Raw genomic sequence first — 121896 nt, 5'->3', positions numbered from 1 at the left:
GAGTAATGCATTCTGAAGACATAACAACTATAGCTCAATTTGCACACTAAACACGGTCTAATGAATTGAATATTAGAAAGGATACAAGCTACAGGCCCAGAAATGTGCAACAACACAAATTGGTCCAGTCACGGTGCTTTTCATTTTCCACATTTATCATTAGATTGACTGTAATAAACGTCTCAGATGAGGTTTTGTAAATATGTCACTCAGTCATTATCTTCAGTTAATCCTCGTGTCGTCCTGCGGGTCAAAACTGACTCGATTTAAAGTTTGAAAAAGTGGAGAAAAAAATATATTTTCACAGTGAAACTTCTGACATTTTCAACATTTTTGGGAAATCTTTGAACATTTTTTGGTGGAAAAAAAGAAATGCTAAAAATATTTCTTAAGAACATTCAGATAAAAATCAACCAAAATCCAGCGAAATGCACTGGATTTTGGTTGATTTTTATGTGAATGTTCTTCAAGAAAATATTAGAAGTTTTACTGATATATATGTAATCACTAGATATTTTTAGGATTTTTTTGGAAGATTTTTACTAATTTTTTAAAAAGAATTTTCTTGCCAAATTTGGGGGATTTTTTTAAAAAATAAAACTTTTAAGGAAAACTTTGGAGGAATTATTGGAATTTTCTTCCTGAAGGTTTTGCAAATTTTCAGAAACTGGGGGAATTTTTTTTGCTAAATTTTAGTTTTTTTTCAGACAAGGAAACAATAACTTTTGGTGCCCGTAAATGAGGACAACAGGAGGGTTAATCAAGGACAATGTCATAGAAGTCTAGCTTGTTTCTATAATAAGTGTGCTGCTACCGTCTACTGATGTTTGAAATTGACAGAAGTTCAAAGCAGGCCAGTGTTTGAGTGGATATCAGGATAAACTGTTGTCGGGTCTGTCCCACCCCACTTGGCTTCTCACTGGAAAAGATGCTGCTTTACTGGGAACCTGCGGAGTCTCTGTATCCTGTCGAGGAAAATCCCAGCTCAAACCAGGCACGTCCTCCTCTTTGGAACTCACCGTGGCGTGAGAGGTTGTCATGCCTTGTTCTTGTAACGCCATATTATCACAGTGCGTCTCGCTCACACCGGGCTGTAACAGACACCCACTTTCACCGATCAACTCTGAGTTCCCCAAGTCAAAGAAAGCGTCGTTTTCACCGATCCCCAGTCCAAAACTCTCCAGCATATCCATTACAGACGGAGTGGACGGGCCGCTGGGATTCTCCTCCTCAATTAGACTCAGTGTCGGCAAGATGTCCACCAACTCTGCCATCTCCATTGGCCGGATTACCTCGGTGATGCTGGAAGGGAAGTCCAGCTCCCTGCTGTAGGACTCCTGTGCAGCCAGAACCGTGTACCCCGCTTCCAACTGCGCAACAGCAGCAGGCTCCAGTCCAGACTCTATTAAAGCGCTCGCACATCCTAATTCGGACTGGCCAATGCTTGTCAGGTCTGCAGTTGACTGAGTGATGTCCACAGGGTAGCCTCCCTTGGCGACGCCCTCCATTAACACCAGCGCAGCCTCTTCAGGGACGACGGCGAGTCCCGCTGGAGTGGAGACCTCTGCAGTGACGACGTTTGGGGGAGTGACACTGACTAAACTCTCTGAAAGGAAGACGAAGGTCAAGTATTAATCCTTGTCCTATGCCATCATTGGTTCTAAAGTTTCAAGTTGCTTCTTACAGCAGAGTGAGGGTAAGTTTCTTATGTAAATAGTGTCAACTCCTGTATTTTCTGAATTTGCCTTTGGTGTTCCCTCAAGCTGTTTCAATGTCAGGCATGTTTTCTGCTATTTGACCAAATATTAATTTAACAGCTGCTTCTACTGGATAAAACTTACCTTGAAATGAAAAATTAGAGCTTCTTTCATGATGTCAAAATATGACAGAGGTAAAACTAATTCATGCTGGAGGGACTGTAAACAGGTTGGAGAGGACACACATTTTTTTGTACAAAAGTGAAGCCATACTGAGAAGGGATCATTTGCCATTTTGATTGACTGAGTAATCACTAGACTCATTGTATTATATCATAAGGAGCAATTCTTGATGGAGTTCTAGAAAGGAGAAATGCTGCATATCCTTTTATTGGTGGCAAAAAAAGCAAGTGGTGCTTTATCTTGGCTCACGCCGCTGCCGCCCACTCTACATCAATGTCAAAACAGGATCATGAAAGTGTACTGAATAGAGAATGAACAGCAAAACTCCCTGTAAGGAAGGACAGACTAAACTAAGACTAAGCCCTGCTTCTTTTCCATGTATTTTTAAGGTACTTTTTCTCCTAACAAAGCAGCTGGATGCAATTCAAATGTGCACAAGTATACATAATTACTCTGCTATTCTAATGCTTGATTATATATGAGTCAATGTATAATTACGGGACTTTTTGTATCATAGTTGACATTTTTGTCGTTTTCAGGCCTAAAATCAACATGGTCGCCTAAAATCAAACACCACATGACATTTTTACACACAGATTCTTCTAAAATATTATATATACAATTAAGTGAAATTGAAATTTAAAGTTATTTATAAAGATATTGTAGTAAACCTGTTGACATGCCATAAATCCACACTTGACTCACACACTACTTTATATTAAATAACTCAGAAAGCCTTGGAGTCTTGCCAGTCTTTTCTTCAGGAGGAAATGACATCATGTGGAGCAGGTCATGTGATCTGGAATTAACACACTTCCTTGAGAGGTGTTTTTGTAATGGGGAACTTAGTGGAAGTGATTTCTTGGACACAGATACAATTTGTTATTTTCCATATAAAATTTGATATATTGCCAAAAAAAAGAAATATCTGCCATGATTATCTCAACATGATAAAAAGAACACAATCAAAACTATTTTATGAATATGCTCATTTTATTATTGTTTAGCTAATTAGAAGGTGGTTGTTATTCAATTTGGAAGGTTATTTAGTTGACATTTTAGTGATATGCAGTCATGTTTTGTTAATAAGTGACTGTTTCCATAATAAATAATTATGGAATTTGGGAAGACATGATCATAATGAACATAAAAAACATTAGATTTTTTTTCACTTTTAATAAAAATGTATGTAAGATATATCCGACGGACTTCAAAAGTCCCTCAATTATATATCGACCCATATATTGCATAAGGTAAGTAAGTAAAGAAAAAAAAAGGCAATTTTCAAGGTACACTTTTAGAAGTTCTGCGTAACGTGTATAATATCCATAGAAAACTCTGATGTGAGCAACAATTTTAAGTTTTGTAGTTTGAAATATTGTGTGCTTTTACAGAATCAAGAATGCAGTGGTGTCTGAAGATGCTGATGCCTCCAAATCAAGTTTTTTTTAAATCTTCCTAACATCTCCGTATGGTGTTATTTATATTCTAGACAACACATCATGAGTGAAAGAAGCAGTCAAAGCCAGAGCTGATTATTTCCACTGAAACTGCAGTGCACTGATGACAGTCTCAGAGACACAGATTCAGACTTGTGGGGTTTCAGAACAAACTCAGATGAACCAATCCTGTCCAGTGTTTGAGCAGAGTCATGGTGTAGAGTTACATATAAGCCATTTTAAGGCAAGAAGGTGCTATTTTACTTTTTTAAAAAGGCTTTAAAATAATATGGAAGTGATTTTTTAGGAGCTTAATAACTGACTGAAGATGGGCTTTAAAGTTAAACGCTTTCCAATGTACACCCACATCATAACTGTACCTGTAATGGCTCTTGCTTGCATCCGATGGGGCCACGTCAGTCTGGCAGTCAGACTCTCCTCCTCTTCCTCACCATCGGGACATGGCGGTGGGTCTCCTCCCATCACCAGGCCCAGAGGCACTGCCCCCACCCACTGCTTGGACCGAACACACTGTAGACAGTCCATAATCCAGCGGGCATCCCTCCAAACCACATCCAAACGCTACGGAAGGAGATAAAAACAACAGAGGAACTCAAAAAAATGCAATTAGTAAAAGCTATAAAACAGCTCGAGTGATTTGACTTTAAGTTAAATATGTGGCCAACTTAATACAACTTATAAATCGCAGTGAAGGCCAGCTCAAAAAAAACCTTCGTTTCTTATTCATTTCCCTCATTAAATGAAAATTAATAACAGAAGAAGAGACATAGAAAGAGATTCACTTCTTTTGAGCTTTTGGATCATTAAGGTACAGCATCCTTTATGTGTCACAAGTTCTGCTTTGAAGTATTCTAGCCTCTTTTTGTTGCTGTTTTCGTGACCTTACATGGGAGAGCTGGGTGATGTGGTTGAGTCGCTCCCGGGCTTCCTGCACCTCCTTGGTGTCTAGCGCCTCCCGCAGAGCCTGCTGGGCCAGATGAGTGTCCAGCTCCAGCTTCACCCAGGCCTGGCAGTACTTGGAGAGGAAGTCCCGTTCGTACGTCCAGAAGTGAACTGGTTGATGAGGCAGGATCGAGAGGAAAGACAGATCAGTGCATCATCAAACTCACATAATTAATGCATTTTTTCATACCTTTACTGTGGAAAAATTCAAGAAATGCCACAAGAAAAGATGGCTTTAAAATAGAATCAAAACAAATCCTAAAGTATGGATGAAGAAGAGGATCAAAGCACTAATTGGATAATAAAAAACAAAAAAAAAATTATTCATCTTCAGCAGATCAAAAGATCAGGTAGTGCATCTCAGTCTACTTTATTCATATTGCATTTTCCTTCCAAACTGGCAACTGGAATGCGTTTTTTTCTGGGTTATTTTCTGGGGTTATTTAAAATTCTTTCCTTCATTTCCTTTGAAATGAGACACAGTTATGGATCTCATGGAGATGTATGCCAAATCAAAGGAATCCTGTCACTTTTTTCCTATGCAGTAATGTTCCATATAGAGACAAAGACTTTGGTGGCAGATATTTCATAGCAGCACTGAGGTACACAGCAGTCCTACTTCCATGGACAGTAGCCAATTAGGAAATCACCTGGGGGAATTTGTTTCTATCCATATTTCTTGTGCTATCAGTACCTGTGGCTTATTAACAGAATAGACAGATACATTAAACTCCTGTACAAAATAAATGCTTCACCAGGCTATAGTTTCATTTTGTTTTTCTTTAGAAACTCTCGTGTGCATTGGATCATTATCATGCTGGAACATCCCTCTTCTGCCAAGTTTCTGCAGACTGGAAATGATCTAGTCAGCCAGTATTTTGGTATATCTGCAGGCATTCATTCCTCCATCTATAAATGTCATCTTGCAGCACCTCTTTGTTTCAACAGTGCAGCATCACAATCCTACCTCCGTGCTCCACTGTCAGGATTATGCATTCACTGCAGTAATCCTGGCCAGGCTCTTACAAACATGCTATCCGAGCTAAACAGATTTATCTTGGTCTCCTCTGACCAAAGAATGTGCTGCTAATATTCATTAGGCTTCTTTTCATGTAATTTAGCAAAGTTTTATCTTGCAGTTTTGTGCTTACAGTGCAAAAAGGGTTTTGTTTTTGGTCGCCATCAATAGAGGTTGATGCTATGTCCAGTCCGTCACACCGTCTGATCTGTCATAGAAACTGATTTCCATTGTTAACACCTGTGCCAAGTCTGAAGCACTTTCCTGACTGTTTTTGTAGATCTATGTTATGTAATGAGTGCAATGTCTGTCCTGTCATTTTAAGGGGATGCTGGGCTGATTAGTGGTACTATAACTCTTTCTATACCTGCTGATTTCTGCTGCAACTGCGTTTCCACTGATTTTCAATGATCTTCCTGTATTCTTCTCCATCTTTGTAAAATCTCACAACCGGGTTTCTTCTATCAATTCATCCCGCATTTTTGTTCTATGTGGAGCCATGATACCAACATGCATGAAAGTTCTGCAGTTTAGAGGTCATTTCTAACCATGGTCATGCCGGTAGACTAACTGGAAATCACATGTGGACTTTTGTGTAAGTGATCACAGGTTTTCTAACTTAGTGAGTGATCGCAGGTGTATTCAGTTTTCTGGCCTCTATTTTTAATATAGTCTTACTATCTGTTTACTCTACTTCAGTTCATTTTCCTTTAATCTTTCTAGTTTTTAGTATTAGTATCCAGTTCACATCATGTACTTGTGGTATCTCATTTTATTTTTCTAATATATTTTAGTTCTTGTTTTTCTAGACACTTGACACACTGTGACACTTCACATAAGCACTTTTAGAAACTTGCATTTTGTACTTTGTCATTTTCTATTTTACTACTAACCTCCATGTAATTGTGTATAGTGCACAAACCTTTGTTTATTGTTTGTTGTACTCTGGCAAAATAATTTCCTCCAGGATGAATAAAGTAGATCTTATCTTATCTTGAAGTACTTGTGATTGATCATCTTTGATAAGAGGAAATATTCAGCTGTTCAATTTAGAAATAAAGCAGTTACTTCGAGTTGAATTGACATTTAAGTGATACTGCACAGGGGGGATTTTCTCAGCAATGAGACTGATCCAGAGTTAATTGCAGCTCTCCAGTTACCCAGCTCAAAGATCTGCAGAGGCATGGTGAGTCCAGGTTCCTTGGTCCCAACCAGAGGCCAGTAACTGGAGCTGAAGTCCTCACTGGGAGGCAGCAGAAGCAGCATGGACAGCTTTTCTCCAAACTGCAGCAGCTCCCGGGTGTACACTCCATACTGATATGCCTGCCAGAGACACAATATGTCTTAATATAACCCAGTGTGAATGTAATGAAGCCATGAAACTGATCCAGAATAATGATGATATAATGTAAAAACAGCCAAACCAAACAGCTTCAGGAGAGTCTTTTCATTCCTAAATAACTTGTAAGATAGTTTAAAAGGAGAATATTGGTCAGGTGGCTGTTTATAAAAGCGTTTTTACCCTGTAGAGGGGGATGTTGAGCTTTGTCAGGAGATGTGTTACCGCCGCTCTCAGAGACCTGACGAATTCCACCAGACCGCTGCTCTCCATCAAGCTGTCCTCCTCGCCGCTTAACAGGTTCTGAACACTGCCACTGGTTGCTGTGTAAACATGACTCTGGAGCCACGCCCACTCCTCTCTGTCGAAGCATTGCATAATAAATCCTCCAAAAACTATTCAAGATACAAAAACATTTCTTTGCACGTTGCAGCCTACTAACTACTAACAGCACATCTCATGTCTTTGGGTTGCTGTTCGACTTCTTCTAGCATGATGTTGTACTGATTTGAGCTACTGTATGGTGATCTCATCAGCTGTGTTACCTGGATACGTGGGCGTTGTGTCGGACCCGTGTGTGGCACAGTAGATTTGGTAGTCTCTGAGGCACCAGAACCCTGATCTGTTCTACAGAGCTGCACAGCTTCAGGATGCCCACATACAGACCCGACTGGGCCCACTGGATGCTGTGCCTGTGGAAGGACAGCTTCTCCTGCAAAACAGAGAAAAATGGGTATGCTGCACGTCAGCAGAGCGGAATGTATAGATGTCTTATATTTCCTGCGTCTTGTTTTGCTTTGTAATTCTGTTAGCTGTTTTGTTTTGGGCTTGCTAAATTAATTTCAATGGATTTTTTGGGTAGCACAGGAGGTAGAATCACGGTTCAGTGACGCTCAGTGCATTTTAGAACGTCTGTGGTGTGTGTTTCTCTCTTTCAGACAAACTCAGCTCACCTTGAGCTGCTCATACAGCATGTCCATGGCGGTGGGCTCAGGCAGCAGAGGAGTTCTGCTGCGGTTCTTTTCCAGGCGGGTCAGAGGGATCCAGTGAAGCGGCGGGTCAGGAGGGCTGGAAAAAAATTAAATGCAGCCACCAGTGAGAAAAGTTTGATTAAATAATATAGGACAACCCAGCCAGTCTGATAACCAATTAGGTTATTATCTCCCTTGAGCAAGAGAAATTCTAATTTGGGTAAAAAAAAAAAAAAAAAAAAAAAAGCCAAGCAGATTGATTCAATCTGGTACATTTTGAAAATGTTTCATTATGAGTCAGTGACTGTAAACAGCTGGCTGATGAGTTAGAGACTTGCCTTTCAAAGAGAAGACAGACGTGACAGCCTTCATTTGATCCGGGGGAAGTTAAAAAATGTCTGACAGGGATTAACAGAATGTAAAACGAGACTCTTTCTCACCTCGGAGGGTTTGGAAACTCCTTCAGAGTCACTAGTAGCACATTGCCCTGCCTGTCTTTGAGCGGTTCGTAGTAAACCTGGCCCAGATCCTCGGTTCCCAGAGAAGACTGACAGCAGAGAAAGGTGGGAAGACGGTGAAACGGAAACATGGGGATGAATAAATATGAGGATATTAGGGATTAATTCAGCGAATCTGTAGGTGCAGGTGCGAAGTCTGACTGAGGCAAGCCTCGCAAAAATTAGAGAAGAAGGAGGAGGAAGAGATGTAAAGAGGTCATTAAAATAGCAATTAATTCATTTTTGATGTATCTTATCTTATAAGTAAGCTGCTTAAGTTCCTACCTGCAGCTGGGAAACAGCTCTTAAAATGTTGTGTCTGTTCTGGAGGAGGGAGGAGGGGGATGAGTGAGCGGAGGAAAGGGCTTGCTGGAGCCAGGGCACTTGCTGCCAGGCACAGGACAGCTACAGGAAAAAGACACTCAATGTTACACTGTAATTCCCATAGAAAACAGCCTGCATTACAAACAACTACATTTGCAGTCTTAATAAATGCTATATGTATGTTGACTGTGTTCCAAATCACCTGCAGGGTTTTATATATAGGATAAGACAAGATAAGATAAGCCTTTATTAATCCCACAGTGGGGAAATTAACAGTGTTACAGCAGCAAAGATAGTACAAACACTAAGGAAATGAAGCACAAAATGAAAAATAAACCAAGATGTACAAGTACTAAAGAGAAATAACATTCTTGCACATGCCAGTGGTATTGTACAAATTAATACACGAATGGAAATATTGTATTGACATAAGTATTAATATTGCACAGGGTATTTTAAAAGTGCAAGAGTGTGTGTGTATATATATATATATATATATATATATATACATATATTTGTTAATTGTCTCAAATAAGAGTTCAACCCAAGAAAATCTAGCCTGTGATGGGAGATTTTTCCAGGTTTGCAGTGGAAGTTTGATATGCTGGTGCTATGGGTTAGAAGAAAGACTAGGGTCTGAATCCTGGCTGAAACCACAAATGAATCTTGACTTTTAGCTTCAAGGGGCTTAGACCATTTCATTTTTTTCATACTTCTGCTAACTGTTGCTTTAAAGTCTGAAGTCCTGTTGCTGACTTATACTTTCATTATCTCCTCCTACCTCCTAACTGTGACTCTTTCTAGCTGGAAACATTTTCTACTATGTCACAGTCTTGACTTCTGTGTAGTAAATTTGTGTCTTGCAGTTTAGCTGTATAGGGGGTAGAGTCTAATGACAGTTCACCTTTGCAAACCAAATGAAGTCGTGGGTGATGGAGGTGGAGCAGCACTGGATCTCCACCAGTGGGATCTGATCTTCAGCTGTTACCAGGATGTTTTCCTTGTGGTAGAACACAGTTGCCAGATACACGCCCCTGATGAGAATATGAGACAGACCAAATAAAGAGTAAACACAGAGTCAGAAAAAATGGAAGTTTATTCTAGGACTACTTTCACTTAGAAGTCATTATGAGTCTAAACAATAATCTTTGTTGACATTGCACAGCGGATGTTTGTTGTTATTGTTATTTAATCATCGGAACCACAAAATCTGCCTGCTGGTTTGAAAGGCACGTCATCTTTTTAAAAAGTCAGAAGCTCTGAAAGCTGAAAGAATTGTCTATTTTCCAACTTTCTGACGTTGCCTGAAGTAACCAAGTGTGATGAGCAGTTCTGCTGAAAACATTAACCAAAGGTAAACTTTTTAAATTCTGTAAAAAGCTAAATATTCTGCAGCCCTTACACTGTAAAAAAAATACTAAAAATGCATATAAAAAAAAATATAAAAAATAAATTTTAAGGTGAAATACTATCAAACCATGACAGTAACAATCTGTAAACTCTAAAACAGTTTGATACAGTTTATTTAACACTGAATCACCATCAATAAGTTAATCAGGAGAAAACTGTATTTTTAAAAAAAACTTTCTCTTGAAAAAAATGACATTTCCCTTCTCTTGCATAGTTATTTAATGGAATTTCTACTGATAATGGAAACATGCCTTTATATTTATAACAAGTAACGTGGCAATTTTTGCATTTATTTCATGTAAAAAACACAGTTTGGACCTGTCAAATTGATGAACTGACATATGGTTTAATATTCATGACAGCTATAACTGGAATTTTTGCTAAAAATACACATTAAAAGTTAAATACACTAATTGTTGTGCTGATAATGGAAAAAATGCTGTAATATTTATAATAGGTCACAGAAAATTTATTTTATAGGTGTTTTCATGTAAATTTTTATGTAAAACTAAATTTCTTCAAAAGTTAAAACTTAACAGTGAAATATTGAATAAAGCACATTTTTTAACCGTAAAATCAACAGTATCAAGACATTTCTTTACCATAAATGAAGAAAATGTTTTATCATGATTTTACAGTAGCGTTCTGGGAACCACAGCTGGCAAAATTTTACTGTAAAATTTTAATTTAATTTTTTTTTTTGCAGTGTAGTCTAAACGTGAAAGCACTAGTGACTCAGGTGGGACCAAGAATCATGTGACTAAAACTGAGGTATTTTTGGGCTGAATTGTAGGCTGTGAAGAAAAAAGTACAGAAATAAATAAAAAGTGTTGGCAGTAATCTATAGTATGCAGTATTGGTAACACCTGTGGGCACTCTACATGTTAATTCCAGGTCTTTCGCGTTTTTGTAAAAGAAATAATCAAATCAATATTTGTCTTAATATGATTTATGTCTTTATAACTTTGCTCTACTGCACAGAAGACATTTTTGAATTCTTTCTACTTCTAGCTAAGGGTTGTTCTGTTTCCATAGAGGTGTGGGACTTTACATTGCAGTGAAAAATTAGTCATGACAGAAGCAAAAAACTTCCAAAAACTGTTTGGAGTTCAGAGCGTTAAAATGCAACAATATTCTAAACAATTTGAACTGTAAATAGCAGCTGTTCAAATGATGTTTATTCTTCTATTCTGTGTACAACTACTTTTTAAATACACAGTTGCAGTTCATTTTCATGCATGACCACCCTTTTCTATTTAGGAGCTGTCCTATTTATTCTCTCTCAGCTACTGATTCTGGTGAGTGGTATGCATTCATTGCTTGCAGCAGGAAGAGGCCTATATCAATCACTCGCCGCTGGCCACAGTCCAGTGATTTCACCTCATTGTCCTGTCAGAAGTTCCCCTCACTAATCTTGCAGCTGCAGCAGCTCTAATGTGACTACTGTTCTTTCCAATAAGTGTAACAGATAAGAGTTTGCACTTGTACTTTGTAGTCTACACTGCTGTAATCGCATCACATTAAATCTGTTACTCCTGACACCCTCAAGGCACCGTGGGACAGGTAAGACAGATGGAACGCTACCTCTGTAGGAGACGAACAAACTTGGTGGCGGACTGGAACAGTTGTTTGATGCCTCGAGACACTGACAGACGCTTGCTGGGACTCTGGGGCTTAGAGCTCTCTGTGGAAAAGGGGAGAGGAGGATCAAGCTGGGTGAAAATCACTTTATCTGTCAAAAAGTACATTCACTGTACACGCACAAGGTATTTGACTGGTTGAAGGTGGTGAAATAGTTTTCCCTGTAATGAACAGAATTAATATGGTACATGCAATAAAAGTCAGAAAAGTGAGTATATCCGTTTTTTTATAAAACATCACAACAAATGTGATCTTCGTGATGATTACTAATACAAGAGAAAATAAAAAAGTATTGATATTAGTTCCATCAGACTGCAGCACCATTTGCCTGTTTTGATTTGATTGATCCATAGGTCAATATATAATTGAGGGACTTTTGAAGTCCATGGGATATATCTTGTATACAATTTTATTAAAAGTTTAAAAAAAAAAAAAAAAATTATATTCACTATGATCATGTCATTACAAATTCCATAATTATTTATTATGGAAACAATTATTTTTTAGTAAAAAATGACTGGATATCACTAAAACGTCAACTAAATAACCATCCAAATTTAATATCAACCTCCTTCTAGTTAGCTAAACAATAATAAAATGGGCTTTTTCAAAAATAGTTTTGATTTTGTTCTTTTTATTAAGTTGAGATAATCATGACAGATGTTTCTTTTTCGGCAATATATCAAATTTTATATGAAAAATAACAAATTGTATCGGTGTCCGAGAAATCACTTTCAACTAAGTTACTCATTACAAAAACACCTCTCAAGGAAGTGTGTTAATTCCAGATCACATGACCTGCTCCACATGATGTCATTTCCTCCTGAAGAAAAGACTGGCCAGACTCCAAGGATTTCTGAGTTATTTAATATAAAGTAGTGTGTGAGTCAAGTGTGGATTTATGGCATGTCAACAGGTTTACTACAGTATCTTTATAAATAACTTTAAATTTCAATTTTACTCAATTGTATATAGAATATTTAGAAGGATCTTTCTATAAAAATACCATGCGGTGTTTGGTTATAGGTGGCCATGTTGATTTTAGGCCTGAAGGTGGCAAAAAATGTCAACTATGATACCTATCAACTATGTTACAAAAAGTCACACAATTATATATTTACTCCCATATTTGGTTGTATTTCTATTAGATATTACATGCTCAAGTTGACCAAAATGCAAGAAGGCATTATACAAAATAGAAAGCAGATTCTCTAATACTTTTAGTCAAATTATTATTAAAACATTAAGAGTAAAACATATTGGATTCTCATAGAAAATTAAGACTCGCTTACAATCGGAGACATTTGCAGCTGAGGTGAATTAATTTCACTGTGATGCCAACACACTGTAAAGTAGCTTAGCAATAAATGTATGACTTGCAACTTTATGGATGCATACATGCTTACTCAACAGCAACAGAATATGCATTTGCAGCATTCATCCATTAGTTATATCCTGCTTGTATCTGCTTTATTCTGTAGAGCGTATTGTGGCTGACACAAGGCGACAGGCAGGGTACATCCTGGACAGTGTATCGGAGGGATAACACAAAGAGCATAAACAACCACTAACACCTCAGGCCACGTTAGGATCACCAATTAACATGCACATGGAAGTAGAAAAACCTGGAGAAAACCAATGCAGGCACAGGGAGAACGTGTAAAACACTACGCCACTGTGCTGCACAAAATACATCACCAAACCGCCTTTTATTACCTATGCAATATCCTCTGTAATGTGACTCTTTGGCATCTTCCAGCAGCTTCCTCACTAGGCCCTCATGGTTCCTGAACTCTGACTTGACACCGATGCACTCTCTCCAGCCTGCTCAGGATAAAAAAGAGACACTTATTCATTTCATGCAATCAGGAAAAATCATTCAGACAGCAAGAACTAATTTGCAGGCGAGTCCTGAATGCAGCTTACATTTTGGTGATTAGGAAGCCAGAGCGCTTGCATGAGCAACCATCTGTGTGTTGTGACTCTGAAAGTTCTATGTTGACTCATTCTAAGTCGCTACAACTCTGTCTCAGTTTAATTTCGGTATGAATTTTAAGTTAAGTGCTATTTATTGGATATTTCATGATGGTAAACATTGCTATTATCACTATGACAGCTGTATCCTGACCTATGTTTGGATTCCTATTAACCCTCCTGTCGTCCTGCGGGTCAAAACTGACCCATTTTAAAGTTTGAAAATGTGGGAAAAAAATATATTTTCACAGTGAAACTTCTGATGTCCACATTTTCAACATTTTTGGGAAATCTTTGAACATTTTTTGGTGGAAAAAAAGAAATGTTAAAAATGTTTCTTAAGAACATTCACAAAAAAATCAACCAAAATCCAGCGAATTTCGCTGGATTTTGGTCGATTTTTTTGTGAATGTTCTTAAAGAAAATATTTGAAGTTTTACTGATATATATGTAACTACTTTAGATATTTGTAAGATTTTTTTTTAGGAAGATTTTTACTAATTTTTAAAAAATATTTACAAGAATTTTCTCGCCAAATTTGGGGGATTTTTTTTAAAAGAAATAAAACGTTTAAGGGAAACTTTTAAGGAATTATTGGAATTTTCTTCCTGAAGGTTTTGCAAATTTTCAGAAATTTGGGGAATTTTTTTTGCTGAATTTTTGGATTTTTTCAGACAAGGAAACAATATTTTTTGGTGCCCGTAAATGAGGACAACAGGAGGGTTAAGACTTGTGACTATTCTTCATGTTTATTGTCCATTTCAAAAACATTGTTTGCATTTTTTTTTTTGCCTTGATAGACAGCATAGGGTGGAAAATAATAACGTGCAACTAAGGGGGTGAGGGTGGGGTCAGGGACGCTGCAGGAAAGATTATGCGCCATATTAAAGTTCAAAGCAGCGTGGAAACGAGGCTTCATTTATCTACAACCCACGACTGGATTCCACTTATTTCATATCAAGCTTGATGCCAGCCAAGTAATTTCATTACAGTGGGCCAGAGAGACAAAGAACGGAGCCCTTTTCAAAGCACTTTGTCCACATTCATCAAAGTTTCTGCAGTTCGGTATACTCACTGGAGGGGGCAGCGCTGACTGGAGTGGAGCACTGAGGCGGGCCCCATCCTTTCACATTGTAGGCACTCACTCTTACAAAGTAATGCACTCCCTGTGTTTGGACAAGCACCAGACCGCCAAATTATCACCACGCATTAACCTCATGAATCATCCATGACAAGACAAAGAAATCACATAGCGCTCTCATTATTAATTCATCCGGTTAAGTAAGGCTGTTGATGAGTGCTCTCTTATGGGAAGTGGCTCGGTGCGGTAGATGATGATACTCGAGCAATAAATACAATCTGTGTGCAGGTGTAGAGCCGCTGCATGTATGTAAGCATCATTATGTGTCACTAAGTGTGTGGGTTTCTGTGTGTATTTCTCGCATGTATGTGGCTGCAGTTGATATCTGTGTGAGTGTGGTACATGACTTACTGCTGTCAGTCCCTTGATAACATAGGAGGGGTTCTTGGTTTCTGTAACTTGCGCTGAGCCAAGGATGCGTTTAAAGCTGGCTGAGGTGCTCCATTCCACTATGAACACAAAGCAATGCCAGTGGCAGATTTACTCCCTGGCTTTTCTCAAAGCCCCCATAAGGTACAAGTAAGGATCTGAGTGTTTACAATTTTGGGAACGTGCCGTACCTGGCCATAATCTACTCTTGGCTGTGAAGCTTGACATTTATGCATCTGTAAAGCTAAGTAGCAAAAACATGGCCTGAACGAGACACAGAAAGAACGGGCTTTTACACCTGCAAGCCTCAAGAAATAATTCCTTCAGTTATTGATTAAACCTCGGTCCATTTTTTATCATACATCTCCCTGAGCCATTTATCTTTCCATCCATCTCTCCATCCATAATACATCAAATTCTTCTTATCTTATACACCACCTACCTCTGTAGCGGGTGATGAGCCCCGTGGTGTTCCCCTCTGGCTCTTTGATCACCACAAATAGAGACGATGTGCTGGTTACCAAGATGGATACATGTATGGGAGGGCCAGGGAGCTCTGGATGAGACATGTAAAAGACAAACTGATGATGTATACTACATGACTTCATCATAAAACACATTTGACTCCTTATAATTTAATGGATGCAGTTAAAGAAGCAATTTCCTGCTGAGAACCGAGGTGAAAAAGAATCTTTCAATCTGACTATTTTGTGATTTCCTCCCGTTTTGGAGGTGAAACAACAACTCACAATTTAGAAATACAACAGAACAATTTTACCTTAAAAACACAGCAACACTCTGAAATCAATATAGACCAACAAGAAAACAAGAACGCCAATCCATTTTCTAATGAAACTATAAAAAATTTAATTAAACAACAATAGTGCAAAATTTTAAGAGATTCAATGAAACATAGTAATATCCAACTATATATGTATTACATTAATTACTTTACATTCAATGTGAATGTAAGCAGAGAACTAGCCAGCTAGCTAGCTATTAGCTAACCCCATTAAATCGTCCTCATGTTCATAACAGTTGACATTCATAAAGGGGCTATTATTTTTCCTGAGAAAAGTTTAATTGAACTCTGACTCCAATGTATAATTCCTGACATGTTCATGAACAAGTAAGTATATGATTACCATAGGTAAAACAATTATATCCTAACAATTTTTGACTGAACTTTTCTCTTTTCCTGGCAGGCGCATTTTGCTGCCGTCTCCATTTTGTCTCAGCATGAAAACAAAGTTCCCCTCATCCCACTCAGACACTCGAGATATCATTGGAAAGGCCAGGATGTCCTCTATTGAGCACATCTGGATTTAGTAGGGTAGTTCAAATGAATCAAAAGATAGAGATCAAAAACAAATGTCCAGTACAGAGGACATAAATGAATGGGTCGGGTCTCTGGAGGATATTGTGAAGCAAAACAAACACAATCAATGACCACTAGTTGATAAAGACAAGAATCTTCTTCCTCTGACCCCCAACCTAATCTTATTATTACCGTATTAAACCGTATTGTTCCGAGACACCGTGGGAGCCGTTCATTACAACCACAACTGGTCCAGTTTCAGTATCTGTAGCTTTAAATCCGACTGAGCCGCTGCTGTCTACACCCTTTATCAGGAAGAGGGCTGCAGGCACATCTCTATGACAAGCTGTGTTCACATTTAATAGCTGACTTTAACTATCCAGAATGAAAATGACAGATGTCAAAAATCATGATTATAATTATGACTAGTTGTTGTTACACTGTGATTAGTCGGAATTTTTGTTCTTGACATCTATAGAGTCATTCTGAGCAGTCAAAATGACACTTTGAGATATCTGTAATTCACTTTAGACAAGTCAAAATAATAGTTGGTATCTCAAATGTTATTATGACTAATCCAAATTGTTGTGTGTGATGCTGCTCATGTATTCCATTGGATGTTAGTCCAGCAAAGCATTTGAACAGTGTAATGGCAGCTGCTGTGGTAGACAAGATCAATGGAAAATGCTACGAAACAGGAGGAGATTATCAGCAAGAAGTCTGCGGAGAACGAGAAGTTGTTAATCAGGGACTTGTGGTTGAAATTTACCAGAAGTTTGGCCTCAGGCTGCTCTGAAATGATGGTAAAACTGTCTGTCATACGTAGTTACGGTTGCAGTGCTATAATGTTTAAGAAGACATTTTGTCCCCCCCTCCCACTCAACATAGCTTCTGAGATAACTACAGATATCTGCAATGTCATTTCACCCATTTGAAACTGCAAGTCAAGATATCTGTAATTACATTTTAGCTGGTCATAAATCCATTTCAAGGTATCCGTAACATCATTCTGAATAGTTCAAATTTAATTCAAGATGTCTCAAAAGGACAATGCAGATATGCTGAACTGAGATTAAAGATATGTTAAACTGCAATTATGGTTAGTCGGAATTAAACTTTAGATATTTGGAGTAGTCTTAATTCAGTTGCAGATATCCTCAAATGAATGCATGGCATTTGTCATGAGACAATGACAGAGTAGATATTTGAAATGTTCTCTTTGAGTATGAAGAATTACAGATAGTTGCAACACACATCAACTCTAACTATTAAATGTTAAAATGGTTTAATATACACCGCTGTCTGCATCTACTCTGTTTCATGAGTGGCAAAGAAGAGCCCAGTGGAGAAGAAGACTCACTTTCTGATCAGTGGAGAAGGAAAGGGAAAGAGATGGTGTTTTCTCACATTTTGTGTGTCTCTTGACACACTGGGGACATGCAATTATGTTTAAAAACAATGCATAATGGATTTTAGCATAACATGGCTCCTTAAACACTAGCCCAGAGTTTCAGTTATGTGACCAAATTTAAATATGCTCTGCCCTCTGACTCTAGCCAAAGGGGTTTTATAACCATAAGCTGTGACCTGAAGTGAATCGATTACTAGAAGTCACTGGCCTCAGACAAAGATCTCTCTATATTTTCCATTTTAAGCATTTAGTCAACATTTTTGTCCAGAGAGATTTGTAATACTATTTGTGGAAAAGAGTAAGGTTAGTTTCGCTGCACACAAAAAGAAAAGCTGGCGCCTGATTGCTCTTACAACAACACTGTGGTCATAAAAGCAGTCAGGGAAGAGAGCTGGGAGTGCTTAAAAAGAAATGCAATAAGAGCTAAGGGGAAACATCTATAAAGAGCAATCAGAATAAGTACAGAGGGGACATCAGAACACGGTTCTAGAAAAAAAATTACATGCATCATTTGAATTAATGGAGAGCCAAGAGGAAGAAGAAAAGACTCCAGCAGGTTGGTGCTTAGAACGGAAAACCAAGAGGCCTGATACAGCAACACAGGCTGCACCAATGCTTTGAGGGTATTCCAGGTGTTGATTTTTTACTCACATGTCTACCAGCACCAAGGTTGTATTTGATACAGGCAGCCATTGGAAGGAGTGCAGGACATGGGAGAGTTTGTGAAGCCTGATGACAAGGCAGTCTGCTGAATTTTGTATGAGTTGAAAGTGGCTAGAGGGAGACTTTAAAGAGGCCAGTTAGGAGTTACAAGAGGCCGGAATGGAAATCAGTAAAACTTCAGCAAGATGGTGGGCTGAATACTTGATCACTAAGGATCTTGTCATCAGTGATGGAGGGCTTTGTAGAGGAGAACTGGGGAATAAAGGGCCTAGCTTCTTCAAATGAGTTTAAAGATAATGCTAAATAAAAAATAAAACAGTAAGAGGAAGAAGGGATGCGACCAGACTGAATTAGGACCACTGACCTGTCTTGTGGAAGTTCTCTCTCATCCGGCAGTACAGCTGCAGCCTGAGTCTCCAGAGGCGGATGTGTCTCTGAACTTCAGCCTGTGCCTGAGGTCCTGCTCCAGCCTTCCTCACTAACTCCGTCTTCCTCTCTTCTACTCGTTTATCTGCCAGTGCCACCAAAGCATCCAGCTTCAGCGCCCACTCTGCTGGTCGGCACACTGAGAGGTAATAAATTTAAGAACAACGGTCAGACCGAGAAAAGGGACATATGCTGAGTCGAGCCTTACAACAGTATATTAAACCATACACTTCCGTCAGATGTTTTGGCGATTTTTGATTACTTAAATGTTAAGACTTACAAACGGGGTTGTGTCTGGCTCCCGCCTTCGTCAGCACATGGAGCAGAGGGGAGTTGTGGGTAAGGGCAGCCACGTCCAGGGGGACCAGGCCCTGTTCGCTGACCCTGTTCACCCCTTTCTCCCGCTCTCTCTCCCAGTCCTTCTCTTTCTTTTCTCCTCTCTCCCACAAGCTTCCCCCTCCACAGCTTGTCTGTTCTCTGGACAGCAGGCTTTGTACAGCCAAAGTGTCCTCATTTTCCACTGCTTCCCACAGGGTCTTGTACTAATGGGCGGCAGGAGAAAGGATGCAGGGCCACAGGAGGGTGGGGAGGTGAAGGAGTACGATCGAGGAAGAGGATTTATAAAGAAAAACAGATTTATTTTACAAGGTTGTTGTGGAGGCAGAGGAAGCAGATGAGATAGCAATTCAGGAAACATTAATCAAATCATAAGTCAAAGCAGCTTAGGATGATTCATTCATACATTAACCTCCTGAGACCAAAAAAATAACAAGATTTCAGTTATGATTGATAAATTATGAGATAAAATCAGCCTATTGAAAAAAACAAGTGTAGAATTTATAAAAAAAAAAACACTATGTTTTAATGTTCTTGCTTTTGTAGTGGACATCAGGGCAGTGTTTGTTTTTTGCTCTCTGCGTGTTTGTATCAGAAAAGAATTGAGAAAAAAAAAAGAATTCCCCCTTAGGGACCCTCATCTCCTGCTATAAAAGTTATATTTAGAGTTTTTTCCATGAAAATAATCCCCTTAAAAATGCCTTTGCTGTGTCTCCACATTGTTGCTTTTTTTAAAATCTGTAGCTCTACAAAGCCACTGCTTCTCTCCACTGTCCCCTCTCTGGTCACTGCAGCTCAAGCACACCAGCTCACCTATGACTCTTTTGAAGCACTGTGAAATGACTCTGTGCTACACAGTGACAAGTTGTCATTCAGCCACACATGTTCAAAACAGATTCTTAAGGAGAATAATGATACACAGACCAATCCCTGCAATCTGACAGACAGGTTTGATTCTTTAGATTTGCTAGTAACAAAACCCTAGAAGTCTTAATCTTTCTTTTTTGAGACTGTGATAGCACGCTGCAGTTTCAAGGTGGAAGTGTTCAGCCTTGGTGTTGATGTTTTGCTTATAACATATCCCTTGGCCCATAAATAACAGGGGGTTGTTAAACTTGCCAATTTCAAACGGACATTGGAAATTAGTTTTTGTTTTTTTTAGTGCAACATATTTATGTCAGAGGTTGTCATTCCAAAAAGCCTGCACACAGAAGCACTCAGAGGAAAAACACAGCAAATAACCCAGTGAAAATTAGACAGGATATATATAGTTGATGGACTGCATCTGCACTGTGCACGACAGGAGAAAGCGCTTTATAGTGCCTCATTTCCACTCACGCACACACCTCAGGCAGTAAAACTACTAGGTGGTTGCTGAACTGGAGCTGCATGTAATCGCTAAAAAATATTTCAGAAATGATCAGAAGGATCCAGTGGTTCAAACTACCTTCCCTGTAATCAATGACTTGTTGTATTAACCAATGGCAGCTGCCAGTGTGGCTCAGGACAACTGGCCAATCAACAAATTTAACTAAACACGGAATGAAATAATTACAAACAGACATTTCTAAGTCACCCCAAACTTTTTGACGGTAGTGTATATTAGACTAACTAGGTCCTCTTGTCTCCTGTTGCAGTTCTAAAAACAGCTTAGACTAACATTGTTCATCACTTCTCTTTCTCCATCAAAATGTGGTTATCAAGCTGCAGCCATTTTGACAACTCCTATTGTTGCCGACAAAACCAGCCGTCTCCCAAAAATTCTCTTCCTGTACAACTAAACTGCATTCTGAATTCCATTTTTAAGGAAAAGGTCTTTACTGACGATTTGATTAGTTTGTGACTTATTGCAAATACAAGCCTGTCCTTCTTCATCGCAGGTACAGAAATTAGGTTTCTTTCAAGATGTAAATGAGAATGCAGTTTAGTTGTCGGAAAGTCATTCTGTGGAGACACGTGAGATATAATTGGAAAGACGGCATTGGAAAGGAGTTTTTACCACTACTGGCTACATGCATATAAAAATGCAGATGAGAGACACATGTCCCAAAAATGTTTTAATCAGGTCTCAGGAGGGTGGTGACAGAGTCAGTCAAGGAAAAAGGTAATAACTTCAACGGTAGCGAGGACATTTGAGTGACCAAATTTCCCCTGAAAATATCAACGAAATATCTTACAGCCTCTGCAGACTTGCTGAGGTGTTTCGGTGTGTCTATTTCCGCAGCAACAGACGATTCTCCACCCCTCAGTCTCACGGACAGGTTTCTGTAGATGCGTTTGGGCGAGACGGGACCCAGAGAGCGCCGGCGCTGGGGTGGGTTCCTCATGGATACAGACATGGCAAGAAAGGAGAGCAGGGAAGAGACGAGAGAGAGGGTACAACAGAAGAGGATAACTAAAGAAATGAAGAAATAGTAAGCAGAGGTGTGACAGATTAAGTAATTAAAAGAAAGATCAGGTCCCCCAACTTGATAGCCACAGAGAATTATAAAAAGCCAAGGTTAATAGAAAGCTGGTTCGGAGCATAGCGGGGATCAAAGTGAGAAACACAAAGAGAGAAATGAAAACAGAACATAAAGTCAGGATTACACAAATTTACATGCAGTAAAGACAATTTTCTGCTGACTTGAAGGATGGGCTGAGCAAAGTGTTGCGTGGGTGGATGAATGGGTAAAAGTTACAATGCCTGTACAGAGCAGATGAAAATGCCTTGAAGCATTTATTTTCGTGCCTCTTACTATTCTGCCTTTTGTTCTTCTTTTACCTGCTATTATGTGACACGGGTTTTATCCGCTCTGAATAGAGTTTTCCAGTGCACAAAGGAACAGACCCATCAATCTAATTAAAGGATGAAAGGCATGTAGAAGAGCCAAGATTCCTTCCTGTTAATCAATTTGAATCTCCTCATATCATCAGCATGAAGATGAAAATCCATCATCGCTACAGTAATGATGGTTCATTATCAGTTCCATTGCTTTTTCATCATTACAGTTAGCCGGTATTGTGCCTGAAAATCTGTCTTACGGCTTTTATTTTCAACACTTGGGCAAAATGCAGCCTGGCGTAGTGTTTTTTTTTCTCCATCCTCTTCAGTCAGCAAGTCTCTTTCATATGCCACTGTCTTTCTTTCCTCTCCTTTCACAGCCCTACAGTTTGAAGTGATTTTTATGCCGCTTTGATTTACGTCATGCCCCAAGCATTCAGATATGGAGAGCATCTTTGCAAATGTGTGATACTCAGACTCTATCATCCCTGTCATCTCTCTCTTGTCGTTACTTTCCCATCTAAACAAAAGCCTCAAATTTCTGTGATTATTTCCACCCATCTCCCTATCAAGTTAAGTCTTAGTGTGCTGAAGAATGCACCGTCTTTGTGTGAAAGCAGATACTCCCCTGGCTGGTGTGAGCCGAGGACAGAATATGAGGGCTCTGGCCACAATGACGCCACATCACCACTGTACCTGCCACCTCAGCGGGTGACTCACGAGCTCATACAGTACCCGCACTGTCTATATACATGGATACGGGTGCATAGGGGTTAGACCGACCATTGTTATTGGTACAGTTTTCCTTGTTGGCAATGTGGAAAGTGCTGACGAGAAAGTTGAGATAGGAAATAAGCTTAAGTGTAAGGCAAGGCAAAACATCAAAATAGCCCTGCAGTCAACAGTATCAATAGCAGTTATGGGAGCAGGGTACTGTTGCCTATCTACAGACATACACTATAGAGTCATTGTGGTTTTTGCTGCATGTCAGTATCTCAGGCTGTGATGTTGGTTTTAAAAAAAATCTTACTTCTGTACTGTGACTGACGTGCTGACAGTAGAGTCTGTGGTATATATCAAAATAGTCTTTCCGGTTAGTCTGTCTGCTAAATGCTGTGGTTCTTAAGTTCAGCAGTGCATGCAGATAGGTGGTGACAAATATTTCTGATCCCCCATGAACTAACAGTGCACTTTCATTCGTGTGAAAAAGCTTGGAGATCATCAGAAAAACTAAGACCTTTGTGTGAAAAAATGAATCACACATCTCACAGATTACTTAGGGAGTCAAGCCGCAACAGGTAAAATTAAAATCAACATATAGGTCCAGACATACAGAAGTGAGTACACACCTGCAATGATTCAAAACTCTACTTCTCAACAACTGCATCAGGTCAAAGGGGGGTATTTCCTCTCATGCACAATCAAAAACAAATACTTTATAAAGACCACACTGAAAATCCAGAACCTGAAGTCGAAATGAAACACAACAAAAGTGAATACACCTGTGACCGCTGACACAAAAGTTAGAAAACCTGTGGTCACTGCAACTAAACAGAGAACACCTGCGATTTCAAATTATCGTAACTGCATGAACATGGTTATAAAATGAGCTGTGAAAAGCTGAACATTCTCAGTTTTGGACCTATTGGCTGTTTCTCTCTGGAAACACCATTGCAACAGTAATCAGGAGGTATCTACCAAGCCATAGTACCATTAATCAGAGCTATAGCTGCTGCTCTCCTAAAATGACATCACGGACAGTGCACTATTTGCACAATGTAGCTCTGAAAAACAGATGGTCAGCTGCTTCACACTTTTGCAAAGACGTTATCAATGAAATGTCAAGATGTCAGCCTCTATGGACAGCATCCAAGAGGAAAACCCTTGCTTGCTGTTTGGTGCAAATCCACAAGAAAAACCTTTGCTAAAGAACATTAAAAGAATCCTGATGAATATTAGGAGAACATTGGGATTATACAGAGATAAATTTGCTCAGCTCAGGTAATGTCAAGCACGTTTGATGTGAACCTGGCCAGAATAACACCAGTGAATGCATAGTCCTGACAGTGAAGCACAATGGTGGTGGACGTGGGATGATGAGTGCAAAAGGTACTGGGCAGATTACATTTATAGATGGCCTGTGGATATTCCAAAATACTGGCTGACTGGATGACTCCCGGTCTGCCGAAGCTTGGCAGTAGAGGAACATTCCAGCATGATAATGATCCAAAGCACTCTGCCAAAATCACACAAGACTTTCTGAAGAAGAACATGAAAACTATAACCTGGGCAAGCATGCCACCCCATTTAAATAACCTTAGGGATGTTTTAAAGAGCAACACAACCCATCCAGCAAAGAGCAACTGAAGAAAATAGTCCCTCAGGAACACCTCACCCTACTATTTTTTATTTTATTTTTTTTTTTTACCATTGGCATCCTCCATGCTGAAACTATGGAGTTTGTCAAAACAAAAATGGACATATGGTGGAAAAATAATACTTTTAAATTTCAGTAATGGAAAGTGCATTGACTTTAGTAGCTTTGACTTCCAAATGTGTGCCTGTATTTTTAATCTTGAAAATTTCATAAGTGCTAACAGCCTAATATTCAACTTTGAAGTAATGCAGTTATTGTCAGGTGATTATTGTTGAATCATTAGACTTTTATGTGATATTGCAATAGAGGGTGGACTCACTTCTATTGATCAGTTTCTAAATTTAACAACCAACAACAACAGGACAATAGTGTTTCAGTTTTCTAAGTTTATGAAACTGACCTAATCAGTCATTTGCAAAGTTTTATTAAAGTTTCTGCAATCCACAAACTTTTTTAGGCAATTTTAGGACAACTGCAAACGTGTAGCTATCAAATTTAAAGAATATTCTACAAGACTACAGGTTAATTATATTCTCTATGTCAGAAAAAGGCATCGTGCATTAACGTCAGGTGGAAAAAATATTACAAAGTAGTAAAAAAAAGACGAGCAAGAAAGAACTACACTATGGATGAATGTTAACCTCTGCAATAGTAAAAGTTTGGTCTTACCGTCCGTCGGTATTTTCACTTTAATCCTCTTTTTCTCCGAAGCTGGACCGCTGCTGTAACATTTTTCTTTTCATAATGAACAGCTTGTTGCTCTGACATAATCCATGGTGCCGGTTTCAAACACTTTTCACCTCTGAGGGTGAAGCGGACCTGAACGCACCACCCGAGCGACGGACCGACGGTTTTCTGACGCACAAACACACACGCACACGTCTTCCTAGCTCCGCCCTCTTCCTACTTGATCTCACGCAGTTCCAAGAACCAAAGTTTTTTTTTTTTAAAAAGAAAGCCCCCAAGCCGCTGTTCTCTTGAGAATGCTGGGGCTAAAAAAACAATAGAAAACGTTGTAACTAAGGTGTGGTTTGCAGAGAGTAGCTCAGTATTTTTATTTAGTTTAGGCACGATAGATGCTTAAATCATTGGGTGGTCACATTAAGCATGGCTTTGGGCATCCTCACACAGGAGATTTTCAGTGTTCTGGTGAGTTTTTATGCACCAATTTGTGGTTGAAATTTCGTTATTTATATAAAGTAAAACACAGAATTCACTCAATTTCTTCTTTTATGTATTTTATTGAAGGGGACAAATGTTGAGGGGGATGTGTCCTTTGGATGTCTCTTGAAATCTTATGTTTGAATACACCGTCCTGTTCCTGAATAAAGGACTAGAGTATGGATTGTAGTGAATCAGCTCAATGCTACCAAGTAGTGCTGCAATTTTCTTTCAAGCCAGCCAGTTAAATGTGCCGTATAGTGTATACAAAGAGTTGCCATAAAGGTATGCAAATCATCATTACAAAAAAAAAAAAATGCAGTTGCTACTTTTGTAAAAGTTAACAGAAGGCCTTTCTACAGCGCTGTGAACAGGGTGATGATGTGACAAAGTGTGGGTTGTGGTGAGTGGAAAAGGTATGGAGCTATATTTAGACTGGTTTAACACCCCCGTGGTAAGTGCTGAATGGGTGGTGGAATAAAATGTGCAGAAAATATTCCATAATCTGTCACACAACAGACTGATCTGTGTGTGTATGCGACGAGGAAGTTGTTCAAGGCTAATGAGAGAAAGCTCAGCAATGATGTGAAAAATGTTTGCATGCCGAGTCCCCATTTATACTTAGAAGCTGCATCAATTCGTCTCTGCACTGTACAAGCCCCTGAAGAATTATGTGAAACAGTTGTCAAATAAAGCTGACAGATATGCATCATGTCCTGTTTGAAAAGTGAGGGGGGCTTCTGTCTCCTTCTCTGTTGCTATATTTTTCCTCTCACAGGGACCAATAAAGCACAAATGGAGGCTTTCGAAAACCAATATCTTCTACTTTCTTGTTAGAGGTCTGCTACTCTTCTCAGTCATCCAAACAGGGCTTTGGCCACTTCCTGCTCATACAGTGCCAATATTATATACTTTACCCCCAATATGTTCGCCGGAGCAGAGCGCATTTGTCAGCAGTAACACGTACTGCACACTGTGAGAGATTAGCTCACTGCACACACTCCTGCACACTCATTTACACCATCACACAGGAACACACACACTCATATCGAGGGCTGCCTGTATGTGATGCAGTACTACGATGTGCAGTGAACTCTGTTTAAGGAGAAATAGAGACAGACTATAAATTGACATGTTGGTAGTAGCTGTTACTCGCCCCCGCACACCTATCATCACATAGTAGCTCAGTTGCTGTGAGGCATTTGTTGTCATGGCGATAACCAAATTGCGGCCTTCGCTGCTAACTGATCCTGCAAAACAAACTCGCACAGCATATTATTCAGCAATGACATTCCTTGGAGCATAAATTGAGGCTGATGCATAACTCTGAAGATTAACGTGTCTGCCATTTCCTCAGAAATAACATATTAGCCCACTATTGAATATTAGACATTCAATACATTTTGATAGCACTGTGGTATAATGGAATGATTCTGCTGTAGATCAGCAAGAGAAATATGGAAACTAAGTAGCTGTTTGTGCAGTCCATGTAAGAAAAAAAGGTGTAAATGTGACAACATGGCAGATACTTCCAAGAGAAGTTTTAAATGTATATAAAATAGGATCATGATAAGTTTGTGCAGCCTGTGTCCTAGTCACTGCCAACAGTAGTTAACGTAATATTTGATATTATTATAACATTATCATGAAACTGTACTGTAAAAGAAGCCAAACCCATTCTTCAGTATTCTATTTTATCCTTAAAATTATACCTCATCCACAGTTCTTCACCACATAGAACTTCCTTAAAAAAAAACCCAAAACAAACTTAAATAACAACTACAAAAAATATCCACACACTTTTGAATTTTTAGAGGAGGCGGCATCCCAACTGCACCATTCTCATATATTATGAATGGTAAACACATATATGAGCATAAACATTATGTTTACAATGTTTAAATGTTACTTTATAAATTGGAAATAATCTTGAGCCTTGCCTCCTTGCCTCTAAGACATTATATATTTCAAAACAACACACAAAGATATCCAGTGCTGTCATTTCCAGTTATGTGGATTGGAGAATGGGTGGCAAATTAAAGGAAAAAAAACCCAACACGGCTTAGTGTGGCACTGCTGCAAGAACAGCTTCAATGCTCTTTGGTATTGATTCTCCAATTGTTGGAAACTCTGCTGGATGCTGGATGGATAGAACACTATTCTTCCAAACGACCTTCCCTCATTTGTTGCCTTGATGACGGTGGTGAACAAAATGTCTGATCGGTGTTTAAGTAGGTTGAAATGTAGCAAAGGCCACAACATTTGATTCTGATCATTTTTATTCTCATCAAACCATTCAGTGATAGCTAATGTCAAGTGGATGGGAATATAGTCATGCTGGAAGAAAAACCACTTCCATCAGGACAGAAATGTTTTATCATAAGCAGTATGATTACGAAGAACAACTTTGTATTGATTTAGTTGACCCAAAGCCACAGGATTCCCTCAATGCAATAGCAAGGATTCAAGTTTTTCCTTTAATTTGTCACACGTCTACAGATCATTGTGGTAATGCGGAGGAAATGGACAAAGACAATTTGGGAATTTAAGTGTGATTTAAAGTAGGATGTTTTCAGTCCCAGTAATGTACAATAGCTCAGTAATTTACCCTGTGATACCCAAGATATTTTCTACAATAAATAATTAACTACTATTTTTCTGAACTTTTTTGCAGAATCATTCCTCTTTTTAATGTCATTTTAATTGCATACAAAACTGGCAAAACAAAACAAAAATAATCCAACTATATATATATATATATATATATATATATATATATATATATATATATATTTTTTTTTTTTTTTTTTTTTTTTCCAGACACCCTGAGACACTCATCTCAAATATTGTCATGAAATATTTGTGGAAAAATCTTTTTTGTGTTTCAAAAGGTGTGGCTGCATTTGACAAACAAATACAAATGAACCAATGATATTTTTTTGTTTATTTTTTTACAAGAAAAACTAACAAAACTAAATTCTACTAAAATTATTCAATACTCAAAATTACTTATTTTTATGGAACCAATCAATTTTAAGTTTTTAATGGCTTTTTTAGGATTTGTTTAGTATTATAATGTAATACTATATTGCAATATGTATTCCTGGGTTATTTGCTGTGTTTTGTAACCTGTACTGTTTCCTACTGGTCAATAAAGTTTTGAGTTTTGACAGTCACGCTATGCACGCGCCTTACCACCCTTTAGCTAAGAAGCAAATACTGCAGTTATGTTTATCTGCTACATAATTTATCGATTTAATGGTTAATTCGCCTTATTAAGTAAATGTATTTTAAGTGAAAAATTTTGCAGATACACAGGCGTTGATTTTTGGAAAACAACAAATTCCCTTTTCAGGAGAATTATGGGTAAGTTGCGGTTTAACGTTAGCTAATGTGAATTTTAAAGTTAGCTAGTTGTAGTTATATATTAGCAATAGCTAGCTAGCTTTTCCACTCACCTGCCGGACTGGCAAGATAAACCACGCACGGTATTTTTGTTTCACCAGGTGAAGCGACTGCAGTGACAAGCGGGGATATTGTTTATGACAAGATTCACTTCAGACATGACCCCAAATGGAGCGGCCGCCTCGGGCCTGCAGAGGGAGGCGGACTGTTGCTCTGTGTGGCCTGTGTCGTGGAAATGATGGAGAGTGACGATATAGCGGTGAGAAGTAAAAAACTGTTATATGCTCAATGTATAATTGAGGGAATTTGAAGTCCATGGGATATATCTTGCATACATTTTTATTAAAAGTTAAAAAAGTATGTTTTTATGTTCATTATGATCATGTCTTTACAAATTACATAATTATTTATTATGGAAACAATCACATTAATAAAAAATGACTGGATATCACTAAAATGTCAACTAAATAACCGTCCAAATTTAATAACAACCACCTCCTAATTAGCTAAACGATGATAAAATTAGTTTATTCATAAAATAGTTTTGATTGTGTTCTTTTTATCATGTTGAGATAATCATGACAGATATTTCTTTTTTGGCAATATATCAAATTTTATATGGAAAATAACAAATGGTATCTGTGTCTGAGAAATCACTTTGAACTAAATTACCCATTACAAAAGCATCTCTCAAGGAAGTGTGTTAATTCCAGATCACATGACCTGCTCCACATGATGTCATTTCCTCCTGAAGAAAAGACTGGCAAGACTCCAAGACTTTCTTAGTTACTCAGTTGTATATATAATATTTTGAAGAATCTTTCTGTAGAAATGCCGTATGGTGTTTGGTTAGAATAAAAGAAATGTCGATTTTCAGCCTGAAAACAGCGAAAATGTCAACTATGATACCTGTCAACTATGTTACAAAAAGTCATGCAATTATATATTGACCCTATGTCTTAGAGCAGTGGTTCCCAACCTGGGGTCCGTGTAAATGACAGCATGAAGCCAGCGAATTATGGCGACGTCAGCAAACAAAACACAGTTCGGTAAAGTCAGAAAGATTTTCACAAATTCGGACTTCCGGCATCAATAACTCATTAAATATACGTTGTCTAAACATAAACGATGCCTCTTTTCCATCGTTGTAAGGTAGATTTTTTTTTCATAATTTTAAGGATTTTTTTAGTAAAAAAATAAATAACTCTTATGCATTGTAGTTTCACCAAATTTACTGCAGCCATAAACTCTCTCCTCCTAGTCATAGTACAACTCTTGGTTTGATATTTTTAAGATTTACCAGAACCTACGCACAAAAATTACATTATCATATTAATTTCCCCAGATGCACGGACTTTATTTACCCTCATATATTTCTCTCCCACACTCTGTCTGTGTACGCCAGTCCGTGAGGAAGTCTTCTGCCTTGTCTGGTGTCAGCGGCGTGTTGAAGTGTTGTCCGGGGGCCCTAAGAGAGCTGCTCCAACAGGATCACAGAGTCTCTCTGCATTTTGCAGCTACACTGTTGGGTGAGAAATCGCAATGCATACAATATGACATTAGAATGTAAAGGGAAGTTTAGTAAGATTGATTAGGAAGGACTGGACTTTTGCCTGTTGGCTACTGTCTCTCTGGAATTGCAAATAGTTTTGTTAGGTAAGCCGGTAATAAAAAATTTAGGCATGGGTTTGGGAGGTCGCTTATTAATTGCAAAACAAGAAGCATCCCTTCCCAGCAGTGGCTGTTTTAAGCCATTTTTAGACAATCAATATATAACTTTGGTGGCCTAATTAATCTGGTAAAGTGACAGCATTCTGTCATTCAGACATTTCTGCATTGATCACAGCTTTAAAAGTGCCAGAGTGAACCACAGTATGAGTCATACACACAAATTTTGGACATACAACGTGAACATGCACTAATAAACAAAGGATTACATCTAAATCCGAGTGTAACAAGTTGTTTACCTGTGGCGTATGTACAAACTGCATCTGTGTGACAGCTCCTTTATCTGATGTGAAGAAAAATACACAATGTGGCTTGCTGCTTCACCCTGACTGTTCCTGTCTACATAACCAGGATAATTTATAAGTATAAGTAACTAATCAAGTTACTTCTGTTGTGTCACATTTGTCATTTTTTTTGTCAGGTTCTGTTCATTATTCTGACCTGTTAAAGTCTGTCTTCATTATCATAAAATGTTATTATTATGGGCATTTTCAATTGTTGTAGTTATAAAACTGTAGAGCAAAATGAATGAGCGAGATTTAAATTCTTTTTCTGGTGTTTTTGGACTCCTTCCCCAAACTGCTTCACACACCTCAAAGTACATCACTTGTGTGTGTGTGTCTATTTAAGTATGTGACTGCAATCGTTTCAGGCTTGTGTTGTGTTTAAAGTGAATGAAGTGAGTGTGACTAAGTCTGACATAGGAGGATTGTTGTTGCAACTTTCACGAAATAGTTGCAGACACAAGGCTAACATGTTCAAATTCTGCCAGATTAATGGAAAGAAGCGCATGTCTTAAAGGGGCTTTAGACATCTCACTGGCTTGCGTTTGATTGTGTAACCTTCCCACTCCCTAGAATTAATCTCCACTGTGTCAGTCCGCTGTTGTGCTAGCATTGCAGTCACATTCCAGCTTTCCTGCAAGGTCAGACTGATCAATGGAGTAACTCATCTTATCACATTACCTAAACAATAAATGAAGTGAAATGTTAAAATTATTCAACATAAAACAGTTTTACAAAACAATTAAAATGATCCACTTAGACATTAGAACGGACCTGCAGTTAGCTACTTGTTTTTCCTAGCAGTATTAAGAGACATGTTTGCCATCTCCTTGCTGGTGAACTACGCAGCTATTTGGTCCTTGATATTACGCTTTGTCTGATCCATCTTATTTAATAATTTTTCATGACTTTGAGGTTTAAAGTGGGTTTTTATTCCATGGTTGATTTTTTTTTAACTAACTGACCATCTAAAATAATTGCCTGCAGTCAAGTGGACAGTTTTGCTTTTGTCTGTGTGTTGCAGATGGGTGAATTTCTGTGGTAGTGGCTATTCATTATATGACTTTTAAGATAAAAGCATGAATCACTGGAACAAAATACCAGCTGCACTATTGGCACATCAGTAGAATGAGCCTAAAAAGGAAGGAAACATGATTTGAAAACTAATGAATAACCTATCTATTCTTATTGTTTTGCAGTTTTATACTTGTGTGACAGCAGAGTTAGGTTAGTTCTTGTTGCAGAAGTAAGAAAGGTTAGAGAGCAAAATGAAAAGATTTAGGAGAACAGTTGATGTGCTTTGGATGGGTATAAAGTGATTAATTATATGACAACCATCTGGGCAGGCAGTGGCCCTATAAAATCATGTTTTAATATGTACAGGGAGGGTAACTTTTGAAACATTGCATTGTGATTAATATTTTAATGTCAGTACATTATCCCCAACACATTGAATTACTGAGCCTTCTATTGGAGAAACGTTTATAGAATCCTTACTACTATGATTACACCCTAGTGTTTTCTCACCACATCATCAGATGATATTACTGATACTTCCTCCTCTTTCCTGCTCTGACTATTTGGTAACCACAATATAAAGAATCAGGCCTGAACCATTTGAGCTCTAATTATTTAGTGCAATAAGAGAATGTTTAGCAAATCTGTAAGCCAGTAAAACTCTGACCCATGTGACTAGATATTAAAACAGGCATTACAATGTTCGTGGGATGGTCTACTAAACCGCTCCATACCATGTGCCAATGAAACCATAATCCAATATAAAATTTGCCTTCTATCTCCCATTCCACTCTGCCTTTTTGCATACTTATAGGATAGTATTTACAGATGCAACCAGTCTAATAATACAGGGTTTCTGCAGGGCATTAAAAACATTAATAGTCATTAAATTGATTTTCTGAAAATTAATTCCCTAAATGGCATTAAAAATCATTAAATTTGATTCTCAGTGGCATTAAAAATTCTTTGTGCAGTTTTCAATAAAAATATTTGATAAGAATAATATAATAATATATAATTATGGACTGCGATTCGTCAGATATGTGCATCTGTGTAAACATGCTGAAGCATTGCGATAATTGTTCTGGCCGGTCGGGTACCAGCAGGCTGGACCAGGAGGAGGAAAGCTGGGAAATGCAAATTCCAGCAAAAATGGCTAGAAAATGTGGAATTCAGAGAATGACTGCAGCCCGTGGGTGGTCAGGGGTGGTTTCCGGATTCAGAAATAGTGAAATGTAGGGACAGTTTTCATAGAGAAATCTTTTACAAAAAACAAACCTGTGTAATTTGTTGATTTCACGGTCATGACATTAAAATTTTTACAGTATAGCATTAAAATGTCATTAAAAAGCATTAAATCTGACTGGCTGATTTCTGCAGAAACCCTGTAATATAATTTCTTCCGTGCCTGATCTTTTGGATATCTAGCAAAACTTACCACACTTCCTAATGTGAATCCTCAGTTACATACGTATCTCGTCTGTAACTTGTATACTAAGTTGTAGATTACTTAATTTGTCACTTTTTCATGTATGATGATATTCATTTTCAATCTTTTTCTTCGTATGTCTTTGTGGAATTTCTGTACTGTATTGCAAGAGGTTTGTGAATAATGCTTTTTAAACCAATTCAGTCATTGCTTTTGCTCCCCAGGGATGCTTCAAACTGTGGAGGACCCTGTCACTCTAGAAAAGGTTGACCAAGGTGAAGAGAGGTCTCTTTGTAGTTTAAATAATATGTGTGTGTGTGCTCACCAAAAAACTCATACATACTGTATGTACACATTCATACATCCTACTCACACTGCACTCACATAAACTGTTTCTGTTTTGTTTTGTCAACACGCATACATGCTACGAATGACTGTTTTTCTCAGACACGCAAATTCTTCGTAGTAACGAAGGTGATCTTTGACTCCACGTGCTCCTCAACATTTCTGAATTCTTTGACTTAATTTCACATGCAGATAATCATTCACTGCTACATTGTGCATAGCTGAAGTACCGGTTTCTTTTTGTATGTATTGATGGATTTTGGCAGCTGTATGCAGATTTTTCTGTATCCTCAAAGCTGGCCTCCTAGCAAAGTCGCAATTTTTAGCACTCAGACACATTTGGCTCACTACAGCCTCTCAAAATGCAAAAATGTCTTGGTAAGTGCAAATGACAGAATGATTTTATGGTAGCTGTCTGAAAATGCCTTAGGGACCACTTTGCTGTGATAGTTAGTAGAGTGCTTTAATTTTGACACTGCTTTTGGTCTTTGCACAAACAATGTGTGAAGAACACATTTTGGAACTCATTTGAGCCCATATAAATAATGCAGTTATCATATCTGTGTGCGTGTGGAGAAAGAAGACTCTTAGAAATCGTGTAAAGCAGTCAGCTTAATGAGAGCTCTGGCTTTAGCTGAGAGGTAAACCCGGATCTTGTCCTTATGGCAGTCACATCAGATGTGCTAATGAACAGTATGAACTGTTGAAAGCAGGAAATTACAAAAGAGTTCTTAAAGCCTTTCAAAGTCGTGCACAAGATAAACTCAGAACAAGCGAAAACCTACAATGAAATAAAATAGCAATGACTGCAAAAAGACAAAACTCTGGATTATTCATTAATATTAAATTACTAGATACATTGAAGTCTCAGAGATTTTTCTGCAACAGTGTGAAACTACTTAACTGTAATGTTTATTTAATGAATGCTTCTCTTTGCTTTGTGTTTGATGTCTGCGTACATGCATACATTTGTGTGTGTTTATGTATGTCAGTGCTGATTCAGCTGCTTGTGGAGCTGCAGAGTGAGCTGTCATTTCGCTTTGTTTTGGACGAGATACACGAACAGGTGAGGCAAACACTTTTGCAGATATATAGAGGAAAAAACTCCTACTCGTACGTATGCAGGAACAGGAACATACCCGACATCATAAAAATTTTAACAGCACTTGTGTAACCAACATTATATCCTCCCAGGGCTGTTTAGTAAACAGACAATGTGCTTGTCTCCCTCTCGCTGCTGTTGTGTCACTTCAGGGTGAGGCGGCTGTGGAGAAGCCTCATTCTGCAGCCGGCGCTGCAGGTGGAAAATAGTAGCGCTGTGTATACTGATGATGACAGAAAGGTATAACACCAGGCAGGGCAGGCGGGTGTTATTTATGTTACTTGAATAGAGCCTGATTAGAGGTTTTTGTACAAAATGTATTTAAAGAGCCTTCCGCTCAGAGTATAGAACAAGAGAAAGAGGCAGGGTTACTTTTCAGAGTTGAATGAGTTACAGACATTTGTCTTGAGGTTCATGTTACAGGATTAGGTTGAATCTATTATTCAACTCACCACCATTTTTGAAGGTTTTTAAGCCTGGCAGATTTATTGTAGAAACTGCCTTGTACTACTATGACTAGTATGGATGTAGCGCTGTTGTGCCTCATTACATTTAGCATAGTTGCAGTTGAGAGTTTTTAGTACAGGTTGAATAACATCAATGTTTACTGACTCATTGTTCCAAGGCACTATTTCCTCTCTAATTTACTGTTTTCATTAAGTGGAAGTAGTCCTAGTGTCTCTTATCTGTAGAGCCCAAGGTTGTTGTGTTTTTCTTCAAAGTTGTGGAGCTGTTACACACTAAATTTGGTGATGTTTTTTCAGGTGCAAATTTAAAAAGAAAAAAAAAGACCTTGGGCTTGTGAGGTTAAAATGACTGTGCAGTATCCTAGTTGGGGTGTTGGAGTAATTGAAGTTAAATTTGTCAGCGTAATGTAAAGCGAAAAACATGAGTATCATTGTGGAAGTCATGCCCGCTTTGAAGCTACGCCTCTCCCAGGAATTTGGAGACATCCGACATAACATAAAAATAAATAAATCCATAAATAAAGACAAAAGTGTTAAGTCTGTTTGTATGATACTGTTGAGCTTGTGCTTTATAGTAAGCCTAAAAACCTATGACATGTCAAGCTTTACTATTTAAAATAAACATATGCCTGTGCCTTGTTCATCTCGATGAGTTAAGGTGTTGCATGTGTAATATTGTCCATTATTATATTGTGCATTCCCCGTCTAGCTGAGTGACCGGCACACTGTGAAGCGTTTCCTGCCAACCTTCGGTTTCTTGGGGAACCTCGTGAAAGCAGTACCTAATGTGGCCCACAGCCTTGTGACTCAGTATGGTGAGACCCTGCAACACACACAGTCTAATCTCACAATATCACAGGCACAGGTCTACAAATGGAAACAGTAGCATGTTTTAATATGTATCAGTATTTTTATGGTGTTTATGAACATTTTCAATCCATATTTAGAGAGTCTCAGTAGTATAATGAGAATATATATACAGTACCGATCAAAAGTTTTACAACACCCCTGGAAATTATACATGTTAATGTCTCATTGTACTCTGAAATTAAAGCTGCAGAACAGCTTTAAGTTAACCAATTTTTTGTTCCCTGAAAAAGCCCCTTTTGTATAATTCTGAAATGTACATTATTTGTAAATTTTGGGTAACCTTACCTTTTTTTTTTTTAAAACATCTGGCAGTTCACCACTTACCGTTGAACCATTTCAAGCTATTCATTGGACTATACTATTTAAATTTCAATAAAAGACTGGAAATACAGGGTTATTCAAAAAGAATTAACCGATTTCATTGTGCAATATTTTAATAAGGAAAAGCAACAGAAAACTCCAGCCAAGTCACAAGTATTCTACTCACAATCAACTTTTATTTGCTGTCTTACAAGTGTTCAATGTGACCACCACCTGCAGCATGGGCAACATCAATGCGATAAGAGAATTCCTCCCAGACGTGTATCAGCATATCACGATCCACTGAGTTGATCGCTGTTGTTTTTCAGTGTCATTCGATGACCTTAAACATCAAATAAAAGTTGATTTTGAGTAGAATACTTGTCACTTGGCTTATTGCTTATTGCTTTTCCTTATTAAAATACTGCGTAATGAAATCGGTTCATTCTTTTTGAATAACCCTGTATTGTGGTGTTGTAAAATTTTGACCGGTAGTGTATGAGCATACAGGGCAGGTGATAAACAATTACTGTACTTGGCGATATCATCAGCAGTTCATTTAATAATGTCTTGTGACTTAGTTCAATACTGGAAAGCACTGATAGGAGATGGGTTGCTTCCTTATTTACGGAGAAATTGTCTTTGAAGTGTTACCCCCATTACCCTGCTGCATTGTGTATGAGCAAGAAGTCAGGTAAATCGTGTTTACATAGCCCTAAACTACGATCACTGACCTCATTGTGCAGCAAAGACCCTTCGGGGATATGTAGAGTATCCACAAAGAAAACAATGTCAGAGTTTGGTTTGGGTCAGTTTTAAAAAAGCAGTTGAGACAGGATCGGGTCAGATTTCAGACAGCTCAGGATGCTGAGCAAAAAAAGATTAACTGATGCAAGGACAATTTATCCAAAGACTGAGATCCAGGGATATGTTTCAAATATTAGACGTCACCTCAAATGGAAGACGGATATGAAAGAATATTTAATTCTCAGTATCTCAGTGAGTTCTCCCTACATAGACAGCCAAAATTCAATTGACCTTTCATTTGACCTTTTCCATTGTGTCCCAAATGCATTGAAATATTTGTTCTGCGTCCACTTTGGCAGCAGTCTTTCCCATGCTATCCGCTACTCTGCTCTCTGTGCCTCTGAGAAATTAGAAAAAAGTCGCAAAACTGTATCTTTCAGAACCTTTCCTCTGAACTTTCTCAATTCAATCTCTCTAGCTGTTATGACCTTTTCAGTTGCACCCTGGCTGCATTGTGATAACCATACTTAAAATTCTCTGTATATTGCCAATCCCACACCAGCACCTGCTGACTGTAAAAAATGCAACAAAGTTACATGTTCATCTAGTCTTTCCCCTGAAATTTCCTGTATACGTAGATACTTATTTATATCTAGATACAATTTTGTGGTATAGTGAGGCAGAACAATATTGCGCCTCACCCCTCCTACACACACAGTTGCTGATTGAATCTCTGCTACAACCACCTGTACAATATCTGTCTAGTCACTGAACCATTTCTCCACTCTATTTAATGGGCATTGTTAGTCAACTTCCAGCGTGTGTGTGTTGTGTTTGTGCCTTGCCTGAGTGCTTGTTATTACAGTCAAGAGTGAACGGGAGCCCTGTGCCAAAACGAGCAGGCATCGCAGTTATTTTACTATGCTATGTGTGTCCATCTCCCATGTATTTTCATGAGTTTTACAAACTCCCCTGAGCAAGCGCAGGTAGCGGTGGGTTGTTTAGATGCTGATGCAAGATGCGGGCTGCCGCTATTGACTGTGTGTGCCTGTCTGTGGCCTGTCACTCAACAAGTCTCTGTGGGGCTGTTTGGACTAACAACAGCAGCACAGCAATGACAACACGAGCCCAGAGCACCCAATGGATTCCACTCTTTCTGCGACTCACCGTCTGCCTGTCTATCTAACCGATTAAACCCTCTGTTTTTCCCCACTCCTTTGCTACGCTCTTCCCGAATTAGTCTTTTATTTTCTCTTTATCTTCCCCCCTCCCTCTCTCTTTCTGCTTTGCTGGTGTCTTACTCCCTGGGGTCCTGACTGTAGAGTGGATGCAGACAAAATGAGGGAGCAGAGAGGGAAGATGAAGCATTAATGAGGTAAAGAAAAAAGAAGGCAGACAAAGATAACAAGTAAGATAAGAAAGGGAAAGGACAGTAGTACAGTGGACAATATGACAGTGGCAGTGTTTACTGGAGATTTTCAGAAATTTACAAATTAAGTGTTAAAGGACACAATGTCTAATAAGACTGCACATTTGGCATTACAGCTTTATTTCTTAGCAGAAATTTTATTTCCAATTTGTTTAGCCTGCCACTGTGTTTATATTTGTGTGCCATAAAATACCGAAGCACTTTACAGCAAAGCTTTTATTTTCCATCTATTAGCAACCATTCATGTTATCCCTTATGTTTCTGTCCTCTGTGGAGGATTTACCTACCCCATACCCCTTCCCCTTCTTTACCCTCTCCTCCTCTCTTTATGCCTGGCTCTCATCTTGGCCGCCTCATATATTTTGGTTTAATCAAACATGTCTGGGAGCCTCTCCTGCCTCACATGGGTTTTGATCTGCTTCACAGAGCAGCTGGGCTTGGACTCGGCTCTCCTACTCTGTCATCTCTTTCTCTCTCTCTTCTAGACTCGCTGAGTCTGTTGCTCCTCTGTGTTTTTCTACATCCAGCACTGCCTTGCTCTTTAACTCTGCTTATTCCTCTGTTCTTGAAGCCTCAACTATAGACATATTTGCTTCTCTTTCTTCTCTCTAGCCAAATGTCTCTGTCCATGTCTCACCTTGCAGCATTTTCATTATTATTTTTGAAATACAAAATTAGCAATTGATGTTCTCAAGTCCATTACTGTGACTTTTGGGCTTTTTATGTTTGTCTTTGTTTATTTACTTACATTTATACATAAAAGAAACATCTAATCTTGTATTAATTAGCCCAGTTCTGCAAGTAAAACTCATGTTGTGCACTTTGCATTAATTTGTTAAACACTGCATTAAGAAAAATATTCCCTTTTTTCATTTTTCATTTATTGCAAAAACTGCAAGTGCATTAATCAAAATATTAATTTAATGGGGCTGTTCACCAAGAGAAAAACAACGCTGTGACTGAAAGTGGAAGCCACCGTGATGTATGGTTTCTGTAAATGCATCTCGATGAATATATTTCAGTTCTATGTGACTTCATAACACTTAATCTCTCTTGAAATATAAAGCCAATAGATTTTTTCCACATTATGTTAGAGGACAAAGTACTTAATGCCACTTGTTTTGTTTTGTTTTTTAACTTGCTGGAGATTACAAAATACAGAGGTCTCAAAGTTTGTGTGAGTGGATCTCTGTCATTCTGACTTTAACTACATTTAAGTAGAACAGCTTGTTTGGACATTTCAGATCAAAAAATGTTACAGATAATGTTTCAAAGACTAATTCCATGTTTTCTACTGTATATTGTAACCCTCTGTATGTGACCTTAAACACTACATGCATCAATGTACAGTCATGGAAAAAAATTATTAGACCACCCTTGTTTTCTTCAACTTCTTGGTCATTTTAGTCCCTGGTACCACTAAAGGTACATTTGTTTGGACAAATATAATGACAACAGCAAAAATAACTCATAAGAGTTTAATTTAAGAACTGATATCTAGACATTTTCCATGGTTTTCTTGATAATAACCAAAATCACTTAAGTTTGGTAGTACCATGTTGGGCTTGTTTTTTTTCTTTTTTTTGATATAATGAACGGCTGTCTTGGAGATCTTCAGTTTTTTTGCTACCTGTCTCTCACTCATGCCAGTTTCTAGCAGTGATGGCTGCCTTTGTGGCTTCACATAATTCTTTTGTTTTCGGCATTATGTGAGATCTAACAACTTCAGAGTTGTGCTACGGCTTGAATGTAAGCAGGAAACCACTCTAGGCCTTTGCATGTGCAGTGCTGCTTATGAGAAGAAATGGCCCCTTATTTACCCTGGGAATACAATTAAGCACAAACATGTCAAATAGGACATAAAGTATTATGGAATCAGCTGCATTTTTTTGTCGTGTTCATTGTATTCTTCAGGCAATATACCTTTTGAGGTACCAGGCTTTAAAATGAACAATAAATTGAAGAAAACAAAGGTGGTCTAATAATTTTTTCCATGACTATATGTCACACTGTATAGCCCCTTTCAATGCATTTCTATTACAAAGTGAAATGTCCATCAAAATAAAAATTTACTGCACTGAAGACAGAGACTGTAACAGATTAACCAGACTCACAATAATGATTGTAATCGAGGTTTTGACTAAACATTAAGGGGCTGAAATTTAGTTGGTTGATTTCAGCTGTTTCTGGGTTTATTAAATACCTGCATTTGCGGATGAGGAACAGCAGTAACTTCAATAATAACCTTTAGCTATAAAGTCATTTCTTACACAGCAGCTGTCCTCACTTTGAGTCCTGAGGGTCATCATTAGATTTGGGCAGACTTGTCCATCGTTTAGGAAATTAGAAAGAAACTAGGCTATTAGCTATTTAGACCATTTCATTAACTGCTATTAGTTTAAATTTAATCTGTTGTTTATTGGTGCATTATTATGTATTTTACATCACTTCATGTTCTATGCAATCTTGTGTTTGTGGCAAGTATCGCATGCATACCGTGGCTCTCTCTGCCATGAGCTGTCATCACTTTAACACACTGATGAAGCAGCAGTGTTACATATCTCATGTCTGAAAAGGGGCTTACAGTTGTGTCTATAATTCCTGACTTCCACCTAACTTCTCCTTCTGTGTCTCTGTTTCTCCTCCACTTAGCTTTTGTGTCTGTCTGGACATAGCTCTCCTTCCCTGCTTCTCTCTTACAGTAAACTCTTTAATCCTCTGGCTTTCTCTCCCACCACATCAACCTTTCTCCCTTCGCTCGTGTCTTTTTTGTCCTTCTCTTTTGCATCCTCACTCTTTCCATGGCTCATTCTCTGTCTTCAGCCTTTTCCCCTGTTCTTGTGAATCTGAATCATGCTTTTACTGGCAGACAGTGTACCTGGGAGTCTCAAGCTCCCGTCTGCTCTGCCCAGAGAGAAGACTCCAGTTCCAGTACAGCATTTTTTTAATCTTCTCTACTCGCTTCCTCTTCTGTCTGCCATTTTATTCCACTCTGTCCCCAATAGCCAATCTTCAGTCGTTTCATCGTCAAGGCAACTTTCCTCTCCAGTGCTGGCGCCACAGTTATCTTTTATAGCTAAATTTGCAACTCAGCTGCAATTGATTCCCAGTGGTTTGTTTCTTTGCTATGTTATCATTTCGCTGTTCCTGCTGTTGTCTGTTTAGCTACGCTTCTCTCTCAGTAATGCCTTTACCTCTCCTTTCTGTATGTTTGTCTGCTCTCTCACGTACATACACCTCTCTTGATAAATGGCATGATTTATAGTTTCTCTCGGGATACGTGGCGAGATTAAACACACTGATGTGTTGCATTTACGTGTATAACTCAATTTAACTGTTGTCATTGCACCAAAACAGTTCAAGATGCATTTTTATTTTCTTTTTTTTATCCTGTCTAAATCCTCTGTTTGCTTTATGACTTGTCTACCAGTGCCCCTGCTGGACCACCTGTGCTCAACCATGCTTTACCCAGATGAAGCATTTAAGACTTCAGTTTTATATGTGTGGCTGCAGCTGCTCGGGACACCCGGGGGCTCAATCACCCAGGCCTTGCCAACTGGCATCAGAGACAGGTTGTGTATCCTGTTGCTGCAGACCTTAGCCAACGCCGACTCTCCACAGCTCATCAGAAACTGTGTAGGTGAGAAAATTGATCTCAGTTTTACTCATCTCATTTATGTCTTTATCATTAAATATTGTAAGAAATTACTTCACCCTCTGATTACTTTTACCCTCTGAACCCCAGAAAATTGGGAATTTGATCAAAATATTTTTTACGTCTTTTTTAAAATTCACTCAAAATAAACTATCACCGTCAGATTCTGAAAAAAATAAAAATTCTGCACTTCAGGGTGCCCAGATAGATCAACTGGTTGAGCGGGTGGCCCATAAACAGGGGCTGTAGTCCCTGATGCAGTTTCCTGGGTTTGATTCCAGCTCATGGCCCTTTGCTGCAGGTCTTCTCTGCTACTTTCCTGTCTGCCTCTCAACTTAGCCTGTCAAAAATGGCCAAAAAATAACTTTAAAAAGCAATTCTGCACTTCTTGGCGCTACCAAGAAGACATAGCTGACTTAACTTTGACCAACAGTTGTGACAAAACACTTGGGACTGTTAAGCTGAACTGGACTGAACTGTTGGCTGTTCAGTCCAGTTTAGCGGAATACAGCAGAGAGGAGACGAATATGGAAACAAATAAAAAATGCAGATAGTAAAGTGTCTACAGTATGTACAGATCCCATTTTTATTCCACCATTGGTACCACATATACTGAGGGTACTTGGAAAAATGTTGAACATGTTGCTTTCAGTTTTTTTTTTTTTTTTTTTTTTTTTTAACATTTTTGGAAAATAAATAATAAAAAAAAATAAACTTTTTAAATGATTTATGGCATCATAATGGTGTCAATACTGATATTTTTGAGCTCTCTACCTTTAGAGGTGCAAGATTTTATATTGTAGTAAAAAACTTAGAGTAAAAATGTAACAGGAGCCAAAAAGTGTTCAGAAAAAGCTTGGCATTCAGTGGGTTAAAAAAACTGTTCAGTGTCGTACAATATATCTTTCAAGATTGATAAACTAGAGTGTATGAAGTAAAATAAAGCATGTTGATAATATAGGAATTGATAAGAGGAACCTCTAAATGTTTTTAGAATTTAAAAAATATGAATGCATTCAACAGATAAATATTTAGATTCAATAATTCCTGTTATGGAACACCTTTGCATTTAACCTAAATTTAATCTGTTTACCATTGTCTATGTAGAGTGAGTTGTTTTTGTTTTTTTTAAAGTTTGGCATACTAACATTATCGAGACACTTATAATTGGTTGTATCAGTAGCTGCCTGGAAGCAAAATAGCATATATCACACGCCTGATTTTTATTTAGTTTATTACGTGCAAATTAGAGCAATGCTTAACTACAGTAAGATTATCCATCTGTCTCTAAATGCTTGAAGTTGTTGAGCTCAGTATGGTATGCTGAGCTTGCACTATTATAAAAAATAGATTTTAAATAGGGAGGATGCAATGAAAATTTGATCACATTTTGGTGAGAAGCAAGCCAAGTCTTTTCTGAATTTGTTGCCATATGTGAATCAAAATCTCATTCCCAGATGCTGGAGAGAGCATAAAGATAAGGACTGTCTGAGTGTGGATGGCAATGCAGCACAAAATTACTCACTTTTAGAAATGTCCGCTACTTTTTGGGGTTATTAGTAAATAAATGGAGTTATTTTCATTCAGAATGCCCCAGACCTTATTAAGGGAGAGGCTAGATGGTGAAAGGAGAAGGATTACACTGAGATGAAAGAGTGTTGCTATATTGTACTTTTGAGAACAATAAGCTTGACAGCGTGCACCTTGGTGATAACCAGAATGAAGGTCTACACCGGGGGCAGAGGAGTTATTGAAAATGAAATAGAGTCATTATCTTGTAGAAATTTGAAGCTGTTATATCACAGTGTTAACTTGAGGTAGAAGTGGGATACACATTATGCTTGGTATAGAGGTGCAAGGTTGGTTTTCATCACTTTCTGGAGTTGGGCTGTTGCTGTTCTTGTTGTTATTAGTTCAATATCATTCAGCCTAGCCTCTCTAGGCCCAATAATAACAGAAAATATAGTGGACAGAACAGGATTATTTATTTCCTTTCATGCTGCAATGTATAAAGAAAGTTCAAAACATTTTCCCTCATGTTAAAAAATGTTTTTGATTTGTTTTTTTTATTACTTTGTTCCCAGATGGCTGTATTAAATTCCATTTGAGTATGTATTTATTTCAATAACTGTGAAATTAAATTAGTTTGCACTATTGAAAGGAAATAATAAACGAGTCTCAGTCGACACATGTGCCTCTGAGCTCATCTGCATGATACTGTGACGCTTGGAGTTTGAGCTGGGCTTCGTTAGTTAAAGTTTAATAGGTTTAATATATCTGCTCTTTGACATTTTGGACCTTTCCATAGATTTCCATGCGCTTCTTCTCCCTGTGAGGATTCTGGTTATGCCATTACACCTTAATGTTACCTAACCTTATGTTTAATTCAGTTTAAGAAATGGCTACAATAGATAAGTCAGGATCGTTATATTTTACTCTGTCTTGACTTGGGCAAATTGCATTTTTATGATTACAAATTCATGGAAATTGAATCCTCACACCACAAGGGCTTTTACTGTTGCAGAAGTGATCTAACATTTATAAGTTCATGATTTGAAAGTGTCTGTTGTAGTATTGAACCAGAGAAGTTCATTTGCAAGTGAATGGAATATTTCAGGTGGTGACACGAAGGCTACAGGAAAATGAATACATATCACATACCAAATCTTTAAAAACAAAGGTAAACCAAACATTTAAAGATCTTGTTAATCATCTCTACTGTTATATCTCTAAACGTTGAAGGTTTCCACCGTAATTATTAATGTGGGTCATTTGTTTGTGTAATATTTTTGGAAATTACACCATCGGTATCTGTTTTTACAGCTTGTCATTTGTCTGTTAGGCCTGCTGTGGCAGCTAGTGCAGCTGGGCGAGGCAGTGTCAGTCCTGATGACCAGCACAGGCGGTCAGATGATGTGCAGTGAGAACGAGGACATCCTCGCCAACGACAGCCAGATCCTCAGCCAAAACCAAGAGCAACAGCCATCCGACCGCTGCCCTCTGCCTCTCATACTGAAAAAGGTCTCTGTCCAAACATCCTGCTCTCACCCCCAAGACCGGCATTCTATCTCTGACGATAATCATAACAAGAAGTTCTAATCCTGGATTAATGTGCCTTTGAATAGGGATTCGGGGAGGTTTTACTCTGAACAAATATTTGTGCTTCATGTCTGGGAAATCAATGTGTAGATTACATCTCGTTGGATTTTCTCAGTGATGACTCACATTAAGGCACAGCTCATGACGTTAGCAGGGTTGTGTAGATTACCAGGGTGTGATGTGTTGCTATAAAATTAAATAATCGCTTAAATCTGGCATGCTCTCTCCCACAACATAATTAATCCTGCCAAATAAACAGTTTTTAGTCATGTACATCTACATGAAAACTGCAGAGAGCTTTGGGGGTGTGCAGGCAGGAAAAACTCAAGTGTTTTGAAGTTGCTAAGACAAACAGCGTGAACTATGCTGCACTAAAACTTACAAAAAAGGCCTGAGGCAAACTCTAGTTACATTACTCTCATTTACAGTATAACATAGATGTATTAAACGATGTCACTAGACAAAAGCTAATTTCCTATAACCAATGAGATAATTTATATTTCTTTGAGCAGTTACTGTATACAAGTATCATTGTATACAGCATGTTGTGTCAGATTTTATGCAAAATGTTTTTAAATGTAACTAATGCATGCATGTTGTTCAACTTTTGCTTCAGCAATTTCTTGAACAAATCAGAGTTTACTCACTTATGCAGATAAAATTCTAATTTGTTTTGGGTTTTGGCTCCTCCTGCATATTATCTCTACCTAATCCATTTATTTGTGGCATACCCATTTCTTCAAGGAGTTGATGATGATCATCAATCACTCAGAACACAGATCAATATTCTGTCTTTGCAGGTTCGTGGTGGTAATATTTGACTGGCTTTAATATATTTAAAACTAACAAACAAAGCTCACTGTGCAGCTCACCGGCTAGACAGCATACTGAAGATGAGAGCCAGACAACATGTCTCTGTCATTAGTAACTTGGCACTGTTAAAGAATCTTCTTTACATACCTTAATTTATAAACTCTAGTCAGTCTCAATCACCACATTCCTAGACTGATGGGCTTGCAAGTCCTCAGAGCTGTTCCACTGTTAAATCAGTGCACAAAGATTCTGCAGACTTTTAAATGCGGTTGTCCTGCATCCCACAAGATGTACACAAGCCAGGCATGGATAGTGTTGGGAATGAATCCACAAAGAAGTTTATGTGTAAAAGCAACTGTCTGTCTATTGCAGTTATTTATTGAATATTTCTACACTTGTTTGTATTATCAGTCAAACACAGCATTTACAGATATTCACGGGTTTCTTGACTTGTAATAGTTTTCTAAAATGTATAAACACTGAAGGCACAGAGTGATTGACTGAGCAAATGGAACATGAGTCCAAATCCCCCCCCCTTCTTTTAAAAATAGCAATAGTTTCAATGTGTACTGTCATAATAGTGTGCCATTCTTTCTTATATCTTACCATTTAAAACCCTTATAAACTCAAACACAACAGCAGGGACATTGGTTAAGTCTGTGAAGGTTTACTGCTCAGGCTTTGAAGTGTAGATTACTTCTGAGTTACCGTGATGCCATGTTTCTTCAACTGATTGCCAGATTTTGATAAAACATGAATTTTGTATTTCAGTTGCTGCTGAGTGGTGATGAGATATTGCAGGTGACCAGTGCTAAGTGTATGGCAGCTGTTCTGGTTCATTCTCCCAGTCAGTACAGTGCTCCCTTCATCAAGGCTGATGTACCAGGTAACATGCACATGCACTCACACAAACACAACATATGCTCGCTATTCAAGTTCTTGTATTTGTCTTCTGCAAATAATTTCCTCTATTCTCTCTGTTCCCTTTTGATTCCCTCTCCTTGTCTGCATTTGCTTTATTGCTCTATCTGTCTGTGTTCCTCCTGCTTCTTGTTTGTCTTTGCTATTTCTCCTCTTCCTTTTCTATCTGTTATGATTTGATGTCACTGTAGTGATTCTAATAGTACATGCATTTCTCTCTTTGCCCCACAACGTCACAATAAGATGGTGCTTTCAAAAAAGAATACTGCCTTCATTCTTGGTGTTCTAAATGTACAAGAAAACATTGCCGTGTTTTGGAAGCCGTAATGGTGATGAAGAGGACTATAGTGTAGCACTGTTCTCCTTTTTTCTCTTAACTTTATTTAGCCCATCACAAAAGTTCTGTTTTTGTCTCCATCTGTCATAGAGTTTCTGTTCGACTGTCTGGCCTCTAGTAGTAGTGAGGCACTGCTGTGGTCTGTCTATAGCTGTTTGCTGTTGCTGACTGAGGACCCACTCTTCTTCTCCCAGTGTCACTCCGTCTATGGTGAGAGCATTGATTGTATACAAAACTGGATGACGCGTCACAGCTTCCTGGAGTTGGAGCACACTGCTTAATTCACACCCTTTTATTGTGCAAAAAGAGTAACGTTCTCACACAACGGCGTCTTCATCAGGCTCTGATGCACAAAAAAGGGGAATGAATTAGCAATATGCTTCAGCTCCCCTTTTCCTTTCTCTGGAAATTTGCTATATTTGAGCTAAGAAGCACCAGTTCCATCTGCAAGTTCCTTGTTTCTGCTAAAACCAGAATGTCTCTGAAATGTCACGACTCTGCAGATTGCAGTGGCAAATAATGTTACCACCATAAATTAGCAGCAACCAGCTTCATTTTATATCAGTTACCACAACTGTGACAGTAGTGTCTGTTGGAAAGTTGGTTTAATCAAAGATCCAGTGACAGCTTAAAATATCCTGAAGTGTGTAATTTTTTTTATCAGCAACAAGAAATTTTAATTAGAAGTTTTTGAACAGCTGTATCTATTAAACGTCACAATTACGTTACAAGTTACATTTGCACTGTTTGCTACAGCACAATGTTGCTATTTTAATCTGGTAAAATGGTCATACAAGCAAACAGTAATTGCATATTGACAAAAATGTCAGTAGTTTGCATTCCTAATGCATCAATGATGAATATTGTGTGACTGTGTGTGTTTATGACTGGATTATGTATGTGAGGCCTCACTCGCTACAGCTCTAAACCTGAAAGGAACTGTTTAACAAACACGTACAGTTCAGACCTAATTTACCAGTACACAGGATATCTGATGTAACCCATCCGGAATGCTATTAGCATCTTTCTTGGGGTCAGTATGAACATGAGCTCATTACAGCGGATTCAGTGTAGCAGTAGATTAGAAAGATGTACCACTGCCGCTGTTTAATAGGCATGATTGTGAGTGTCTGTGTGTGCACATCCTTTGTATTACATTAATGAGCATGTCACTCATTTTAATGCGGGGAATCGCTGTAGCCTGTAGTGTCGCAGATATCCGACATCAAAACACTCTCAAACCTTTGGCATCGAGCAAGATTAGACAAGTGGTGAGCTATGGGTTCTGCTTGCTCCTGTGCAAAGTTGAATCTGGTATTTCTTTGGAGCAGTGACTGTGTGTGTGTTTGTGATGTGTGTTTAGGTATTGAGTCTCTGGTGCGCAGTTTGAAGGAGGCTCTGCGGCTGACCAACTTCGAAGTGCCAAAACAAGGTTTGCTTCTGCTCACTGAAATACTGGAAAGGTGAGAATTCTTTCTTTCTTTCTTTCTTTCTTTCTTTCTTTTTCTTTCTTTCTTTCTTTCTTTCTTTCTTTCTTTCTTTCTTTCTTTCTTTCTTTCTTTCTTTCTTTCTCTTTCTTTCTTTCTTTCTTTCTTTCTTTCTTTCTTTCTTTTTCTTTCTTTCTTTCTTTCTTTCTTTCTTTCTTTCTTTCTTTCTTTCTTTCTTTCTTTCTGTCCATGAGTAGTCATCAATACATTAATCATTAACACACCCGTCTCTGAGACGTTTATGCATGTCATTTCACTAAAACTACACACCCAATTATGTTTAGGATGTTTTAGTCCATTAAATGTTGCTTCATCAACTAAACAGCATGTACAGCTTCAGCTGCACTGACAAGGAAAAGGGACCTCTGGTACGTGTTAAATATGGTACACTAGGAAGTTTAATTAGATTTGAATTAACTATCTGCTGTCTCCGAGATTAAAATATATCAGAAGCCACTAAAACACCATCCTATTTCTGCAAGGTTGACATATTTTTAATGGAATGTTCCCGCTGTCACATGGCAATGATACAGGGGATAAGAGATTTCATAATCTAAGAAGGAAATTTGTCCTTTACACTGAGTGGAACAGTAAAAAAAAGTATCCAGACCAGAGCTCTTAAAGTGCTGAACAAGCTGAAGTGTGTGTGTGTGTGTGTGTGTGTGTGTGTGTGTGTGTGTGTGTGTGTGTGTGTGTGTGAGTGAGAGCGAGAAATTCATGGCCAATTTTGCCATTAACGTGTCGTGTTTGTGTGTGCGTTTTGACGTTTGTGAATTGTGCGTGCCGGTAATGACAACGTGTGCTCACGTTTGTGTACACTTTAATGTGCATGCATGTGTTATTTAGAATGTTCTATGCAACTTCTGTTGTGGCAACAGCGAGGCAGTCACAGCTATTGTGGTGCTGCATCACGGAGACATACTCTGGTGATCTTTGTAATGCCAATAGGTCAGCACTATTTGTTTATTATGTGTACCTGCCCTTAAAGTGAGAAAATAATAGTCTGTGTTTTGGTAAGCGAGACAGAGGGAAGGCAGGTTTATTGAGATCCAGCAACATTCACTGCAGGTATTGGCACAAGAAGTCAAAAAATTCTAGATAGATCAGGCAAAAGAACAGACTACCAGCATTTTGATGGGCTTTGTAGACTGTCAGTGCCAAAAATTCACATCAGCAAAGATGACAATCACTCCCTGTCTCTTCCCTTTTGGCATAGTTCTCACTGAATAATAGATCCACAGCAACATGTCACTTTTATTTTCTTATTTGCTTATGACTATGATTCCAGCCGTATTTATAAAAGATGTCTCTTTCTCTCTATAGATTTTTTTCCCCTAGTTGCTGGCCTTCAGTGCAACAGTGGCACTTTTGTTAAAAAATGTGTGTGTCTGTGTCTTTGTGTGTTTTTGTGCGTAGACAGCCCCCGAACGTGCATCTGTTTCCCACTGGCCCAGGGTTTGTGGCGGTCTCAGAGGCTGTGGTGGCTGGAGTCTCCTGCTCTTGCCTGCTGGTAGCCACACAGGCTGCCAGCGCCGCCTCCGCCTTGTTCAGGTGTACACAAACACGAATGCGGTCGACACGAGTCACGTGTTGTCAAGGACACACATGCAGCTACATCCTGAGGATTTGTACCTATACTGTGAAAGACAAAGTTCAGGTTGTTTAGCTGTTTCTCAACAGATTCCTTCCTGACTTGTGAGTGACAGATGAATAAATAGTGAAACTTTAACTCACACAAAGATACATCGCAAAAGTCAGCTATTCACAGTCAGTAAAACTCTCCAATAATGAACACACATATAAGTACACACACTATGCTGAACTTAATGTAGTCACTATAGTGTGACACACAGGTGTACGTACAGATACTCCGACATGCACAGTATGTCCTACTATGCTACTTGCCCGTGTCTTCTCTTCACCATCCTCCTAAAAAACCCAATATAACAACTCCCACGCTCTGAATTCTCCAGGCTAAATCACCAGTCCAGACCAGTCCAGTACAAGGAAGTAGAAGGATTGATCGAGACCATCACTAGCAGATTCTGTGAGCTGCCTCTGCCCTCCTCTGCTCATCGACAGCGGATCTCTGTAAGTTAGTTGGGCTTTATGTTTTATCCACACATCCAAAAAAGTTGAAAAATGTATGAAGTAGTGGAGAAGAGAGCTGCCTGTGCTGTCTATCTGTTCCACCTTTTCCTGTGGAGAAGGTTACCCTACAGAGAATTATTTTATGTGGTTATCAGTGCCTTTAGAAACGACACTGACCTACATATCTGGCCTTGATGCTGTCTGGTGATATGTCACTCAGTACATGTGTGATTGACATCCGTTATCAAAGGCAATTCTGTCTTCTGCGAAGAAATGAATGTGCTTTTCTATTGTTTTTCATAGCTGTCCTTCATTGTCAAGTTTTGTAGAGTCCTCATTCCTGTCTGAAACTAAACTAAAAGAGAAGCCAATGACTGTCAACAAAATATGTCAGGTTGACATGTATTATTACAGCCTAAACAACAAATGTTCTAATCACACTGAGACAGAATACAGATACAAGACTTACCCTACAAGGCATTCAACCACCAGGGATTTTAGTGTTTCTGTCTGTTTAATGAAGAGTTTTCATTGTTTTAAGTAAATTTAATCAAAGACAATAATTTTCTTTGTGATGTGATCAGAATTTCGTCTTGCACAGCGTTATCTCTTTTCCCCACTCTTCTTATTGTTTCCTGATCTCTCGTTGGCATGTTTCAGGGGAGTCTGAAGCGGCTAGATCCTAGCAGCCAGCTTTCTAAGTCTGAACGATTTCTGTTCCAAGCCCTGGTCTGTTTTCAAGCGGCCTGCAGGTCAGAACTTTGTTAGGTAACATGTTCAAGAAGTTAAATGTAGTCACTCAGATAGTCAAGGGATCATTGAATAAACTGAGTCACTGGTGTATGAAATGTTCAGTCTTTTCTTGCTCTTTCATTCTCTATTAATTAGGTTCTACCTTATGTCTTTAGGCTTGTTTTATGATATCTATAATAGTGGAAAAACACATGACTGACTGTAGTACTGAACTGAAAGAAGTGCTATTTTGTGATTATATAAAGGAAAAGAGTCACTGAATAAATGTTTTCAACCACCAAAAGAAACTTTCACTTCAAAGGCAGGATAAAGAGTTCACTTAAACCATTATGTGTGTACCCAGAACTTCTCGTGTGTGTGTCTTTGCAATTTTTATATATAAGTTAGTGTGTGTTTGTGTTTGAAAAGTGTCTGTGTGTGTCCAAGGTTGGCTGAAGAGTGTGCGTCAGAGCCTGTTCTGAGGGAGAACACGTTCACAGCTCCATATAAACACAGCAATGATCAGGACTCATTGGAATCTCTGTGCCAGTGTCTGCTGCGCTGCTGCGACTCCGTCTGGATACCCACCGTTATTGTAAGACACTCAATTGCACATAGATGCACATGTCCGATTCATCATCATCTCTTCTCAACATCCTGTTGCTCTGTCACAGTTTGAACAAAACACTTGAAAAATGATCAGTTGCTGGCATCTCTTTTCTCAGATATAGGTCACAGTGATTATTATGTGCCATCTGGCGATTCCTCTACATTAGTGAGCACAGCCTCACAGCCTCTGTCTTCATTTGCTTTGTGTACACATGGATACGTGTGCTTATCGATCAGTGTATCTGTGTGTGTAGTGCTAGTAATTGTTTTTATGTTCTATTTTGTTGGTTTTCTTCAGGTTAAAAATCAAGACAAAATTGTTTACAGTTTGTATTTAGTTTTTTTTCCTGTGTCTGCAGAAGATGTGTGAGCGTGCACCCAACGCTAGGCCACTGCAGTCCTTCTACTCCATCCTATCTTCCCAGTTTATCCTACTTCCATCACTCATGCCTGCCTTTGCATATAAACTCGGTGAGTTTTATAACGCTGTAGAAACTCATAGCAAAAGTAAGTGTTTCATGATTTAATGATACATTCTTTCAGCATCATGGCAGGGTCTGTTCTCCCTTTTGCACTGACACTGAATTCTGATCAGTATCATAAGAATTCATGAACTGGTCAGCTTTGACTAGTAGTGAATAAATATTTTTTTTCAGTTATCTGAAGGATGTCTAAACAATGTAATGTACAGTCATTGTAGTATTACTGTAATAGCATTTAGAAAAATTATTGGTATCTTATTGTTAATTTGAATTGATCTAAAACAAATTTGAACAATTTTTCAAAACATCTCTTATTTTGCCAATTATTCAATTAATTCAAACACTTTATTTACCTTAAAAATCCAAATGACTTGTTTTATTTAACTTCTTTTTTTTTTTTTTTTAATTCTCAACTCTATGAGGATATAAATGAGCTACCAGGGCAACGATATTAAACATTGAAATGAACTGAACTATTTGCAGTTGCTGCTTCACACTAAAAGCTTTACACTGGAAAAAGAAGTTAAAATGAATTCAGTTTGTTTATAACAAATTTAGTGGAGCTTCGTGAGCAGTTCACGTAAGCAACTTTACCTGCGATGCGATGCAGTGGAAAAACGGGACATGACTTGATGCCGCTAACCCCGACACAATGTTTCTCTGGTGACAGATGGATCCGTGTTCCACTGAGACGAGATTTATGATTTTAGTCGGCAATATGGCTGGTGCAGGGACTGCAGGCTGAGCTCTTGTTTTTAGATTAGCTGCATATTTATTTCTTGTTACTGTTGGCTTTACACATATTGTTGTTGTCTTGCTGGCACGAATGTAGCACCAGCCCATTCCACAGTGAAACTGTAGGCCTCTGTGTGTCTCATCCACAAAGGAATACAGAACACAAACATAGTAACCAAACACATTTTCTAAACAAGCCTGCTGTTTTAATCCAGATGAGCCAGTTAAACACCTTCCTTAAATGTTGTTTGAATCCTTAAATGCCTGACTAAATTAAATAAGCAGAAACAGAAGCAGTTCCTCCATAAAGCTTAATTCCCAGCTAATCATGCAAAGCAATTAGCTTCTTTTCATTTCATCATCACATAAAATACTGTGCTCTCCTTTGAGCCATTGAGCCTTTCTGTCGGTGTAATTAGATAGTGTTTATAAAACCAAAATCTATATTTTGTGCAGTTAAAAATGATGCCAGAAACAGAAATACCAACAGCTGATTTTGCTTTCATCAAAGACAGAGCTAAATGCTTGGATTAAATTTTTTATCACTGCAGGGGAAAAAACTATGCAATTTGTCCAAAACTGGCAGTAGAGATGATGAGGCTCAATTACTGACAGGAGACTTGTTGCCTCCAGCATCGAGACAAGAAAGTGTGGTACCATTATAATCCAGAGACTGCCTTGTGATTCCATCATACGAGCCGTGATGCCTGTCAGTGTGCTCACATTCTGACCAATGACAGCTCATCAGTTTTCATTTCTACATTATTACACGAGTGGTCGGCGCTCATTGTCACATCATCACGCCATTTTTTATCTCAACTACACACCTGCTGTAACTGTGTTGTGCTTGCTCGCAATGCTAACGTGTTGACAAAATCTATCCACTTATATCCAGACACACAGACACATAAAAACCTGGCAAACTACTTAAAGCTGCCTTTGTTGTAGCTCCTTCTACAGTAGGTGACCACATTCATATTGTGCCATGACAGCACACACACACACAGATACAAAGAGACAGACACACAAGGTGAAAAAATACCAGCCATTCTGTTGCATCTGGTAGCAAACCGAAGCTTTATATTTATGCTGCAAGCTGTTATCAAAGCAGAACAGTTTGCTGCTGATGTGGCATAGGTCCACATGTACTAAAGAAGGAGTGAGTTAGCGGCTTTGTAGAATGTAGATTCTCTGCTCTAAGTTCAGATTGTTCTCCTCTACTGATGCACCGGTGCAGCCAAGACATTACGTATACCTTTTGTCCACACAATGAATTAAAGCAGGACTGCTGTCTCATTCTCTCTGCTTCAGCCAAAAGATGTTCCACTGACCAGTCAGCTTATTTTTATAGAATACTTTTTGTTGTGTCAAACAAATACCTGATTAAAATAAGATTGGGGCACATCAACTAAAACTGAATCACATGGTTCATTCTGGCGTAATGATACCAGGTGTGTCATTCCCTGCAAACTCTTTTCCCAGCTTGCATCATGGATTCTCTCAAGAAAATCATGTAAACACTTGTTAAATTCTTGCGACCTTGCAAAATCCAAAAGCTCAAAAGTTATACATATTTGAAGTTTGGCCCTCTAATCTTTTTCACCATTTTTGCAGGTTTTGCTGAATGTTTCTTACCAATCAAATTGATCGAAAGTAATTTTTTACCTGCATGAGAAATATTTAAGTTTCTTTCTCCTACAATGAGTATTAGTCAGTGATTAATGTAGTTTAATCACATCTAGAAATCATTTAATCTGGCATTTAAAAAAAATTGATTGCCACAGATTACATACAGTAGAGCCTTGAGAGTTTTGACTGTATATATTCCCAGGAAGAATTTTTGTTCTTTTAATTACTTTAAAATATTTATGAATAATAGTTCATATCATTGAAATGATCTTCTAACTACAAAAATGACAGACAGTGCTATCTGTGCATGAAATATGAAAGCAAACTGGACCATAACAAAAAAAATAGTTTTCTGGAAAACTGTTCATGATATAACTGAAAGTAGTTTTGCCATACCGTTTGAGTATATTGCTAACTGAATATTTTAGATAAATAGCCTTACAAGTGGCATTTGTGTTTTACATTTCTATCTATTTTTGTTATTTAGTATTTCACAGTTATCTCGCTTTTTTCATTGCTACAGTTGCAAGAATTGTTTGCTTACAGAAGACTGTTAAATGATGAAGTAATGTCACATGCTATAAATTAAAGACCTCTTCTCGTGAAATCAAGTTTTTTTCTTGTTAGCATGTATATGGCGTTTTTTATTCCAGAAGACGTATTTGGAGTGAAATGAGCAATCATTGCCATGGCTGAGTCTTTCTACTTTGAACTGTAGTGTACTGTCTTAACAACACAGACTCAGACAGTCAGCGTTTTATATGTGACAAACCTGAGGAACCAATCCTGTCAACTCAGTGTCAAATGTAGTATTGTTACTCCATGTTACAACTTGCCATTATGCATCATAGAGTAGTTTTTACAGTGTTTGAGTCATGAATGAGCTGGTGTGCTCGAGCTGTTGGCAAAAGTGTATGAGGAAGCCACGGTATGAAGCTGATCTCAACATATTTTGTCACTGTCCAAAACTGAAACTATTTTGGGAGGGGATTCCGGCAGAAATAAGATCCAGTTTAAGTGTTGATTTGCCACTTGAGCCTTTGGTCAATGTAGTCAGTTCTATTCCAGAGGAAGCGATGGATAAAAAAAGACTTATCTGTTACATATCCTACTACTGGTGGCAAAGAAAATGATAACTGTGTCTTGGCTCAGCCCACTACCTCCTACCCTCCACCAGTGGAGAGAGAGATTAAAGAAAGTGTATTCAGTGGAAAAAATAACAGCAAAACTCCATTTGAAGTTAGGTTCCTTTATGAATTTATGGGCTCCTGTTATTGCTTACTTTAACTTAATGTGATTTTACATATTTGACAGGCTGAGGGAGATGTTTTTGTTTGAATTGCAAATGGAGATGTAATGATATATGTGTCTGGATTATGTATTTTTACATGTTTCATGACCCTTTGCTGCTCTTTAATTTATCTTTAAACTTCATTTGAAATTCTCCTCTTTATGTGGGTTTACATGATGCCTTAAGTTAATCGTGTTGCCGAATTGTGTATTTGTTTTTGTTTATCATGTGTATGTTTTCATTTGTCCATTTTTGAGCTGCACATATATATATATATATATATATATATATATATATATATATATATATATATATATATATATATATAAAAACACGTAATTTAAATAAAGATTTGGTTAAAAAGCTGATCTCAGCCATGTTAAAGTAAAGCATTGAAAAACAACAGCAAAAAAAAAAATGATTAATTCTGATACACAGAAAAAACTTTTAGGCATTAAACTATTGACCAGAATGGGGCTTGACAAAGCGTCAGAGAATTTAAAATAGTCCTTTCTGTAAAAACACGCAGTAAAATATCTGTAAAGTACATTTTTTTAGCTGGTTTTGTGTGCTTTAGCTTTTTTCCCCTAAGAATTAGACTAAGAAAAGGCTGCTTCTTTTGCCCAGTACCTTGTCTTTTTATGTGTGTATTTTAATGATCATCTTTTAGTTTCTGCCGCTTATTCTCTTGGTACAATTAATTTTTAAAAGTGTTACATAAATACAGTTTTTAACATTCTAATCATTTCCCTAATTTCATACTGTTTTGCTATTTATTTATTCATCTCTTCACCTCCCTTTCCCTCCAGCCTCCTCCGGTTTCTACAGGCTGGCTGTGGAGCACAAAGGCCTCTTCTGTGCAGGAAACAGGTACAGTGTAACCAGATAACCCGAGGACACGCACAGACACACACACATACACAGCACTGAACAAAGTACTGCTGTCCAAAAGCCATAGTAGCTCAGAAGTTGACTTCTTATTATCATTCTTTGTTGGAACACACTGAGCAATGAAACACATAACACTGACTGAGGCATCTGTCATTTTTCTGTCACTCTGTCAACTTTTTTTCCAATAAGACAGTCTTCTCAGCAGTGCGTCTGTCTCATAGTGATGGATCCGCGGCTTCAAAGTCTACATTGTGTTTTTGCATTGTGTGTGTTTTTTTTGTATATGCAAGCGTATGTGTTTTAGTTGGTGCACGTGTAGGTGTTAGAGTGCGCCTCTCTGTGCTTTTGTGTTTGTTAGTGTGGTCATAAATGTGGTCGACTCGGTAGGCTTTAAGGCCCCCTGCTCTGAGCTGTAATGAAACTGAACCATACTGCGTCTGTGTTTCATATTTGAAAGGAGTGAGTCAAGGCACATCCTGCCATGTGTTCCAGTTCACTCTTCTCTGTATTGACCGTGCATTGTGCAGTATGTGTTGCTTGTCTCAGGTGCCCTCATTTTTTCTTCGTTTCTCTGCAGTTTTCCCCCCTCTCTTTGTACTGTTTGCTTTTTGTATTCATTGTTATTTTCCATGTCTCTTGTGTGCTTTTCTCCCTCTCTACCAAATCTTTCAGGAACCCAGATCTGAATGCATCCTGCTGTGGTTTTCTACAGAAACTCAGTGTGTGTCTGCTTTCCCAGTCAGACCCTGCTTCTGGTTCCTACCATCACGGTATGCAAATAAGTGCACACACTTGCACCACACACAGAGCTACATGCAGCACCAGCAAAAACCCTGTTGTTCCTGTTAGCTTCCAAGCAATGATGTCATGCTGCCAGTTTTCTGTTCAAGGGTTGACTGGAACATTGGTAGTGTTCAAGATTTATTTGTTGTGTAATGGCATGCCACTTCAGATTTATAGTTTATCAGCATATGAATTGTAGAAATGTTCTAATAACCCACTGTAACAAGTTTTACTGACTCAGGAAAGCCTCTGGAAACATCTGTGTGTTGCATGTCATTGATAATACCATTGCTATATAATATTTTAAGACTTTCATTTCTAGCTCGATTTAAAGTTATTTTGCAAAAAAATTGACACCTGTTTGTATTAACGACAGAAATTTAAGTGTAGGTAATATTGAACAAGCGGAGTCAAATGGACAGAATGTTATGTAGGCTTTATTTATTTACTAAATCAAACAGCATTCTGTATGGAGAAAATTCTTCTTCTTCCCTTTGTTCATCAGTCACACACTGATTGTTTCATTGTTGCGTGCTTGCTCTTTCACCCAACATCCATATTGTTAAAATGTCATCCTTATTAGACTTACCTGAAAGGTGTAGAGATTACTGAGTTAGAGAGAGATATTAATCTTAAAGTCAGAGTTTTCAGTGTCAAGAAGGTGACTCTCTTTTAATTTGACAAGATCACCGTGGTAACTGATGCTGCAAGCTAACCTACTACAAATGAGGCTCTGTTAAGAGTTTGGGATTAAATCCGCTGTAAGAAACGCCACCCTTTCATCAGTTTTTTTCCTGAACGATACAGTTTCTCAATTGTACAAATACATTCTATCTGCAGACTTGTCGAGCCATACATTAGTAATCCTGCAGAACGAAGACTTGCACTTACAGCAGCACAACCTGTATGTGTCACATTGTCTCTGGGATCCTTCAAGCATTCAGTTAATAATGTAGAAAATGCATCACTATGATTCAGTGACTGGTCCTGATATGCTGCCAAGTCTGTTTTACACTGCTAGTACTGCAGCTAACACAGCACAGAGAGGATAGAAGACTAGTCAAGATAGAAAATCGACTAGTGCATGGGTATTTTTTGACAGATAAAATGCTATAAATAACTTTAGTTCACCTTGATTTGGCCAAAAAGTAAATTTATATTCATGTGTCCTTCATTATGAGATAGAGTCAAACCTAAGACCTCTAATGTGCAGCTGTCAAATGACGAACAAGAAAAGCACTCAGAGAGCACAAGGCGGCTCAGTTGTTATATCATTTCCGACGGATGAAATCTTGAAAAAATTTGTTGTAGAAATGACAGCAGCATAGAAAGTGGCCATTTAATATAGATGTACCTACAAACAAAATTACCTTGTGCTGAGCACAGGCGTGTGTTCTGCATGTGTATGTTATGTATGGATACCGAATCACCTGACCTAAATATGTAGCAGGCGACAGGAATTGGTGGGACTTGGAAACACTCCCACAATTTAATCGTTTCCTGTATCATTGCTGACGGATAAGTCCCGATAAGTCCGCAGCGGTCGATTTTTAGTAGGATCGCAATCATGTGATCGTCAGCTGGCAGCTGATGTAATGTTCACTTGTTGTCATAGTTACAGTGACGCCATGCCACTATCTCGCAATGATACAGAAATCTTGAACAAATCCATGGATCCAGACTATAAGCCGCATCACTGCCAAAATCTAATGAGGTGATCCTTGTGTCATTTCTGATTTTCCCTGAAAATTTCATCCAAATCCGTTATTCATTCCGTTTTTGAGTAGCGTTGTCCACAGACAGACAGACAGACAGACAAATGTATGCCGATTGTCACATAACTCCGCCACGTTCCTTGGCAGAGTAATAAGCAACTGCACCAAGAGTACATAGAGCGGTAAAGTAAATATATTAACTTGATAAACAGTGCTTTTTACTGTAATGGTTATTTTTTATATTCTTCATAGCTCTGTAGTTGAACTTTTTCACACTGCACTTTCAATGTGGAGAAGCTCAACCGTGGTGTTGAGTGCTTATTTCACTCATTTGTATGCCGTATATAAAAAACACCCTATGGACATGATAAAAAGGTAAGAAAACTTCATGTTTTTTTGCCCAAGACAGTCTTTAAAGACTTGACTGACTCTCGGCAGACAAGCTTATGATGCCATTTCTGAAAAGTGTTTGCAAAGTCTCTAACAATAACTTTGGCTTCGATACAGGATGAAAGGAGGGGACCCAGGTGTGGGTTTAATATGTGAAATGGCTTTGAATTGAGCACTGAAGTCCCTGAATAAGTCTCTTAAGTGTCAGTGCACTTTGTGACAACACAGATTACACTCCTCTAGCTAAACGCTCGTTGATTCTGATTGTGTGAGACTGGAGTAAATTATATGAAAGACAAATAACTACAGGTAAATGAGCAACATCAAATGCTAAAACTCAGCACTGCTCCCCTTTAATCTATTTCCACATCACTGTAACATTCCCTAAAATAAAGAGCCAAAAACATCCTGTTAGAATCTGCAGTTGCTCCCAGGGGATGCATTGTGACATTGACAACAGAGATGGGTAAAATATTTCTTTGAGTTAATGAGATGTAAGAGTTGTACGAGCAAATGTTCAGCTTTGTGTATGTGTGCAAGCTTTGCGAGTGTGTCTGTGTTTGTTTGTGTTTGTGACTGTGAATAATGAGTTTGGCGAAGCTAGACTTTTGTTTGTTCCTTTTTCTACTTGTCACCATCTTCCTCCCTTTTATCACCCTTATCTGTTTCAGTTTCATTTCCAGCCTCTTGCTTTCCCTCATTTTTCTTTGCTCTCATCTTGAGTTTTACCATCACATTTTATCTTATATATTCTTCTTGTTAAAAAAGTCCATTTTTAACATGTTTTTAAACTTTGAGGAATCACATTTTTCTGGATTTTATATACGATATTATTAATTTCTCCTCATCACATGTTTTGCACTTCGTCTCATCAGTGTTTTGTTGATTGAATTGCTTTTTGAAACTGCTGATTGATTTTTTTGAATTAACGGGTAAAATCTACCCTGCACTTAAAAGATAATTTTATGAAGGCTATGTGAATATATAAGTAAGTGCTCTTCTCTTCTCTTCTCTTCTCTTCTCTTCTCTTCTCTTCTCTTCTCTTCTCTTCTCTTCTCTTCTCTTCTCTTCTCTTCTCTTCTCTTCTCTTCTCTTCTCTTCTCTTCTCTTCTCTTCTCTTCTCTTCTCTTCTCTTCTCTTCATTTTCTGTTGATCAGAACCTGAACAGGAGGCAACATGTCACTGCAGCCATGTTTTCTCTCCCATCTGCTGTCCCCCTTCTTATCTTCATCTGGCTGTCCTTTCCTGCACTGCTTTCACTCATAGTCCTCCCTTTGAGGCTCTCTACAGCCCTCTTTTCTTTTCCACACCTCAGTTCTCGACTCTTTCACACTTTACCTACATGTAATGACTGCAGCGGTTCCTCGAGCCCTTCTCCTTATTTTTTCTCCGGTCACGACAACATTTTTTCCTTTTACTAGTTTATATCTTCTGTGTAGTCATGGATCAGTTACTTTCATCCCTTCTCTCCCTTTCCCTACTTTGTCATTCTCTTGTTTTTGCTCTCACCCATCTTTCCTCCTCATAAGTACACTACAGGTATTGTTTTTGTCCTTCCTGTGGCCTCTCTTCTGTTTTTTTCCTCAGCCCTACAAGAGGCTACAGAGCAGTGCATTGTTCTCTACTCAGTGCTGTCCTTCCTTTGCTTCTTTGTCTGTTTGTCCCTTTTAGTTGTTTAGATGCTGCATCTCATATTATTTTCTCTCACACTATTTCTCCATACTACCCCCCTCTTTCTCACATCTCTTTTTCTCGCTACCTCCCTAAAGACCATCCAGCTATTTAGGCAACATCACAACACACTCTTTTAGCCTCACCAGAAAATATGTTTTTCTCTTTTTATGCAGCAGCATTTATGTATATATATTTATAAATATATATCATCTTCATTTTTATATATATATATATATATATATATATATATATATATATATATATATATATATATATATATATATATATATATATATATATATATATCACTCTTTAAAGTCTTAAAGAAGTCGCACAATGACCTTTGTGTCTCTTCCTTGCAGTTTCACTTTCCTTCTTGATGTTCCCTTGCAGACTCTACCTGTCATTCCATGTGCTTTGTTAATATTTTCTTCCTATTCTTTTGGGGCCTCATTTATGAAAAACATGTTTTTTTCTAACTTTGCTATATCACACAATGTGACTTTTCAAAGAATGTTATAAATATTTGAGTTTGAGCATTCATGGCAGCCATGTCTGCTTAATGATGAAGATTGGCTTTATTTGTGGATATAACTTAAATAATTGGAGAAGTGTGAAATCCAGCCTTAATCATTTCGTTCGTGATTTTTTCATAAGCCTCAGCTTTGGCTTGGCTTCAGTCATAAACACAAGATGGTGAGTAATAGTCTTTTGTAAATAGGCCTCGGGGCCTCTTCTGCTGCATTTTATTTTACTCTGTCCATCTTTCTACTTCATCTGTAATCTCTCCTTCTCTTCTCCTTCTCAACTCTCTCTCTTCCTGTTTCTGGCATTGATTATTAAACTCTTCTCTGTTTTATTTCCTTGCTTGTCCCCCAGATGTTGAAGAGGTAGAGAATCTTCTGCTATGCAGCCTTCCCTCTCTGTGTTGCCATCTGTCAGACTGGCCCTCTCTGCTGTCTGAATATAAAGGACCAAGGGCCACCCAGTACTGTCTGGTGATAGTGCTGTGTCTTGCTCTGCAGCATGGAGACAGGTAGTACAGTGCACAGAGTCTGGACTGGTCACTGGACTACACAGAATAACGTCAAGCAACAGAACACATGAATAAACGCAGTAGAAATGAAAACACCCTCACCTACATTGATCACATTTTACACATGCAGACATGCACTGGCACCGTGGGGATTCATAATGTTATTCTGAGAGCTGAAAATTTGCATTTGCTGGGAAATCTGTTCAATTTTAAATCAACGAAGTGCCATAAAATCTTGTGTTCCAAGCTGGTGTTTTTGTAGAAATGGATTTAATCAAAAAATATTTCAGCATCAGTAAAAAGCATTTTGCTGATCCAAATTCTCAGCATTTGTGCAGAGTGCTGCTGTATAGTGGTTTTGTAAGAAGAGCAAACATAGTTTGATCCAGGAGTATTGACTTTATTGTCCCAGAGCAATGTCCATTTGGACTTTAATAAAATATGTCTTTGATCAGGACAGTCATTTCCTGGGTCGGTGGCTGCTGAGTAGCTTTTGATGTCACTATATTACCTGTGGTAAGGGAATTGATATAAAAAGTACAATGTCATCAGACATCTCTATACTCAGTGCCAGAGCTGGTAGCCAGCTGGCAGCACCACTAGCCTGTGTTCCAGTTTTGTCTGTGTTTAAAAGTTTCACTATGATATGATGATATTACCAGAATTAAATATTACATCTCCTCCTCCTACATGAGAATATTTCAGATTTCTGTTTTCTTTCATAAATATTTGATAATCACAGTAATTTTGAGAACTTAAATTATTAATATGGATATGATAACCAGAGATATTTATAGTTGGCTTCATCAGCAGAATTTTAAAAACATTTACAATTCTTGAATCAGCACTTTGCTTAGCTGTAATATGGTCCAGCAGAAAAGACAACATATGAACTATATTGCTGTGTACACATCACTGAAATCCCAGACACTTTCTACAGTAGTGTCATATTTAGTATCAGATTTATATAAATATAAATTCAGTTGGCTTTACATGTCGCTGTAGCTCTCCCCCTGTCCCAGCAGTTTCTGCTGCAGCCCACTGAGAGTGTTCTTAAACACATATTTTATGACCTCAGTGATATAGTATGTCAGCCTCTTTGGAAAGTTTAATTTGTCCTTCTGTGGATACCCGGCTATGCATTACCCTCTGGGGAAGGGGATGAAAACCTCTCCCCGCCACTGTGTGGTCTCATCAAGATTATGGGAGATAAGGCCAGAGATTCGCACAGCTTGGGAGGGCTGGGACGGTGTGCAGTGGATGTGTACTCAGTGTGTGTGTCCTTGGTATACATTCTAACTGAGTGTTTGCATCTATTTCTGCATTGAAAGAGAAATAGAAAGTTTCTGACATCGGCATGTCCTTGGAGCACTTTTTCTTCTTTGCACACAGAGTTTGTGTGTTTGACCACTTCATTCCCCTCATTCTGAATGTGTCTGCTGTCTGTGTGTTTGCATATGTTCAAATGTAAATGTTTTCACCCCATTTATCTGACTATGTATTATTGGAAGTAATGTCATTACTGTGTGTGTGTGTGTGTCTGTGTGCGTGTGTGTGTGTGTGTGTGTGTGTGTGTGTGTGTGTGTGTGTGTGTGTGTGTGTGTGTGTGTGTGTGTGTGTGTGTGTGTGTGTGTGTGTGTGTGTGCGTGTGTGTGTGTGTGCGTGTGTGTGTGTGTGTGTAATTCAGGCTCCTTCCAGACCAGACAGTGTTTTCCAGTGTGGTGTGGCTGTTGCATTCAGTCCAGGAGCAGGGCAGCTGTGCCTTGCCTCCCTCTGTGCTCCGCTCTGCCCTCTACCTGCTGGCAGTGACACAGGACAAGAACCCCAGCCTTGATGGGGTAATTCTGATCACTCCACAGAACAACAGAAACCAAGACACATTCTGTAACTTGCAAAAGTAGTAAAGTAGCTATATTGTAGACAGTCAATTTAAATGCTTAAGTTGATTTATAGTTGTTTGAGGCTTTTCAGGAAAACTTCCATAGCTTATAGAACACAATCTTTTTGTTGATTTCTCTTATGATGCCTCGAGACTTCAACTCAATTAGATGTATTTCCATTTTTTTTTTACCTATTTACCCCACACAAAACTACATGACAAATGAAATCAAATCATATATATTTATATGACTTGTTTAAAAACAACCTGAGTTGTATTAAGTGCTGTACACGGTTTTAGATGAGCAGCAAAAAATGTGCAGACAGACAATATAATAGATAATATGAAACAGAATTATATAGACAGTATAAAACTAGCAAAGACAGGATAGCAAATTGTAAGATCAATTTCTAAACTGAAAATAAATATGAAATATTAGGAGTAAGCGCAGCCAAAATTGAGAAGATGTACATCTAGAAGTTTTTATTGAAACTATTAATGGAGCAGGAGCATTTGATTGAAAAAATGCTGTTCCACAGCTTTGGGACTGCTACAGCATTTTCACATCAGAGGCAAGGGGTCTGCCTCAGTTCTGAATAATCTGTTTTATTTTTTTTTTATTTGAGTCAGCAATATAAAAAATATCTTCAGTCATATTTTTTGAGATAGTTTTGCTGACTTGTAGTGCCATTTGAGATTTTATAAAGATGAAGGTGTTCACAGAGTGATGCTTTCCAGTACACAAAGAAAGAGAACAGCATGTACTAGAGCTAGAGTTATGCATGATTTTACATGAGAAATATTTATGTGAAGGGTAGCCTGTCCTGTCACAAACTACATGCGCTGCAAACTAACTTTTGAAATATGAAATTAATCCTCACTCAAGTTTAAAAGTGATGGAGCTGGTGCAGGAGGTTGTGAGGTATTGACTAGATTTTTGGACTCATCTCCACTTACAGTATTGGCTGTGGAGCCAGTCTCCTCTACAAGGGGTGGTTCCTGTCTTACTGCAGAAGGCAGGTGGGGTGATACTTACAGGCCCTCTGCTGGCAGCTATACATTTGAACTTTGTCCTGGTGGACAAGAGGGTGGCCTCAATGCAACTTTAGGTTTCGGAGAGGAAAACTTTGACTGTTGTGTGTCCTTATGCACCAGCAACAACTCAGAATGTTAGACCTTCCTAAAGCCAGTGGTTAAGGTTCCAGAAAGGGCCCTACATGCAGACTGCATAGTTGTACTGGGGGACTTCAATGACTAGGAAATCTGTAGTTAAGTGATGGGAAAGAATTGTCTGCCAGATTTAAACCTAAAAGATGAAATGTTGTTGGATTTCTGTGTTTGTCCATAACAAACCATCTTCAGTAATTCTACTTGGTGCGATCGCTCCTTGTGACATGAGATGAGACCATATGTTCTAGACACTTAGGTGAGGAGGGATGATGAGCTGAACTTACCAGCAACTGGCAGTGAGTTATCTGAAATGGCGAGGAAAACTGATGGACAGATCCTTCAGACTTAACCACACAGTGACGGTGTACAAGGAAACACCGGCAGAGGTCCCTGTTCAGAAATATTTAAACTTCATACCCCCATGAGAACTTTTCTTGAGCGTCATGTCCAGATGAGGTCGTGGACATGATGCTCAAAAAGACCTTGCTCCAAACCCTCACTGTGGAAGCAGACAGAAGCAGCCGTGATCAAAGACTTGTTAAGTCCAGACATGGTGGAAACCTAGTGGTGAACTTCCCTCACCATGTTTAGCACCAGAGATAGGGGACTTAGGAGTGTGTGCCAACTATCAGTAGTTTTATACTTCTAGTCTTTGACAGTGTGCTGGAAAGAAAACTACAGCCAACAGTTTAACCTCAGATTGAGAAGGAACAATGCAGATTTCATCCTGGCTATGGAACAGTGAACCAGCTTTTCACCCTCTCACAGGTGATTGAGGGGACATGGGATTTCAGTATTTCATTTTAGATGTGTTTTGTTGGATGAACGACTGCTCCTCAAAATACTCTGTGGGAGATGCTTTGGGCTTAAGGGGTGCCAGGGCCACTACTAGGAGGCATTTGGTCTTCATACGCCTGGACCAAGAGCTGGGTCTAAATACTGATCACTATGTCTCTGCTTTTTGGGGATAATGGCATCACAACATTTATGCACCTAGCAGGCACTGGACCAGGTGGTGAGTGTAAAGTGGAAAGTTTTACGTTCATGGTTCTCTAACGAAAAAGATTGTCTTGTTCTGTCAAGGCAAGGGGAGAGAATTACCCCAGGTGTTGGATTTTAAGTATCGTATTCTTAAATGTCAGTGGTGCTAATGGCATTTTCTTTTTCCAGAGAACATGACACATCCTCTCGCAAATTGCTTAATAGCGTGTACTGTGTTTACTATGAATTTGAATCCCAGTACATTACAGGAGTCATGCATTATGTGAGTGCTCTGCCACAGTAGGGCTTAAAAAAAGTCTGACATTTGAATTGTGAAGAAAATGATTTCAGACCTGCAATTTTTTAAAACTTGAATAGGCATACATATCTCCAATAAAGTACTTTTAGTCTTTCTATACTGTCCTACCCAAGGCTACTTTGAACTGCATCAGCAAGGCTCTCTCCTCCTGCCAAAGCTTCACTTCCCTCTACTTTCACCATCCTGCTCTCCTCCACTTCATCTGTGGCTATCCAGACCTCGCAAATAAATTCGGGCCCCTGGTTTTGGAACTTTGGTTGACCAAGCAAGCTCACCACGCAAATGCAGAGCAGATCAAGGTAAGAGTACATCTGTTACATTTCTATCTCAGACTCAAATTTGTTTAACAGTAAATAATTTTAATGCTTTGATTGAACTCCTTTTACTTGTTACATTCCAGCAAGTTTCACTAATTTGACTCAAACGGCAGAACTGTTAGAGATTCATTAGACAGTGTTTGTCTTTTCAGTTCACTGTGACCTCTCACAAATTAAAAACAGTACTGATGAAAAGGTGGTTGGATGTCACTCCTGAGTGCAGGCAGACATGCAGAGGAAGGATGAGAAGAGAGAAAGCCGTGCAAATGAGGCACAGGATCAGGAGGCGGACCCAGAAACCGTGGAGCTACTGACTCTGATAGACAAGCATCCAGCTGTCATTCTGACCCTCCTGGTGAGAACCCTAAATAGAAGCTTAGATTTGGGAACTTGGCCATATAAAAATGAAAGCACATTTTAATGCTGGCTCATGTGCTGCATTGTTGAACACCTAAGCAGGACAATTTGTAAAGCCTGAGGCAAAAATGTAACTTCTGTCCCATAGCTGTGTCCCATTTGTTGTTAACCTGCATTGTGTAACTGGTTGCCTTCACTGAATACTGCTGGTACCAAGAGATACTCTGAATTAGAAGTTGTGCCAATCTTTTTAATTGACTGTATGATTACAGGACATGGTTTGCACCAGAGAGGCTCCCCTGGCAGAGCGAGTTCTGGGTGTAATGGAGGTTTTCTTGCACGGTCAGAGAAACTATGACACAGACTTGTGTACAAATCTTAGGACAGCCCTGCTCCAGGCATTGCAGCGAGTTAGCGTGGAGAACGCGGGCCATCGGCTTGGACAGGGAAATACTGGACAGGGTAAGAAATAATCTTACAGGAATGTATAGATTTTGTAGAAGTGTTATAGAACTATAGAAATGCCTGTTGTGTCTTCAAAGAAAAACAGTTTTATAGCAGAAATCTGTGCAGGGATGTGTGACTCAAGTGTATGAAAACAAATCAAATGAGATGTTCTTAAATGGACCATATAGGAGAAATTGATTCCCTGTAATTTTACATTAGAGGTATTCGAGGGCTTTCTGAATCAATCAGAATCTCCATTAAGCTTTTTTAGTAAAAATGTTGCATGTCTAGCATAAAATGGAAAGAAAAAACTTCATGGAAAGTTGATGAAAATAAGAAGAGTTTTGATTTATGCTTCTGTCAGCTTTCTTTGGCTCAGGCATAGATCAATTGCACACTATTACACCTTCATGGCACCTGAAGTTCCATGATGTAACAGTATTTTATTCAGTTAAAATAAATCAATCAAGAAGTAACATTCATCATATTATTTGTGATTCCAAAACTGAACACAAAACAGTTTTTGTTAAAGTTGTATTCTGAACCACGCCCTGTCTGTTGTTGGAGCTAACCACATCTGTGTAGAATAAAATACTTCACTAATACATGTGTAAACCTACAAATGCATATTCACAAAGACTCAAACATACACTCACACATATTATTTACTCTAATTTAATAAGACTATTTAAGTAACAGCACTTTATTAGGTTATCTCTCTGAACAGTTTCTGAGTTCATAAAACAGACAATTGTTTTTAGTGTTTTGGCAATAAAAACTACACATTGGCTGCCTGCTCTGCTGACATGTCCCACTTTTCTCCTACATTAAATCTCTCCTTGGTTCTCATATTTTAATTTTTTTTTTGTTCTAAGCTTAGCCATACATTAAGGCCATATTTAGACACAGGAATGTTTGCTAATGCTTAAAAATTCTTTTACCGACATGGATTAAATTCCCCAAAACTCATATCTGTGTATCAAAATTATACATTTAGAAGTTTTCTTAATGAAAATAATCGCTGACTGCCTTAAAATTATTGAGATATAACTATATAATATAAAATATTCGTCCTTTAGAATCTATGAAACCCTTTTTCGCTCTCTCCACCCAACCCGTCCTACTTGGTGCAGCTCGAGCACAGAAGTCCACCTACAACTATGTTCTAGGCTGCACAATGGAGAGTTGAAATGTTGGGGTATTTAATCATACATGTTTGAACAGATTCTGAAGAAGAATACAGAAAACTGCACCCTGCAAACTGACGGGATTGACTCCTTAGGATTTTTACTTATGAAACCCCAAAAGTCTGAATTTGTGTTTTTGAGACACACACTCTGCCGTTTCCAGGTAGAAATGCTTAGCCATGATGTCTAAGGCTTATTTTACTCACGATTTATCTTCTAGCATATAAAAACACAATATGGATATCTCTACTTTCAACTGATGGGTTTTTTATTTACTTTCTGACGCTTGGGGCTGCATAATTCACCACTGCAGCCATGCATTTATTTCCTTACAGAGAAAAATTATTGTCCATTCTTCATCAACAAAGTCAGCGTTCACTGTCGTGTATCAAGATTAATGCCAGCTGATTTGGCCTGATGTTCAGTTACGTCTCATTAAAGCACAAATAGTCTAAATTACAGTTGATATATTTAAGTAAATCTTGCAGTTTACTTTATATAATGCAGTTTTGCTCTGCCTCGGTTGTGCATATTAAATCTTTGTATAACACAATAAAAGCTTTTGATGAAATTGTCTCTTCTCTGCTCAGCATAAGCTGATATATATATATAGTATGTATATAGTATACACACACACACACTCACAGATTCACACAGAGAGCTCCTGCACTGTGAAATGTAATTGATCAAATGCACGCTGTTGTTTTTCCTCCCCACACAGCAAACACTAAAAGATTTACTAAATTAAAAATCTGCTTTCTAAACAGCCAGCAGCACCCACACCTGAGCTATTTGCATTTAGATGCTCATGTCTCCATTTTGACTTAAAAGATGTTTTTTACATAAATATATTTATTTTGAATGTCGCTTAATTGAGTCAACACTTTGAACTTCACCTCACATACCTGATACCACAACTGTCAATATTACTATGGAGACCTGGATAACAGTGTTTAAAGTTTAGGATACAGAGGACACCAGTTTTTATCCACAAAATAATGCAGACTTGTCAGTGTTGTCATTGTTTCATATTGTCTGGGCACCAATGTCTGTTTGCCTTAATAAGATCCAGTATAAACTCTTACTCTCAGTATAAACCTAGGCAGCATCTAGAAGAACATTTTCTTCAGTGTTATGCAGTCAGTTGGGTCAGTGCACAGGTGAGATGTCATCAGACACCCAGGTAGAGGTACATTTAGCTTGGCCATCCTAAGCACATCATTAGCAGGAGAAAACAACATTTTGCTGTCTACTCCCTTCTCACTACCATTAGCACTGACAAGAAGAATGATACATAGGAAATGTGGAGCAAGTGGTAATTATCACTGAAACTTAAACTCACAATACAGAAGACAAGTGAAATGCTTTAAGCAAATGTTTAGAGCAAACTGTGTCTAGATAAGGCATGTAAATTCACATTTTAATAGCAATTCAGATTATAGGTATTAATTCTGTAAAATCTCTCAAGACTTTTAATTAATTACAACAGTTAATTTATCCTCAAAACAATAAACCTGCAATGAGTAGCTCAACAAATTTTATTGGAAATTTAAACAGTGATGTAAAAGTGATAATTAGCATACATGACAAAACCCTCTACAAAATAATGTACATGGACAAATAGGTCCATTAGGCAGCCATTTTAATTATGTTTCTGCAGCATACTGCAAAACACTTTATTCAGTTATTCTCAAATATAGAAACATATTTGAAAGAAGAACTGTACTAATTTGTATTTGTAAGGTCATTCTGCTTGGCAGCATTTTCTTTCTGACTTAAAGGTTCATATTAAGAGACAGTAGGAAAGCTGTTTAATGATATTTGTTTTGTTTTTCTCTCACACACTCATTTAAATGCATAACCATTCACTTAAGAATACATCTTAAAGGATAAACGTACAAAGGTTATGTTGGATTGAATTTGTGCTTGAGCTAAACAACAGTAAAGTTTATGTGAGTTTATATACACTGATTAAACATTACTTTAAAACCACCTGCCTAATATTGTGCTCGTGCACCTTGTGGTGACAAAACAAAAACAGCTCTGACTGTGGCATGGACCCTTGACCTGTGGGAGTGTGCTTTGCTGTCTGGCACCACAATGGTTGCACCATATCTTTCAGGTCCTGTGGGTAGTATTGTCTGTAGATTAGGCTTGTTCCAGCACATCCACTGGAGGCTGGATTGGATTGGGATATGAAGAATCTGGTGGTCAAGTCAACACCTTGGGTTCTTTGTTGCTTTGCACACTCTTGGCATTCTCTCGATGAGTTTCATGAGGTAGTCAGATGAAATGGTTTTCCAACAGTCTTGAAGGAGTTCCCAGAGATGCCGAGCACTTGTTGGCACTTTTGCCTTCACGCTGCGGTCCATCTCATCCCAAACCATCTGGACTGGGTTTAGGTCAGGCTGCTCCTAAGCAGTTCTTACAGTGTGGATGCATTGTCCTGCTGGAGGAGGTCACTATTGCTATGGAGATGTCTACAGTTGTATTCTATCTAGTCATAATTTACTTCATGATATCTTATACCTCAATTAAAGGTATCTACATTATATTTTTGACATGTCTTAAACTAAATTTAAACCAGTCAGAATGGTCTACAAATCTTCAGCTGCAGTTCTTCTTTGTCAATATGTAATTGCAGATACCTTGAATTAGATTTTTGACTAGATGAAAGCAGTCTGCAGTTATCTCTAGTTACGTCTGAAGCTACGGCATGTGGGAAATGGTGGCGGATTGCTTTGCAAACATGCTGAACTGCAGTCATAACTGCACAAGACAAGTCGTGTTATAGCCATGTCAGAGCAGCCTGAGGCCAGAGTTCAACCACAAGTCTCTAACAAACAATGCTCTCACTCTCCACAAACTCTTTGCTGATGAGCCCTTTGCATTTAATGACATTTTCTATTGACATTAGCCACCATAGCAGCTATTATTTCTGCAAACACTGTTCAAATTCTTTTCTGGACCAATATCAAATGGGAAACCTTGTATAAGCAACATCATGCACAACAATCTGAGATATCTGCAGCAATTATTGTTACTAAACCCAATTACAGGTATGACTCGCTGTTGTTTTGTCTAAACAGAATGATGTTAGATATCGTTTCCAGATAGTCAAACTCAGGTAATTAATGGTAAAAGATCTACGTCAATGGTACTACCAAAGGTTTCCCAGCAGAACACTGCATTCCAATGAGATGATCCGTGTTATCCACATCTCCTGTCAGTAATTCTGATGTTGTGGTTTGTATGCGTATAATGTGGCATGTGGTGGTGCTTTTCTGTCTAAGTGCCCTGCCAGGTAAACTTGGTTTCAGCTGAAAAGCAATCACAAACTCTCTCCTGAAAACTTGGTTATTTTAAAATTTAATTGAAATGGTAAAACATTTCCCCAAACACTGTCGCCTCTTATTAATGTAGGACTGGAGGAGCCATTAATCCTTTGTTAAAACAAATCCTCCCAACATCCTCTGACAACACAGACAGTGGGATCTGAGAGACGTATTTATCTACCGTCTGATACAGACAATACTATCAATCCTAAGGTTGCTATCATGCAATGTTTTTTTATTCTGTATTCTTGAGAATGGAAAATTTGTAGTTTTGTTCAGTTGTATAAGTTCTAAATTGCTGTATTCCTATAAGATAAATTCAGTGGTAGATTGGACACTGGTAGATTAAATCTAGTAAACTACTTATTATGTTTTATCAGTAATGTGCAGTTTTTGTTATATTTCTTGTAAGAGACAACTCTGCTTCTTGTGTGCTGTTTGCAGATATTGTCAAATTATCACCAATTAGACAAAACTCTTGTAAAACAAACTTTGTTTTCTCTGAATATTTAAATTAAGAACAATTTAGATAGTTAAATAAAACATGGTGATCACAAAACAAGTTGCCTGAAAAAATAAAAGTCCAGTTGGTGGAAATGATCCTGCTAATCTCTTAAATGTATCCAGCAGAGTACAGAATCCTCTATAGAAGCATATGATGAATGTTAAGATGAGGATGAGAAATTGCTACAGGAATTCTAAAATTGCAAAAGTTAGGTGAAGACGCTTTTTGATTATTATTTATAAAGTCAGTGTTGGTTTAGTTCCTACAGGTTCAGTTTGATGCATGCATACTGGGCGCTGTGAAATATTTTTGGTAGAGGTGTCCGCCAGATGGTATTATTATGTCTGTATACTTGACCAGGTTAATGAGCACAGCTGAAGGGCACAGCATCAGTGTGCCAGCTGGGGATTCAGGAACTGTTGCTGTGGTTAGCCTCTGCCTGGTTTCTGCTCATCCCAGGCCCTGAGGGGACTACAGACTGTTATCCCTGCACGTGTTCCACTTCAGCCCACTGTAATTTGCATTAATATATGCTTTATATTAGCTTCAATGCGGCAGCATCCCGAGGGAACATCTTTTAATGTTATGCACTACAGTGGTGAGAGGGGTATGTAGATGACTATTCTGCCTGATCTTCCTCCACTCTCTTCGCTGTGAGAGTACTCCTGCCCTTTGCCTCCTTTCACCTCGCGTTCCTCTTCACGCTTCCTCTCATTTTTCTCTCTGCCTGTTCCTTCCACCCTAAAACCTTCATGGAGCCAGACCTGGAACATTGGTCGTAAAAATGTGCATGGTAAAGTGTGTGTGGCAAAGTTTTCATGAAAATCCTTTTTTTTAACCTAAATATGTTCATGTGATGATTTTATATGCGAGAAGATACGTCATGACAGAAATAAATTTTCAATGCCATGGCTGTGCATTTGTATTTCGAAACTGTTGTGACAGTCTTAACACAGATTCAGACTTCCAGGGTTTCATAAGTAGCAAACCAAAGAACAAGAAAGGCACTCAGAGAGCGCAGTAGTCCGCCAAGGCTGCTCAGTCATTGTATGATTTCTGACGGATGGGTCCCGATAAGTCCGCAGTGATGGATTTGTAGTAGGATTGCAATCATGTGATTGTCAGCAGGCAGCTGACGTAGTGTTCACTTGTTGTCATAGTTACAGTGATGCCGTGCCGCTATCTTGCAATGATACAGAAACCTTGAACAAATCTGTGGATCCAGACTATAAGCCGCATAACTGCTAAAATCTAATGAGATGGTACTTGTGTCATTGCAGACCTTCCCTGAAAATTTCATCCAAGTCCGTTAGTCCGTTTTTGAGTAATGTGCACAGACAGACAGACAGACAAACGTACGCCGATTGTCACATAACTCAACCATGTTCCTTGGCAGAGTAATAATTTGGCTTTCTGTGTCATTATTCTACTTTAGAATCGATTCTAGAAACGTGTGGTTGAATTAGTCCAATATTGCAAATTGCCAGTGTGTAGGGTTGAGTGGTTTTTCACAGTATTTCAGTAAAATCATAAGTGAGCTGGTGTACTCAAGCTGCATCGAGTCGGTGGGGTTGGGTAGAGAGAGACAGGTGTGGACTTTATAGAGATCTTCCCATTCTAGAGCAGCAACAGCATAGAGTTACATCTAAGCTATATAAAGACAAGAAGGGATTATTTTCATGGAAAAAGGAGTTTAATCAATGATTGCAGAGAGACTCTAAGATCTTAGCCTTAGCTATTCCTTGTAGGGGACTGTTCTGCATTGCAGGCCAGAAATTCATAAGGTCCGCAAGTCCTTGCAAATTACTCTCCCTTGCTTAACCCATCAAACTCCAAGAACTTTCTGGCTGTTTTTTTTTGCTCCTGTCACATTTTTACTTACTGTTAGGTCATTTTTTACTGCAGTGGAAACAGCACAACCGTGGCTAGAAGCAGAGAGAACTCAAAATGTCTTTTGTTTTGTATAACAGAGTTGCAATGACATAAATCATACAAAAAAAGAAAGAAAAAACTAAAATATTTCTATGATTATTTTACTTGCAAAAATTTAAAAACTTACAATCAACATGTACAACTGTTTTCCAAGTGCCAACAGGTGTTACCAGTACTGGAAAAGATGGTGACTCTACTTGCTGTTGATATTTTAGTACTTAGATTTTTAATTTGTTTCCATACTTGTCTCCTGTCTTCTCTGGGTAAACACAATCTGCAGTTCAGCTCTGTATATGCAGAATATTCCCTAATTTTTATTACCTGATTGTTGGTCGTGCTGATGGCTTCTTGATTATGTTGAGGAGTGCAATTTTTTTTGTTATTTACAAAGTTTTACAGAATCAGGTGCAGTTATTAAAATAGACATATAAAATGAAGTGATTTTGATTAGATTGGATTTAATTTTCGCAAATACGTTACACGATTAGTTCCATGGCCATGGAAAAGTTGAAAAATTTGAAAATTCTTCCTGTTTTTACGCTTTCTTGCTCTAATAAATGGTGTCACTGTGGCAATTCTTCATAGATGTCACACCTTTCAAACCTGCTGGCAGTTTTTGGGTACAGAGTTTTAAGAATTTCCTCTGTGAACAGTGCCTGAACCATACCCTCTATTTGGCTTTGCTGACAAATACTCTGAGAACATCACGTTTCACTTAGTAATGAGGTGAGATGAGATGCAAGTTCAGGGTGAGCATCAAGCAGCCTTTTACTTATGTCACTCCCTCATCTTTCACTCTGTCAGACATGCTCTTTTTTTTCTTTTTTTTTTAACAGTTGTGCTTTGTTTCTTTCCCTCTTTGTGTAACAGTGAATTCACTCCCTCTGTTGCTGAAGCTGCTGTGTGCGACCCAGACCTGTGACCCGCCTTCAACCTCCCCCTACAGTGAAATGGAAGGAGCGCACTTCAAGCTGCTCTACCACGGTGAGGCCGAAAGGTTGCTGCTGACAGGTCATACTGAACACACCTCCCTTCCACACAGCATTTATCCATCTTATCTGCAGGCCACCTAGATTAGAGGCACATTTAATAGTATGCTTGCTACATTGTGATCACACAGGCAGACATTTTCTGTCTTACATGCAAGCATACAGAAATGCAGTAACAATACGGACACACCACTTATTTACCGCATTTTTTGGACTATAAGTTGCTCCGGAGTATAAGTCGCACCAGTCACAAAATGCATCATGAAGAAGAAAAAAACATACATAAGTCGCACTGGACTATAAGTCACATTTTTTTGGGAAATTTATTTTACACAATCCGACGACCAATAACAGACATTTCATCTTGAAAGGCAAGTTATAATAATAACAACAGAATAAAGAACAACAGGCTGAATAGGTGTACGGCATGGTACATGGTACGGTACAGCTCAGTTCTCCCATTAAGCAGCAGGGGTATAAGGGCAGTGATATAAGACAGAAAAAAATGTAAAAGTGTTCAACTGTTTAAATTTTTTGAGATGTAGGTACTTTTAAAGATGTATATAAGTTGATTCAGGTTGTTCAGTCATTATTTTTCACTTTTTTTAAAGATGTACAGTTATATCAAAAGTTATTTATTAAGAAATGTTGTCAAAATGTTTTTGAACCGTACTGAATTTATTTGATTTGACGGTCAGTTATTGATTACATGCAGACACTAATAAAACTACTAGGTTATATCAATATATATCACACTAATTCAAGGTAGACATTAAGATTTTCTGGACCTTTGCTTTAATACATTTTCTCTGACTGGACCTCTTTGAATTTTAGTTGAATACCCCTGCACTAAACAGCATGTTGGCCCTCTTCTTGAATACAAAAAAAACCCCAAAGACGGAACAGTCCACCAACTTACAGTAATATGAACACTCTGCAGGAAGGAGTTTTCTTTTCACCGAAGCACAGGTGTTTAATAAACACGTTAAGTGCATATATATTCCCTTCTTTCTTGAATTTGTTTGCTCACGCAAAATGAATGTGATTAATATAGATTAAAAATGAGTGATATTTAATCATGATTAATTGAAATTAATCCACATCAACCCTGCGATTAATCTGATTTAAACATTTTAATCATTTGACAGCACTAATTTTAATATATACAAATCGCACCTGAGTATAAGTTGCAGGACCAGCCAAACTATGAAAAAAAGTGCAATTTATAATCCGGAAAATACGGTAGTTCATACAGTTACAGACTGCTTAAACAAAATGTTCCTTACTCACTCCGGCACGAACATACTACCTTACAGATACATAATCATCCAGTTAGATGTTAGTTAAATTTTCCAGCGCATCATCTTTGACATTTTCATAGATCAGATAAATTCAGTCTTTACTGGCCGGTGGGACACATGGCATAACAGGCAGGAAATGATAAAGCTCATCTTGTCACATTTTATCTCTTATATCACATCATGTCTGAACATCTGTCTGGAATAAAATGTGTTTGACAGCACTGCAGATAATATATTACATAGAGCAGTGAGCTACTGTGTTCATCAGTCAGTTAAAGTAATGGCATTCTGTCATTCAGACATAGGTCACTTTAAACGTTCCCTTTCGGCTTCAATCAGATGTATGAGTGTGATATTTCACATACATGTTAGAGTGGACACAATGTCAAGTGATGTATATACATAATAATGCAACTACAAAATAAAAGATTAATCCCAAACTGAGAGCAAGCTTATCAAGAAATTATTGACAATTTCCTCAACACTTAACACAGACACATTCAGATGCCATCAGATTAACGGAAAAGAAGTGCATGTCTGAAAGGGGCCTTAATGAGACGTTTAAGGTCAAGTTAATAATTAGGTTTATGGAAATAACTGTTATTATAGAGTAGTGAGAGTGCCAAATTGCAAAAATAAATCTGTAAAAGAATAAGCAAATAAAAGTGGAAATATAAAGATGAACAAACCAATTAAAAATAAATAATATTGCTATATAAGGAAATATTAATCAAAAAATGAATCCATAAAGGAAAAGGCTAGTAAAAATAGAAACATAAAGACAAATAAAAAAAAAATGTTTAAAAAATGAGAAGAAATGTGCTCATAATAAAAATAAAAAACAAATAATGTGGCAATATAAAGCAATATTTATCAAAAAATTAATCCATAAAAGAAAAGGCTAATAAAAGTAGAAATATAAAGACAAATACATAAGACATGTGCTTTTCCTTTGCTTTTAAAGTGACATTAAATGTCACTTTTTTGATTAATATTGCTTTATATTGCCACATTATTGATTTTATTTATAAGCACATTTCTTCTTCTTCTTTAAAATTATTTTATTTATTTGTCTTTATATTTCTACTTTCATTAGCCTGGTCTTTTATGGATTCATTTTTCTGATTAATATTTTTTTATGTAGCAACATTATTTATTTTTTATTTTATTTATTTGTCTTCATATTTCCACTTTTATTTGCTTATTCTTTTATGGATTCATTTTTTAAATTTGGCACTCCCACTACTCCATATGTTATGGTAATAGTTGTCTCCCAGAAATAAATGTGGTTCATTGTAATTCACTCTGCATGATGTAAACACAACAAAATGTGTGTATCTGTGTGTGTCAGTGAGTAACATAGCAGCAAGATTGAAGCCTACGAACACAGAGAGCCTCCTGCCTGCCCTCAGCTACTTGTACTGCTGCCTGAGTCTGCCCCCTGCACACTGCACTGACAGAGGTTAGAAACACTTAGTTACCGCCTCTCTTCCTTCTGTCGATCTCTCTGTGTGTTTTCTCCCCCTCCCTCGGCATTGCATCTGTCACACAGTCTACCTTCTTCAGCCTCTGTGTCGCCGTGCTCCTCTCTCATCTCTTTCTGTCTCTCAATTACACTTGCTTTTCCCTTGTTTGACAGAAGTGAAAGGATGACCTTGATCCGTGTAGCACTGGAGCGCATTAGAAATAATAACCATGCAAGCTGGCACCAGCTGTACAACTTTACATACTGGTACACAGAATTTGTTCTCGGTGCTGCTCATTCTCTCAGATACTTATTTTTTGTTGCATTGTCAAGTCTGGGAGCTTCTCACACATTTGTACAACAGCATGATCAACACTCAGGGTTGTGTTGTCACCTTGCTAAATCTAAATATCTGAAGTGCACACATAAAAACACAAACACTCACCCACACAGTAATATGTAGACTAAGTTCACAGATGTCACGTAAAGCAAAGACACACACACACCCTCAGAAGGGTAGGCACAATCACTTTATTTTCTTTATGCAGATGGTAGAGAAAAGGGAATGTATCAGATGGGCTCCACTAAAGCCTTTATCCCATATCTCTGTTTAAAAACAAAATCACTCAGCAAACCCAGACGGAATCTAAATCAGTGAGCCAAAACAGAAAAGAAATATCTACCATGGAGCATAATAAATGGATTTATAGCATTATTTCTGGTGACAACGGGATGATTGAGAACATGTTGAATCAGTGCACTGGCTCTTGCCAAAGACATGCATTTTATTGATTCTCTCACAAGCTAAAATGTGTTCCTGCACAAGCATCTAAGGGAAAAAACTCAGCAGAGGTCAGCAATGAGCTGGTTTGTAGCTAATAAGGTGAAGCTGCTGGCCAGACAGCAGGGATACCATTGGGAAGCAAAGCTAATTATACCATAGTATTACTTTACTGCTTCTGCTGTGGGGTGCTTTTATTTGCCCTCTGCTTCTTTGTCACTAGTGGTGAGTTTACAGATGCTAGTTATTCCAGCCTCAGGCTAGACAATTTTTCAACTGCTGGGAAAGTGCACAGGAATAGTAACTCCTTCCTCTGTGTCAAAACAAAATGTAGGATATTCCAACGTCACATAATATGTAATTATAGTTTGTCGAGTGCTTAGAGTTGACCTGGTTGGCTGCCTGTGCACTGCATGTAAGGGTAATGTACATGATTTGCCATTGCAGTGTAATTATCACATTATATATTAAGCCAAATCTAAAGATTCAATCAGCTGTCAGTGTATAAAGTACATCTAGATAAAATTAACATATTTTAATATCTTCATGAAGGTTCAAATGTTACGTTTTTGTAAAACATTTTCTGAGAGGTGTTGAATCCACTGAATTCCCAATGAAGCTGTTCTCATTTAAATATTTTTTATTTCTATTGTCAGACAACAGAACAGATATCGAGTAGTGACTGAACACTTCCCATACACAAGTTAGAGACAAGATATATTCATGTACAATTCAAAATCAGGACCTATGACAGATATCAATTGCATTGTAACAAAAAAATACAGATCTTTTTCACATAAAACCACTTGAATAGTCAGCCCCCTTTTTTGTTAGATTTGATTATGTTGGCGTTTCCAGGTTAACCATACAGTTTTGCCCTTTATTATGTAAATTTTGTCTACATTTTGTCTTGTACTGCATTATGCATTGACATAGGTCTGTCAAAACAAGATGAGCTTAGATGAAATGGTCATTTTGCTTCTTTTTTTTGAGGAAACGTTGTGCTTTAGATTAATTGACCATTCTGTACAATAGGTGACAGATTAATCGATTGAAAAATAGTTTTTAGCATCAGCCCTTGTGTGTGATGCTTTTTAACTGTATAACAAACATGCAGAGAGGTGTTTTTTCCTTTAGCCTGCCCTCATTGATGTCAATAGCGTAGACAAAACAACAGAAACACTTGTCACTGTAACGGTACAGTTCAAGAAGCTCATCATGCACCTGTAGTAGAGCAATTTGTCTACACTCGCAAGACACTGGACCTCAGGTTGCTCCTGATGGCAACAAACTATCTTGTATGACAAGTCTGCATTGGTGTGTGAGTGTGTGTGAATAGATGATTGACAACCATTTTGTAAAGTGCTTTGTAGAACCAAGTGAAGGTTAAAGATGTGCCATGTAAGTGCAGTCCATTTGCCATTAATGTTAAAAAAGAATTCACTGGTGCTAAAGAAAAATGAAAGTGTGCTTTTGTTTGTTGTTTGTGTGTATCTGCAGCACTTACAGTATAGTTACATGCAAGCACGGGTCATTTTAAAGTGTGATGACATTGTGCCTTCTCCTTCCCAGCTGTCTCCATGCTGCTCTCCAATACTGGGCTGATGCACCAGCTGCAGACAGTCATCTCTTCCTCCTCTGCTCCATCTCTCTCCCCACCAGCCTGTCCTCCTTTGGCCTTGCTGTGCTGCTGCCATCTCCTCCTGTCCTCCCTCATTACCTTGCAGCGCGTTCACTCCGCTCAGGTACACGCTACAGCTCAGGCTTTCTCTTATCACAAGTTCAGTAAAGAGCTTCGCACAGTCAAGGGCGAGACTCGGAACATACAGTAACACAGCATATAGATTCAGATGTGGACGCAGAATACAAAACACCAAATGGATTTGTTCCATACATATCACTGTAAGGTTGTGGTATAAAATAATGCACATTCATCTTTGCTCACTTTTCACACTGCAGGGATAATGCATTCTCACTTGCAATGATTTTGGTTCTAATCTTGTCTTACCTCTGATTTCTCCCTGTCTCTCCCTTACTTTTCCTTTCACCCTTTCTCTATTATTTAAGGTCCATAAGAGCATCAGTTGGAGTCTGGACACAGCTGTGCAGCGACTTCTTGTTCAGAAAAGAAACACAGACAATCTCCTGCTGGGTAACAAACACGGCATTTTATTGTTCGATTTACTTTGAAAGACTTGCAGACAGCAGATACCAAGGCATTTCTTGAGCAATGTGAGCACTATGTATGGTTATAGCAAGAATGTGTAGCCAAAAATACAAAGTATATCTGCAGGATCTTCTGTAGATGTGGACAGCTCAAAGTTTCTCTTTTTTCATTGGGTTTTTGCTCTTTCCATTAAAGCTTTACCCTTACTGTTATTTTGTTATATTCAATTATATTCTGCCCAAACAATAGCAAACACATTGGAGACTGTATAAACCAAGATATTTCAGTATACGTCGGTAGAATTTGGTTTAGTTTTGAGTAGTGTCAGGCATCCCCTATTATTGCGACAGTAGTCCATAGACTGTATAAACCTTAGAATATTAATTTGGGGTGTCCTGATCAAGTTTTTTGGCCCCTGATCCAATCCAAGTCATTTTTTATCTGATACCATTTGCTCAGATAATACACACTTCAAATTTTGTAGCTCAGCTGTAGTAGCTGGTTGAGCCTCTTTCTGTTAAGTATGGTAGCGCATGGAGGACGTGATCATTGGACGATGGACAGTTCATGTTGGTATGAAGAGAGCCTTGTGGGGGTTGAGCTAATAACGGGCCACCAAGACAAAGACTCCTGTGACGCTTCATGACGTCCATCCAACAGAACTGAAACAGAGCAGTTTCAGTTTGTGTTATCAAATAATTAGCTATTGATTGATATTGCTGCATTTATTAAGAAAGTTATTAAAATTTTGTATCCCTAGTATCCTACCACAAATTGTGCTCTCCCTTTACGACACCAGTGTCATAGCAGATGTAAACATAGGAATGGGCTTCGGTTTGTGCCCATCACGATCAGTTAAATACGCTTACATCATCCTTGATCCAGATCCTCAAGATTGGATTGGGACATCCCCAATGCTAATGGGGTCCACCTCATTTATGCTTGTATATATACTCCTACACAGGTAAAGTAACTATCAATGTTTTATCCTCAGTGGAGGTAAGCAAACCCCAGGCATGCATTTCACACACTTTCATTATATTAAGTGGCCCACATCCCACTGCAGCACTTGGAGACAGATCATCCCTGCTGCTCCTGTGTCTCTGTCTGTCAGCTGGATAAGTGGCCTGTCAGGGTCGCTGTGATGTATTAGCTGCAGAGGCAGCCTCTGCTTGACTGTCTCTCTTTCTTTCTTTCTCTCTCTCTCTCTTCACTCACTCACCATCCTCTCTATCTGTCTTTCAGTTTTTATCTCTCCACTGCTTTCCAATCTACCGTTATTTTTCCACTCTTCATGTTTCTCCATCGCTTTGCCCTGTCTCTCCTCCCTCTTTTCTGCTGCCACTAATTGAGTCCACTCTTCCTCAGAGAGCTCTAATTTCAGTGTACATGATGTAAGTGCTATTCAGATAGCTGGCAGCTCTCAGTTTGGAGTCTACAGTGTTTTAGCAGTCTTTTTGACCCTGTCTCTCTATTTATCTCCATCACTACTTTGGTCCCTCAGTCTTTCTGAACTTCCTTCAACCCTGTCTCTCACTGCCTCACCCACTTTTTATACCTGGCACCTACATCTTTAACTTCTTGCTTTCTCTTTCTGTCACATATCATTTCAAAAATTGCTCTCAACTCATTTCTACTGTTCCTCTGCCCCTCCTATGCGCTTCTGTTCCCTCTGCTACTTGATTTTACTGTCTATTTCTATTTCACATTTTCACTTCCCACTCTATATGCTCACATACTCACTCCCTTCTGTTGCATTGTGAATCTGTTTCTCCTGTGGGCCGCCACATTTGTTTGCCTACTCCTCTTTCACTGGCTCTCCTGTGTGTTGAGCCGTTCCATCATTCTGTTAATTCCCTTTGCCTTCCCAGCCATTTACCAGTCTGCTTTTCTTCCCTCTCTCTCATTTTCTCTTTGCAGTAAGCTACTTGAGGTTGCTGCAGGCTCTGCTTGATGCTGACCTTGCATCCGCTCTGGTGTTTGTGAGCACTGGTCCTGGCTTGGTGGGGCCCAAACCTCTAGGGGTGGAAGACGGTGCTCTGTACCCGCTTGGTTCCAGAGGGGCCCGGTGCCTCTCAACTGCCCTCAGTGGACTTATTTTGCAGGTACTAGGGAGTACTGATATGTCTGTTTGTCCAATTGTATTAAAGCCAATTCATTCTTTCCACATCCGTGTGAATACAAGGGTCCATAAACGTTATCTGTGCTGACCCCTCTGCAGATGTCCATATGCAGCCCATAATTTGTACGGTGTACTCTAACACACTCCAAACTATGTGCCTGGAAAAGAAATGTTGCTCAACTGGAGCTTAAGGCAAATGCTTGTTAGGAGAAGAGTCTATGCGAGGAGAGTCTCCATCATCCACACCTTTATAATTCATCATTTAAGCAGCTGCAATTGAAGTGGTCCCTGTCTGATTTCGGCGGTGCTTTCATTTGTAGCTACGTGCTTTCCATCGACAGCGTAAAAGCACAGTGGGAATTTCTAAATTCTTTATAAACCCTGTGCCATGTCTGCCCACTGTGCTCGGCACACCTCAGGAGCTGTCAAGATCAATCTGCAAGTGGCTGCTTTATCCCATAAAAAGTGCAATATCACTGCCAGCCTTTCAGAAACATACACAGAAGCCCCGGGTGTTTGTCATTGTTTAATGTGAGGGGCAATACAGCCATATGTGTTGCGTGCACATCCGCTGACCGCTTTCACGGTCCACATCAGTAAGCACACAGGGATGCTGAAATCATGAACTGGTCGTCAATTATGTCATGGGAATCAGTGCAGACTGTTTACACATTCACATTGTTAGGATCTGCCTCCCATCTGGAGACAAAAGCAGTCGCAGTAATGCACATCATTAAACTTTGAGGGGAGTGTGTGTCTGTGTCTCTGGTTCAGGTATTCCTCATGTTGTGGGGACTTAAATCTGTTAACTCGATCACATTATGGGGGGACAAAGGCACAATGTAAATCATTCAAATTTTAAGGTAAAGACATGTTTTAAGGTGAGGATTTGACAAGTACTTGTTATGTTTATGTGAGAGTAAATCTCCATTAAATGAATGTAAGTTCAGTATAAGTTATGGATACACGACTGTGTGTGGAAAGATTTAGGGAAGCATAAATTACTGGAGTCACATTACTGGTTGTATTTGACCGTTAAACTAACAGTTGTACAGTAAAATTGTTAATATTCGTACAGATAGTGCTGTTGTTTTTACTGTTGAATCGTCTTAAGTGCAATATAGATTTTACTTCACAACATGAATGAGTCAACTCCTGGGACTACCACTGCAGCATTGCATTTCCCACAATTCTGGTTTATGGAAGGCATGAATTAACACAGAACAACCTACAGTAAATCCTGTGTTGTAATGAAAGGTGGAGTGCTACAGAACCAAATGTGTTGGGTTGGTTTGGGAATAAGCTGGTCCAGGACATTTAATCATGAAATAGTATCTTTAATAATGGCCTGGTGAACAGAGGCACATAATATAAACTAAATGAAGATGCACACCAATACTTTAATGCAGGGGTGTCAAACTAATCTTAGTTCAGGGGCCACATTCAGCCCAGTATGATCTCCAGTGACCAGTAAAATCACAGCATAATAACCTATAAATGACCACAACTCCTAATGTTTCCCTTTATTTTATCGGAAAAATAAAGACACAAAACAACAAAAACAAGACAAAATGACAAAAATGAGACATAAAATGACAAAAACGAGGTACAAATTGACAAAAATGAGACTCATATTCACAAAAATGAGACACAAAACAACAAAAACGAGACACAAAATGACAAATTGAGACAAAATGACAAAAATGAGGCAAAAAATGACAAAAACGAGACAAAAAATGACGAGACAAAATGACAAAAACGAGACAAAATGACAAAAATGACACATAATGACAAAAACGAGACACAAAATGACAAAAACGAGACACAAAATAACAAAAATGAGACAAAATGACAAAAACGAGGCACAAATTGACAAAAATGACTCATATTCACAAAAATGAGACAAAACAAAAACGAGACACAAAATGACAAAAATGAGACACATAATGACAAAAACGAGACACAAAATGATAAACATGAGACAAAACAACAAAAACGAGACACAAATTGGCTAAAAAGAGACTAAATGACAAAAAATTACACAAAACAACAAAAACAAGACATGAAATGACAAAAATGAGACACAAAATGACAAAAACGAGACACAAAATGACAAAAATAAGACACAAAATGACAAAAACGAGACACAAATTGACAAAAACGAGACACAAATTGGCAAAAAAGAGACTAAATGACAAAAAATGAGACAACACGAAACAACAAAAAAAGACCAAAAAATGGACAAAAAAATTACTAAACAATGGACAAAGAACAAAAAAAGACAAAAGCAAGACAAAAGAACAATGAGCAATCTAGTAATTTACTCTGTGATCAAAACAACTTGTCATAGTCTAGAAATTATTTTAAATTTCTAGTTTTACAAATTTACAATCTGCAGTTAATGTCTTCTCTGTAATTTTTACACTTCACAAAGTTGTCCAGGGGGTCCCGATTTTGACCTGTGGGCCGCATGTTTGACACCCCTGCTTTAATGCTTTCCTCTCTATTCTATAAATCTGCACTTGTGCAACAAATGCAATAAGAACATCAATATGTAAAGATATGTTCATTCCAAGAATTAAATACAGCAGCATCACAATGACATTATCAGTGTTTGCCTGTCCTCAAATACAGAAACATGAGATCCATTACTTACACAGATGAGGGTGTAAATGGTGATACGATTACTTTCACTCCACCATTTATTCTGCTACAGAGGTAACATAAAGGTAATCTCTAAAACCTTTACAGCATGACATTGAACCTGCCTTTCACAAGCAAGGTTGTGTAGAAAATGAGATTCCAATTGATTTCGCAGTTAGCATAATGAAATGCAACACATATCCAGAGCAATTGCATCTGTCTTGGAATTGTTATTACGTGTAGCTGGTGTATCGGCTTTGATTGCTTACTGCAACAGCAACAGACTGAGTCTCACCAGCATTCATTTCACAATAAACAAGTGAAGCATTTCTTGTGTGAGGTGGCTGAAAGCACAGAACTAATATGGTGCAAAATCTGACTAATGCCAAAAAAAGTTTAGGCTAATAGCGACAGGTTAACCCTAAACCATAAAGAATTTTTTTTTATTACCATCTACTGTACATCTTTTGGATGAAATTTGTGGAACTATGGGATAATTGCATATTGTGCCTGTATTTCTTTTTTATTCTCTGCCTATGCTGCAGCAAGCCAGTCTCTGGTTCCACACCAGTAGCATTTCCTCTCTGAAAAAGACTGTTGCTGAACTCAGTTTCAGTTCTATGGTTCAGTGCTCTGGAGTCTGCTGTTCGGCAGCTGATATGAGTAACAGTTGCCTACTCCCCTTCTCTTTCCTCTGTTCTGCTCTTTTTCCTCTTGATGTGCTGGTTCAACGGCAGGAGGAAACGCTGCAGCTCTAGAGTTCCTCTCCTCTCCCTTCCTCTCCTCCCCTTTCTTTACCTAAGCCTCTCCTCTCCTCTCCTCTCCTCTCCTTTCTATCTCCTCTCCTTTCCTTTCCTCTCCTCTCCTCTCCTTTCTATCTCCTCTCCTCTCCTCTCCTTTCTATCTCCTCTCCTTTCCTTTCCTCTCCTCTCCTCTCCTTTCTATCTCCTCTCCTCTCTTCTCCTCTCCTCTCCTCTCCTCTCCTCTCCTCTCCTCTCCTCCCCTTTCCTTACCTAACCCTCTCCTCTTTTCTCCTCTCCTCTCTGCTTTCCTCCTTTCCGCCTCTCCTCTCCTCTTTTCTCCTCTCCTCTCCTCTCTTCTTTCCTCCTTTCCGCCTCTCCTCTCCTCTTTTCTCCTCTCCTCTCTTCTTTCCTCCTTTCCGCCTCTCCTCTCCTCTCTCTTCCTCTCCTCTCCTCTCCTTACCTAACCCTCTCCTCTTTTCTCCTCTCCTCTCTTCTTTCCTCCCTTCAGCCTCTCCTATCCTCTCCCTTCCTCTCCTCCCCTTTCTTTACCTAATCCTCTCCTCTCCTTTCCTCTCCTCTTATTGTAACGTCTCTTTTCATCTTCACGTCCTCATCTGCCTCCTGTCCTTGCTCTTAACTCTACCTGCTTCACCTTCCTGACTCTCTTATTCCCTTCCACTCATCCTCTTGTCCTCTTCTCTGCTTATGGATTAGGGTGCAACTCTCCACTGTTGTCTATATATCTGCCTGCCCTACTTCAGTATTTTTGGACACTACATAGTGCTCGCTGTCAGCCCCATCACTGTGGGAGACACATGCATTATTAAACCTCACTCAGCTGCTCTGTTCGGTGTTCCCTTGTTCTCCCTTTTGTTTCTGGCTGCATCTCTGTCCATGTGTCTGTGTGTATATATGCAAGTTTTCGTTCCCCCTGCATCGTTGCTGTTGTGTTTGTTCCAATTTTTGCCAAGTGAGAGCAGATGTGCACGTCACATTCCTGTGGTTCCCATGATTTTTAATGATATAACATTTTAGGGCTGGAAGACATTTTTTCTTCTTCCTTTTTTGTGTACTTGAATTCCTCTCTCATGTTTTTGCTCACTGCGTCTCTTTCTTCTCAGAAGCACGAGTTGCTGTTGAGAGCCTCTGTCAACTGTCTAAGTTCCCTGCTGGGCTTCCTTCAGAGGAAGAGTCCCACCACAGGTACCAAATAGAGAAACGGGGAAAGAGTGAGTGTGCACAATCTATACATGCACACAAAGACAGAGAAAAAGAATGACAAATGTAAACATTACAGGGAGGGATGAAAGAGAGTTTGTGTGCAGGTATTGTACGTGTTTGATAAAGACATTTGTGGAAAGCAACTCAGCAGATTTACTCTTAAGTACTATACCTAAGTACAATTTTGAGGCATTAATACTTGAGTATTTTTATTTTTTTTAAAAAGTAGACAATTTATTTCAGGCTCATAATTTTTTTTTTGTGCTGGCCAATTTGCAGAACTTTCAATAATAATGGGTAATAATAATAAAAGATTAATGAATTTTACTTGTAAAAGAGTATTTTAACACTGTGATATTAACACTTTTACCGAAATAAAAGCATTTCTTCTACTTGCATCCACTTCATTATTTTTTCTCGTATTCTCGTAGTCTTCAGCACTCAAGCATGTTTTTTTTTACACATCTGTACTGTATGTTGTGATGCTTTTGGGTTTTTTTGTACATACTTAGAAATTAACTAGTTCCAGAATTTGCACCAGAAAGAATACAGTAAAATATTTTTAAAAAATCTTTCAAAGCTAGGCATCCTACCGTTAATTTTTCTCCCCTTGGATTTGTTGTGTGTGTCTGTGTTTGTTTTAGCCAAATGTGTGGTATGTCAACCATGGAGTCGATTTCTCCTCCACTGCCTGCTCAGCTCAGGAGAGAACTGCCTACTGCACCCTGCCATTCTCAGACTCATCGCCCTTGTGAGATTACACACACACACACACACACACACACACACACACACACACACACACACACACACACACACACACACACACACACACGACACACACACAAGAATAATTTCTTGGACGTGCTCCTGAGTAGTAATAAATATTTGATACTAAAAGTATTAAAAGTTAATGAAGGTAGTAAAAGCATACAAGTATTTCAATCAGAGTGAATGCAATGCCGTGTTAAGCAGGCAGACACAGTACAACCCATTAACATGGTTAAAAAAAAAAATTTCGGACTGTATTTTCTGTTGTCAGCTGTGGCTCCTTATTTTAATATTCTCTGAGGGCATGGTAGGAAATAGTGGGATCAGTTGGAAGTACTAATCAGCTGTTGCCCTGTAGGCTGACAGTGGTTGTCTAAAATATAGGGATCAATGTGAGAAGCTATGTATCATTCCCACATTACAAATAAAGAGAAGTAAATCTGCTGCAACGTTTGTAGGCACTTAAGATGCTAAGGTTCTTGTCTCTTGAGGGGGAATCAGAGAGACAGTGATCCGACCTAAATTCAGAGCCCTGATCTCAGCATTGTCGAGGCAGAGGATTATATGAATAGATAGACAATATAGAAACAACTCAAAACCTCCACAGAACTGTATCAAGTACTCAGAGTTGCATGAAAAACCAACCTGCCAAATACCTGTTTTGGCTAAGAGCTATTCTGGATCCAAACGCAGAACACAGTCAGTTGCACAGCTTAAAGAGGTTTATTGCAAAATCGTCTTTGTGATGGAGATAAATGGAGTGTGGAGACGAGGAGGGTGTTGCAGGTGTGGGAATTTCAAAGTGCGTGGTGCCCGAAGCCTGGCGATACTGAGCGTGGTGTGTAACTTGGTGGGTGGCTGGCTGAGTGTTGTGGAGATGAAGGTGGTGAATGTGGCATCATGCTGGGTGAGTTTGATACCAGGAGCAAGCCGGTAAGGAGACGGCCGGGGGACACTAGAACCCTGTAGTACATAAAAGTTGCAGGTTAGACAGGAGCAAACACGAGGAAGCCACGCCTACATTTTTTTAAATCAATGCATTTCCACGGGAGAAGACGGAGCAACTTGGTGAGAAGTTGCGTGACGAACCGTGGTGTGTCAAGTGAGAACAAACTGGCACATGCACACACAAAAAAGAGGACAAATGTGTACAAGCAAAAGGCAAAAGGGAGATAGAGAAAACAATGGGAACACAGGGAATGTGGAACAAAAAATGAGACTATAATTATACCTTGAAAAATGATGCACAAGTGTACTGAGGGGAATTTGTGCTATTATAAAGGCAAAGAGTGCTCAAACCACACTGATTAGATTTTTCTGCTCACTGAACATTGAATCAAGTTACTTGATGAATAAAAACTATTCATGACATTATTTTTTGAAAGCCTTCACACTTTTAGTGCCTACAATATCAAATTACTTCACAGACTTGTATCTCTCCTCTTCTTCTTTGTAGGTCCTTTACAGTCCTCGGTCTCATTTTCCTGTCTGTTAATAACTGCATCTGTGCAGCATTGTATATTTGTAGAACAGAACATGCTCCACTTGCTGAAACTTTAATACAACTCACCTGCAAAATGATGTATTAAACAGTAAATATTAGATGTATTGTGAAATTATTGAATGGACAGTAAATAATTCAGAAGTGGCATTGGGAACATTTAAGGGAAAAGGTAGAATAAAATGGAAGTCCGAATATTTTCCAAAACAGGCAAGTGAAATTAGAACTTGAAATACTAGACTTCTATCCATCCATTATCTATACACCGCTTCATCCTCATTAGGGTCACAGGGGGGCTGCAGTCTATCCCAGCTGACTGAAGGCGAAGGCAGGGGACACCCTGGACAGGTCGCCAGTCTATCACAGTCTGTATACATATACAGACAAACAATCACACTCACACCTACGGGCAATTTTAGAATAATCAATTAACCTCAGCATATTTTTGGACTGTGGGATGAAGCCGTAGAACCCGCAGAAAACCCACGCATGCACAGGGAGAACATGCAAACTGCATGTAGAAAGATCCCGGGAATGCCAGGACGTGAACCAGGGATCTTCTAGCTGCAAGGTGAAAGTGCTAACCACCACGCCACTGTGCAGCCCACAAAATACTAGACTTGGAAAAAATAATTGTGGACAGAAGAGACCAGACTATATTTGACACTGAAAACGGCAGAGTTTGAGCTGAATATCATTCAGAGAAGGGCGAAGTTTTTGGTGTTTAGATGCAGGCAAAAATAACAAGAAAAGCACTCAGAAAACGCACTACTCCACCAAGGCTGCTCAGTTGTTGTATCATTTCCAACGGATCATATTTTTAATAAAAAATTACCTTTCTCCAAGCACAGGCATATAATATGCATGTGTATGTTATGTAGGGATACCGAATCGTGTGACCTAAATGTGTAGCGTGCGGCGGGAGTTGACTCGGAAACATCCCCACAATTTAATCAGTAGTTCCTTGTATATCTGATGGGTAAGTCCCGATAAGTCCGCAGTGGTTGATTTTTAGTAGGCTCAATCGTGATCGTCAGCAGGCAGCTGAAGTAGTGTCCACTTGTTACAGTGATGCTGTGCCACTATCTCGCAGTACAGAAATCTTTAACAAATCTGTGGATCCAGACTATAAGCCGCATCACTTTCAAAATCGAATCAGTTGGTTCTTTCCTGAAAATTTCATCCAAATCCGTTAGTCTGTTTTTGAGTAATGTTGTTAACAGAAAGACCAACAGACGGACAAACATACGCCTGTCGTCACATAACTTCGCCGCGTTCCTTGGCTGAGTAACTATGAACAGAGGGAATGAGCAGCAAGGCAGGGGGAAGCTACAGCAAATCCAGACTTTCATCCTGGCAATACAGAAGGATGGTGCTGAGTTTGTGATAGATTTGATAGTACAAAACCTCTTTTAAATCATTCAATCACAGACTAAGCACATTATAGGATACTTGGAATAGTGAAGAGTTCTTATTTATGTCTAGATTGCCAGTGTTATCTGAACCAGCTACACAGGCATTAAGGGGAAACATCACCTGAGGAGACATCAAACAAGAATTTAATGTTTTTGGTGCTGGGAAGTCTCTAGAGGAATGGATTCCCCACAGATTTTTATGAAGCGTTCTCAAATGTGTTGGCCCCAAGGCTTTTCACTGCCTTTCAAGATGCATTCCACAGTAATTCATAAAAAGGGTAAACAGCGGCAATTGTGTGGCAGTTGCAATGGTTGATGAAAAAAACTTTGACTAAGGTCTGACGTGTCTGCCTGCGATGATTCATCTTTTTCAGGTGAGATTCGTCAAGGGTCGGATGTCAACGGAATCAGCAAGTAATCTACATAGGCTGTACCATTTTGCACAACAAATAAGAAACAATGCTGAAACCTTAGCAGCTTACTCGCTGAATGCAGGGAGAGCATTCACTAGAGTTGAGTGAGAGTATAAATTTGCAACTCTTGAGCTGTTTGAGATTGGTCGCTTATATATTACACGGTTAAAGCTGTTCCAAAAAGGCCTCAGGGCGTCTGTACTCCCAAATGGGAATATCTCTATCCCTTTAAAACTTTTACGCATTACCAAATAGGCCTGCACCTTCGCTCCTCTGATGTTCACTATGGCACTCAAACCTCTAGCATTAGCCATTAGGGGTCATATCAGTATTAGAGAAATAGCTTAAGGGCCAAACACAAGGCTGTTTTATATGTGGATGATACTTTACTGCTGTCAAACAACCCAGAAACTCCAGTGCCACAGATTTCATCTTTGACTTGTACTTTGTTATGATTGGTGATTTAGATGGCTTCCATCTGGAGTGACATATTCTGGGTATTATGTATGAGAGAACATAGATTAATTGTTTTGAAGGATGCTCATTTTAATGAAGATTGTCGGTTGATTGTTGAGTCTGATGTACCAGTGGTGCAAAAAACATTGGCACAGGTCTACACAGATGTGGAAAGCAACTGATATGGTCAGATGAGTCACCTGTTACCATATTCTTTACAAGTGGATGAGTGGTTTTTGTGGTGAACATCAAAACAATGGCACAGGCCTGAATGCTTGACATTGAGGGGATGTGGCGTCACTGTGATGCTGTGGGTGGCATTTGGCTGCCGTGGTTTGTGATCATTTGTCCTCTTAGAGGGAAAGGTCATTGCAAATCAATACAGAGTTGTTCTGACTGATCACTTTTGTCCTATGGTGAAGCATTTCTTTACTAATGGGAGTGGTCTCTTTCTGGATGACAATGTCCCCATCCAGAGGTCACAGAATAATTTGATGAAAGTGATTAGAATTATATGCTGTGCCTGTGCTGGCACCAGAACTCGACACCGTCATCATCAAAACATCAAATGAAGGAAGAATGTTGTTCATTTCTCCCGAAGAGTTGAGTCGGTGCCAAGGAGCAGTGAAGAGAGCCACAAGTATCTTTTTATTGGTGCGTAAGAAGCCAGAGACCTTGTAGAACCCATCTTAACACAAGCTTTTCTTTCTCAGATAAGAGGGGATACAACCACTAGAAAACCTGTGCTTGCATTTGCTAAAGAAAACAGTAGCTGAAGAAATGCCATCCAGATCTGTAACATAAATCCCTGTCACACTATAGAGTCATCAGTATGATACAATTATCATTTGAGAAATCTATCATGTGGGAAAACAGGGTAAGAGCAGGAATAATGTAATTGGAAGACCTTGTGGTCGGGAACAATTTAATCTCTTTTGAACAGTTTGTGTTGAAATATAATATACCAAGGCAAAATTTCTGAAGGTTATTCAAATAAGGAGTTATAATACAACAGTAGATAGAAAAAGAAATCTTGTACATGTAACTTGCATTTTAAAGTTACAGTGATAATTTTGGAAACTGACAGGGAGGTTATTTAGGTTTGATAGCTTGCGTAGAGAGCATCAATCCCTGAAAGTGTCACACTCACTGGGGGAAAAGGTCTTTGAATGTCTGTTCATAGGGAAGCTTGGAGGAAAGTGGTAAAATCTTTGTACTCCACAGCCTGGAACATGCAAACACCTAGTCTTTTAGAATACTAAAAAGGAATCATTGGGTCCAATTAAAAATGTTGAGGTCAAAGCTCAGAAAGGATAATAGTTGTTGTAGGTGCAGCAAAAACACACATACTGGGAATACATTTCAGTGTGAATCCAGCATTATGCATAGTGATTGATTTACCAATGGAATCTCATACATCCTCTCAGCAGTTTTCCTGGATTAAGCTATCTCATTATGGAAAGCAGAACAGTGTTGATTTCTTAGAAGTCAATAGAACAAGCTAGTTCTAAAGAATAGGAAGACGGACTGGTTAGGATAGCGTCTTTTGAGCAGCTTATTATTAACGATCTAGAGAGAATAAATGGAGTCCATATTTCAGAGCAATATGTAGGCATTGCTATTCTTAATGTATAACTATCTACTTTGATGGATAAACACAATGTGAGTGGGTGATGAACGATAGTCTATCATACTGATGCTAGACACTTCATCAATTAAGTAAAATGTCTTTTAGTTTCACTTAAATGCATTAGATGCAAAATGCCATGAAAAAACATTCCAAAAGAGCAAAGTTCCATGAACAAACTCCAAGCGTGCTCCCTGTCTGGTTCATAAACAGCCTATCTTAAGGTAGTAATGGTTCCTCATTGCTACTCGGCTGCAATAAAACATTTTATCATGATAGACTTTGCAGCTATATTGCCCATCTCTAGTTGAATGTTACTTCAAAAACTGAAAAAGAAACGAAGAAATTCTGTCAAAAAAAGTATGCTTTAACAAGAATTGTGTATCTTGTGTCCATCTGTCTGCGTATCTGTTTGTGCTCCCTGCAGCTACTGCAGGACAGCAGTACAACAGTGCTGTTGGAGCCTGACCTGCTTCGGGTGATGGAGGCAGTGGAGAGGAGGGGGGTGAAGGAACTCAGCCAGGAATCAGCACAGGCCCTAAGGCTGCTTCTGACACAGGTAAAAACACATACACACCCTCACACACACAGATAAATTAATGTAGGACACACTTTTCACGGCGAATAACCCACAAGTTACCTGACAGTATCTTCGTATATTCGTTGATACACAGTTCATTATTAATTAGGTTCCTGTCATGTTTTTATCACTGTGAAATTGTATTTGCTGTGAAGGAAGAACAGCGCAGGCAGGGAATAAGGAGACAGCAAGGAAAAAGGTGCACGAGGAAGACTGGGTTTGTTTTTGCAAACACAATACCAGCATGTTACACAGCAGCAGCAAAATGCCTATTATATCCATTATTTCTCTGCATGGGACAAAAGACTTCACAGCTTATTCCAGCTAATCTATGACCATAGTTTCAAAAAGAGACAAAATGTAACTCTGGGATCTGTGATCAGTAGCAAACAGTTTGCAATAAAAAAGCAAAACTGATCATCACAACTCCCAGCAGCTGCCAAAAGATTCAAGAAAAGGTACAAGCAAGCCTTTCTCAGTTAGTCAAATCACTGTAATAGTCATCAAAAATTCTAATGTTAATGCTGCCTTAGTACATATCTAAACATCTGTGTCTTTTTAAGTTCCTCTCTGGTCGTTGATTAAACACCTAAAAACTCTGGAGTATCCTAATTACATATTTAGAAGCGTGTTTCTATCAAATCAATCCCTTTATGTGTTAAAATGCCTTTCATGTAAATCTGCGCCATTTCCTCCTTTAGAATGTGCACATTTATGAAATCCCTTGCTCCATTTTCTCTATTTGCTGCAGCTCAGCACACCAGCTCACCTATGGCTCTGCTCAAACACTGTAAAGCTACTCTGCACTGTACAGAGGTGCAGTTGTAACATTGGAGTAATTTAGTTAGGCACAATGCTCAGTCGTGGCGTTTTTTCAATCAAAATATGTCCTCCAGCATAAAGACACCATATGGACATGTCATCCTTGTAAAAACTCGATTTTCACTAGAAGGGGTCTTAAAAAGTGACCCTTTAAGCTCCAATATTTTGGATCTGGATCCATGGAGGGTAATGGGAGGAGGGATTAGGCTAGGAGAAAGGAGAGAGGAAATGTGAAGAGGAATATGAGGTGAAGGGAAACAGTAAAGAAACCGGGGAAGATCAGCCAGAATAGTCATCTAAATGCTCATTTCACCACAGCTAATATATTGGAAATGCTCAGCTGTGGCAGTGACTGCTTATTGTGCTCATGATATATATAAAAAGCCACCATGAGGACATCTTAACAATATAAAAAAACCCTTGATTTTCACCGGAGTAGGTCTTTGAGAAAAAGCTAAGAATAAAGTGAGTCCTGGATTTACTCCTGACATGGAAGTTTAAGGTGAGGAATGCAACCTCAGGAATAACCAGGGCACACATTTAGACCTTCAAGGAATAAATATGTAACTGCAGTCAGAGCTGCCAAGTCACGATCCTATTTAAACTTACTACTAGCTGCTGGAAGCCAATCGAATTCTGTGAGAATTCATTCAGCTCCTCCATATCTCCCAGTATTAGAAGTGATCAACGGAAAGCTTTAAGTCAGAAACATATCTGGGTTTCTTTCGGGAGACGTTTCGTTGCTGCTGGTCATTTGTTTGACGATGATTGTGCTCGGTGTACTACAAATACAAACTGGGTGCATCCGGTCTCGATACTCTGGAGAAGTGACAGAATGATGGCACATACTGCAGCTTCTAGTGCAGTGTGTTCCAGGGAATCATGAACTGTGTGAGTGAATGTGTCTACTTGTGTGTGTGTGTGTGTGTGTGTGTGTGTGTGTGTGTGTGTGTGTGTGTGTGTCTGTGCATTTATGGACTGTGCATGCACTCTGAATGCACTGTATATGTGTGTGGGTTTCTGAAGGCATTGAGGCAGCTTAGGGAAGGCAGGGTTCAGTGTCACATACCTCTCTTAAAAGTCTCAGAACAGTGTCATCTCTGCCGTTCCAATCTGTCACACACACTCGCTCACACTCAGCTTCACAGTTTTCAGAGGTTTTGTTTATCTGCCTTTGGACTAAAGTGAGATCTCAGTTCATGAAGTAGTTCTAGTATCATATCACTGTTTTTCTTCTGGTTTTCTCACCTTGAGTCCCGGCATAAGCATCAACCAATGAGCGCACATGAATCCTGTGTATTTGCATTCTGTGTTCACATTTTAGCCCATTGTTGTTGCCATTCTAAGCCCTATCTTTTTGCACGTGCTTGTCTTGTAGTCTCTATATGATCCAAATGCCAGTGGTAAGAGTTTGCAGGAAGCTGCTGCATCTTGCACTGCATATGATGAAGAAAAGAGCACACTTTTGCTACAGATGTTTTCTAATGTCACATGTCACTCCTTCACGGTTATCCACAATTCTTTTATCTTTACTCCGCCATGGAACGGCGGAGTTATGTGACGTTCGGCATACGTTTGTCTGTGAATCTGTCTGTCTGTCTGTTAGCAACATTACTCAAAAACGGACTAACCGATTTGGATGAAGTTTTCAAGGAAGGTCAGAAATGACACAAGAACCAACTGATTAGATTTTGGCAGTGGTGTGGCTTATAATCTGGATCCACAGCTTTGTTAAGGATTTCCCATTGCCAGATATAGCAACCGGCACAGTGTCACTGTAACCATGATGTGAACACTGTGTCAGTTACCCGCTGACGATCACATGATTGTGATCCTACTACAAAATGACCATCATTTATCAGTTGGAAATCATACAAGGAACAAATGATTAAACTGTGGGGTGTTTCTGAGTCCCATCAATTCCTGCCGCCCGCTACGTGTTGAGGTCACGCAATGTAGCAAACCCCAGCCAGACACGTTAAGTTCAGCCATCAGCCTTATTTTGAACACAAATTCACCTTTCTGTCCTTCACTCCTTTCTTCACTGTAAGAGCTTGTCTCCATTCCAGCTGCTTCTAAGTTTAGACACATCCTTTGCTAGACAGCAACAGCGTAACTGTTGTCTTTCATCTTTATGTGAATTTTCGGACTTTTCGGCAGCGTCTTCGTCATGTCAAGAAACTGCTTCTTAGATAGACACTTCTGCTGCCACTGGAATGGAATGGTGACAAAATAAAAGCCCACAACATTAAAAATACGTCTTCAAAATAAAAGCATGGAGGGAACGGTAATTTGAATAGTAGCAAAACAAAGGCTTGCGAAAAGTGATGAACTGATCAACAGACCTTTATAAGAGTAATTTACACACAATTTGGTATTCATACATAACATGCACATGCATAACACATGCCTGTGCTCAGCGCAGGGTCATTTTTTATTGAAGATTTCATCCGTCAGAAATGATACGTCAACTGAGCAGCCTTGATGCAGTACCTTGTTGTTGTGCACCGTCCAGTGGAAGCTATTTATATTTTCATCATGCCATGTATGATGACAGTAAAGCCATTCTAATTCTAATTCTAATTCTACTGCGCACTCAGAGTGCTTTTCTAGTTTCTTATGTGCTGCTGTCTGTGTGACCTCATCTTACCTTTTGTTGTCACACCTTGGCTATTCGCAACTGTTTGCCAGACTTCTTGATTAATTTCCTCTTTGTCCTTTGTTGTCTTACTCTCTGTTACTGATTAGCAACCATACGAAAATTAACCACAATTGACCCTTGTATTTACACACGGCGCACCTCCCTACTCTCTGACCATCCCTATAAAATATGGACTGTCCAAATGTTCTAGGTTGGCTTCCTTTCACAGACTCATGCTCTGTGTTGTTGAGCCCACCATATGCTGGAATACCAATAAACACCCAACTACAGCAAACTTCAAAGGACTAAGGGGAAAATTTCTTCAACGCATACTCAGTTAGGTTGTCATAAAGAAGAGTCCTTTGAAGAATTTCTAATGACTTCTAATATCGTTCCCAGACTGGAGGGACTCTGTCACATGATTTAGTAACTCTGTCACCTTCATTCTTGCATACATAGGGCAGTATTTCACTTGCTCTCTTTTTCTATTTCACCGTTGATTCCTTTGCTTCCTCCCTCCTTTTTTTTCCTCTTCAAATTGTTCTCACCCCACTAACTCTGCTTCATTCACCTCTGTCTCGTCTCCCCTATTGCTCTTTTCAATTACTGGACAGCGTGGGAACCCTTTTTTATTCTGCTCTCTCCTTCAACCATCTCTTCTTCAAAATACCATCCTCTTGCTGGATGAGGAGTGTCGAATAAAAACTGCTTTAGGCTTGAAATTTTTTTTTTACATTTTTTTTGGTTAAATCAACAGTATGTGGTCAGTTGAAGTCATAAGATTTTATATCTGAAGGTGCAGACTTGCTGCTGTTCAATTAAAAGTTGCTTTTGTCAGAGTAGTATGTGTGAGCATGGACATTGTGGGAATCCAGCTGACTGATCTTCACAAGTCTGATGCGTTGAAGTAGACATTAACCATTCTGTCTGAACCTTCTGTCTTTACAATCACTTCCAATCCACAGCAGTTCACATAACATGATGCAAGATCTCTGTCATCACTGTTGTCTTCAACTTAGCTGTTTATTGCAGTGGTACAGTAAATAGCAGAGTTTGCAATTATGGAAAAGAAGAAGATAACTTGATGAGAATATAAGAAATTTGTGCTAATGGCAGTTCACCTGCAGCAATGTGAAGATCAAGACATTTCTGGAATTAATTAACTTTCCACCTCAGCTTTTTCTGCGTGCCAGAGATGGAAGAAAACATAGAGTCCGAATGAACCCTGTTCAAGACCTCCATTGTGGATGTGACTGCACAAAGCTGTGGAATCTCAGGTTAAAAAAAAGGAGACTTGCAGAGCACGATAAGCTTGGGAGACTCAGGATTCAGCAATGGCTGCAGCTGCAGAAGCAAAACTTGTGACATGAGAGATGTAGTAAGAAGGCTGATGACTGGTTTCCCTGAGGGATCCTGTGGGAGATGTTTCAGAACAGGATGCCAGCATCTCTCATGTGTGCTCTTTGGTCGCTGTACACTCAGAGAAACCCTCATTAAGTCGGAGTGGTTCAGTGTGAGCGTCAGACTTCACTAAGGCTACACCTTGTCCTAACTGCTGTTCATTATTTCCATGGATGGAATTTCAAGGCGTCACTGCGGTGAGAAGGGCATCGAGCATGTGGATCGGGAGGACGCTGTTCCCAGCACTCACTGGAGTGGGATGCAGCTGGAATGCAGATCAGCCGCTCCAAATCTGCTTTTGTAGGTTCTCTCCTAGAAAAGGGTTGCCTGCTTACTTCAGGTGAGGAAGAGTCTATCACAGATGGATGACTTGTTCTCAAGGGACAGGAAGAAGGATCATGAGATCGACCATAGATTGGGTCCAGTTCTACAGTCATGTGGTCGCTATGAATGAGCTGAGCCACAAGACAAAGCTTTCAATTTATTAGTCGGTCTACATCCCTACATTCACCTATGGTTATGAACTTTAAGTAATGACCAAAAAAACTAACAAGACTGCAATATAAACAATAAATTGGGCTGGGGATCCCTAAAGAGGAACTGGAGAACGTTTCTGTAAAGAGGGAGGCCTGGGCGTGTCTGTTTCCCCTCTTGTTACAATACACTGCGATAAATCAGTGTTGGGGGGATCGATAATGGTTGGATAGTAAAAATGATTGTGCTGTGCAGCTTACAAAAATATTGTGTTAATATGGTTCCAATACTGCTGTGGGGTTTTTAAAGTGTCACTCAAACATTCTGTTGCCCTTGAATGCATCTTCAGACTTTTGCAATCACCATCTGTTATATTTTTATAAAGTAGACTGAGAGTATGTGATGCTATTCATTTGAACAAGCAGATTCGCAGTTCAGAGTTTTCGACACATTGTGAAGATCAAAGCAATGCTGGAACCGCTCAGATACTTGACCTTTAGTTAGTATGTGATGTGTCCCGATGAACAAGTTTGAAGAGCAAATCTTGCACAGTAACACTGCTCATAGCTGCAGGAGATGCTCTGCAAACTTTTAGCTTTTGAAAAGTTTTCCAAGACTTTTGTGTCCTTGTTGATGCTTCCAGCAAGAGTTCACTGTTTGTTATTGCCTCATGTATATATGGGTGCATTTTCAGTATAGCTCTACTGCTTAAGAAGCCTTTGTACAAATTTTTGTGTACTGTACATGTTTATGATGAAATGCTATGTATTTTGTTTCTTTGTATTTATAGTTTTCAGAAAATGCTATTAAGAAAAGCAGAAAGACTTCTTTTGTCTGATTCAGACATCTAATTTTTGGTTTTATTTTGTCCTCCATAAGGTTTTGTCTCATCTTCCCCTGCTTTACTGCCTATTTATTACCCTTCAGTCCAAAACTGGCGTTATGTTGGGTGTGTCTTCTCTTCTGTTATTTCTGTATTTTTCTTGGTGTTCTCATCTCTTTTTCTCAACTCCCTTTTACCTCAACAAATTAAAATCCATCGTCTTCTTTTGTTTATTCAGATCCAGAGCAGTGTTCTGCTCCCCACAGGGGAGCATAAGCAGAGAGTGGAGAACATGATAGAGGCGCTCGGACCGCAGATGCCCGTTGTGAACAGCAGCCCCAGTATATCCAGCAACCTCCTGTATCCCTCATCATAAGTGAAACACACTCAGACACACTCGAGCTATAGAAAACTTTCACATTTTCCACAGCTCACAGCCTGTAAAAAAACCCAGCATGCCTCTGTAAGTAATGAGTGCTGTGAACGCACATGTACAGTAAATGCACACATTCTCTCTGCACACCATGAAAAATATCCATACTGTATTTCATATATCAGCAGCGTATCTTCATTGATTTTCTCTGGCAATTCACCGAGTGTCTGTGTTGCGCCTTTCACTTTGAAAGTGTGTTCAAGAACTCAGGGTCTACTGTACGGTCAGAGTCAATACTTAAAGGCTTAGTACATCTATCATGCTGATTGATGCTCACACACACACACATGCGCACGTACACACACACGCACACCAACATACTAACTTTCTCTCCTTATTTCTCAAATCCACCAACACACTTTCATATATTTATTCTATGTGTTCATTTGGTATTAGATTTATTGATTAATGTTAGTTATATATTATAGTTATATATCTAGTTGTATATTATTAGCCAAGAGGAGCTGAGAAGATAGTTCAATACAAAGCATAATGCACTCATGTTCAGTAAACACACTACATGTATTCAAGTGGAACTAATGGCTTCTGTTCAAATTGTTTCTTTCAAATATATAAATATATACATTCTCTTTGTCTCACACACAAACACATTCACTTCTACAGTTCTTTCTCACTTTGCTGCTCCTTAACGCTTGTCTTCAGACGTGTTGGTGATGTGTCCATCTGTCTCTCCGATTTTACGCTGAATTCAGTCTGATGTTCTGGTTTACTGATGCATATGATTTAGTAATTATCACATTGTCATTGGCAGTTGTTATTGTTGTTCATTTACACAATGTACTTGCTGTGATTTACCATTCTGCTCTAAAAGATGCACATCCTCCTTAAGTTTAAATGTGACAGTGAAATAATTTACTGCACGTATTTGTGAAAGTGGTTTATTTACAGCAGTGTTAAAGGAAAGATCATTTCTTGCACTCTCAAAAATCTGATTAAAAAGTCATTTGTGCCTGTTCAGAGAGAAACATCTATAATTTTGTGTACACAGAGGTGTTATTTTTTAAAATAGTGGTTCCAAGAATGAGGGTTTCCAGACACTCAAAGGGGTCGGGTGGCAGCACATTGCTTTATCGGAACTAAATAATATTTTTAAATGATTATGAATAGTATTTCTGCCATAATATGGACAAAAAAATTAAAATCATGGTTACATTTACAATAAAACCTTTCAAATTACTCTTACAAAGGGCTGCTGTGCTCCAAGCATAGTGCTAACCCATCTTATTATTTCAGTTTCATTGAGAACCTCTCTTACAGGACCTCTTTCGTAACATTCACACAGCTTCATAGATTCACAGCAGGACTCTGGTGCAACCAGTCTGACCTGTGAGTCACTGAGCAGCTGAGTTGGGGTTAAGAGCCTCAAGGGCACAACTATAGTGTTGATGGTGGGAGTGCTGCTTCTCTAAATTGTGACAGATTTTAACCATCCACACCAGCAATTAACTTGTCACCTTAGGCTTAAAAGCTTGCTTCTCTAGTTGGAATTTTCCAAATGACACAGGAGTGGAAGACATTTTTAGTACAGATTGTATGATTGGGAGCTGTTCTGTTTTGAAACTGAAAGCCGTCGACATCTTAGTTTTTTGTTTGTTTTGGATATAGTCTCTTAATCCCACAAGGGGTGGGTAATTGGCTATTCTAAATTGCCCATAGGTGTGAATGTGAGGGTACTTGGTTGTTTGTCTCCATGTGGCCCAGTGATGAACTGAGATAGACTCTAGCTCCCTCTTGACCCTACAAAGGATTAAGCGGCGTATAGATAGTGGCTGGATGGATTCCACCAGGGGAAATTCTCTTTTCACTTCACAGACTTCAAGGTTAGTCGCACTCACTCACACCTCGAGCAGATAGAGTTAAAGGCCCAGCAGTGGCAGGTGGTGGTGCTGGGATTTGAACCCCAGACCTTCCAATCAGTAGCCTAAAGCCTTAACCTGATCTTGTTTTTCTTTAAAACTGGATGTGATGAGGGCTGCACGGTGGCTAGGTTGTTAGCACTGTCGCTTCACAGCTAGATGATCCTCGGTTCACGTCCCGGCCTGGACCTGGGATCTTTCTGCATAGAGTTTGCATGTTCTCCCTGTGCATGTGTGGGTTTTCTCCAGGTACTCCGGCTTCCTCCCACAGTCCAAAAACATGCTGAGTTTAATTGGTGTTTCTAAACTGTCTGTAGGTGTGAATGTGAGTGTGATTGTTTGTCTCTTTATGTAGCCCTTTGATAGACTGGCGATCTGTCCAGGGTGTCCCCTGCCTTCAACCCAAGTGAGCTGGGATAGACTCCAGCCCCCCACAGCCCTAATGAGGATTAAGCAGTGTATAGATGATGGATGGATGGACGTGATGAATGAGGGGTGGATCTGACTGGAGCCACTATGCACATTCATAGGGTAGTGACCTGTCAGTCACATGGTATACCCTGCTTTATTGTCTATAAGCCTTTATTTTATTACAGGAAATTGCAGGCCTTGAACTTTGATATGTGTTCCAAGTGCAAGAATCGCCCCTGTAGGACTTCTACCATGGCTGTTTCTTGGGGAAAATGTTCATACTGCACAGGTAGGAGCTGAGTGGACCTCAAAGCTGATTGGTTAAACTCAGAGAAGAAAACCAGCATCATTTTTTCTGTCCTCTCAATGTCCACGTCAAGTAGCAATCTTCATTCTTTTATAAATTTGCTAACATGACAAACCTCCATTTTTCTATTATTATTATTGATGCATTATAATTCATAAAGTCTGGACCTTACTATGCTAAGTGCTGTGAAATGACACTAGTTGTGAATGTGTGCTGTATAAGTAAAACTGAATTGAACTGAATTCTGTTTTCTATTTTCTAAGAGAACTAGAGTCTTGTCTAGTAAATACTATGGATTCTTTTTTTGGCACACTCAGAGGTTGAAGCCGTTTCTTTTTCCTCCTACAGCGCAATAGAAGCAGAAAAGCTGAAGAGGCCAATTAGGAGCTCATTCCTCTAAATATTTGCACCAACTTGCGCCTGCCTCAAGTTCCTGCAGTGGTAAGCCGCCTCATTTTACTCCAAATGGGACACTAATTTACAAAATTAGCATCATGGTGTGTTGATGAAGAACTGAAACCAGTAATTGAGATGATAAGCTCATTAACAGAATATTTACTGAGGCAATAAATCTATAGAGAAGTAGGGTCATATTCTCAATTTTTGGATTTTTTTTCAGACAAGGAAACTATATTTTTTGGTGCCCGTAAATGAACAGGAGGGTTAAGATTCAACCTCAGTCACTGTCAGCTTCTGCACTTCATGCTCCACTTCAGATGCAGCATTTTGCAAATCAGAACTGAAACTTTATTTCCCTGATTTAAAAAAAAAAAACTAACTAAACAAATCCTCTAACATGTTGTTATTGTGTCCACTTTCAGAGGCATCACACCACTTCTGCTAACATGTGTCTGGCAGCTCTCCAGCAGCATCACGACCAGAGAGGAAGCAGAGGGGGCCACCACGCTCTGCTGGTGCCTCCCTCTAAGTCCGCCGTGTGGAAACCACATCCTCCTCCGTGTTTAGCGCCCGCTCGCTGTCATTCGTCCAAGACAAGCCAGCCGGTGCGATCGTGGCGCTGGCGGAGTGGAGCAGCGAGAGCCGCATGTAAATGAACACCTCCACCTCTGCTGTTGTCACCTGAGGATCTCCGGGGGCAAACCGACCGTCCCGTCCCCCCCTCCTGGAAGAGGAGCCGACCTTTTACCGATGTGAGTGGAGATTATATTTAAAAAGAAAAGATTAAACTGCACTACTTTGGAGCAATCGCTGTCCTCTAATCGCTGCCTTGTGGCGCTGCCGTTTCTCGGTGAGTGAACCTTCGAGTTTTTTCGCGGCTGTAACGTCCAGCGTTTTTTTATCTCCCGGATCTGTTGTTGCCGGCCGCTGGCTGACGGATCCGGCGGAGCGGACAGCTGCGATGACAGGAGGCATCGATCTGTCGAGGAGCCACTTCAAATACTTGCTTAATTCCCCCCTCCTCTAACAGCGCATCCCGTGAGGAAGTCTCATATTGCGGAGTTGGTGTATATTACCACTATATGTGCTGTTACATCACAGCTTGGTCAGAAACCTCGGTTTTTAAAACTCCATTGAGAGTGGTGCTTCTGCAGGAAAAAAAAAAACCCAGGTCAGTTAGGGGACATGCAATCAATTAAGCAATCTGTAATTGATACTCCACATGATTTATTTTTTTTAATCCAGACTCGGCCATCATCATCACCATTACGCATGTCCGTGGCTTTGCCTCTGCATGAATGATGACAGAGGGAGAGCCTCTCAGATGCAAGCAGAGAGAGAGAGAGAGATGATGTGCCAGTCCTTGAACCTCCAGCCTCCCACAGCAGGCTCGCAGCCTGAGGGGAATCGCATTCACTTCTGCTGCTTATCCAGCTGTCTGATAGGGCATCTTGCTTTCTTTTTTTCCCTCCAATCCTGTCAGGAGCTGCATTCACCTCAAGGGTCAGTTTTGCCACTTGGAGTTTGGACCGTTTCCCATTCTTGATTGCAGATTCAGACATGAGTTGTAGAATACTGGATGATTAGATACGGTAGCCTGCTTATCTGATGGAGCTGGAACCTGGATCTCCCACACAGGAAATCAAACTTCAGCCCTCATTCCCTGAGAGATTGTTGGTAGCGGAGAAGAAAATCTCCAGCTGAGATATTTATGTGGGCTTCAGCGAGAGCTCCTCCTGCCTTCAGACCTCCCTGCAGCAAATGCACCTCGCCCACTGGAGTGCCAGCAGGGACGGTCCAGATCCAAAACCAGGCCCTCCCACCTTGGAGATCGAACAGCAGTTGGTCGTCTGGAGCAGAATTCACCCAGTCCAGGACTCGGTAGAGGAGAATGTGGGATGAAATTTCTTGGAGAGGAGCTGTGTTGTACCAACATACCTACAATATCAGTGCTCGACTTGTGTGTGCCGTTGTACACCTGAGGGACGTGTAGAAGCAATTACAAAGACGGAAGTTATGTTAGTTGTTTAGCCGTCAGAGGTTTCTTGTAGAGCAAAAATTCTCGAGAGGCATTTGAAGTATGAATTTGTGCAGGTGTAGCATGTGACAACCTTTCCAGCTTTGGTCAGGATAGAGCCCAGCGCTTCACCACTACTTTACCAATGATCTAACTGTGTAATTAGGCATTCTGCGTACAGTTAATGGATGCATTTAGACTCGTTTCTGTGCAGCCAATGCCACTTTAGAAGTGATTGATCTGCCATTAACGTCCTTCCTAGACTACTTCTTAAAGTCTCAGCACTTTGCCCTATTGTACGGAAACATTAGCAGCAGCTGGATGTATGTGTTGATGCGTTAAATCGTGCCAGTGTCGATAACCTTTCTGCTCATAAATACCTGTCAGAGCTACATGGCTGCCTGCTTGGAAGCACACAGAAGCACCAGATAACCCACCGGAGAGACAAGGCCTTCTGTCCTTGGCTGTCATCGAGAAATATTGAGGCTTTCGACCAGCACTTAAGGATATTTAGTGCCGCATTTCTCACAAAGCCGGGAAACTACCCAAAAGATGTTCTCGGAATGCACAGATTGGACCCTAATCGAACATTGTCTTCACTCAGCTGTCTTCAGGAAAACTCGTTTCTGCTGACTTTGTAGGAAAAAAGTTGTCTTCCAGTTTTATTTTTAAATAGGAGTTCACCCGAGACAACAAAAATAGCTGCAACAAAATGAAATTAGTTCCTTTTCAGGCACGTCTAGAAACACTATCCTGAGATCTTCTGTTGAACTCTTTGGACGGTTGCCTCTCTAACTTCGAAAGCGAAGCTGTCATTGAACAGAAGGACGCTTTAGCATGAAATGAAAATTGTTTGTCCGTGTTATCAGCACTCGGAAGAGGAACAGAGGATGTCTGCTGGCATATGCTTTTCTCCTCTAATTTGAATGAGACTCTTCAGGGGACTCATTCAGTCAAAATTAACATTCACATCCTGAGACATTCCCTCACTTCCCAGTCCTTCAAATTCAAGAATCGGGACCCCGCGCTTGTAAAGATTAATTCAGTTAGTGCAAAAATCAAATCCCCCGTGCTCATCATCCCTTTCCCACTCCCTTGTTCTCCTCCTCTATCTTGCACTCGCTCTTCTATACGTGTCTTTCAGTTTTGCCGTTGCGTGTCTTAGCGAAAGGCAGATGAAAAATTCACCAGGAAAGCTGTTGTTTCCCACGAGGTCTCGCTTTCCCACTCATCCCTTTTGCCTCCTCCTCCTCCTCTTTCTCATAATCTCACTCTCCCTTCAACCCCACTGCATCCTTCTGATAGCATCATTGATGGAGCTCTTGCTAAATTATGCATGGATTATGTGAAATATATCTCGTAGCTTTGTCTTCTCCCTCCTGCTTCTGTTTTCTGCTAATGTTTTTCTTAAGATTTTCATTTTTCTCGAGGTCCTATATTTAGCGGGTTTTTATTTATCTTCCTGCTTTCATCCCCTCTCCTTTAAAGCCTCAGAGGCAAGGAAGTTGCAGCTGAATGAAAATGTTAAAGACCGCTGCTTTCAATGGAGAGACGAGGGGGACTTGGTAGAGAGGAGCGAGGGAGGGAGTGTGCTACAGAGATTGTAAAAGTTCCTCTGGGGATTATGCAAGTGCCAGACATCAGATGTGTCTTAAAAGGAACATAAGGAGTCCCCCCCTTCAAATGCCAGCTACCCTCTGGTGTTCCATATTGACCACTTATCCCCAGCATGTCTCCCTATTTCACATATTCCACAAGTATCAAAGGAGCGCGAGCTTTTCCAGCAGCTTTGGAAGAAGAAAAATGAATTGATGAATACGGGAGCTATTTTCAGTGAAAGCTCCCTGTTTTTAGATGAAAGTCCTATCAAAAGAAATTCTGTTCAGCATGACGGCGCGAGTCAGAGAGCGCCGTTGTGCGGAGCCTTAAACGACACAATCATGCGACTGTGTGACAATAATTTGAGGTTTAACAATTGTCTCATGTCTGATCATCCCAGAAGAGTGCCTCTCTGCCACCCCCTGCTGACCATGCGGAGTGTGAGCGCGGTGATCCTGGCGCTTGCCGCCGCCACCCTCGGCTCAGCAGACTCTGACACACACAGACCGAGACATGACTCCAACCTGGAGATCTGTATCCTTCTGCTGTCAGCTTCCAGAGCTGCTGCCAACGTAACTGTGTGTGTGTGTGTGTGTGTGTGTGTGTCACCGAGTGCTGAACTTATGCGTGTTCATGAATACATCTCTGTGCCTGTCAGCGTGACAGATTGGAGTGTGAGTGAGCATTTATGTGACTTACGCCCATGTAGAGAGCATGTATCATCCTGACCTCCGCTTGTCAGACAAGCGGCTGTTTGAGACCAAGAGGAAAGATCAGCTGAACGCGCTCAAGAATCTGGTGGAGCTGAATGACATCAACCAGCAGTACAAGATCATAGACATCATGCTCAAAGGGCTCTTCAAGGTAGGATTTGCGCATACACGCTCACATCGCATGCTGGCGTAGTCCGTGTGAAGCAGCAAAGTCAAGCATAGACAAGCCCATTAGTATCAGAAAAGAAAAGTTCTGAGAGCCCAGCCTTCTGGTGTTCCCAGCAGATCGAAGGATAAGAAGGTCTGCGGCCCAACAGAGAATCAAAAGCTTCAAATGCACTGATTACATTCATCAGCGTGTTTGCTCGCTTTCATTTGGATGTTAATTTAGACTTCTCAGAGTGCAGCATTACGTCTGCGCTGGGAGCTTTGATTTACAGTATGGCTCCTCTTCCCAGAAGACACTTATCTATGCATCTGCATGCCTCTCAAGGACAACTAGCATAGTCAACCTTCAGTGGATGAATAACATTGTCAGCACTTCTATACGTTCTGTGCGTGTGTGTGTGTGTGTGTGTGTGTGAGATGAAGTGCTTTACAGTGCTCCTGTTTATATCTCCTCCGTATACTATTCCCATTAGAAACTGCACTCACTGTAATCTCATTTGATGACTGTTGTGGATGGAAAGTGGCGTGTCAGATATCATGAGGAGAATAATTTGCATTTAGCAGCCTCCTGTTTCAGTACAGATCCACAGAGTGCTTGTAGGATCTCATTCATCTGCATTCATGTAACGCTTATTAAAAAAATAACACGGCTGCTGAGCTCTGTCTTTTTTTAAGGTGCTGGAGGACTCGAGACAAGTCCTGGTAGCGGCCAACATGCAGCCCGATGACCCCTTCCCCATGGATGATAAGATCAAAGAAGGTCTGATTCGTTTTTACACCTCAGCCGTTTCATTATCTTTTCCGTCATCAGTGCCTTGTTTTCTCGCTCTAGAGTGTCTTTCACACTCAGATTCTGTCTCCATCATCTCTGACTGGTTTCTCTTATGCTCTGTTACCCATCTCTGAAAACTCCACCTCACTCTGGTGCCTTTTTCAAGTATGGGATACCTGATATTGCTGCTTCATCCGTCTGTTAAATTGAAGGAATTCTGCAGTTCAGACATGGGTCACTGTTCTGTTAATGTTCCTCACATCTTTATTCAGACATACCCACCACAGTGGTCATATGTTTGTGATTAAACGTGAGAGTCAGCAACATATCAACTGATGTACAATATGTAATAATGCACTAAAAGACTAAATCTACTGCCCAAGTAACTCAATCTGAAGGACAGCAGCTGTGTAATAAATGATTTAACTGCAGCTGATGAACTGTGTTTCTGTGTAGCAGCTCATGTGTTTGAGGTGAAGAAAAGTGCAGTACAGTTTGACCTGCTGTTAGATCCTGAGTGATCCGGTCTCCATGTTGGGAATCATTTATTATTATAAGTAATTAGTGAAGTTACTGATGTTATTCCATGTGTATAAATACAGACAACTCGTTGTCTGTGTCTTTGGAAACCCTCATTGGGATCCTGATGCTGCCGGTATTTAATTACCTCAGAGCAAAGACAGCTGATTTCATTCATTACTGGCGACTCCCAAGACCTGTCACAGAATCCGATTTCATTGCAGTTAAGTTATATATTATGGGCATTTCACTTTAGCATAGATGTGAAGTTCTACAGCAAAGTGATTTCAAAGGCGTTCTGTGTCTTTTGCTGTGTGATGTTTTTGGCCCAATAGTCAATCAATCCATCAATCAATCAAAGTTTATTTCTATAGCCCTTTGCAACAGCCCAAAGGGTTTTACAGTAAAACAAGAGAATAACTTAAAAACGATACAGTAACTTAAAACAGAGACAGCAGTAAAAAACTATAAAAATAAACAGCAATAAAACATACATTTAAAAGCTAGTACATAAAACCAAAATAAAATGTCACTATGCCAGTAGGTGGAATATTGCTGCTGAAATGTGGAAATGTGAAGCCAGCGGCACTGAGGAAGCATCGTACTACAGCTGTGTAACATCTAAATAAATCTATGACTAGTATAAAATCACATTTATTTGTTTTTTTTTTACGTTTTTCTAAGTTGTCTTAACAGAGAGTTTCTACTTTAGTATGATAGATAGATGGATGGATGGATGGATGGATGGATGGATGGATGGATGGATGGATGGATGGATGGATGGATGGATGGATGGATGGATGGATGGATGGATGGATGGATGGATGGATGGATGGATAGATAGATAGATAGATAGATAGATAGATAGATAGATAGATAGATAGATAGATAGATAGATAGATAGATAGATAGATAGATAGATACTTGATTAATCCCAAGGGAAATTCAAGTGTACAGCAGCTTATGTACAACATAAATAACAAAAAGGCAGGTTAGTAACATTAACATTAAAGGTTAGTATATACTCTGAAAATCTTGCTGTACAATACTATAAAAAAAGACTTCTAATTTTAAAATCTGTTGAATACTAAATGTAATTCAAATTCAATATACAATATTTCTACATTTCAAGGCACGGTGATTTAAAGTATCATGTATTTCATAGAAGAAAGTTTTCTCTCAGATTTTTTTGTTTTAATTTAATATTAAAAGTCGTCCCGAAGTTACTTCACACAACTCAGAATACTGTCAGTTGTGTGTCTATCCTATAATGCGACAGAATGTAGTTCAGACTTGTGAAAGTGATGCAGAAATATTGCTAACTTAGTAAGATTGCTGTTGCACCTTTTATAGAAAACAGACCAGGTTGTTAATTCAGACATAAAGTCAGCAAGTTCAGATGCCGTCAGAAAGGAGGGTGTGTAATTGTTTTAATCCAAACCCACCAACAACAACAACACGCTGAGTGCTTCCTGAACAATCCTCTATCTATCAGCATGTCTGTGTGTGTTTTGTCAGCACTAGTTATGTTTAACAGTAGCCTCATTAACTCATCTGCTTCTGCTGTCTCTGCAGCTTATTCCCATGTAGTGGAGAACACAGCGTTTTTTGGCGATGTGGCGTTGCGTTTCCCCCGCATCGTCCACCACTACTATGACCGGAACGCCGACTGGAGCGGTCTGCTACGCTGGGGCTTGAATTTCTGTAACCAGACAGGAGTTTTCACAGGAGGAGCTCACCAGCATGTCCTCACACTAGTAAGACCAAACAATCACTGTCCTGTCATATGCCTGTTACTAGCACTTTTATCACAAATCACTGGCTTTTGCATTAAGAGTGTTAAAAAAAAAGGTTTCTAGAAGGGCTGAACAACAATTTGGAATATTATCGAAATTGCAGTGTGGCTTTTGAAATAGCAGGAACTGCAATTTTTCACCTTTCAGTGGAAAACATGCAAAATTGCTCAGTCCTAGTTTCTAGTTTTTGCTTCTGACTAAATTTAGAATATATTTGTGAGATCTCCATTGTGCAGAGAAAACAGAAAAACAGAGTGTTGTTGCCTAGAAATACTTTCTGTAATTCAGACCACATTTAAGAACTCATGTGGTTTCAGGCTAAAAGTGAGGCCTTGAAAATATGAAAATGTTTAACTGCTTCACCTTGTGGATGCGTGTGAGGTTTACACGGGTTCAGTTTAGTTTATTTCTGATGCAGAACTCAATATTGCTGAATGCTGAGATGAAAACACCTCTCAGTAAATAGTGCAATAGAAAGCATAGTAATAGAAATGTTCGAAATGTTCAAACAACGACATACAGTCATGAACAGAAATTATTAGGCAAACCTTGTTTTCTTCAATTTCTTGTTCATTTTAACACCTGGTACCACAAAAGGTTTGTTACCTGAAGAATACAATGAACACGACAAAAAATGCAGCTGATTCCGTAATACTTTGTCCTATTTGACATGCTGAAGCTTCATTGTATTCCAGGGTATATAAGAGACCATTTCATGTCATAAGCAGCACATGCAAAGGCCTAGAGTGGTTTCCTGAATACATTCAAGCCATAGCACAACTCAGAAGCTGTCAGCTCTCACATGATGCCTAAAACTAAAGAATTATGTGAAGCCACAAAGGCAGCCATCTTGGCTCTGCTGAAAATTGGCATGAGTGAGAGACAGGTAGCAAAAAAAACTGAAGATCTCTAAGACAGCCGTTCATTACACCAAGAAAAAACAAACCTAACATGGTTCTACCAAACTGCTAGCTGGTCACAGCAGGAAACGTTTCTACCCCACGTTTTTGCGCTCATCCATTCTTGCATCAGGAATCATCGTCAGACCTCCAGGGACCTTAAACATGAGTGGGCACTGTGGAGAAATGTGATTTGTTCGGCAAGGACAGTTGGAAACCGACTTCTTGAAGCTGGTCTGAAGTCACACAGGGCAAGAAGAAGCCTTTCATCAAGGAAAGCAGAGGAAAGCCTGGTTACTCTTTGCTGGGATCACAAGGACTGGACTGTTGATGATTGGACTAAGGTTCTCCTCAGTGATGAATCCAGTTTTCACTTGATGTCCACTCCAGACAACTTACTGGTTAGGAGGAAGCCTGGAGAAGCTACAAACCAGACTATCTGCCCCTACAGTAAAACATGGGGGTGGATCAGTGACCATCTGGGGTAGTTTCAGTCTGGGTGGAACAGGACAAATGCAGCAGGTCATATACAGGGCTACTCTTGAAAAGAGTCTTCTTCCATCAGCTGGAAAACTCTTTCCTGCCTCCAATGACTGGATTTTCCAACAAGACAAGGTCAGTTAAAGCCTGGATGGAGAACCTGAACATTGGAACCATGCCTTGGCCTACTCAATCACCAGATCTAAATCCAATTGAAAACCTGTGGAAAATCATCAAAGGCAAAATGGAGAACCACAAGACCAAAAACAAAGCAGATTAGTTAGAATTAGTGCAACAGCAATGGGCTGCTTTGACAGCAGAACAATGTCAGAAGCTGGTGGAGAGCAGCCAAGATGCATGGATGCAGTCATCAGAAACAATAATTATGAATCAGTACTAACTCCTGTGTGGATCATTAGACTAAAACAGACAGAAAAGAAAACATGGAATGAATAAAAGCTGTTTTTGGTAGTATAATGCCATAACTATTGATGGAAGAACTTAAATGATTTTGGTTATTATCAAGAAAACCATGGAAATGTCTAGATGTCAGCTCTTAAATGAAACACTTACGAACTCTTTTTGTTGTTATCATTATATTTGTCCAAACAAATGTACCTTTAGTTGTACCAGGCATTAAAATGAACAAGAAATTTAAAAAAACAAGGGTGGTCTAATAATTTTTTCCATGATTATAGTTGCAGCTACGCATTAGCAAAGGTGAGTTTAATCCAGTCATTTGTTGTGTCAGTGTACAATTCATCATAAATACCTTTCTATCACTGCAGTATATGTCATTGCCAATCAAATTTATCAATCATGTTTTGTGGCCTTTGAAACTTCAAAGCTGATAAAACACCATTCCTCGTTTAATGTGCGGGTTAATGAACTAAACTCTTGCAGGATTAATCTGCGACCTTAGCAATGTGCCAAGAGGATTATATAGTGGATTAATTCTTGAGACTCGAAGCAGCGGCAGTTTGCGCCCTCAAAGTGTGCATTCAGCCCTCACTTGAGCCTCGGTAACCCCACACATTTTGGAATCAGTTGTAAATAATTGAAATAAGCTATAATATTCCCAAGAAAATGGGAGTTTTTTTTATCTGCAGCCGCTCGCCAAATTGCATCATGGTGCTTTCTGAGCTGTAGAATGAGTGATGTGACGGTCTCATTTTCATTCCTGAAGCCTTTTTTTTTTTTTTTTTTTTTTAAAGAAATGACTATGTATCATCTCCTCTCTCTTTCCTTCTGTCATCTTGTTTATTCTGCTTATCTCTCAGATGTCACAGGAGCTGGGAATAACAGAGAAATCCCCAGACTTCATAAACCCATACCGCACAGAGCGAGATGATGTGAGTAAGATGCATGTGTTTCCGCGCTTCGCTTCTCTCGATGACTTCCCCATCATGCATTAATATTCCAGCCTGGTACCTGGTAACCTGGTAACCACCATCTAATACCTTAGGGACTCCTGAAGTACACCTTTGCAACCAGTAATATTAATAACCAGGGTTTCTGCAGGGCATTAAAAAGCATTAATAGTAATATTTACAAGAATTTTCTTGCCAAATTTGGGGGATTTTTTTAAAAATAAAACTTCTAAGGGAAACTTTTAAGGAATTATTGGAATTTTCTTCCTGAAGGTTTTGCAAATTTTTGGAAATTTGGGGAATTTTTTTGCAGAATTTTTGGATTTCTTTCAGACAAGAAAACAATATTTTTTGGGGTCCGTAAATGAAGACAACAGGAGGGTTAAAGTAGCCGGCAGGCTGGACCAGGTGGAGGAGAGCTGGGAAATGGGAAAATGCAAATTCCAGCAAAAATGGCTAGAAAACGTGGATTTTTAGAGAAGGACTGCAGCCCGTTGGTGGACAGGGGTTGTTTCTGGATTCAGAAATAGTGAAATGAGGGGACAGTTTTCATATAAAAATCATCTTTTACAAAAAAAACCCAAACCTGTGTAATTTGTTGAGTTCACAGTCATGGCATTAAAATGTTTACAGTATAGCATTAAAATGGCATTTAAAAGCATTAAATTTGACTGGTTGATATCTGCAGAATCCCTGATAACGCATACAGATCTTAGCTGTATCATACTGTTTGTTTTTTTAGAAAGAAACAGGAAAACCTTACCTCTCGCAGATTGCAACTTTGATTTTAAAAAATGTCTCATCTGCTGCAGGTGCTTCACACTGCCGAGGCTTTCCAGAAGATCCTGAGGGAGGAGGAGAAGAGGAGGAGGAAGGAGGAGAAGAGGAAAGAAATCAGAAAAGGCCCTCGCATCTCCCGCTCTCGCACCGAGCTATAGCGCTACACTTCTGTGCTTGTGAAGAGCTAAGAAAAAGAAGAATGAAGAGGAGGAGGAGGATTCACACAATCCACAAGGGGTGGCTTGACTTGTAGACTCTGATGGCAGTGAAGAAGAAAAGCTGCCGTCGCTTGTACAAAAGTCACAAGAGAGAAACCCTCAGTGTGACAGAAAAGCGGAAGAGCAGGTTGTGATGAAGGCCTGAGTTGCTGTACGTCTGCAGTAATTCGTAATTGAGAAAATCTAATGCTATACGACAGGTAGCCGACGTCTCTGGAAAACCAATTAAGGGAGGCTCGTTTTTTGATAACTTGGGGATTATGTAACTGAGCTTTGGAATATAAATAATTTTAGTATAACCTGTTTACTTCAAAAACTTTGCGAAGCCCCGCTGTACCCTGTCTGGTCTAGAATTAATGTGTCTGAAACCCATTTGCTTCAAATACCTGTGGTTGCCAAATATAAATTTGACCTCATTATAATGTGGCCTGTTTCTGGTTAGGTTAAGTTTGATTTGTTGCTGATTTTATTTCTTTCTTGAGCTGGGAAGTTTTAGGTAAACTTCTGAGGGAATGTTTGTGAGTGTTTGATGGTATTTATTTGCATTTTTTTATGTGTTTTTCACACTATGAGGGAATCATTATGGAGTTTTCCTTTTCAAAACCATTAATCTTTTTTGTTTTTGCCTAAATGCCCCCTAATTAGAAGGAATTGTTTCATTCTGTCAGAATTACAGTATGTGACCCTTCATTTTGCAGCCTTGTGTCTTTGCTTTTTGTTCATTTTTTTTCTTTATATCTTGAAATCGACCCCTGCTATTTGTTTAGCTCTATGGAATTGAAATTGATGTAATTTTGAATAGTATTATGACTGTTATAAAACTATGTGTATATTCAGAGAAAGAATATCATTGCTGCAGAATGAACAAGCCATTTTGTTAACAAATTTAATGAAATAAAGTGACTCTGATACGTAAAAATCCATGGATGTGTCCCAGTGAACAGATGAACCAACAGAGGGCGAGCAGCTGCTGGAAACTAAAGTCGAATGTTTGGGTTTTCGGCTGAACAGAGTTGGAGCTCGGACCAACTGTGACTTTAGCTGCATGTAGAGGATGAAATAAGCTTAAATGCAGCGAAGAAACGACTTCTGGAGTCGTCTGAGAGATGTCTGACACCGTGGACTCTGGTAAGATGATCTTTTCGTGCCTCCGTCAGAAGTTAGCCGCGTGCTAATGATAGCATGCTAATTAGCTAGCTCGGTGTAAGTTTAACTGTTATGCTAACGGTGGCTAATAAGTGCTGGCTAATAAATACATAATAAACGCTCGTTTGAGATTAAAACGCAGTCTCTGCGTGTGACTTTTGACGTTCAGTTCCGGCATATGTCATAATTGGTTAATACTGAAGTTGTAAATGACATAATAGATAAAGCTAGCTGTTTCTGTAGCGAACCTATTGAGTTGTTATTGTTTTGATTCTGTGCAGAAGCTTCCTGAAGCACAGACTTTACAAGGCTTGTTACAAAGGGCCTCTGTTGTCTGTATTAACAACACAAAATGGAGACAATAGAAGTCTTGATTGCCGTCTTTCAGTAAATAGAGGCTTCTACGGTTTGTAGTTGCAGGGAACTTTTCATAATAGTCTCTGTAAATTACAATTTCTGTTGCAGTATTTTCATCAGAGGACAAGGAGGACAAAAAGGAGACAGCTGACATGGAGGGTGGCAGCGAAGGGGACGACTCCGAAACCAGATGGACCGAAGAACTCAGACTGGTCCTCATTGGAAAGACTGGATCTGGCAAGAGTGCGTCTGGAAACACCATCTTGGGCCGCAGGCAGTTCCTGTCACAGACCAGCGCCAGCTCTGTCACCCAGATTTGCGAGCTCGGGAGCGCTGAGCTCGCTGTGGAAGACAACAGCGAGGAGTACGGCCAGGCTGTCAGACGGAGGAGGGTGAGGAGAATCATGGTGGTGGATATGCCAGGTTTTGGGGACACTCACCTTAGCGTGGAGCAGATTCACGCAGAGATAGCCAAATGTGTTTCTCTCTCTTCCCCCGGCCCACATGCTTTCCTGCTCGCGGTGCCAATAGGAAGATATACAGACAATGAGAACCTGGCTGTGTGTGAGTTGGCGAAGATATTTGGGGAGGATGCTGTCTGTCACCACACACTGGTTCTTTTTACCAGAGGGGATGACCTAGAGGATGTAGGAATTAATGAGTATCTGAAAAAGACTGCTCCTCCTGAGCTTAAGGCTCTGATTGACAGGTGTGGGGGCAGGTACCATGTACTCAACAACAGAGACCTTAGTAACTCAGCACAGGTTGCAGAACTCCTGACGAAGGTGGACGAGATGGTGAAGCATAATAACACAGGGTTTTACACTAATGCCATGTTTTTAGAGGCAGAGGCTGCCATCAGGGAGGAGCAGAGAAGGATGCTGAGGGAGCGAGGACAAGCAGACGGTGATGAGCGAGAGGGAAATAACCGCAGAATGGCAGAACAGGCTAAATTTGCAAAGCGAGGAAAGTGTGATTTGGAGTCTGACAGTGCACGAAGCAGCGAGGCAGGATCACAGGGGCTCAGGAGGAGGGAGCTGGAAAGAGGAAATGAGGATTTCAGGGTGGAGAGATGGACAGAGGAGAGCAGGGGGAATGCTTTTAGCTTTCTGAGGGACCAGTTCAGAGGCCGGCGTCGAGGCAGCAGCAGGACCGTAAGCAGGCGTCAGTCTCTCCGTTCATCTTTGAGTCGCTTTAGGAGGGAGGCAGCGCTCTCTGCTAAGGTGCTGAAGAGAGTTAAAATCTTAGTGGCTGCTGGAGCCACAGGTATGGCAGTTGGGGCAGTGTTTGGGGCTGCTGCCCCTTTAGCGGCTGCAGCCGGGGCATCTCTGGTGGGGAACTCGGTTGGTTTTGCAGCAGGTCAGTTAGCTGGGATGTCTGTAGCGGGAGGCACAGGGGTTGGGAAAGCTGTAGGGGCCATAGTGGCAGCAGCCTCGGGAAAAACTGCAGTCGCTCTTGGGGCAGCAACAGGTGGAGTTTTGGGCGGTTCTATGGGAGCAGTTGCTGGTGCTGAGGCTGTCACTCCTAGGGAGGGTGCTTTGGATGCCCTTAGCCAGGTTAGCGCCGTGGGGGCCTCTGCTGTGGGAATGGCAGCAGGTGTGGGATGCACCATGGGAGCTGGGGCCGCTTTAAGTGCAGCTCTGGAGGGAGCTGCTTTAAGCACAGCGGCTCTCGGTGGAGCTGAAACTGCCACAGTCGGGGCAACAGGTGCAGCCACCAGTTCTGTTGCTCAGTGTAGTCTGGCTTCAGCAGCGGGGCAGCATGCAGTGGCCTGCGCAGGAAGTGTAGCAGCAGGCGGTGTGGCTCCTCAGTGTGCTGCAGCCCTCGCTCAGGAGATGGCTGCTGGGTCTGCAGGTCCCGTATGTGGACTAACAGGGCCCAGTGTGGCATCAGTGGCCAGCAGGGTGGTAGCGGACCCTTGGGGCGCCGTGACGACGACAACACGCATCTTGAATGCGGTGGCTGAGATCGGCAAAGCTGCAGCCGGCATCGCTCTGGCCGGTGGTCTGGTAGTGAAGGTGGTGAAAGAGAAAGTGAGGTGTGGCGCTGGAACGACAGAGCCCAGCTACACAGAGAAGAAGTCTTATGAAATCTACTGGAATAAAACAAACTAAGACTGGAGTCAGATGCCAGTTTATTGAGATCATATGCAATATTTTTAAAGAACAGCAAACAGTGTGATATGTAGCAGTATTCCATATATGAACAAGTAATCCCATTCTAAAAGTAGAACTGCTGATTGCATATGTTGGTTAAGGACAGTTAGAGGCTGATGATTAAGTGCTAGAAAAGGATATTAGTGCACAGTGTTATGATACATTTGCTTTATTTCTTGATTTCAAACACATTAAGTCACATTTTAGATGATTAGAAGATCTAAAATCTTCATACACTTTTGTAGTTTACACTTTGACTTAATAGTTTTTTTAGTGTTTATACAGAAAAAATCAGAGCACTAATGACAGAAAATAAGCTCTCAGATGATAGTATTTGCTGGGTGATGTGTGTTAATGTGATTAGTGTTATTGAATATTAATTGTTGCTGAAAATGAACAAAAGCACTAAAGTTTTACAAAGCATTTTAAATCCAGAGGGGTTAGTACTGACAGATGACAGTGGGTGGTTTTATTGCACTTTCTGTAATCTGTAAACCAGAGAAAAGCTTCACAGTTATTTATTGACACTATTTTTCAACTGTGTTCATCTGTTGTAAATGTACCAAAACATTTCTGCATTCATGTTTTTGCAGTGAATTATCAACAATAAAGACATTTTTCTTCCATAACTGAATATTTTGGCTTTAATTCTTGTCCTCTGGAGCTGAGTTGTCATCTTCCCTACCAATAACTTAACTGTGGCACTTCATTTATTAGAAAACGTGCCTTTTTAAAACCACGATGCCACAGATGTGATAGCTTTATTAGCTACACATCATATATGAATAGTCCGACTATATTTGCACTTCTATTTTTATCTTCATTTTAACACATTGTGCTGCAGGCAATTTGTACAGCAATAGCAGATTTTATTATGTTTGTTTTTTCAAGGTTGTCATGAGCATACATGTTTAATCTTTCAGTGTCTTTATTAAGATACAAGTAATGCAGGAAATATGCACACAGCATTAAAAATTACAACAGAAGGGTTTTATTAGACTACAGCAGGGGTGTCAAAGTCATTTTAGTTCAGGTGCCACATACAGGGTCAGTAAAATCCCAGCATAATAACCTCTAAATAGGGACACTCAGAGAAAGGACACAGGGAGAAACAGAGTGAATGCAATGCAATAACGGTATATATGGTAAATACATAGGTAGTTAGAGAAGGGCTCAGTGCATCCAGAGAGGTTCCCCAGCAGTCTAGGCTTATAGCAGCATAACTAGGGGCAAACTAAAGGGACGTCAAGAGGGGAAGTCAGTTGTGCAAATGAAGACTCCAGCTGACCCCCTCAGGGTCACCCAGTCAGCCCTAACTATAAGCTTTGTCAAAAAGGAAGGTTTTAAGCCTGGTCTTAACAATAGAGAGAGTGTCCACCTCCTGAACCCAAACTGGGAGCTGGTTCCACAGGAGACACGATCAAAACAACAGCCAGACTGAACGCTCTGACGGGCCAGTTTGACACCCCTGGACTAAAGGCAGTATTTAGCATGACGTCCCTTTGCATCAAGCACGTGTTGAACTCTCTCAGGTTGACTGTCTGAAAGTTTTATTAATCCTCGTGTTGTCCTGCGGGTCAAAATTGACCCGTTTTAAAGTTTGAAAATGTGGAAAAAAAATACATATTTTCACAGTGAAACTTCTGATGTCCACATTTTCAACATTTTTGGAAAATCTTTGAACATTTTTTGGTGGAAAAAAAGAAATGTTAGAAATGTTTCTTAAGAACATTTACAAAAAATCAACCAAAATCCAGCAAATTTCGCTGGATTTTGGTT

The 121896-nt window shown here is 39.4% G+C and overlaps 4 protein-coding genes across 7 annotated transcripts; 3 read left to right on the top strand and 1 right to left on the bottom strand.

Moving 5' to 3' along the window:
- Positions 1-451: 451 nt before the first annotated feature.
- Positions 452-25097, bottom strand: LOC111586221 (ankyrin repeat and fibronectin type-III domain-containing protein 1-like). Its single transcript, XM_023295918.3, has 19 exons — positions 24931-25097; positions 21298-21632; positions 19065-19326; positions 18723-18923; positions 15409-15522; positions 14949-15046; positions 14532-14622; positions 13199-13306; positions 11426-11525; positions 9336-9465; positions 8393-8512; positions 8051-8157; positions 7593-7707; positions 7185-7351; positions 6823-7000; positions 6461-6623; positions 4227-4393; positions 3700-3901; positions 452-1606 (listed from the first exon to the last, which is right to left on the bottom strand). Exons 2-19 carry the CDS (start codon positions 21457-21459, stop codon positions 873-875), a joined length of 3219 nt encoding a protein of 1072 aa, XP_023151686.2. The 5' UTR covers positions 21460-21632; positions 24931-25097; the 3' UTR covers positions 452-872.
- Positions 25098-28934: 3837 nt separating this feature from the next.
- On the top strand, positions 28935-104457 carry LOC111586220 (meiosis inhibitor protein 1-like). The gene is made up of 32 exons (XM_055004951.1): positions 28935-29086; positions 30233-30356; positions 33510-33560; positions 34623-34696; positions 35909-36014; positions 41976-42185; positions 45043-45221; positions 46884-46998; positions 47461-47580; positions 48734-48833; positions 50274-50408; positions 50831-50948; positions 51609-51700; positions 52128-52275; positions 52649-52760; positions 57236-57296; positions 57990-58087; positions 62759-62915; positions 64603-64753; positions 67378-67563; positions 67805-67936; positions 68211-68400; positions 76215-76328; positions 78986-79096; positions 81453-81625; positions 81948-82032; positions 83968-84152; positions 88677-88758; positions 89421-89527; positions 95387-95518; positions 101939-102060; positions 102797-104457. The coding sequence occupies exons 1-32, from the start codon at positions 29063-29065 to the stop codon at positions 102849-102851; spliced, it is 3849 nt and encodes a 1282-aa protein (XP_054860926.1). The 5' UTR covers positions 28935-29062; the 3' UTR covers positions 102852-104457.
- Positions 104458-105663: 1206 nt separating this feature from the next.
- On the top strand, positions 105664-117379 carry LOC111583841 (coiled-coil domain-containing protein 134). Of its 4 annotated transcripts, none has more exons than XM_023293090.3 (7): positions 105664-105879; positions 109147-109277; positions 109486-109607; positions 110300-110384; positions 112491-112672; positions 115371-115442; positions 116273-117379. In XM_023293090.3, the coding sequence occupies exons 2-7, from the start codon at positions 109175-109177 to the stop codon at positions 116396-116398; spliced, it is 690 nt and encodes a 229-aa protein (XP_023148858.1). In that variant the 5' UTR covers positions 105664-105879; positions 109147-109174; the 3' UTR covers positions 116399-117379. The 4 variants fall into 4 exon arrangements, with proteins under 4 accessions (XP_023148858.1, XP_023148859.1, XP_035814462.1 ...); XM_023293091.3 differs by having other exon boundaries at positions 105670-105879; positions 109144-109277; XM_035958569.2 differs by having other exon boundaries at positions 105838-105977; positions 109144-109277.
- Positions 117380-117417: 38 nt separating this feature from the next.
- On the top strand, positions 117418-120746 carry LOC111583836 (uncharacterized). Its single transcript, XM_023293086.3, has 2 exons — positions 117418-117586; positions 118070-120746. The coding sequence occupies exons 1-2, from the start codon at positions 117565-117567 to the stop codon at positions 120073-120075; spliced, it is 2028 nt and encodes a 675-aa protein (XP_023148854.2). The 5' UTR covers positions 117418-117564; the 3' UTR covers positions 120076-120746.
- The last annotated feature ends 1150 nt before the right edge of the window (positions 120747-121896 follow it).

The sequence above is a fragment of the Amphiprion ocellaris genome, chromosome 19 (assembly GCF_022539595.1).
Source record: "Amphiprion ocellaris isolate individual 3 ecotype Okinawa chromosome 19, ASM2253959v1, whole genome shotgun sequence".
NCBI classification, from domain to species: domain Eukaryota; kingdom Metazoa; phylum Chordata; class Actinopteri; family Pomacentridae; genus Amphiprion; species Amphiprion ocellaris.
Note: the sequence above shows the minus strand (reverse complement) of the source record. Positions and strands in the feature narration are given on the sequence as shown.

Excerpts from the sequence above, each read along its gene's own strand:
- LOC111586220 (XM_055004951.1), top strand. The coding sequence starts at position 29,063 with ATGATGGAGAGTGACGATATAGCG. Across the intron at positions 36,015-41,975 it reads CAGCCTTGTGACTCAGTATG|TGCCCCTGCTGGACCACCTG; the intron begins GTGAGACCCTGC and ends CTTGTCTACCAG. Across the intron at positions 88,759-89,420 it reads GAGGAAGAGTCCCACCACAG|CCAAATGTGTGGTATGTCAA; the intron begins GTACCAAATAGA and ends TGTTTGTTTTAG.
- LOC111583841 (XM_035958568.2), top strand. The coding sequence starts at position 106,422 with ATGAATGATGACAGAGGGAGAGCCTCTCAGATGCAAGCAGAGAGAGAG. Across the intron at positions 109,278-109,485 it reads TGACTCCAACCTGGAGATCT|ACAAGCGGCTGTTTGAGACC; the intron begins GTATCCTTCTGC and ends TCCGCTTGTCAG. Across the intron at positions 115,443-116,272 it reads ACCGCACAGAGCGAGATGAT|GTGCTTCACACTGCCGAGGC; the intron begins GTGAGTAAGATG and ends CATCTGCTGCAG.
- LOC111586221 (XM_023295918.3), bottom strand. The coding sequence starts at position 21,459 with ATGTCTGTATCCATGAGGAACCCACCCCAGCGCCGGCGCTCTCTGGGT. Across the intron at positions 19,327-21,297 it reads TCAGCAAGTCTGCAGAGGCT|TACAAGACCCTGTGGGAAGC; the intron begins GTAAGATATTTC and ends GCCGCCCATTAG. Across the intron at positions 15,047-15,408 it reads GCTCATCACCCGCTACAGAG|TGGAATGGAGCACCTCAGCC; the intron begins GTAGGTGGTGTA and ends TTGTGTTCATAG.
- LOC111583836 (XM_023293086.3), top strand. The coding sequence starts at position 117,565 with ATGTCTGACACCGTGGACTCTG. Across the intron at positions 117,587-118,069 it reads GTCTGACACCGTGGACTCTG|TATTTTCATCAGAGGACAAG; the intron begins GTAAGATGATCT and ends TTTCTGTTGCAG.